This window comes from Lampetra planeri, chromosome 71, assembly GCF_965212315.1.
Source record: "Lampetra planeri chromosome 71, kcLamPlan1.2.h2, whole genome shotgun sequence".
Taxonomy (NCBI): Eukaryota; Metazoa; Chordata; class Hyperoartia; order Petromyzontiformes; family Petromyzontidae; genus Lampetra; species Lampetra planeri.
In genome coordinates this window covers 1,058,841-1,191,833 of record NC_136176.1, presented here as the reverse complement: position 1 = coordinate 1,191,833, position 132,993 = coordinate 1,058,841, and the positions used below count along the sequence as shown (strand labels likewise).

The following is a 132,993-nucleotide window of genomic DNA, read 5'->3' as shown; positions in this document are numbered from 1 at the left end:
ACTCGAGTCAGACTCGAGTCATGAATTTGATGACTTGCGACTCGACTTGGACTTGCATAACAATGACTTTGTCCCATCTCTGCAGAGACGCACACACAGACATGCACAGACTCACACAGAGACACACAGACTCACAGACTCACAGCACAGAGACCCACACAGACACGCACAGACTCACAGAGACACACACAGATTCACAGACTCATACACAGATACCCATACAGAGACCCACACACAGAGAGACATGTACAGAGAGACACGCACAGAGACAGACTCACAAAGAAAAACCCACCCACACAAAGACCCACAGACTCGCACACAGATCGCCAGAGATACAGAGACACTCACACAGACAGACTCACACACAGAGGAATATCCGAGGGGGTGGGTGGCCAGCACCACTCCCCACCGCCTTTGTCTCCCCAGTGGCGATGTTTGCACACCGTACCGGATACTCATTTGAGGCTGAGTCGACCTAGGGGAGGCCCAGGACCGGTTCAGATAATCGTCACTGGTGTTGGCCATGAGCGGGAATCGAACTCCGGTCGCCGGGTTCGTAGCGCTAACCCCTACACTACCGCTCCCCACACACTCATACACACACAGACACACAACAGAGATACACACACAGACACACACACAGAGTTACTGACTCACACACAGAGAGACAGACTCTCACACACAGTCTCTCTCACACACACACACAGACACACAGAGAGACACACACAGACTCGCACACACACACAATGGAGAGACACAGATGCTCACACATGTAACGGGTTTCGGAGACACTTGTAGAGATTACATGGGCATCATGGCGGCGCGGATACATGCAGCGGCTCCTCTCTCTCCCATCAGATCGGTGTTTTTATGTTTTTTTGTGTTATCCATCTACGTGCATTTGTTCGTCATTATCACGTCGATTAAACGTAGGGCGCACATACACTCGTGAATTTCTGCTCGCCATCGGAAGAACCATACTTATGGATATAAACCCAGCAGACGCGGAAGAGTTACGCGACTGCGGTCTGCTCCAGAGGCCTGCTCTACCACCGACCCCTACTACTGCAACCAGCCTACAGTGGAAGCGCCATAGGCGGTGTATGAGGAAGCAGAAGAGGGGAAAGCGCGGAGGTATCGAGGCTAGGCGAGCGGCTAGCCCTCACCGGCCGGCTATCCCGACCATCACACTGGCCAACGTACGCTCGCTGGAAAACAAACTGGACTATATCCGCCTTCTTCGTACAACTTCCAGGACTGTGAGTGAGTGCTGTGTCCTTGTGTTTGTGGAGACATGGCTTAACGACAGCGTCCCTGACTATGCCATTCAGCTAGCCGGGCTAACATGTTACCGGGCGGACAGAGCGCTCGTCGAGGGGGGGAAGACTCGCGGCGGGGGACTCTGTGTTTACATCACCGATGCCTGGTGCCGCGATGCTGTTGTGGTCTGCCAACACTGCTCATCATCGGTGGAGTTTATGGTAATTAAATGCCGGCCATTCTATCTGCCGAGGGAATTTAGTGCCATATTGTTGGTGGCACTATACATCCCCCCTTGCTCCGAAAACAACAGGAACGAGGCACTGTATGAACTCCATCAACACATCGGTGACCAGCAGACAGCCCACCCAGATGCCTTCCTCATTCTCGCTGGGGATTTCAACCATGCCAACCCCAAGATCGTGTTTCCACAACTCCAGGGACACATCAACTTTCCCACACGAGGAAACAATATCCTGGACAATGTCTATACTACACACAAAGGTGCCTACAAAGCCCGTCCCCTCCCCCACCTTGGGGCCTCTGATCATGCCACTGTTCTGCTAACGTCAGCGTACAGGCCGCTGGTTAAAGTCACCAAACCAGTTATAAAGCGGATATGCGTGTGGCCTGAGGGGTCTTCGGAGGCACTCCAGGACTGCTTCTCCACCACCGACTGGAACATGTTCAGAAAGGCAGCCACCTACAACAACACCGTAGACCTCCAGGAGTACACGGAGACCGTCACTTCCTACATGAGGAAGTGCATGGGGGATGTCACAGTCACCAGAACCATCTCCATTCGGGCCAACCAAAAGCCATGGCTGACAGGGGAAGTCCACAGGCTCCTGAGGGCTCGGAACGCCGCCTTCAAAGCAGGCGAGGAGATGGGCCTGAAGATAGCCAGGGCCAACCTGTCGCGAGGCATCAGATTGGCCAAGAGGCATTAGGCCAAGAGGCATTACTCCAGGAGGATCGCCGACCGCTTCAATGACAGCAGAGACACCAGGAACCTGTGGCGAGGGATGCAGACCATCACGGACTATAAACCCTCTCCGCAGATCTGTGACAGCTCCACCTCTCTGCTGAACCAGCTGAAGGACTTCTTCGCTCGCTTTGAGGCAGACAACAGCACTCCAGCACAGAAGACTCCACCACCTCCCGGTGATCAGGTGCTGACGCTATCCCCAGATAGCGTGAGGAGATCCCTCAGAAGGACGAACCCAAGGAAAGCCCAGGGCCCTGACAACATTCCGGGTCGTGTCCTGAGAGACTGTGCGGAGGAGCTCACAGATGTCTTCACCGACATCTTTAACACCTCGCTGAGACAGGCTGTTGTACCCACGTGCTTCAAAGCTACCACCATCATCCCGGTCCCGAAGAAGTCATCTCCCGCCTGCTTCAATGACTACCGCCCGGTTGCACTCACTCCCATCCTTATGAAGTGCTTCGAGCGGCTAGTTCTACAACATATCAAGTCTATCCTTCCCCCGGGCTTGGACCGTTTCCAGTTTGCATATCGGTCTAACCGCTCAACCGATGACGCCATCTCCGCTACCCTTCACTCAGCTCTCACCCATCTGGAGACTAAAGACTCCTACGTCAGAATGCTGTTCATCGACTTTAGCTCAGCATTCAACACAATCATTCCCCAGCAGCTCATCAACAAACTAGATCACCTGGGGCTCAACACCTCGCTGTGCAACTGGCTATTGGACTTCCTGATAGGGAGACCACAGGCAGTTCGAGTTGGCAGCAACATCTCCAGCACCATCACACTGAACACAGGGGTCCCCCAAGGATGTGTGCTGAGTCCCCTCCTCTTCACTTTGCTGACCCACGACTGCACACCATCATTCAGCTCCAACCTCTTCATTAAGTTTGCGGATGACACAACTGTGGTGGGTGCCATCAATAACGGTGATGAGACAAACTACAGGAGTGAGGTGCGCGGGCTGGCCACGTGGTGCAAGGACAACAATCTACACCTGAATGTTGAGAAGACGAAGGAGATTGTCGTGGACTTCAGGAGAGTGCACACCCAGCATACTCCGCTAACCATCAACGGTGCTGCAGTGGAGAGGGTGAGATGCACCAAGTTCCTGGGTGTGCACATCTCTGAAGACCTGTCGTGGAGTCACAACACTGCATCACTGGCCAAAAAAGCCCAACAGCGCCTGTATTTTCTCCGCAAACTGAGAAGAGCAGGAGCCCCGCCCCCTATCATGCACACCTTCTACAGAGGCACCGTTGAGAGCATCTTGACGAGCTGCATCACCGTGTGGTACGGCACCTGCACCGTGTCCTGCCGCAAGACTCTGCAGCGCATAGTGAGAGCAGCTGAGAGGATCATTGGTGTCTCTCTCCCCCCTCTTCTTGACATTTATAACAACCGCATCACCAGCAAAGCAATAAAGATTGCAGGTGATCCCACTCACCCATCTTACAGCCTGTTCAGCCTGCTGCCATCAGGGAGGAGACTGCGGAGTCTTCCAGCCAGGACAAGCAGGCTCAAAGACAGTTTCTTTCACCAGGCTGTCAGGAAACTCAACTCCCTCCCTGCTATACCACCATTTCCCTCCTCGCGCCACCGACGTCCATTTGTCACCTGAACCCATTTTCAAAACACTCACATTGACTTGTACATTCTGATCTCTGGACTGCACACTGCACTACATCGCACTACCACATTGGTTTAAATATCTTATTTCTTTAAATACTTAATTTAAATAATATTTTACATTTTAAAAATTTTCGACTGTTTATTTTAAGTTTATTACATTTAGATTACTTATTTTGTGTTGATCGCCGATTGTTTATTGTTTATTTATGTCTGTTAATTGTGATTATATATTGTTTTTTAATTGCTTGGTTGCACCGTGGGACTAAGAGAGAGGACTGTAATTTCATCTGTGTTGTATGTTATGCATGTAACACACTTGACAATAAAGTGACTTTAAGACTTTAAGACTTTAGAGGTAACTTCTTTATTACAATACAACACTCCAACAGTCCTGATACTCTGTTACAGCCTAGGTACACAGCCTAGGTACACAGCCTAGATACTCTACTCTGGCTACGCTCTGGAACTCGCCTTCACAAGGTCGTAGAGTCGGGAGTTCCAGAGTCCCACCACTGGCTCTCACATCGTCCCAGGGTCCTCCGATGGCTGGTCTTGGGTCTTGGGTCTTGAGCTAAGACTGGGCCCTGATCGTCCAGGGAGCTCTCCTTTTATGCCTGGTTCAACGAGGGGTGGGGCCGTGTGCGCCACCAGACATCCCACAGAGCACACACAGCCCCCCCCCCCCCCCCCCCCCGTTGGCGGCGCCAAGAGGCTTAAGCGCCTGAGAACCCAACGTCTGGTGCCAAGAGGCTTAAGCGTCTGGACCCGCCTGGGAACCCAACGCCTGGTGCCAAGAGGCTTAAGCGTCTGGCCCACCCAGGGTCCCAGAGCCCCCAGCAGCCCCTCCCTTCTTATGTCACTACATTACCCTCCTCTATGTAGCCTCCAGCCGTCCCGGCTGTCAATAATTAGAAAGTTGAAATTAACGAAAGGGAGCGAGAGAAAAAAAAATACGCGAGCCTCAACAGGAAAAGAAAAGAGAACAAGAACGCAACCATAAATACCATAACCAACCTGTACAACTTTACACTATATACAAGCATCAATCAACACAAAGGTGAAGCAATGACACGTGAACAAATGACCCGCGGCACACCTAGCCCTCCTCGGGATCCGCATAAAAGAAACGGGGAATTAACAAATATACAGATTCCGACGCGTTGGATGCACAACCAACACCGGTAATCGAACCGAAATCACACAATCACCGCATGGATGGCAGGGATCCACACCACCCTGCCACCCTCCCATCCGTCAGGTGGTGAGAAGGCGAAGACCAACATGTCTATCACCCCTCTACACCCACTTATCCGGACGTTTGTCTACGTCCCGGGTCGAGAAGTCGTACTTCAGGGTCGACCCATGTACTGGGCAAAGAAGTCGCACTTCAGGGCTGCTCCAGTATCTACATTTTAAAATATATATATAAAATTTACATGACACAAACAAAATAAATCTGCCTGCTCCTGCCCAGAAATGGTGGCCGCACGCGCGAACCGCATCTCCAAAAGGCATCCCGTGCTTGCGTCCCAGCAGCCCTCAATGAGGACCACCACCGACATTACATGTCAACCGTTAGCACCCCCCGCCTTTCCAACGTGGCGTCTCCATCCTAAAACCGCGCACGTCGGCCATATCGGGGGCTTCAACCCAGTCTCTCTCCAAGACTCGCATCGCAGCATATAGCTGTACCGACCGAGCTGAGACGACCCAGTCTCTCTCCAAGACTCGCATCGCAGCATATAGCTGTACTGACCGAGCTGAGACCCAATCTCTCTCCAAGACTCGCATCGCAGCATATAGCTGTACCGACTGAGCTGAGACCCAATCTCTCTCCAAGACTTGCATCGCAGCATATAGCTGTACCGACCGAGCTGAGACGACCCAATCTCTCTCCAAGACTCGCATCGCAGCATATAGCTGTACCGACCGAGCTGAGACGACCCAATCTCTCTCCAAGACTCGCATCGCAGCATATAGCTGTACCGACCGAGCTGAGACGACCCATCGTTCACTCCCTGCACAACATGCACCCTAACAACTGAGGGATACAGTCCCAACGTAACGGGACAACTACACCTGAACACCACGAATCTCCAGCCCACTGTTTCAACGTGCCTCGGAGTGTTTCAATCTCCGGGCCGTCAGGGCGAGCCTACTGCTCCAGACGCACGACGGAGGGTCTCAACCTCCGGGCCGTCAGGTCAAGCCGTCAGCGATTCCATGACGGGACCACACTCTCCGAGCCATGTGAGCGCACAGCCCACTAGGCTAGATGTGCCACGGAGTGTTTCAATCTCCGGGCTGTCAGGTCAAGCCGTCAGCCATAGCATGACGGGACCACACTCTCAGAGCCATGTGAGCACACAGCCCACTAGGCTAGACATGCCACGGAGTGTCTCTATCTCCGGGCTGTCAGGTCAAGCCGTCAGCCATAGCATGACGGGACCACAACTCTCGTGTTAGACACGCAACACCCGCTGGCCCATTGTGGTCAGGATCTGCACCCCAAGATATTTGAGAGCCAGCCTGACAATTCCAAATCCTTGGCAGCATGTCATCATCTCAAGATAAATGCCCCATACAGTCTATACATCGTTAACAATGACAGCACAAGCTATACATTAACAATCACGAACAAAGCTCAATACAAACCATACATTGTTAACAATCACAAGCAAAGTTTCGCACACACATTGACAACACTCACGAGCGAAGCTCCACACAGTTTACCCAACAACAGTCACGACTCCCCGACGACAACGAAGAAAATGTCAACAAAAAAATCATTAATCCGGAGCGCGTAAATGTACGAAGTGTCAGGGGCCTGGTCTCCCGACCTCCAACCTTTGGCCAGAGCAGCAGAGGCGGCGACTAGCGTGTCGGTCGATGTGCCGGCCCCGGCACTGGTTACAGTAAGAATGGCGCCCTCACTGTCCGGTCGCAGCGCTGATGACGCGGTATGCTAGGTTGCAGACAGCTGTCACCCGGCGGTGAGGGACGCAGCGCTGATGACGCGGCGTCGTTTGGTTGGCCCACGCTGGGCCCGGAAGTGATGTCGCTCCCAGCGGTCATTGCTCCCCCGGCAGAAGTGACGACACACCCGGATGTATTTGCGGCGGGAACGGCTGCCATCTTTGTGTTGGAGCCGGCGGAATGGCGCGGCCGCTGCGCCGCCTCTCTCTCTCCTGTCTCCGCCTGTGAGCGACGCATGTCGTCCAGGATGGAGACGGTGGCGTGGAGCAGCTCGGTGAGGCGAAGCAGCGTTTCCTCCATTGCTGCTCCCGACGCTGGAGGAGGATCGGCAGGTGTGGTGGACGACTGCTCAGCCGGCGGTGCGGCGTCGTTGTCGGCCCGAGTTGGCTGCCCCGTCGCCGCTTGCTCTTCAACATCGCCGTCAGGACTGAAGGTACGTGGCTTACTTCTTGTCTCCATTGCCACTTCTGATGCCAAATGTAACAGGTTCCGGAGACACTTGTAGAGGTAACTTCTTTATTACAATACAACACTCCAACAGTCCTGATACTCTGTTACAGCCTAGGTACACAGCCTAGGTACACAGCCTAGATACTCTACTCTGGCTACGCTCTGCAACTCGCCCTCACAAGGTCGTAGAGTCGGGAGTTCCAGAGTCCCACCACTGGCTCTCACATCGTCCCAGGGTCCTCCGATGGCTGGTCTTGGGTCTTGGGTCTTGAGCTAAGACTGGGCCCTGATCGTCCAGGGAGCTCTCCTTTTATGCCTGGTCCAACGAGGGGTGGGGCCGTGTGCGCCATCAGACATCCCACAGAGCACACACAGCCCCCCCCCCCCCCGTTGGCGGCGCCAAGAGGTTTAAGCGCCTGAGAACCCAACGCCTGGTGCCAAGAGGCTTAAGCATCTGGACCCGCCTGGGAACCCAACGCCTGGTGCCAAGAGGCTTAAGCGTCTGGCCCACCCAGGGTCCCAGAGCCCCAAGCCTCCCTTTTTATGTCACTACACACACACAGACTCTCTCACACACACAGACACACACACAGAGAGACACACAGAGAGAGACACACAGACTCGCACAACGGAGAGAAACAGACTCTCAAACACAGACTCTCTCACAGACACAGAGACACACACAGAGACACACACACAGACTCTCACACACACACAGACTCTCACACACACAGACTCTCACACACAGACACTCTCACACACACACTCTCACACACACAGACTCTCACACACACACACTCTCACACACACAGACTTTCACACACACATCCACCATATCCACTCACCCATCTCACCCACCCACCACATCCATCCACCACATCCACCCACCTCACCCACTACACCCACCCACCACATCCACCACATCCACCCACCACATCCATCCATCTCACCCACCACATCCACCCATCTCACCCACCACATCCACCCATCTCACCCACCACATCCACCCATCTCACCCACCACACGCACCCACCACATCCACCACATCCACCCACCGACCAAATCCACCCGCCCACCACATTCACCCGCTCACATGTCCTCCGGGTAGGCCTCGGCAAGGTAAGGTAATTTACCCTTTTTACCGGGTAAAAGGGTAAAGGTGTCGACATGCCAAGGGGTAAGGTAATCGGTAGGGTAAAGGTATTGCGAAGTTTTACCCGGCAAACACCTTGTTTACCTACTACCTTGTTTACCGCTCGCTAAAAGCTCCATGGCGCAGTCCGTGGCCTCCATTTAAACATTGGAATCATCGAGAGTATTCTATAGATGAATAAAGCGCTCTACCTAGCATTCACCGTCATAAGCCTTGTTCATGTGTAGTAGTACCCCAGTAATTACCCTGTAATCGGGTTATTTGTATGGGGTGAGGGTAAAAGGTAGGGTAAAGGTTGGCTCGTTGTTTTTACCTTTCACTACTCCGTGTCAGCACGTCCCCTCTCTCTCTCTGGGACGGGATCCTGCTCTGTAGGGCTTCCCCGCCACGTTTCCTTTGGCCCCATCGAGAGGTACGTGCACACTTATTTACCAGTTGTGGTTGTCGTCGGCTTATACGCCGTAGAGACGTTATTTACGTCTCTGTAGTAACATCGGGGATGTCACTGTATGGTGCTGATTCACACACACTGATTCACACACACTCACACGCAGCTCAAACACAGCTCATTCTCTCACACACACAACTCACACACACAGCTCACTCTCACACACAGCTCATTTTCACACACAGCTCACTCACACACACAGTTCACTCTCACACACAGCTCACTCTCACACACAGCTCACTCTCACATACAGCTCACTCATACACATAGCTCACTCACACTGACTCACTCACACTGACTCACACACACTGACTCACACACACAGCTCACTCACACTGACTCACACACACACGCATCTCACACACAGCTCATTCTCTCATACACACAGCTCACTCTCACACACAGCTCACTCTCACACACAGCAGCTCACTCACACTTACTCACACTGACTCACACACACAGCTCACTTTCACACACAGCTCACTCACACACAGCTCACTCACACACACAGCTCATTCACACACAACTCACTCACACACAGCTCACTCATACACACAGCTCACTCACACACAGCTCACTCATACACACAGCTCACACACAGTTTACTCTCACACACAGCTCACTCACACACAGCTCACGCTCACACACAGCTCACTCACACACACAGCTCACTCACTCACACTGACTCACTCACACACACAGCTCACTCACACTGACTCACTCACTCACTCACACACAGCTCACTCACACTGACTAACATACACTGACTCACACACACTCACATGCAGCTCACACACAGCTCATTCTCTCACACACACAGCTCACTCACACACACACAGCTCACTCACACACACACAGCTCAATCACACTGACTCACACACACAGCTCACTCACACTGACTCACTCACACACAGCTCACTCACACTGACTCACGCACACTCACACGCAGCTCACACACAGCTCACTCACACTAATTCACACACACTCACACGCAGCTCACACACAGCTCATTCTCTCACACACACAACTCACACTCACACACAGCTCACTCACACTGACTCACTCACACACACAGCTCACTCACACTGACTCACTCACACTGACTCACTCACACGGACTCACACACACAAAGCTTACACACAGCTCATTCTCTCACACACACAGTTCACCCTCACACACAGCTCACTCACACAGCTCACTCACACTGACTCACTCACACTGACTCACTCACACACAGCTCACTCACACTGACTCACTCACACTGACTCACTCACACTGACTCACTCACACACAGCTCACTCACACACACAGCTCACTCACATACAGCTCACTCTCACACACAGCTCACTCACACACACAGCTCACTCTCACATACAGCTCACTCATACACACAGCTCACTCACACTGACTCACTCATACTGACTCACACTCACACACAACTCAATCTCACACACAGCTCACTCACAAAGCTCACTCACACTGACTCACTCACACAACGGAGAGACACAGACTCTCAGACACACAGACTCTCACACATACAAAGAGACACACACACAGAGAGACACACACAGAGAGACACAAAGAGAGACACAAACTCGCACAATGGAGAGAAACAGACTCTCACACACAGACTCTCTCACACACACAGAGACACACACAGAGACACATACACGCAGACTCTCACACACTCGCACAACGGAGAGACAGACGCTCACACAGTCTCACACACACAGAGACACACAGACAGACACACACTCACACAGACTCACACAACGGAGAGACACAGACTCTCACACACACAGTCTCTCAAACACAGAGAGACACACACACAGACTCACACACACACACAGACTCACACACACACACACGGACTCACACACACACACACGGACTCACACACACAAAGCTCACACACAGCTCATTCTCTCACACACACAGCTCACTCTCACACACAGCTCACTCACACACACAGCTCACTCACACTGATTCACACACACTGATTCACACACACTCACACGCAGCTCACACACAGCTCACACACAGCTCATTCGCTCACACACACAACTTACTCACACACACACAGCTCACTCACATGCAGCTCACTCTCACACATAGCTCACTCACACACACAGCTCACTCTCACACACAGCTCACTCACACACAGCTCGCTCACACACATACACAGCTCACTCACACTGACTCACTCACACACAGCTCACTCACACTGACTCACACACACTCACACGCAGCTCACACACAGCTCATTCTCTCACACACACGGCTCACTCTCACACAGCTCACTCACACACACAGCTCACTCACACTGATTCACAGACACTGATTCACACACACTCACACGCAGCTCACACACAGCTCACACACGGCTCATTCTCTCACACACACAACTCACTCTCACACACAGCTCATTTTCACACACAGCTCACTCACACACACAGCTCACTCACACACACGGTTCACTCTCACACACAGCTCACTCACATACAGCTCACTCATACACACAGCTCACTCACACTGACTCACTCATACTGACTCACACTCACACACAGCTCACTCACACTGACTCACTCACACACACAGCTCACTCACACTGACTCACTCACACACACAGCTCACTCACACTGACTCACTCACACACAGCTCACGCACACACAGCTCACTCACACGCAGCCCACTCTCACACACTGCTCACTCACACACAAAGCTGACTCTCACACACAGCTCACTCTCACACACAGCTCACTTTCACACACGGCTCACTCACACACACAGCTCACTCACACACACAGCTCACTCACACTGACTCACTCACACACACAGCTCACTCACACTGACTCACTCATACTGACTCACACTCACACACAGCTCACTCACACTGACTCACTCACACACACAGCTCACTCACACTGACTCACTCACACTGACTCACTCACACGGACTCACACACACAAAGCTCACACACAGCTCATTCTCTCACACACACAGCTCACTCTCACACACAGCTCACTCACACACACAGCTCACTCACACTGATTCACACACACTGATTCACACACACTCACACGCAGCTCACACACAGCTCACACACAGCTCATTCTCTCACACACACAACTCACTCACACACACACAGCTCACTCACATACAGCTCACTCTCACACACAGCTCACTCACACACACAGCTCACTCTCACATACAGCTCACTCATACACACAGCTCACTCACACTGACTCACTCATACTGACTCACACACAACTCAATCTCACACACAGCTCACTCACACAGCTAACTCACACTGACTCACTCACACTGACTCACTCACACACAGCTCACTCACACTGACTCACTCACACTGACTCACTCACACACAGCTCACTCACACACACAGCTCACTCTCACACACAGCTCACTCACACACACAGCTCACTCACACACAGCTCGCTCACACACATACACAGCTCACTCACACTGACTCACTCACACACAGCTCACTCACACTGACTCACACACACTCACACGCAGCTCACACACAGCTCATTCTCTCACACACACAGCTCACTCTCACACACAGCTCACTCACACACACAGCTCACTCACACTGATTCACACACACTGATTCACACACACTCACACGCAGCTCACACACAGCTCACATACAGCTCATTCGCTCACACACACAACTCACTCACACACACAGCTCATTTTCACACACAGCTCACTCACACACACAGCTCACTCACACACACAGTTCACTCTCACACACAGCTCACTCACATACAGCTCACTCATACACACAGCTCACTCACACTGACTCACTCATACTGACACACACTCACACACAGCTCACTCACACTGACTCACTCACACACACAGCTCACTCACACTGACTCACTCACACACAGCTCACTCACACTGACTCACGCACACTCACACGCAGCTCACACACAGCTCATTCTCTCACACACACAGCTCACTCTCACACACAGCTCACTCTCACACACAGCTCACTCACACTGATTCACACACACTGATTCACACACACTCACACGCAGCTCACACACAGCTCACACACAGCTCATTCTCTCACACACACAACTCACTCACACACAGCTCACTCACATACAGCTCACTCTCACACACAGCTCACTCACACACACAGCTCACTCTCACATACAGCTCACTCATACACACAGCTCACTCACACTGACTCACTCATACTGACTCACACTCACACACAACTCAATCTCACACACAGCTCACTCACACAGCTCACTCACACTGACTCACTCACACTGACTCACTCACACACAGCTCACTCACACTGACTCACTCACACTGACTCACTCACACACAGCTCACTCACACACACAGCTCACTGTCACACACAGCTCACTCACACACACAGCTCACTCACACACAGCTCGCTCACACACATACACAGCTCACTCACACTGACTCACTCACAGCTCACTCACACTGACTCACACACACTCACACGCAGCTCACACACAGCTCATTCTCTCACACACACAGCTCACTCTCACACACAGCTCACTCACACACACAGCTCACTCACACTGATTCACACACACTGATTCACACACACTCACACGCAGCTCACACACAGTTCACACACAGCTCATTCTCTCACACACACAACTCACTCACACACACAGCTCACTCTCACACACAGCTCATTTTCACACACAGCTCACTCACACACTTAGCTCACTCACACACACAGTTCACTCTCACACACAGCTCACTTTCACACACAGCTCACTCACATACAGCTCACTCATACACACAGCTCACTCACACTGACTCACTCACACTGACTCATGCACACCCACAGCTCACTCACACACACAGCTCACTCACACACAGCTCACGCTCACACACAGCTCACTCACACTGACTCACTCACACTGACTCACTCACACACACAGCTCACTCACACTGACTCACTCACACTGACTCACGCACACACACACAGCTCACTCACACACACAGCTCCTACGGATTGGCCGGGCTGATTAGCATAATGTATTTAAGTTACAGAGCCGCTCATTGTGGGAGTGAGTGTCTTGTGCCCTGCAAGCGACGTCATGTCACCTCCTACTGCCGCGTGACGTAGCGAGATAACAGGAAGCTGCCGTTTCGCCCGTGCATTGATATCCGAGGTGAGAAATTCTCATCGCGGTTGTGGTGCTTGTGTTGATTGTGGTGGTTGTTTTGATGGTGATGGTTGTTGTTTACCGAGGTAGAGCCTCGCTCTCTCTCTTGTAGGGATGTCAATTGAGTAGCAGCGAGCATGGAAGCGATGTTCAAGTTAGAACTTTACAACGCTAGGCCTTGCCTCCTGCCCTTGCCTGATCGCTTGTGCTTCAATTCTCTCGCTTAAGTTTAATTTGTCTTGACCTGGCTCACTACTTTGTAACTTTGTTTTGTTTTAAATATTCACACAGTTTTTATTTTACCAGGCCAAGCCCGCTTTAGCTGCTCTACCGCTCTTCTTTTCAGAAGCGACCAGCCCACAACAACAACAAGGTGAGGCTTGTCATCAGCGTGGTGGTGTTCACTCTCTGCATGTGGAGTGGGGACAACAGGAGGATCCGGAGGGAAATCCACGCGACGACGGAGAGAGACACGCACGACTTCCTGTATGCCAGGAGAGGTAGTTAACATCTCACGACGGGGAGAGAGAGAGACACGCAGCCTCGGCGATGTTGATTGATCCTCAATTAATTTCTTGGTAGAGTAAGGAAGCATTAATACTGAGCAGGTGAAGGTGGCCAGGTGTGGGTCTGGACACACCACCACCTGTGAACCATGCCCAGTGTGACAGTGGTGGAGCCAGTGGGGGTAGGGTGGCACGTGCCCCCCCCAACGATCCCTAATTTCGATTGGATCATTGGGGTTTATTAGTAACTAGCTTAACTCTCCGGCTTCGCCCGGGACTTGGATTCTTGTCTTGGATTAATTTCATATTCCCTTATATTTCACGGAAAAACCCTGAAAAAATTGATGCTTGCAAGAAAGAAAAAAGCCGAAACAAATCAATTCACCAAAATCGGATATTTTCACTCAATTCAACCTTAACCCACTTTTACGTAAGGTCGGTTTTGGCCACTCAGGAAGGGAATGACGTGGTGATCCGAAAATAGTCGCATTTACTTAGAAATTCCAGACAGCATAAGCTGTGACGCCAGAGCTCGGCGTTGTAGAGTTTTTGCTGCTTCAAACAAACATGTAATTTCTGCTTTATATTTAAGATAGCAGTTGTACCCATTCTTCGCACGGATATGTATTGAACTCCGAGAAGCCAATGGCTTCATCGGCCAGGAGCGAAACGCCACCTAAAATCTCCCGGCACGCTGTTAACAGCTCTAAGCATTGCAGAGCGTACTCTTAGTTTTTTCGGTAAAGTCACGTAGGTAAAAAATGAAATTAAAATTAATACAAATAAAATAATAAAAATCACGACATTTCGGAGGCAACACAAGTCTCCGTCTTCAGGTGAGACCGTCACAGCCAGATTTGCTGTATCAAGTGACTCACTTGATACAGTCACAGCCAGATTTGCTGTATCAAGTGAGTCACTTGATACAGCAAATCTGACTTTACCGAAAGAACCAAGAAGAAGTATAGATGTGTGACTGTATATATGCATTCCTCTGTACATCAATACTGACGTGTAGATGGTGTTGATATTTTTTTTCTGTCTGCAGCTGTCACTTCCTCTGCAGAATTATTCTAATGGAGCAAAGGCACTCGGCGCGGCTCGGTGCAAAAAGGCAACAATGCGACCAGCGTGCATACAGCACGGATCGTACTGGTACTTTGTCACGGCACCAGAGAACTCACACGGGAGAGAAACCCTTCAAGGGCAGTGTGTATGGGAAGGCATTTTCACATCCATCTGCTCTTAAAAAACACCAGAGAACACACACAGGAGAGAAACCCTTCAAGTGCAGTGTGTGTGGGAAGGCATTTGCATTTTCATCTCCTCTTGTAATACACCAGAGAACACACACGGGAGAGAAACCCTTCAAGTGCAGTGTGTGTGGAAAGGCGTTTGCACAGTCATCTACTATTGTAATGCACCAGAGAACACACACGGGAGAGAAATCCTTCAAGTGCAGTGTGTGTGGGAAGGCATTTGCACATTCAATTTCTCTTGGAGCACACCACAGAACACACACAGGAGAGAAACCCTTCAAATGCAGTGTGTGTGGGAAGGCGTTTGCACATTCATCTACTCTTGTAATACACCAGAGAACACACACAGGAGAGAAACCCTTCAGGTGCAGTGTGTGTGGGATAGCGTTTACAATTTCATCTACTCTTGTAACACACCAGAGAACACATACTGGAGAGAAACCCTTCAGGTGCAGTGTGTGTGGGAAGGCATTTGCACAGTCATCTGTTCTTAAAACACACCAGAGAACACACACAGGAGATAAACCCTTCCAGTGCAGTGTGTGTGGGAAGGCGTTTGCACGTTCATCTGCTCTTGTAATACACCAGAGAACTCACACGGGACATAAACCCTTCAAGTGCAGTGTGTGTGGGAAGGCGTTTACAGTTTCATCTGCTCTTGTACAACACCAGAGAACACACACAGGAGAGAAACCCTTCAGGTGCAGTGTGTGTGGGAAAGCGTTTGCACAGTCATCTGCTCATGTAGAACACCAGAGAACACACACGGGAGAGAAACCCTTCAATTGCAGTGTATGTGGAAAGGCATTTACAGTTTCATTTGCTCTTGTACAACACCAGAGAACACACACAGGAGAGAAACCCTTCAGGTGCAGTGTGTGCGGGAAGACGTTTTCACAGTCATCAAATCTTCAAAGACACCAGAGAACACACAAGCATCAGAAGATTCACAAGGAGTGGAGTCTGAAATCAGCTTGTGAAAGTCAAAGTGCTGCAATGAGCCCATCCCTCATGAAACAAGAACCGGAAGAAAATCCCAGCTTGGACACTTTTAAAGGTATCGAGGTGAAATATGAAGAGGTGAAGGTGAAATATGAAGAAGTGATGGTGAAAAGCGAAGAAGTGAAGGTAAAATGTGAAGATGAAGAGTCAACTCAAAAATCGGACCTTCACATCGATGGAGGCAACGTGAAGCAGGAGGATAATTCTCACTGCGAGGCAGAGCAAGGCAACTCCCAGCAGTTGGTGGAAGTGGAGGTGTGGGTGGACTTCCTCCGAGACAATACAAAGTCAAATGGAGACCCGGTAGATGTGTAAGTCTGAGACGATGTCGCTCCAATAGACGCACCATTGTCACAGGCCTTTAATTACAAGAATGTGAAGTTGAACTCAATTTCTAGGTGCAACCTGCAGGGTAAGAGCGGCCAGTCTTTGTGGACCTGTGGGTTGCGTAGATCTCTAACCAGGAGAGATAGCCAATAAGCTCCCAAGCTTTTGCTATGTTATCATTGCATTTTTATTGTGCTTGCTTAATCACCTCGGAAATTCAGAGTTTTTTTATCGTATCTCGTCTCAAACACTCGAAGAGCATCCCCAAGTAGCAGCTGCCCCTGTGTGGCACAAGGAGGTGGCCCTGCACCGGTGGCCCTGCACCGGGTGGCCCTGCACCAATGGCCCTGCACCGGTGGCCCTGCACCGGTGGCCCTGCACCGGTGGCCCTGCACCGGTGGCCCTGCACTGGCCTGCATGTGGACAAGAGCCTGTCAGTAGCGGGCAATGGTTGATGTGGCATCTTGGTTGTGGAGTTTGTAGGTAATGTTTAGAATTTCATCAATTTTGACCCAAACGCCAGCATGCAATGGCCTACTCGTTTTGAATGACACAATAGTATGTTGTACATATACTGTTAAGCAGACGGTGTGTATTTTTAAAAATAGCTTCTTGTTAATTCGATGTAACCTGATGCAGCATATTTCAGTGCAGTAATTAAATTTTGTTAAAATGACTCAATAATTTAGAATGAATACTTATCTGATTTTGTCTATAAGGGTCAAACATTGAATAAGTGATGTTAGATTTGAAGTTTTCGTGACTGCAGGTATCCATACTCTTTGGTTCTTTCGGTAAAGTCACGTAGGTATAAAATAAAAATAAATTAAATCGCAACATCTTGGGCTCAACACAAGCGTCCGTCATTAGGTGGGACAACCACAGCAAGAAGCAACTGCTGAAGTGGGCAAAAGAGGTGCTATTGTCTTCCTAAGATCCATAAAGAAGGCTCTTTATTTCGGCCCACACACAAAGCTCACTTTCACACAAAGCTCACTTTCACACAAAGCTCACTTTCACACAGCTCACTCAGCTCACTCTTACACACAGCTGACTTTCACACAGCTCACTCATACACACAGCTCACTCACACTGACTCACTCATACTGACTTACTCTCACAAACAGCTCACACTGACTCACACACAGCTCACTCACACTGACTCACACCGACTCACACAACTCATACACACACAAAGCTCACAGCTCACTCGTACCGGCCGGGTACGGGTACCCGTACGCTACCCGTACCCTACCCGAAATGAGTGACAAACGGTGACTCACCAGTGACTCACGGCCTACCCGTACCCGGCCGCACCATGGTCGCAAACGGCTACCCGTACCCGGCCGGGTACGGGTAGCCGCGTATCGGGTAGGGTACGGGTATCGGGTACCCGGTTGCGACCTCTGGCCCCAGGTGGGTGATCACGTGTCCGGGAAGAGCTCTTGAGAAGGTTCGAGAGGGCACGAGAATGCTCGAGAAGGCGGGCGGGGCCGAGGGGCGGAGCGGCCCCGACCGTGGAGGGATATAAGGCGGGTGCCTGAGAGGGACCGGGGCGGGAAGCTCTTCATCTCAAGTTGGAAGATCTTCGTCCTACCAGGGACCATGTGGTCGGAGACCCGAGTGTGGGTCCGACCCTTCGTAGCTGTAACTCCTCCGTATAGTGCAGGTAGCTGGGTGGTCACCACCCTAGGTTGTATCTGGCACAGGGACAGTTACCCCTTTGTGTTACGGTGTTACAATAAATGTGTTGCCTCTAAAAGGAACAACGTCTGAGACTCAGTTGGACTCACTACATCTCTACAGATGCACCAGCTGTGCTCCCCACTGTGCCAGGCTAGGTGCAGGAGGAGGTCACGGGACAGACCTAGGTTGCCATGGATGATTGGCAGATGCAGGAACTGTGCCCCCTACTTTGCCAACTCACTGCGTTTTATCCGCCCGGCACTCTGCCCGTTGTTGTGAGCGTCGTTCCTCTGCGCTCCGTTGTTGTTGGAGGGCGACTGCCTCCAACTTGCCCAGTAGCGTCCTTCACGAGCCTCATTCCTCCATAGAAGCCGATCTTGACACCGCTGGTACCAGTCTTCGGCAAATCCACTCATCTCCACATCCTCCCATACCGCATCGGTCCATCTCTTCTTCAGCCCGTGCCACTCACCAACTCACCCATCAGTCCATTTATTCTCTAGCCCATGTAAGGCCCGTTTAGCCCCCTCTATCCGGCCACTAGGGGGTAGATAGAAGTCTGTGTGTGCGGGGGGAGGGGTGTCTCTGTGTGTGAGTATCTGTGTGTGGGTCTTTGGCTGTGTGGTGAGCAGTCGTGTAGCGATTTAAAGCTTTCGTGACTGCAGGGATTCATCTTCTTCGTTCTTTCGGTAAAGTCACGTAGAAGGGAAATAAAAAAAAAACATAATAAAAATAGGACATGAAAAAGATATTTTATTTTATTATTTTTATTATGTTTAATTTTATTTTTATTATTTCCCTTCTACGTGACTTTACCGAAAGAACCAAGAAGAAGTAGTGTAGCGGTCCTGAGGTCACTTCCCGCTCATGGCCAACATAAGTGACGATTATCTGAACTGGTCCTGGGCCTCCCCTAGGTCGACTCAGCCTCAAATGAGCACTTGGTGTGGTATGTAAACATGGCTACTAGGGAGACAAAGGCGGCCGGGCATGGTGCTGACCACCCATCCCCTCGTGTCCCGTTCTGGCCTTCTCAGGTGCTACTCGCTAACAGCACTTGCCCCAACAGTATGTGAAGGCAATATGGGGGATGGATCTTTTGTATGTGTAGGTGTCTGTGTGTGGGTGTCTGTGTGTGTGATTGAGTGATGTGAGGAGGATGTGGAGCTGAGTGGACTTGCCGATGACTGGTACCAGCGGTGGGTGTCAAGATTGGCCTCAATGGAGGAGGCTCGTGAAGCACGCTTCTGGGTAGTTGGAGGCAGTCGCTCTCCAACAACGGAGGGCGGAGGATCGACGCTCACAACAACGAGCGGAGCGCCGGGTGGCTAAAGCACAGCAAGTTGGCACAGTAGGGGGCACAGGTGGTGCATCAGCCACTCATCTCAGTCGACCCGTGGCACCACAAATGACAGCAGTTCAACCAAAGAGGCTGATATCATCATCATCCATTATCATCCATCATCACGTGGACATCCACAGCAGCAGCCAAATACACTATAAACGCGCAGAGACGCGCATTATCAATGATGACGGGAAACACGACTCGGAGACACCGTGCGATTCAAGAATTCATTTTCATTTATTGTGAGCTGTATGTGCGTGCGTGCGAGTGTCTGTGCGCGCCTGTGTCTGCGTGTGTGTGTGACGCTACTGGGCAGTTGGAGGCAGTCGCCCTCCAACAACAACGGAGGGCAGAGGAGCGACGCTCACAACAACGAGCGGAGCGCCAGGTGGCTAAAGCACAGCAAGTTGGCACAGTAGGGGGGTACAGCTGGTGGCGCATCTACCGGTCATCTCAGTCAGTCAACCCATGGCACCTGCTGGGTCTGTCCCGAGACCTACACCTAGCCTGGCACAGTAGGGGGGGGGTTCAGCTGGGGGTGCATCTACCGGTCATCTCAGTCAGCCCATGGCACCTGCTGGGTCTATCCCGAGACCTGCACCTAGCCTGGCACAGTAGGGGGGTACAGTTGGTTGTGCATCTACCGGTCATCTCAGTCAGCCCATGGCACCTGCTGGGTCTGTCCCGAGACCTCCTCCTGTCAGCGAGAGCCTTCGATATTTCCCGTGGCAGCCTCAAAGTGCACCTAGCCTGGCACAGGCGCCGTGGTGACGTCACCGTCACTTAGTGGCGAATGGCGGGGATTGCTATTGGTGTGTGTGTTACCTGTGTGTGTGTGTGGGGAGCCGGAGTGTCGTAGCACTGCACTATGAACCCGAGTTCCATTCCCGCTCACGGCCAACAACAGCGGTCGTGGACGATTGTCTGAACAACCGGTCCTGTGCCTCCTCCCCTAGGTCTACTGGGCCTCAAATGAGTACCTAGTGTTGTGGTGTGAAGTAAACATTGCCACGGGGAAGACAAAGGCGGCCGGGCGTGGTGCCAGCCGCCCACCGACTCATGTGCCATAGGGCCGGTCTTCATAGGCGCTGCTGGCTAACAGCACTTGCCCTAAGAGTCTGTTGCAGGCTACGCGGGGGATCTTTGTCTTTGCAGTCGCATTTGGTTCTATTCCCGGTCTGTTCCGTCAAGTTTGGCCATGTTGCGTAATCGCCATTTGCATGACGCGCCTAATTAGCATCTCATTTGCATGCACTGTGACGTCAGGGTTCCTCGAAATCATCCCCTGCAGCAGCTGCTTTGTCCACACCACCGCGAGCGGTTGCCCAGCAATTGACAAGTTGTGGTTGTGGTGGTTGTGGTGATGATGGTTGTGGTGATGGTGGTTGTGGTGGTTTTGGTGATGATGGTTGTGGTTGTGGTGGTTGTGGTGATGGTGGTTGTGGTGATGGTCATGGTTGTGGTGACAGTGGTTGTGGTGGTTGTGGTGATAGTGGTTGTGGTGGTTGTGGTGATGGTGGTTGTGTTGTGGTGATGGTGGCAATGGTGGTTGTGGAGGTGATGGTTCCACCCTCCCTCTATAGGCTCCCCCCTACAGGCTCCCCCCTACAGGCTCCCCCCTACAGGCTCCACCCTCTACAGGCTCCCCCCTACAGGCTCCACCCTCTATAGGCTCCCCCCTACAGGCTCCACCCTCTATAGGCTCCCCCCTACAGGCTCCACCCTCTATAGGCTCCCCCCTATAGGCTCCCCCTATAGGCTCCACCCCCTACAGGCTCCCCCCTATAGGCTCCACCCTCTATAGGCTCCACTCTACAGGCTCCACTCTCCCCACTCCTACTGTGGACAGAGCCGAGCGGTGGCCCTGGTGGAGTCGCCGCAACTCCCCGGGTGGGGCTCTCCCCTCGGCGATGCCACTCGTGACTGCACTCGTGAAGTGGTGGTAGCTGTAGTAGTAGTTGTAGTAGTAGCTGTAGTAGTAGTAGCTGTAGTAGTAGTTGTAGTAGTAGCTGTAGTAGTAGTAGCTGTAGTAGTAGTAGTGCTGTAGTAGTAGTAGTAGTGCTGTGGTAGTAGCTGTAGTAGTAGTAGTGCTGTAGTAGTAGTAGTGCTGTAGTAGTAGCTGTAGTGCTGTAGTAGTAGCTGTAGTGCTGTAGTAGTTGTAGTAGTAGCTGTAGTAGTAGTAGTAGGTGTAGTAGTAGCTGTAGTAGTAGTTGTAGTGCTGTAGTAGTAGCTGTAGTGCTGTAGTAGCTGTAGTAGTAGTTGTAGTAGTAGCTGTGGTAGTAGCTGTAGTAGTAGTAGCTGTCGTAGTAGCTGTAGTAGTAGTTGTAGTAGTAGCTGTAGTAGTAGTAGCTGTAGTAGTAGTGCTGTGGTAGTAGCTGTAGTAGCTTCTGTGGTAGTAGCTGTAGTAGTAGTTGTAGTAATAGCTGTGGTAGTAGTAGCTGTGGTAGTAGCTGTAGTAGTAGTAGATGTAGTAGTAGTAGCTGTAGTAGTAGCTGTAGTAGTAGCAGCTGTAGTAGTAGCTGTAGTAGTAGTAGTGCTGTAGTAGTAGTAGTGCTGTGGTAGTAGCTGTAGTAGCTGTAGTAGCTATAGTAGTATTAGTGCTGTGGTAGTAGCAGTAGTAGCAGCTGTAGTAGTAGTAGCTGTAGTAGTAGTAGTAGCTGTAGTAGTAGTAGTTGTAGTAGTAGCTGTAGTGCTGTAGTAGTAGCTGTAGTAGCTGTAGTGCTGTGGTAATAGTAGCTGTAGTAGCTGTAGTAGTAGTAGCTGTAGTAGTAGTAGTAGCTGTAGTAACTGTAGTAGTAGCTGTAGTAACTGTAGTAGTAGTAGCTGTAGTAGTAGCTATAGTAGTAGTAGTAGCTGTAGTAACTGTAGTAGTAGCTGTAGTAGCTGTAGTAGTAGTAGCTGTAGTAGTATCTGTCGTGATGTAGTAGTAGCTGTAGTAGTAGCTGTAGTAGTAGCTTTAGTAGTAGCTGTAGTAGTAGTAGTATCTGTCGTGATGTAGTAGTAGCTGTAGTAGTAGCTGTAGTAGTAGCTGTAGTAGCTGTAGTAGCTATAGTAGTAGTAGTGATGTGGTAGTAGCTGTAGTAGTAGTATCTGTCGTGATGTAGTAGTAGCTGTAGTAGTAGCTTTAGTAGTAGCTGTAGTAGTAGTAATGTAGTAGCTGTAGTAGTAGTTGCTGTGGTAGTAGTAGCTGTAGTAGCTGTGGCAGTAGTAGCTGTAGTAGCTGTAGTAGTAGTAGCTGTAGTAGTATCTGTATTAGCTGTGGTAGTAGCTGTAGTAGCTGTAGTAGTAGCTGCGGTATTGTAGTAGTAGCTGCTGTGGTAGTAGCTATAGTAGTAGCTGTAGTGCTGTGGTAGTAGCTGTAGTAGTAGCTGCTGCGGTAGTAGCTGTAGTAGTAGTAGCTGTAGTGCTGTGGTAGTAGCTGTAGTGCTGTGGTGGTAGCTGTAGTAGCTGCGGGTGGGAGACGAGAGTGGGAGGCGTGGGTGGGAGACGAGAGTGGGGGGCTCAAGTGGGAGACGAGAGTGGGGGGCTCAAGTGGGAGACGAGAGTGGGGGGCTCAAGTGGGAGACGAGAGTGGGGGGCTCAGGTGAGATGGGGGAGGGGTGGGGCTGGTCAGGAGGATCTCCCTCCCTCCCCGTCTCTGCCCAGGGCTCCCAGAGCTCGGAGTAGGGAATTCAGCTGCAAGAGAGACAACAACAACAACAACAACCGCCATTCGTCACTAAGTGGCAGTGACGTCACCACGACGCTTGTGCCAGGCCATGTGCACCTTGAGGCCACGTGAAGTGTCGAATGCCCGCTGGCAGGAGGTCACGGGGCAGACCCAGGTGCCACGGGTCGACTGACTGAGATGACTGAGATGACTGGCTGATGGACCCCCTGTGCCCCCTACTGTGCCAACTTGCTGTGCTTTAGCCACCCGGCGCTCTGCTCGTTGTTGTGAGCATCGCTCCTGGGAGTTGTGGGGGTGGAGTGTCCGATGGTACAAAATACCCAGGCAGGTGCTTAGTTTAGGTGGGGCTGATGGTAAGGCCCCACCTCTTAGTGACACGCTCCAGTTTCAGCAGCAGCGTCTCCAACTCCTCCTCTGAATGGGCAGCAATTACCAAATAATCGGCATACATAACGTGGTTGACCAAAAGGGAGCCATCCCTTGACCGCAGCTGGGCATCGATCAGCCACCCATTATATCTGTACCAAATGGAAATTCCCCCGGTACAGCTATTGGAGGCTTCATGAACTACGTGGTCAAAATATATGTGAAATAATGTGGGAGCCAGAGGACATCCATGTCGCACTCCAAGGTGTGCTGGGAATGGCTCTGACTCCCGGCCACGTAGTTTTATCCGGGCCTGCTCACCATCATGAAGGTCCTTAATGATCGTGAGCAGAGGGTCAGGGACTCCGAAAGCACGAAGAACAACCCAGAGCCCAGGCCTACTGATGGTATCATAGGCCTTGACCAGGCCAATAAAGCAGAGATGTAGGTCTTGTTGGAATTCCCTACACCTCTGCTGTAGCAGACGGACGGAAAATATGGCATCAGTGCAGGACCGCCCTTTCCTGAAACCACATTGGGGCTCCGCAATCCTCTCCTCGGTGTGCCTGGCAAGACGATGTTGAAAAATTCTTGCCAGGACCTTTCACGGCACACTGAAGAGGGAGATTCCCCTGTAGATGTTACATTCTGTGCAGTCCCCCTTTTTAAAGAGTGGGAACACCAGGGCATCCTTTCAATCCTGCGGAACCCATCCAGTGGTCCAGACTGTTATTATGATGTCATATAGGGCAGTCTGCGCACAAACGCCACCCTCTCTCAGCATTTTGCTTTGGAGATCATCTCTGTCCGGTGCTTTTCCTGGTCTCAGACTCCGGATTGCCTTCTGCACTTCCTCAACTGATGGCACTTCAGAAGAAGAGCCACTCCCTGTTGTTTGGCAGTCTCCTGCCCCAAGTAGAGGACTGCCCACCTCTCATGGGGACTGAAGCCAGAACCGGTCCACCGGACCTCCTGAATGTCACAGAGATCTAGGCAGTACCAGTCCAGCTTCCAACAGAGGATGGCAGCTTCTCCTCCGAAGTGAGCGTTCGGATATTCCACGTGGCCTCCCGCAGTGGCTCTTCCGAATGGGGTTTGGGCAGGAGACATTACAGACGCCTGTCCCCCCGGGGTCTCCGGCACAAGCTTAGTTAGGGCAGCGGTGTCAAGATCGGCCTCGATATGTGTCTGTGTGTGTATCTGGGTGTGTGTGTGGGGAGCAGTAATGTAGCGGCTTGCACACCGCGCTGTGAGCCCCAGTGACCAGAGTTCGATTCCCGCTCACGGACACCAACACAAGTGGGAGTGATTATCTGAACAGGTCCTGGGCCTCCCATACGTCGACTCAGCCTCAAATGAGTACCTGGGTGCGAGGGTATGCAGTAAACATCGCCACTGGGGGAGACAAAGGCGGCCGGGCGTTGCTGGCCACCCACCCCCTCTGTGTGTGCCACAGTGCCGGTAACCTTCATGGGTGCTCGCTAACAGCACTTGCCCCTACATCCCTGCTAGAGGCTACCTGGGGGAGCTGTGTCTGTGTGTATAACATTGGTGGTTGCTACTACTCGCTACTTACTACAACACTCGCCCCTACAGCCCTGCTAGAGGCTACCTGGGCGATCTTCGTCCCTCCTTGGTGGGGTGCAGCGGTCAGCGGCGAGCTCCCGCTCACCCCATTGAGTGGTGCTCACCTGGCGAGCGGTGGCGGGTGAAGAGTTCCACTCCGCGGGTGAGGAGTTCCACTCCGCGGGTGAGGAGTCTCCATCGGAGGTGTCTGGCTCCTCCCGGTCCCTCCAGGCTCCTCCGGCTTCCTCCTCCCCGGCGGCCGCCCACTCGGCATCGGCGGAGCTCTTCTTGCCCATGATGTGGCCTGAGGGTTGTTTACGACGCACGCCGGTGTTGGGGCAGGGGGGAGGTCAGTCCCGTGAGCGGAATGGAGATACACGGGACAGACAGGTGGGACAGACAGGTGGGACAGACAGGTCGAACCGACGGGTGGAACAGAGACAAAGAACAGAGATACAAGGAACAGACAGGTGGAACGGATAGAGGGGCCTGAATGGGCTGGAGAAGAGATGGACTGGAGAAGAGATGGACTGAGGGTTGAGTGGGTGAGTGAGTGGGTGGGCGAGTGGATGAGTGTGAGTGAGTGGCACGGGCTCGAGAAGAGATGGAGCTGATGCGGTACGGGAGCATGCGGAGCTGAGTGGACTTGCCAGTGACTGGTACCGGCGGTGTTAAGATCGACCTCTCCGCAAGAGGAGGCTCGTGAAGGACGCTGCTACTGAGCAGTTGGAGGCAGGCACCCTCCAGCATTCAGCATGATGGTGGTAGTGATGATGCATGCCAGGTGCTACAGGCTGTGCGTGTTTTGCAAAAAACAACCCCCTACCTCCACGGTGGTGCCGCACGGTATCGTTATGGAGGCTGTGAGCAATGCCATGTATGAGAAAGCCGATTCCAATCGGCTGTTCCCCTCATGGCACTTGTAGCCACCACAGCGGCCAACGGGGGTTCTGGACGGGTACGAGGGGCTGGTAACCCCTCCACCTTCAACCCAAGTACCACTAAACGAGACCACGTAGGTAAGGGGTCATGATGCTGTGACCTGGGCTGGAGTGATTGGAAGGCATGGGCCAGATCAGCTCAATAACAACAGTACGAGGCTGATAGACTTCTGTGCAGCCAATGGGCTTGTAATTACGAACACGCTGTTCCGGCATTGGCGCATCCACACAACATCATGGATGCATGCCGGGTCCAAGCAAGAACATCTGCTGGACTATATAGTGACGGAGCAGTGGATGCAGGCCCATGTCCTTGACACCAGGACCTATCGTGGAGCTGATCTTCCCACTGACCATCGACTTGTCATCTATAATATGCATATGCCATTCCAGTCGTCCTCCAACATCAGCGGAGGGCGGAGGAGCGACGCTCACAACAACGAGCGGAGCGCCGGGTGGCTAAAGCACAGCAAGTTGGTACAGTAGGGGGCACAGGTGGTGCATCAGCCAGTCATCTCGGTCATCTCGGTCAGTCGACCCGTGGCACCTGGGTCTGCCCCGTGACCTCCTGCCAGCGGGTGTTCGACACTTCACGTGGCCCCAAGGTGCACATGGCCTGGCACAAGCGTCGTGGTGACGTCACCGCCACTTCGTGGCGAATGGCGGTTGTTGTTGTTGTATGTGTGTATGTGTGTGTATGTGAGTGTGTGTATGTGTGTGCATGTGTGCGTCTGTGTATGTGTATGTATGTGTGCGTGTGTGTATGTATGTGTGCGTGTGTGTATGTGTGTGTATGTGAGTGTGTGTATGTGTATGTGTGTATATGTGAGTGTGTGTATGTGTGTGTATGTGTGTGTGTATGTGTGTATGTGTGTGTATGTGTGCGTCTGTGTATGTATGTGTGCGTGTGTGTATGTATGTGTGCGTGTGTGTATGTGTGTGTATGTGAGTGTGTGTATGTGTGTATATGTGAGTGTGTGTATGTGTGTGTGTATGTTTGTGTATGTGTGCGTCTGTGTATGTGTGTATGTGTGTGTGTGTATATTTACGTGTGTGTGTGCCTCACCCACTGCCCACTGGTTTCGGGGTTGGATCCTCCCGGCTGCGCAGCCTCTGGTGTCCGTGCGACTCCCGCAGGGCCCCTCCCGAGCTGCCGTGGAAGCCCCCAGCGAGGGCCGAGCCACAGCCACGAGCAGCAGCAGCAGCAGCGGGAGGTGGAGAAGGCGGCTCGCAGCGCGACACCGCGGGTAGGCCATGGGGAGAGCGAGGCGGTGGTGGTGGTGGTGGTAGAGATAGAGGAGGTGGTGGTGGAGATGGAGGTGGTGGTGGAGATGGAGGAGGTGGTGGTGGAGATGGAGGTGGAGATGGTGGTGGAGATGGAGGAGGTGGTGGAGATGGAGGAGGTGGTGGTGGAGATGGAGGTGGAGATGGTGGTGGAGATGGAGGAGGTGGTGGAGATGGAGGAGGTGGTGTAGATGGAGGAGGTGGTGTAGATAGAGGAGGTGGTGGTGGAGATGGAGGAGGTGGTGGAGATGGAGGAGGTGGTGGAGATGGAGGAGGTGGTGGAGATGGAGATGGAGGAGGAGGTGGTGGCGGCCCGGGACTCGAACTTGGGCGGGTGGAGATATGGAGGCACCACCACGAGTCTGGCTCTGAGCACTGCCTCCACTGCTGCTGCTCCTCGCTAAGCGCCTTTTATAGCGCGCCTGGGCACCCACCAGCCCCCACCCTCACCCCCTACCAGCCCCAAACCCCCTACCATCCCCGCCCGCCATCCCCCCGACCCCCCCTACCAGCCCCACCTCCCACGTGATATCCGAGCCTCCCCCCCGTGGCTTGAGTCATAGAGGGGGGCGAGCGGAGAGAGGCGGTGGCCTGGGTTCGACTCCCGGCCCGGGTGCCACTCCCCCCTCTGCCACTGCTGTGTGGGTGGCGAGTGGGTTCTGTCCCTGTTCTGTAGAGTGAATGTGAGTGAGTGTGGGTAAGTGTGAGAGTGTGAGTGTAAGTGAATGTGAGTGAGTGTGAAAGTGACAACAACCACCTACCTCGTCGGTGGTGCTGGACGGCAACTCTGTGGTGAGCGGTGCCATGGGTGGAGGGCCAATTTCAATTGGCCATGGCCCCTTATGGAGTTTGTAGCCACCACAGCGGCCAAAGAGGGATCTGGACGAGTGCGAGGGGCTGGTAACCCCTGCACCTTCAACCTAAGTACCACTAAACCACGAACAAAATATCCAGCGAAGCTTTTTTCCGGAGGCCCCAGGGGGACAGGCGTCAATGACGTCTCCTGGCCAAACCCCATTTGGTGGAGTCAGGAGACTGAACCTGCACTCTCGGGGTTCCTCTAGAAACAGCAAAAAGCCACTGCGGTTGGCCACACGGAATGTTCGAACGCTCACTGTGGAGGAGTGGCTGCCATTCATCTGTCGGGAGCTGGTCCAGTAGCGTCTGGATCTCTGCGGTTTTCAGGAGGTCCGGTGGTCCGGTTCTGGCTCCAGTCACCATGAGCGGTGGACAGTCCTCTATTCGGGGCAGGCGACTGTCAAACAGCAGCGAGTGGCTCTTCTTCTGAAAAAATAATGAAGGGGGCGTGGGAGCGTGGCGGTGAGGTGTGGGAAGCTGTGAATCCCAGGCTACTGTGGGCTCGTCTCCCGATTAACAGGCATGAAATGGTGATGGTGGCTGCTTACGCCCCCACTGAAGATGAACATCAGTGGAGTGATACAGGCAAGGCGGATGAGTCAGATGCTTTCGATAACCTCCTGTCTCAGGTGCTAGCTAAAGTTGCCCCTCGGGATAGAGTCATCTTGCTGGGTGAATTTAATGTCCGAATGGGTCATGACGCTGGCACTTGGGCTGGCGTGATTGGAAGGCATGGGTCACATCAGCTCAGTAACAACGATAGCAAGCTGCTAGACTTTTGTGCAGTCAATGGACTTGTAATCGCCAACACGCTGTTCTGGCGTGTTGGTGATTAAACGGGCGTGGCACGGGCTAGAGAAGAGATGGAGTGATGTAGTACAGGAGGACGTGGAGCTGAGTGGACTTGCCGATGACTTGTACCATCGGTGTCAAGATCGGTCTCTGTACAGGAGGAGTCTCATGAAGGACGCTACTAGTGCATCTGCCATTTATCTCAGTCATTCAATCCATGGCACCTGGGTTTGTCCCGTGACCTTCTGCCAGCGAGCCTTCAACACTTCACGTGGAACTCGCGGTGCACCTAGCCTGGCACAAGTGCCGTGGGGATGTCACCGTCAAATTCGTGGGGAACGGCAGATGTTGTTGTTGTTGAGAGTGTGAATTAGAGTGTTAGAGAGTGTGAGTGAGTGAAAGTCTTCTTCTTTCGTATGGCTGATGTAGATGTAGAGCCAACGACTACAATATCACATTCAGGTAGTCAATCTCAGACAAACCACGTCAGGAGCAAGCGGAGTAGTAGTGAATCATCATCATCGTTGCTGTGATGTCTCCTTATTTGTGGATAGGGAGCATTGCGTCGTGAGCCATACATTATTGATACATGCATAGCACATCCGACTAGCATGGTTGACTACATTTGGTGCGAAATAAGTTTAACGCACGTTACATCACGTACGTTACACGTCGTACGGTATCTGTACTGGATGACCCACAGTGGCACCACGACTACTAGGGTGAATTTTTGATTTAAAGCTTTCGTGATTGCAGGGATTCATCTTCTTGGTTCTTTCGGTAAAGTCACGTAGAAGGGAAATAATAAAATAATACAAATAAAACATAATAAAATAATTCTCACGACGTTTCGGCCACAACGCAAGCAGCCGTCCTCAGGTGAAGAACAGGTCTGTCGGGAAGACAGCGTCTGAATGATTCATTCAGACGCTGATTCATTCAGACGCTGTCTTCCCGACAGACCTGTTCTTCACCTGAGGACGGCTGCTTGCATTGTGGCCGAAACGTCGTGAGAATTGTATTTTATTATGTTTAATTTGTATTATTTTATTATTTCCCTTCTACGTGACTTTACCGAAAGAACCAAGAAGAGGAGGAGGGTGGCTGGCAGCTTGCAAGAAATCCAGGGGGGGGGGGGCGGGAGGGGGTTATATTTTTGAGGCGTCTTTCTCGTCGTCAGGCTGTATTGGGGGGTTCTTTGAGCCGGGAGATGTCGAGCCGTGCGGAGTTCGAGGAAACATCCCAGGAAGGTCGCCCTCCTCTTGGGCCACGATAGGTCTCCCGCCTCTACATTTAGATGGCGAGGATGCGGTGACGGGCCCCACGCTGCGGTAAGTGTTGCCCTGAACAGGACCGCTTTGGTGTTCGATCGCCGCCAGGTTGACGGCATCAGTTTGTGACGAGCGGGTTAATGGTGGAGACCGCGGGAAGGTTGTCGTCTTCTCCACCCACATCGGTGGCCGTTGAAGTCACATACGTATAGGGCTGGGATTGGTGCACTTGGGGGCGCTGGCTTTGGCCATTTTGAATGAGGGGGACTTTGTAAACACGTTGGTGATGTGCACTCTCACTCTCTTACACTCTCTCACACTCTCTCTCTCTGTCACACTCTCTCATACTCTCACTCTGACACTGCCTCGCTCTCTCTCGCACTCTCACTCTTTCTCTCTTACATGCTCTCTAACACTCTCACTCGCTCGCTCGAACTCTCACTCAAATGTACAAGTCGCCCATAGCCCAACGCTGCAGTGACCTCCAGTGGACGTTGCCATCGGCCGTGCAGCCCAGCCGAATCTCTCCGAGGGGTACCAGACCTCTGCGCTATCTGTGGTGCCAGGGAGGATCTGCCCCACCAGCAGAGGTCGCAACCGGGTACCCGATACCCGTACCCTACCCGATACCCGGCTACCCATACCCGGCCGGGTACGGGTACCCGTTTACGACCCTGGTGCAGCCGGGTACGGGTACGGGTAGACCGTGAGTCACTGGTGAGTAACTGTTTGTCACTCATTTCCCAACGTCTTGTCTCTTCTCACAATTCAAGTTCCTAGAATCAACCCACCCGCGCCTGCAACATGGCTTCATCCCAGAGGTCACAATCAGGTACCCGATACCCGTACCCGTACCCGGCTGGGTACGGGTAGGGTACGGGTACGGCCGGGTACGGGTACGGGTACCCGTTTGCGACCCTGGTGCGGCCGGGTACGGGTACGGGGGGTAAGGAATCAAACCCCGTTTGCGACCTCTGCCCACCAGTGCTGGCGCTGCCAGTGGCTCAAACCCAACGTTCCACATTTTGGAGACCGATTTTCATGAGGCTGGAGCTGCCCCTCTACAACAGCAGCTTTGTATATGGGGGGTGCCCCTGACCTGGCTAACAAGTGCCACGATCTCACCAACTTCGTCTGTGCCCAAGCGAAGATTGCAGTGGACAAGACGAGGAAAAAGATGCTGCAAGGTGAAACTGATGGCTGCTCTGTGGTGCCAGTGTTCAGAGGCCTGCTCAAGGCACGGCTCTGGCTGGAGCACGACACGTACCGCTCAGCCGGTGACGCTTTGCACGTCTTCTTCGAACGCCGGGGGGGGGGAGGGGGGCGGACAAAGCCCTCTGCACCTTCTAAGGGACCGTCCATAAATTACGTCACGCGATTTTGGACGATTTTTGACCCCCCCCCCCCCCGTCGTTGTCACACGGCGTCACAAATGTCTGACCCCCCCCACCTAGGTGCGTGACGTCATTTACGGACGGCCCCTAACGCGGTCGCTTGTCGGGCGTGGCGTGCGCGACGACGACCACCACCACGTGATGTTTATGGTGCACATGTCACGTGACACGCGTCATGTGCGGCGTCACGCGTCACGTGACACGCGCCACGTGACACGTGACGTGCGAACGCGCAAGCTGCACCTTGCCACGTTTTGTATCGAAATCGGCTCCAGTGCTGTTGCTGCTCGCGGCAATAAAGAAGTGGTTTACAAGTCAAAGTCTCACACTCTCACTCACTAACACTCTTACACTCACTCACTACCACTCTCACTCACACTCCCACTCTGACTCACACTCCCTCTCACTAACACTCTCACTAACACTCTCACTCCCTCACTCTCACTCCATCTCACACACGCTCTCACTCTCACTCACTAACACTCTCACTCTGACTCACACGCTCACTCACTAACATGCTCACTCTCACTCCATCTCACGAACACTCTCTCACTCTCTAGCATTCTCACTCTGACTCACACTCTCACTCACTAACACTCTCACTCACTAACACTCTCACTCACTAACACTGTCACACTCATTCACTCACACTCTCACTCACTAACACTCTCACTCACTAACACTCTCACTCACTAACACTGTCACACTCATTCACTCACACTCTCACTCACTAACACTCTCACACTCTCACTCCCTCACTCTCACTCCATCTCACACACTCTCTCACTCTCACTCACTAACACTCTCACACTCACTCACTAACACACTCACTCACTAACACTCTCACTCACTAACACTGTCACTCTGACTCACACTCTGTCACTCTGACTCACACTCTCACACTCACTAACACTCTCATTCACTAACACTCTCACACTCACTCACTAACACTCTCACTAACACTCTCACTCACCAACACTCTCACACTCACTCTCTAACATTCTCACTCTGACTCATACTCTCACTCTCTCACTCTGACTCACACTCCTTCACACACTCACTCTGTCTATCTTCCTCTCACTCACTTTCATGCTATCTCTAACACTCGCTCTCTAACTCTCTCTCACACTCTAACTCCCTCACTCTCTAACACTCACTCTCTAACACTCTCGAATACTCTCTTCGCACTCTAACTCACATTATCACTCACCCTCACTCCGACTCACACACACTTTCACTCACTCTCACACACCCTCACTCTCTCACATTCGCACTCTCACACTCTCACTATGACTCACACTCTCAGTGACTCTCTCTCACTCTCGCTCACTTTCATACTCTCTCTAACTCTCTCTTACACTCCCTTGAGTCAGAATGTGTCAGAGTGTGAGAGTGAGGGAAAGTGCTGTCAGCCGTACGCATGAGATTGTGTGCGGGCAGAGGTAACTCCACACTCCCTATCTCAATCCCTCTCTATCTCTCTCCCCAATCATCATAATCGGCGCGGAGAGAGAGCGAGAGAGGGAGATGGTTTATCTCTCTCTCCGCTTATCTCCCACCCACCGCTTTCAGAATCGGTTATCGGTTCGGAGAGTCAGGAAACAACGGTGAACCGGTAACCGATTCCAAGTTACCCACTCTTCACCCCACCCATCCTCCGCTCAGACTTCTGCACTGTTGAGTTGGTAGGTGAGTGGGTCAGTAAGTGGGTAGGTGGGTGAGTGAGTGGATGGGGGGAGTGAGTGGGTGGGTGAGTGAGTGGAAACGTGAGTGGGTGGGTGAGTGAGTGAACGGGTGTGTTGGTGAGTGGGTGAGTGAGTGAGTGGTTGAGTGAGTGAGTTAGTGGGTGAGTGAGTAAGTGGGTAAGTGTGTGAGTGAGTGAGTGGGTGAGTGGGTGGGTGGGTAGGTGGGTGAGTATGTGGTTGAATGAGTGGTTGGGTGAGGGATTGAGTGAGTGCATGAATGAATGGGTGGGTGAATGGGTGGGTGAGTGGGTGGGTGAGTGGGTAGGTGGGTGAGTGAGTTGGTGGGGGAGTGAGTGAATGGGTGGGTAAGTGGGTGAGTGAGTGAGTGGGTTGGGAAGTGAGTGGGTAAGTGAGTGGGTAGGTGAGTGAGTGAGTGGGTAAGTGGGTGAGTGGGTAAATGGGTGGGTGAGTGAGTATGTGAGTGTGTGTGTGGGTGAGTGAGTGTGTGGGTGAGTGAGTTAGTGGTTGGGTGAGTGGTTAAGTAAATGAGTGGGTGGGTGGGTGATTTGGTGGGTGAGTGAGTGGTTGAGTGAGTGAGTTGATGGGTGGGTGAGTGGGTGGGTGAATGAGTGGGTGAATGGTTGGGTGGGGGAGTGAGTTGGTGGTGAGTGGGTGAGTGAGTGTATGGGTGAATGTTTGGGTAGGGGAGTGATTTGCTGGGTGGGTGGATGAGTGAGTGAATGGTTGAGAAAGTGGGTGAGTGAGTGGGTAAGTGAGTGGTTGCGTGATTAAGTGAGTGAATGAGTGAGTGGGTGAGTGAGTGAGTGGGTGATTGGGTGGGTGAGTGAGTGAGTGAGTGAATGATTAAGAGTCTGAGTAGGTGGTTGAGTGTAAAGGTGAGTGGGTGTGAGAGTGAGTGGGTGAGTTAATGAGTGGGTGATTTAGTGAATGGGTTAGTGAGTGAGTGGGTGGGTGAGTGCGTGAGTTATACAGTCAGTGAGTGAGTGGATGAGTGGTTGGGTGAGTAAGTGAGTGATTTGGTTAGTGAGTCACTCAGTGAGTAGTGAGTGAGTGGGTGAGTGAGTGAATAAGTGAGTGGTTGGGTGAGTGGGTGAGTAAGTGAGTGAGTTGGTGAGTGGGTAGGTGAGTGGGTGGGGGAGTGAGCTGGTGGGTGAGTGGGTGGGTGGATGAGTGGGTGAGTGAGTGGGTGGGTGAATGGTTGGGTGGGGGAGTTAGTTGGTGGGTGGGTGAGTGAGTGAATGGTTGGGTGGGTGAGTGGGTTGGTGAGTGAGTGGGTGGGTGAATGGTTGGGTGGGGGAGTTAGTTGGTGGGTGAGTGAGTGAATGGTTGGGTGGGTGAGTGGGTTGGTGAGTGAGTGGGTGGTTGGGTGGGTGAGTGGGTGAGTGAGTGAATGATTAAGTGGCTGAGCGGGTGGGTGAGTGTAATAGTGAGTGAGTGTGAAAGTGAGTGGGGTAGTGGATGAGTGGGTGAATGAGTGGGTGAGTTAGTGAGTGGTTAGTGAGTGGGTGGGCGAGTCGGTGCGCGGGTGAGTGAGTTGGTTGGTGGGTTAGTGGGTGACTGGTTGGGTGAGTTAGTGAGTGGTTGATTGAGTGAGTGGGTGGGTAAGTGAGTACGTTGGTGAGTTAGTGAGTTGGTGAATAGGAAAGTTGTTGGGTAAGTGGGTGAGTGAGTGGGTGAGTACAGTGAGTGGGTGAGTGAATGGGTAAGGGAGTGAGTAGGTTGGTGTGTTAGTGAGGGTGAGTAAGTGGGTGGGTGAGTGAGTGGGTGAGTGGGTGAATGAGTTAATGGATGAGTGAGTGGGTGGGTGAATGAGTCAGTGAGTGAGTGGGTGAGTGAGTTGGTGGGTGTGTGGTTGGTTGGGTGAGGGTCTGAGTGAGTGGGTGAGTGAGTGGCTGGGAATAGTGAGTGGGTGGTTGGGTGAGTTGGTGGATGGGTGAGTGAGTGGATGGGTGGGTGAGTGAGTGGGTGGGTTAGTGATTGGATGGTGAGTGGGTGAATGGAGGGTGGGTGAGTGAATGGGTGTGTGTATGTTGATAATCTGGTGATTGCTGATCACTCAGAGGAGGAGTTGGAGGAGCTGCTGCTGAACTTGGAGTGTGCCACTAAGAGGTGGGTTCTTACCATCATCCCCACAAAAACTAAGCACCTGCCTGGTTATTTTGTACCACCAAACACTCCATCCCCTCAGCTCGCCATTAGTGATGGAGCAGTTGTGGAGAGAGAGGAGAGTTTCACATACCTGGACGGTGAACTTATGACCAGCTCCGGTTTGACAGCAGAGGTCTCACTCCCAATCAGTCGAGCGGCAATATATTTTCATCGGATGCGCAATGCTGTGTGGAAGCTACCTGGTCTGTCGCGCAAGCACGAAGCTTCGGGTCTTCGCAGCCACTGTCATTCCCTCCCTTCTCTATGCTTGTGAAACGTGGACCCCTCTTATGGAGCATCTGTGCCTGTTAGAAATATTCAGGCTGCCCTGCCTATGATCCATCCTGGATTGTGTGAGGAGCTCACAAATCCTTGAAAGATCTGGACACATAGCCATTAGTGAACACCTCCGGCAGGCAAGGCTGCGCTGGTTGGGTCATGTAGCCCGCATACCCAGCCACCGCATGCCCAAGCAGCTTCTGTTTGGCCATATCGAGGGGGCTAAACAAGCAGGACACGGGCTAGAGAGGAGATGGACTGATGCGGTACACGAGGATGATGAGCTGAGTGGACTTGCTGACGACCGGTACCAGCGGTGTCAAGATCACCCTCTGTGGAGGAGGCTCGTGAAGGACGCTGCTGCTCTTGGGCAGTTGGAGGCAGTCGCCCTCCAGCAACAACGCAGGGCGGAGGAGCGACGCTCACAACAACGAGCGGTAACACAGCAAGTTGGCACAATGGGAGGGGGGGGGGTGGTAGAGCTGGTGCATTGGCCAATCATCTCAGCCAGCCGATCCATGGCACCTGGGACTGTTCCGTGGAAGATGTTTGGGACAACTTTCTCCATGAATAGAAAATGAACGAGAGCCCAGTTTGGGACTGTGGTGGTGGTGCGACAGTAAGGGGGGTACAGCTGGCAGTGAATCTGCCGGTCATCTCAGTCAGTCAACCCATGGCACCTGCTGGGTCTGTCCCGATACCTCCTCCCGTCAGCGAGCCTTCGACACTTCATGTGACTGCCTCAAAGTGCACCTAGCCGGGCACAGGCGCCGTGGTCATGCCACCGTCACTTAGTGGAGAATGGCGGGGATTGGTATTGGTAGTTATTGGTGGGTGAGTGGGTGAGTGGTGGGTGGGTGAGTGAGTGGGTGGGTGAGTGGGTGAGTGTGTGGGTGAGTGTGTGGGTGGGTGCGTGGGTGGGTGAGTTAGTGGATGAGTAAGTGGGTGAGTGAGTGGGTAGGTGGGTGAGTGAATGGGTGAGTGAGTGAGTGAGTGGGTGGGTGGGTGAGTGAGTGAGTGAGTGCGTGAGTGGGTGAGTCAGTGGGTGAGTGAGTGAGTGGGTGAGTGGGTGGGTGAGTGAGTGGGTGAGTGAGCGTGTGAGTGAGTGGGTGGGTGGGTGCGTGAATGGGTGAGTGAGTGAGTGAGTGGGTGGGTGAGTGGGTGGGTGGGTGAGTGAGTGGGTGGGTGGGTGAATGAGTGGGTGGGTGGGTGAGTGGCTGGGTGAGTGGTTGCGTGAGCGAGTGGATGAGTAAGTAGCTGGGTGACTGAGTGGATGAGTGGGTGAGGGGTTGACTGGGTGAGTAACTGGGTGAGTGAGTGGCTGGGTGAGTGGGTGGCTGGGTGAGTGAGTGGCTGGGTGAGTGAGTGGGTGAGTTGCTGGGTGATTGAGTGGCTGGGTGAATGAGGGACTGGGTGAATGAGTGGGTGATTGAGTGAGTTGGTGGGTGGGTGAGTGAGTGAGTGAGTGGGTGAGTGATTGGGTGAGTGGGTGGGTGGGTGAGTGGGTGAGTCAGTGAGTGGGTGAGTGAGTGAGTGGGTGAGTGGGTAAGTGGGTGGGTGAGTGAGTGAGTGGTTGAGTGGGTGACTGTGTGGGTGTGTGGGTGGGTGCGTGGGTGAGTGAGTGAGTGGGTGAGTGAGTGCGTGAGTGGGTGAGTGAGTGAGTGGGTGAGTGGGTGGGTGAGTGAGTGGGTGAGTGAGCGTGTGAGTGAGTGGGTGGGTGAGTGAATGGGTGGGTGAGTGAGTGAGTGGGTGGGTGGGTGAATGAGTGGGTGGGTGGGTGAGTGGCTGGGTGAGTGGTTGCGTGAGCGAGTGGATGAGTAAGTGGCTGGGTGACTGAGTGGATGAGTGGGTGAGGGGTTGACTGGGTGAGTAACTGGGTGAGTGAGTGGCTGGGTGAGTGGGTGGTTGGGTGAGTGAGTGGCTGGGTGAGTGAGTGGGTGAGTTGCTGGGTGATTGAGTGGCTGGGTGAATGAGGGACTGGGTGAATGAGTGGGTGGTTGAGTGAGTTGGTGGGTGGGTGAGTGAGTGAGTGGGTGAGTGATTGGGTGAGTGGGTGGGTGGGTGAGTGGGTGAGTCAGTGAGTGGGTGAGTGAGTGAGTGGGTGACTGGGTGAGTGAGTGGGTGGTGAGTGAGTGTGTGAGTGAGTGGGTGAGTGAGTGGGTCAGTGGGTGGGTGGGTGAGTTGGTGAGTGAGTGGGTGAGTGGGTGGCTGAGTGGGAGAGTGCAGCAGAGTTGCTGCAGGATTTTTTTATCGTTTGTCACAAACCGTTTTTCTTTTTTTAATAATCTGTCATACGGTAAGCGATTATCCATCAGTTACGCATTGCAGCTTCTACAACCCGCGGTTACAACAACAAACATCGTCATGTTGATGATGATGACTATGGTCCTGAGGGCAGGCAGTGGAGTGTGTTGGTGGGTGTGTTGGTGAGTGTGTATGGGGGCGTGTGTGTGAGTGTGTGGCTGGGTGTGTGTGAGTGTGCGTGTGAGGGTGTGTGCGTGAGTGTGTGTGCGTGAGTGTGTGTGCGTGAGTGTGTGGGGGTGTGTGTGAGTGTGCGTGTGAGGGATGTGTGCGTGAGTGTGTGTGCGTGAGTGTGTGTGCGTGAGTGTGTGGGGGTGTGTGTGTGAGTGTGTGTGTGTGAGTGTGTGAGTGTGCGTGTGAGTGTGTGGCTGGGTGTGTGGGGGTGTGTGTGTGAGTGTGTGTGGGGGGGGTGTGTGAGTGTGTGTGTGAGTGTCTGAGTGAGTGAGTGTGTGGGGGTGTGTGTGCGTGAGTGTGTGAGTGCGTGAGTGTGTGTGAGTGTGTGGGGGTGTGTGTGAGTGTGTGTGTGAGTGTGTGTGTGAGTGAGAGTGCGTGAGTGTGTGGGTAGCGCTGCGTTATGAACCCGGTGAGCCGAGTTAGATTCCCGCTCACGGCCACCACCAGTGACGATTTCTTAACCTATCCTGGGCCTCCCCTAGGTCGACTCAGCCTCAAATGAGTACCTGGTGCAGTGGGTAAACACCGCCACTGGGGAGACAAAGGCGGTGGGGCGTGGTGCTGGCCACCCACCCCCTCGTGTACCGTTCCGGCCTTCATAGGTGCTCACTCGCAGCACTTGCCCCAACAGTCTGTTAAGTGTATATGGGGGATCTTTGCTTTTTTTCGTGGCGGTGGTTGTGGTGGTTGTGTTGGTGGTTGTGGTGGCTGTTGTGTTGGTAGTTGTGTTGGTAGTTGTGGTGGTGGTTGCAGTGGCAGTTGTGGTGGTAGTTGTGGTGGCGGTGGTTACGTTGATTGCTGTGGTGGTTGAGGTGGTTGTGGTTGTGGTGGTTGCGGTGTTTGCGGTGGTGGTTCTGGTGGTTGCGGTTGTGGTGGTGTTTAAGGTTGTAGTGAGTGGGTGAGTGGATGAGTGAGTGGGTTAGTAGTTGAGTCTGCAGCTAGGTGAGTGGCTGGGTGAGTGGATGAGTGAGTAGCTTGGTGGGTGATTGACTGGGTGTTTCGATGGGTTAGTGGCTGAGTGAGTGAGTGACTGGGTGAGTGGGTGGTTGGCTGAGTGAGTGAAGGAGTCAGTGAGTGGTTGGATGGGTGGCTGGGTGAGTGGCTGGGTGGTGAGTATCTGGGTGAGTGGTTGTGTGAGTGGTTGGCTGGGTGGCTGGGTGAGTGGGTAGCTGGGTGAGTGTGTGGCTGGCTGGCAGGCTGAGTGGCTGGGTGAGTGGCAGGGTGAGTGAGTGGCTGGGTGAGTGGCTGCGTGAGCGAGTGGATGAGTAAGTGGCTGGGTGACTGAGTGGATGAGTGGGTGAGGGGTTGATTGGGTGAGTAACTGGGTGCATCAGTGGCTGGGTGAGTGAGTGGCTGGGTGAGTGAGTGGGTGAGTTGCTGGGTGAGTGAGTGGCTGGGTGATTGAGGGACTGGGTGAATGAGTGGGTGGTTGAGTGAGTGGCTGGGTGAGTGGCTGGCTGGTTGAATGGCTAGTTGAGTGAGTGGCTGACTGAGTGAGTGGCTCGGTGAGTGAGTGGGTGAGTGAGTGGGTAAGTGGTTGGGTCAGTGAGTAGCTGGGTGAGTGAGTGGTTGGGTGAGTGGCTGGATGGGTGGCTGGGTGAGTAGCTGAGTGAGTGGGTGGGTGAGTGGCTGGGTGAGTGGCTGGGTGAGTGGCTGTGTGAGTGGCTGGGTGAGTGGCTGGGTGAGTGAGCGGTTGGGTGAGTGGCTGGGTGAGTGAGTGGTTGGGTGAGTGGCTGGGTGAGTGGCTGGGTGAGTGAGTGGTTGGGTGAGTGGCTGGGTGAGTGAGTGGATGGGTGAGTGAGTGGTTGGGTGAGTGGCTGCGTGAGTAGCTGAGTGTGCAGCTGGCTGAGTGGCTGGGTGAGTGCGTATCTGGGTGATGGCCGGGTCAGTGGCTGGGTGAGTGGATGAGTGAGTAGCTTGGTGGGTGATTGACTCGGTGAGCCGATGGGTGAGTGGCTGAGTGAGTGAGTGGCTGGGTAAGTGGGTGAGTGAATGGCTGGCTGTGTGAGTGGGTGAGTGAGTGGCTGGGTGAGTGAGGGGGTCAGTGAGTGGTTGGCTGGGTGGCTGGGTGAGTGGCTGGGTGGTGAGTATCTGGGTGAGTGGCTGGGTGAGTGAGTGGCTGGGTGAGTGGCTGGGTGAGTTGGTGGGTGAGTGGGTGGGTGAGTGGCTGGGTGAGTGGCTGGGTGAGTGAGTGGGTGAGTGGCTGGGTGAATCGCTGGGTGATTGGCTGGGTGAGTGGCTGGGTGAGTGGCTGGGTGAGTGAGTGGCTGGGTGAGTGAGTGGCTGGGTGAGTGAGTAGCTGGGTGAGTGGCTGGGTGGGTGGCTGGGTGAGTGAGTGGCTGGGTGAGTGGCTGGGTGAGTGGCTGGGTGAGTGAGTGGCTGGGTAAGTGGCTGGGTGGGTGGCTGGGTGAGTGAGTGGCTGGGTTAGTGGCTGGGTGAGTGAGCGGCTGGGTGCGTGAGTGGCTGGGTGAGTGGCTGGGTGAGTGAGCGGCTGGGTGAGTGAGTGGCTGGGTGAGTGAGCGGCTGGGTGAGTGGCTGGGTGAGTGGCTGGGTGAGTGAGTGGGTGAGTGGCTGGGTGAGTGGCTGGGTGAGTGGCTGGGTGAGTGAGTGGGTGAGTGGCTGGGTGAGTGGCTGTGTGAGTGAGTGGCTGTGTGAGTGAGTGGCTGGGTTAGTGGCTGGGTGAGAGGTGCCTCTCTCTCTTGCCCTAATTGCCATCTCCCACTATCGCGCTCATTAATTATCAGGACGGAAACTCGCGGCATACATCAGTCGCACTTACAAAGTCACTCTCTCCGCTCCATCTCCCTCTCCATCTCCCCCTCCCCCGTTCTCTCTGAGAGAGGGCGTGGGGGAGGGGGAGAGATGGGTGAGAGAGAGAGATAAGAGAGAGATATGGCGAGCTCGTAACAGCCGGATCATCATCACCACCCATCACCGTAACCTCATCATTCTTCCATCCCATAACCTCTCAATGCCTTACAAAGGCATTGGGGTGTGGTTGAGTGTTGGGGGAGCGGTGGCGCAGCGGTTAGCGCGTCGCGCTACCAACCCGCCTACGGCCTGAGTTCAATTCCCGCTCGTGGCCACCAACACCACCGGCGATGACCAGAAACGGTCCCGGGGCCTCCCCTGGGTCCACTCAGCCTCAAATTGAGTACTCGGGAGACAAAGGCGGCCGGGCCTGTCGTTGGCCACCCACCCCCTCGTGTGCCGAGCCGGCCTTCGTAGGTGCTGCTCGCTAACAGCACTTGCCCCACCAGTCTGTTGAGGCTATACGGGGGGTCTTTGTCTTTGATGCTGGTAGTGTTGATGGTGGTGGTGCTGTTGATGATGGTGGTGGTGCTGCTGCTGATGATGGTGGTGGTGCTGATGGTGGTGCTGATAATGATGGTGGTGCTAGTGCTGATGATGGTGGTGGTGCTGATGATGATGGTGGTGCTGATGATGGTGGTGCTGATAATGGTGGTGCTGATAATAGTGGTGATGCTGATGATGACGGTGGTGCTGAAAATGATGGTGGTGGTGATAATGGTGATGGTCGGTGAGTGTGTGTGTGGGTGTAGGGACGTTGTTGTTGTTGTTGTTCGCGAGTGGCACCTGTGAAGGCCATTGGGAGCACAGACACATCCCGGCTGCCCGGTCAGTTCCCACCGCACCGCGTCTGTCGCGCTCAACTCGGGAGCCCACGCCAGGGTGCCTGTTCAGTGGCCTCCTGTTCCTGGAGGCTCCTCGACACAGCTGCCGGGTCCTGGTTGTAGGGAGCGCGCGCCTGGTCTCCTCCTGAATCCTGCCGACGTGGCCCCGAGCACCCCTCCGGGACTCTGCTCACCCCCCCCACCCTACGCGGCGGGGTCCTCTGCGGCGCACGCGGCACTCTCACTTGACGCGAAGGGATCAGTCTCGGGGGGCTCCCCAAGGGGGGGCTTGTCGTCTGCAGTCACTGCCCCCCCCCCCCATGAAACACGGGCGGGCCTCCTAGGGCCGGTGCCTCGGGGCCCACGACGGGGACGCGCCGCGTGGGTTCGCCCGGCCCGCCGCTCGATGTTCGGGCTGCGCTCCATGCGGTTTAGCGCCAGCCGCTGAGCCATGTGTGCCCACGGCTCCTTGAACGTGAGGAGGAACCGCAAGGCACGCGACAACCCTCCTGTCGGGTCACTCGGTAGTTCAGCTCCCACCCCCCCTTCCCTCCACCACTCAGCGTTCGGCCGGCGGACGCGATCATCCGATCCGCGTCCACCTGTGTAGTGGGTTCGAACAGTGGCGGCTCCTGCAAAATCTCTCAGGGGGGGCAAATGTCTGGATGATTTATAAGGATAAGGTCCACCCATGCAAAGGATAAATTAACAGCTTAAGCATGTAAAGGCAACTTCACTTCTTTAATATTAATGAAAAATAAAGTGACTCTTACAATACATCTTGTTTGTTTCTATACTCACTATTAATACAATCCACTCAAGTTTCTTTTATTAAAGATTCCACTAGGTGGCGACAAATAACATTGTTGGATGAAACGTGCTTACGTATGATGACGTAAGCACGTTAGTGCGAGCCCTCCCGGAAGCCATAGAGAATGCATTGGAGCGCCTGCCGTTCGAAAAAAACATCTTTGAATGTAAGTCTATGGGGCCACTCTGGGCGATTCTCAGCTGGAGTGAAATCGCCCAAAAAGAGGCGGTACTCCACAGAACGTGACATGACGCTGATTGGACTATATCCAGAGGCACAGTGACGGCTAGCGTGACTCTGTGGTTGAATGACATTGGTGGTGCGTCGCCCAATCGCCCTAATGAAGAAACCGCCCCTGGGTTCGAATTAGGTGCACACACACACACAGCTTGGAGGCAACACTATTTATTAAACGGTAAGCAATATAACACTGTACATGAGGTGGTGACCACCTTCCTCAACTCACTAACACTCTGGGACACGACACAGAGTGGACCAGGCAGCCCGTTGGCTGCCTGGTCCAGGACGACGACCCGGGACTTGAGGACCAATGATGTTGTCTTCACTTCGGAGTTCAACAGCCCCGCTCTGCATCCACACCCCGCTTATATCTGCTCTGGCGTGGCCGGCTCTGCCCAGGCCATGCCTCCCTTCCCAGGCCACGCCTCCCTTCCCCCACCTCTGGGAAGGTCCGGGTCCCTCCACCACGTGACCCCCCAGACACCCCCTTGGGGCCCCCAGCCCTCGTACGGGCCGACACAGTAGTGACCTTCCTATGTCACTACACCTGCATCTGCGACAGAACCGCTGCAGGCATCGGTGTCCAGGATAGCAATCTGCGGAGAAGTCAGGGAAAGCCAGCGTGGGGGTATGGTTGAGGTGGTCTTCGAGGGTGGTGAAGGAGGCTTGGCAAGCCTCCGTCCAGTGGGAGGGATTCTTGTGAGAGGTGAGTTGCGTTCGTGGGCTCACTAAATCACCGCACAAATGGGCGGTAATCGGTGGCTGGTCCCGAGAACGAGCGGATCTCCACTACGGAGTACGCCCCTGCCTCGCTGACGCGATGTCCAAAATCACCCTCCGTCACGTTGCGCCGATGGAGCCACTCGGTAGGTGGGGAGCTTCGTGCGTCGAGCAGGAGGACGACCTCAGCACGGGGGGGGGGGAGGGGGTCGGGCCGACCACGTCAAACCAGGCCGGAGGTGTCCTGTGGGTGGCTGGGGTCGTCCACCCAGAGGGCGAACGCGGAGTCGCTGGCATGGCGCGTGTCTGGGGGGGGGGGGGGGTGCACCTCCACCGACGTAGCCTTGCCGGGGTTGCGCGAAGTGTTAGAAACACGCATCAACAACGGGCCCCCCCGTCGGCGTCCACCAACGTAGCCGACCCCACCACCCCGTGGCGTGTTGCTGGCTCCGGGTGGGGGAAGGGGGTCAGCATTACCTCACCAGATGGTTGGTGAGAGGGGCCTGTGGCGGCCGCTGTCACTGGCAACAGTGTCTCGGTAAGCAGGCCGATGGTGACGGTCAACGCGAGATTGACGGCCGCGGGCCCCAAGCGGAGCTGGCGGCCTGGCTTCCATTTCAGGAACAGGATCCTCTCTCCGCCGCTCTCGACGGTGGCAGAACGCCGGCAAGAGCCGCACCTGCTCGGAGTGAAGTTATCGGCGGGAATTACAAGCGCCACCGCACCCCGGCGCGCATTGATGCATTGGGCGATGACGTCCACGGGGACTGCCACGCAGCGCTAACAACAGCACCACGACTCCCCTCACGCGCCTCGAGACGCATGCACTCCTCAACGCCATGGACACCAGAATCGCGGCAATCTTTCAACCGTTTTTTTTATTTAACGGTACGCTCAAACCAACGGGGTTACTAAGGATTCGCTGGGGCGGCCCGAGAGCGTGCGGGCAAAGAAGAGAGCCCTTGCCACCATGGTACAGTTGCTCGGTCGGACGGACTCACCCATTCGTGTCTCTCGCACGCTAACAGTCAGCGAAGAAGAGCTGTACTCCTCGGCTGACCGGGCGTAGACCTCCTCCCTCCGTCTCGCGGTTCTTCTACCCTTACATCAAAGGCTTGGACCCGTGATCTCTGTGCAGCCAATCGTGCGCTTACCTGTGTCCCACCCCTCCGAAGCTCCCAAGTTATTGTTTTGATTCATAGTTACTTCACTTCCATTGTGCCCCCCCACTCACCCAGCGCTATCTGTGAGCATGTGTAATAAAGGTCGTTGAAGCGACTTCTGGGATCCGGTCTTTATTTGTCTTTCGTTCACAACACTCCCATCTTACTCCTTCACGCTGCTGACAGACAGCGTGAGAGGGATAGAAAGAGACACGCGCAGCCACGTGGCAGCTTGGACCCCCGCTCTCGCGTGGCCTCTCCCCTTCGGTCGTTCCAGTTCTGACCACGTGTTGTTCGTCTCCACCCCTATTTAATACCTGGGTCACGTGGTACGTTTCCACCAATCCTGGTTAGCCTCTATGGAATCTTCCAGACTCCACCATAGGCTCCCGGGACCACGCCCCTGACTCGTCTCCCCATTGGCTGTGGCTAAAGCCAGCAGAACCAATCCTCTACTTACAGCTGTCACCTTTCCATTATGTCAGGGCCACGCCCCTAGGCTTCCCCCCATTGGCTATGGACCAAGACCCGCAGAGCCAATCATCGTGATGAGTTGTAACCCGTCAATTACCCGGATATATCCTCACATTACACATGTATCGCTCACCGCGGGCGGACCGGGCAATTCTTTGACAACACAATATGGGGTCGGATTCCACGGGGTGCCCACGCGTCAATTATTGCCCCATTGAGCTCAAGCCAATATCTCGACGCCCATTGTCTACATTGCCACGGATTAAAACCTGACCCACCGAGTGACCTCAACAGGACCCATTGTGTGGGTGGTGCAATCAATCATGGGGGCGGGCGGGCCAGAGGTTGGGATCGGGGATGTAATGGACGTTTGGAGGGTGACGTCATGTGTATTGTGGGTGTGCATTAAATCATGAGGGGAGTGGTGGGGGTTTGGGAGGGGTGATGGCCGCCTGCGGGGTGATGTCGCTGAGTCAGGCGCCAGCTGACCGGCATCACCACAAGATTTCCGCGGTAAATGGTCACACTTTTGAATTGTCCGCGATTTTGAATTACCCGCGGCCGGCCTCCCCTGTCAAGAGCACGGATGATCGAGGTTCGACTTGTCCTCTAAAACGCGTCGTGACGTTGATTCTAAGTGTGAATTGGGAAGAACGGAGGACCCGGAGAAAAAATCAACGGGGAGGGAAAGAGTCGCAGACTCCAAATATACAGCAGCAGACATCGTCAGGATCTGGGCTCGAACCCCCGCACCTCCTACCTACCAGGCAAAGTAGTTAACACCTCTTGGTACCAAACATACAGCAGCAGGCATCGTCAGGATCTGTGATCGAACCCCTGCACCTCCTACGTACCAGGCAAAGTAGTTAACATCTCTTGGTACCAAATATACAGCAGCAGGCATCGCCAGGATCTGTGATCGAACCCCCGCACCTCCTACGTACCAGGCAAAGTAGTTAACACCTCTTGGTACCAAACATACAGCAGCAGGCATCGTCAGGATCTGTGATCGAACCCCTGCACCTCCTACGCACCAGGCAAAGTAGTTAACATCTCTTGGTACCAAATATACAGCAGCAGGCATCGTCAGGATCTGGGATCGAATCCATGACCTTGCATAGGGAGAGGCAGATAACATCTCCTGGCCACCACGGTGCCCAGGAAGGGGCGGGGCATACAGAGGAAGGGGGCGGGGCATACAGAGGAAGGGGGCGGGGCCTGCAGAGGATGAACTTTGGCGACCACCCACGCGAGCGAACCGGCGCAGAACCCTCCTCACCCTCCCGACCCTCCTCACCCTCTTCACCCTCCCGACCCTCCTCACCCTCTTCACCCTCCTCACCCTCCCGACCCTCCTCACCCTCCCGACCCTCCTCACCCTCCTCACCCTCCCGACCCTCCTCACCCTCCCGACCCTCCTCACCCTCTTCACCCTCCTCACCCTCTTCACCCTCCCGACCCTCCTCACCCTCTTCACCCTCCCGACCCTCCTCACCCTCCTCACCCTCCCGACCCTCCTCACCCTCCTCACCCTCCCGACCCTCCTCACCCTCCTCACCCTCCTCACCCTCCCGACCCTCCTCACCCTCCCGACCCTCCTCACCCTCCTCTTGCACCGAAGTCCACGAAGCTCCGAACACGAGGGGGTTTATAATTATTTATTCATTGAGACCGGCACAGGGAACGCAATTTACACGCAATGACGACGACCGCACAACGACGACGACCGGGCGACAAAGACGACGACGATGACCGTGAGATGATGATGACCGTGAGATGATGATGACCGTGAGATGATGATGACCGTGCGACGATGACGACGACCGTGAGATGATGGCGACGACGGTGAGATGATGATGACCGTGCGACGACAATGACGACGATGACCGTGCGATGACGACGACAACAACGACGATGACGATGAACTGTACAGGGATATTTATTCGCACCGAGCACCTAAAGTAAAAAATACCAGTGGCTGCGGGGTCCCCCACAAGGACTCCCTCCCCCAGTGGGGTTCACTGCTGTTGCCTCCTCCTTCTACAGTTAGAGTGAGTCAGTGTGGGTGTGAGTCAGTGTGGGTGTGAGTGAGTGTGAGTCAGTGTGAGAGTGAGTCAGTGTGGGTGTGAGTCAGTGTGGGTGTGAGTCAGTGTGGGTGTGAGTCAGTGTGGGTGTGAGTCAGTGTGAGAGTGAGTCAGTGTGGGTGTGAGTCAGTGTGGGTGTGAGTCAGTGTGGGTGTGAGTCAGTGTGGGTGTGAGTCAGTGTGAGAGTGAGTGAGTGTGGGTGTGAGTCAGTGTGGGTGTGAGTCAGTGTGGGTGTGAGTCAGTGTGTGTCAGTGTCCGAGTGACTGAGTCAGTGTGAGAGTGCTGAGCCTATGGTCACTCTGTGGGTGTGAGTGAGTGCTGAGTGGGTGGTCACTCTGTGGGTGTGAGTGAATGCTGAGTGGGTGGTCACTCTGTGGGTGTGAGTGAGTGCTGAGTGAGTGGTCACCCTGTGAGTGTGAGTGAGTGCTGAGTGTGTGGTCACTCTGTGGGTGTGAGTGCTGAGTGAGTAGTCACTCTGTGGGTGTGAGTGAGTGCTGAGTGGGTGGTCACTCTGTGGGTGTGAGTGAGTGCTGAGTGTGGTCACTCTGTCGGTGTGAGTGAGTGCTGAGTGGGTGGGTCACTCTGTGGGTGTGAGTGAGTGCTGAGTGGGTGGTCACTCTGTGGGTGTGAGTGAGTGCTGAGTGGGTGGTCACTCTGTGGGTGTGAGTGCTGAGTGGGTGGTCACTCTGTGGGTGTGAGTGAGTGCTGAGTGTGTGGTCACTCTGTGGGTGTGAGTGAGTACCGAGTGTGGTCACTCTGTGGGTGTGAGTGAGTGCTGAGTGGGTGGCCACTCTGTGGGTGTGAGTGAGTGCTGAGTGGGTGGTCACTCTGTGGGTGTGAGTGAGTGGGTGGTCACTCTGTGGGTGTGAGTGAGTGGGTGGTCACTCTGTGGGTGTGAGTGAGTGCTGAGTGAGTGGTCATCCTGTGAGTGTGAGTGAGTGCTGAGTGTGTGGTCACTCTGTGGGTGTGAGTGCTGAGTGAGTAGTCACTCTGTGGGTGTGAGTGAGTGCTGAGTGGGTGGTCACTCTGTGGGTGTGAGTGAGTGCTGAGTGTGGTCACTCTGTCGGTGTGAGTGAGTGCTGAGTGGGTGGGTCACTCTGTGGGTGTGAGTGAGTGCTGAGTGGGTGGTCACTCTGTGGGTGTGAGTGAGTGCTGAGTGAGTGGTCACTCTGTGGGCGTGAGTGAGTGCTGAGTGAGTGGTCACTGTGGGTGTGAGTGAGTGCTGAGTGGGTGGTCACTCTGTGGGTGTGAGTGAGTGCTGAGTGAGTGGTCACTCTGTGGGCGTGAGTGAGTGCTGAGTGAGTGGTCACTCTGTGGGTGTAAGTGAGTGCTGAGTGGGTGGTCACTCTGTGGGTGTGAGTGAGTGGGTGGTCACTCTGTGGGTGTGAGTGAGTGCCGAGTGTGGTCACTCTGTGGGTGTGAGTGAGTACCGAATGTGGTCACTCTGTGGGTGTGAGTGAGTGCTGAGTGGGTGGCCACTCTGTGGGTGTGAGTGAGTGCTGAGTGGGTGGTCACTCTGTGGGTGTGAGTGAGTGGGTGGTCACTCTGTGGGTGTGAGTGAGTACTGGGTGGGTGGCCGCTCTTACATTGGGGGGGGAGGGGGCCGCGCCATGAATCCGAAATTTGTACAAATTTTAACAACGAAAGATTATCTGCAGATTAAGCACTCAGTTGGGATGACACAAAGACAGCTGTCACTGGGGATGCCCCTAGGCTATAGACCCACACAGCAGCAGCAATCATCGCGCGCTGCTCCGATAACTCGGGAAGGACCCTTCTGGAAACGAGCCTTGAGTTTGTGGTGAGAGGTGAGTGAGCAGCGTGTGGGATGGTGAGCAGAGAGTGGGTCGGAGGGGAGTGGGTGGGTGAGTGGGTGAGTGGGTGAGTGGGTGGGTGAGTGGGTTGGCGAGTGGACGAGTGGGTGGGTGAGTGGAAGGGTAGATGAGTGAGAGGGCAGGTGAGCGGGTAGGTGAGTTGTTTGGTGGGTGGGTGAGTGGATTGGTGAGTGGGTTGGTGAGCAGAGAGTGGGTGGGGGGGAGTGAGTTGTTGGGTGGGTTAGTGAGAGGTTGGGTGAGTGGGTTGGTGAGTGGACGAGTGGGTGGGTGAGTGGTGAGGTGTGGCCGCGCCTCACACAGTGAGGAGCCAAAGGAAGATGACGATGGCGACGATGATGAAGAAGACTTCGTGGAGGTTGTGTGGGGAGAGGAGCAGAGGGGCCGCTCCACCTGCAGAGACACGGAGAAGCAGAGACAGAGACACAGAGACATAAACACAGTGACACAGAGACACGTACACAGAGACACAGAGTCAGAGACACACAGAGACACAGAGACATGTACACAGAGACACAGAGACATGTACACAGAGACACAGAGACACGTACACAGAGACACAGAGACATGTACACAGAGACACGTACACAGAGACACAGAGACATGTAGTACACAGAGACACGTACACAGAGACACACAGAGACACAGAGAGACACGCAGAGACACAGAGACACGCAGAGACATAGAGTCACAGAGATACACAGACACACAGACACACAGACACAGAGACACGTACACAGAGACACACACAGAGACACAGAGAGACACAGAGAGACACAGAGACATGAACACAGAGACACAGAGACATGAACACAGAGACACGTACACAAAGACACAGTGACACAGAGACACGTACACAGAGACACGCACACAGAGACACGCACACAGAGACACAGAGTCACAGAGACACAGAGACACGTACACAGAGACACAGAGACACGTACACAGAGACATAGAGACACAGAGACATGAACACAGAGACACGTACACAGAGACACAGAGACACGTACACACAGAGACACGGAGACAGAGAGTCACATGAATCCGTGAGCTCCCCACGCTGTGACCCAAATTCGATTCCAGCTCATGGCCAACACCACTGATGATCAGCTCAACCGGTCCTTGGCCTCCCCTAGGTCGACTCAGCCTCAAACGAGTACCTGGTGCAGTGGGTAAACACCGCCACTGGGGAGACAAAGCGGCCGGGCGAGGTGCTAGCCACCCACCCCCTTTGTGTGTGCCACAGTTTCGGCCTTCATAGGTGCTGCTACTCGCTACTAACAGCACTTGCCCCTACAGCCTGTTAAGGTGTGTGAGGGTGTGATGGTGAGTGTGTGGGTGAGTGAGTGTGAATGAGGGTGAGTGTGAGTGAGTGAGGGTGAGTGTGGTTGAGTGAGTGCTAGTGTGGGTCAGTGAGTGAGTGTGAGTGTTGGTGAGTGAGTGTGGGTGAGTGTGAGGGTGAGTGTAAGTTAGGCCTCGGCAAGGTAAGGTAATTTACCCTTTTTAACGGGTAAAAGGGTAAAGATGTCGACATGCCAAGGGGTAAGGTAAAGGGTAGGGTAAAGGTAGCTCGGAAGAATTACCCGGTAGGGTAAAGGTAGCGCAAAGTATTACCCGGTAAATACGGTACCTTGTTTACCGCTAAAAGCTCCGTCGCGCAGTCCGTGGCCTACATTTAATAAGTAATATTTAAAAAAACTTTATAAAAAACACGCTTTTATTAAATGTACGAGTAATGACAGAACTCCACGACTCCAGGAAGTGGCCCCGAAGCTTGCCATAACGTAAGGGACCGTGGTGATTTACAGCCAACGTCGGTTGACTGTGGACAATTAGACCCAAGCCGAAACAAAACATAAAAAAAAGATTGTTTAAAAATATTTAGATTTTTTATGATAGAATATAGTATTGTCATCAGTATGACCTAAGTATACCAAGTTTGCAGTCGATACCACATTAGGAAGTGGGTTAAAATTTACTTTCAAGATTTGAGGATACAACAATAGCGACGACAGAGTGAGTTAAAACAAAGCATGTAAAATTGGAATAATCGAGAGTATTCTATATGATTAAAGCTTGATACAGCAAATCTGGCTGTGACGGTCCCACCTGATGACGGAGACTTGTGTTGCCTCCGAAACGTCGTGATTTATTTTTATTTCATTTTTTTTACCTACGTGACTTTACCGAAAAAACTAAGAGTATGATTAAAGTGCTCTACCTTGTAGCATTTACCGTTATAAACCTTGTTCATGTGTAGTAGTTCCCTAGTAATTACCCTGTAATCGGGTAATTTGTATGAGGTAAGGGTAAAAGGTAGGGTAAAAGGTAGGCTCGTTGTTATTACCTTTAACCTTTTACCTTACCTGCTAAAGGGTAAAAGGTAGGGTAGAGTGATTGTATTGTGGCAAGGTAAAAGGTAGGGTAAAGGTAGGCTCGTTTTTACCCTTAAACTTTTACCTTACCTTGCCGAGGCCTAGTGTAAGTGAGGGTGAGTGTGAGTGACTGTGTGAGTGAGGGTGAGTGACTGTGAGTGTGAGTGACTGAGTGTGAGTGACTGTGAGTGAGTGACTGAGTGAGTGACTTGAGTGAGTGACTGTGTGTGAATGACTGAGTGACTGTGAGTGACTGTGTCAGTGAAGGCTGCTACTCGCTAACAACACTTGCCTCCAGCAGTCTGTTGCAGGCTAACAGGGGGGGGCGGGGGGGGGGGCTTTACCTTTTGTACCGGAGCGGTTACAAACAGGTTTAAACCGGTTCAACGTTTACAATGATCGAGAGCGGTCACTCGAGAGATGCTTCGTGAACTCTGTGGTCAGGAGGATCTTGCCCAGGTTCTGCTCTCAGTAAGGCAGCGGGAGACAGAGGCGGGCAGGGAGGGAGGCGATGCTTCTACTGCTGCTGCTGCTCTGAGGTCTCGGGTTGCAGGGGATGCTGAGAGACCCATAGAGACCCACAGAGATCCATAGAGACCCACAGAGATCCACAGAGATCCATAGAGACCCACAGAGACCCACAGAGATCCATAGAGATCCATAGAGACCCACAGAGACCCATAGAGACCCACAGAGACCCATATAGACCCATACAGACCCACAGAGACCCATAGAGACCTACAGAGATCCACAGAGACCCACAGAGAACCATAGAGACCCATAGAGACCGACAGAGATCCACAGAGATCCACAGAGACCCACAGAGACCCACAGAGACCCACAGAGACCCACAGAGATCCAGAGACCCACAGAGATCCAGAGAGACCCATAGAGACCCATAGAGACCCACAGAGATCCATAGAGATCCATAGAGACCCACAGAGACCCACAGAGATCCACAGAGACCCACAGAGATCCAGAGACCCACAGAGATCCAGAGAGACCCATAGAGACCCATAGAGACCCACAGAGATCCATAGAGACCCACAGAGACCCACAGAGACCTATACAGACCCATACGGACCCACAAAGACTCAGAGACCCATAGAGACCCACAGACACATACAGATCCAGAGACCCATACAGACCCACAGAGACCCATACAGACCCATAGACACTCACAGACACATACAGACCCAGAGACCCACAGAGACCCATACAGATCCACAGAGACCCACAGAAACCCACAGAGACCCCTACAGAGCCACAGACACATACAGATCCAAAGAAACCCATACAGACCCACCGAGACCCATAGAGACCCACACAGACCCACAGAGACCCATAGAGACCCACACAGACCCACACAGACCCACACAGACCCACACAGACCCACAGAGACCAACAGAGACCCATACAGACCCACAGAGACCCACACAAAAACACAAAGACATATACTCATAATAAAGGTTTTTGGGTTAGATCGCGTTATTTCTAAATATGTCGCAACCCTTGACCACCCAACACGGCCAATCAGTAAAAATTGTGTCACGTTGACAAAAGAGTTCACTACTTTAGCCCACCGGTGTGTTGAAGAGTGGATCCACAACATTTACAATTTGAGAACGACGTTTCGCTCGAAATTACATCCAGCATCTTCGGGCGATTTGCCAGAATAGACTCTACTCATGAAGACTGACAGAGACCCATACTCATAAAGACTCACATAGTTAACGTCTCGCCACGTGGCGCCCTAGGGGAGAGGATATACACGACACGCTCTCTCACTCACTCACCACACAATCCGTCACTCGCTCGCCCTGCAAGGCAAATCCAGTCATCTACCCACTCACACCAAAGACGAAGACCCCCCCCCCCCCCCATGCAGCCTCAACAGACTGTTTGGTGCAAGTGCTGTTAGCGAGCACTGATGAAGACCGGCACGGCACGCCAGGGGGTGGGTGGCCAGCACCACGCCCGGCCGCCTTTGTCTCCCCAGTGGCGATGTTTACTACCCACCGCTCCAGGTAACTCATTTGAGGCTGAGTCGACCTAGGGGAAGGCCTAGGACCAGTTCGGATAATCGTCGTCACTGGTGTTGGTGGCCGTTAGCAGGAATCCAACTCGGGTCACCGGGTTCGTAGCACAGCGTGGCGTTAACCACGACACTACCGCCCCCCACACACCTTCACACCCCCAACAACAACCGCCATTCACCACTAGGTGGCGGTGAAGTAACCAGGGTGCGTATGCCAGGCCAGGTGGACTTCGTGGCCATGTGAAGTGTGGAAGGCTCGCTGCTGGCAAGAGGTCAAGGAACAGACCCAGGTGCATGGGTGGGTGTGTGAATGGGTGGGTTGGAGATAGCCAGAAACCCTGGCAGACAGAGGTGGTGTTCCGACTGGTTGAAAGTCAGCAGCAGGTCCACTCCCACCCTCCACAGCATCCCACGTCCGAGAACGAAGCGGCTTAACCGCAGCCTTCGCTCGGAGGTTCGGAGAGCCGTGTGCCGCTGCAAGAACGAGTGATGGTCGCGAGTTGCTGAGGAGATGGCATCTGCCTCAGCAGTGATCATAAATCAATCTTTAACTTCATCAAAAAGGTAACTTGCAGAACCTCACCTATCACCATCATTAAGGGAAAGGATGACTTGATCTGACCCCCCAGGAACTGATCTGCAGGTTTGCTGAACATTTCTGTGAGAAACTGTGGGCAGGAGAATCCCTCAGCCCAGATGACATCATGGGGCAATGTGGGGATGATCCTGCTGAGATCGCCATGCCTCAAATATCAGCAGAAGTAGCCACCCCTTCCGAGCGGTTGGCTGAGGCGCCATCTGTTGAGGAAGTACGGAAGGTGACACAAAGTCTGAGACCAGGAAAAGTGCCGGGCAGAGATGATCTCCCAAGAGGACTACTGAGACAGGGTGGTGTTTGTGTGCACTGCCCTATAACGACATTATTATAACAGTCTGGACCGCTGGATGAGTTCCACAGGATTGAAAGGATGCCCTGGTGGTCCCCCGATTTAAGAAGGGGGACCTTACAGACTGTAACAACTACAGGGGCATCTCTCGCCTCAGTGTGAGCCCAGAAAAGGTTCTGGCAAGGTTTATTCAACATCACCTTGCTAGGCAACGCGCTGAGGAGAGGCTTGCAGAGCCTGGATGTGGTTTCAGGCAAGGATGGTCCTGCACAGATTCTCTGTCCGTCTGCGACAGGAAAGGTGTAGGGCAGGGGTCGGCAACCTACGGCTCCGGAGCCGCATGCGGCTCTTTACGGGCTGCTTCTTGACGATATGTACGTATGTACATAGATGCATTGCGGCTCTTGAAATACTGAATTTTGTACCGAATTGGAAAGAAATGGCTCTTCTTGTTATTTTGGTTGCCGACCCCTGGTGTAGGGAATTCCAACCGGACCTACATATCTGCTTTATCGACCTGGTCAAGGCCTATGATATCATAAATAGGCCAGGGCTCTGGGTTATTTTTCGTACTTTCGGAGGCCCAAACCATCGGCTCAGAATTATTAAGGGCATTTCATGAAGGTGGGCAGGCCCGGGTGAAGTTGCGTGGCCGGGAGTTGGAGCCATTCCCTGTTCAACTTCGGGGTGCGACAGGGATGTCCTCTGGCTCGCACAGTTTTTAACAAACTTTGACCACGTAGTTCAAGAAGCTTTCCATGGCTGTATTGAAGGAATCTCCATATGGTACAGATACAATGGGAGGATTGATTGATGCCTGGGTGTGATTAAGGGATGGCTCCCTATGTGGTAAACCATGTTACGTACACGGATGATCTAGTGATCATCACTAGATCTATAGATCACTAGATCTATCGATCTAGTGATTGCTGCCGACTCAAAGGAGTTGGAGATGCTCCTGTTCAACCTGGAACATGCCACTATGAGATGGAGCCTTACCATCAGCCCTACAAAAACAAAGCACCTGCCTGGGTATTGTGTCAAACAATGCTCCCCCCCCCTTCAGTCCCCCCCCCCCCCCCGAGTGATGAGGCAGTTGTGGAGAGAGTGGAGAAGTTTCCATACCTGGGCAGTGTGCTTAGGACCAGATCCTATTAAGCAGCAGAGGTCTCACTAAATCAGTCTGGTGGCATTGTTTTTGTCATTGGCTGCATAACGCTACTTGTGTGGAAGCTACCTGGCCTGTCGCTCTGTACAAGGCTCTGCCCTCCCTTCTCTATACTTGAGACGTACATCCCTCTATAAGGAACATCTGTGCCAGTTAGAAACATTCAGGCTGGCTTGCCTACGATCCATCCTGACTTTAACCAGGTTGGATTGTGTGAAGAGCTCACAGCTGCTTGAAAGATCTGAACGCAGTCCCGTCAGTGAGCTACTCCGGCAGGCAAGGCTGCATTGGCTGGGCAATGTCTCTCACATGACCAGCCACAGCATGCCCAAGCAGCTTTTGTTTGTCTGGATAAAGCGGGCTAAACGGGCACAGCATGGGCGAGAGAAGAGATGGACTGATGCTGTGCAGGAGGATGTGGAGCTGAGTGTACTTGCCAATGACTGGTATCAGCGGTGTCAAGATCGGCCTCTGTGGGGGAGGCTCGTGAAGGACGCTGCTGCTACTGGGCAGTTGGAGGCAGTCGCCCTCCAGCAACAACGGAGGCTAGAGGAGTGACGCTCACAACAACCAGCGGAGCGCCGGGTGGCTAAAGAGCAGAAAGTTGGAACAGTGGGGAGGACAGGTGGTGGTGCATCTGCAAGTCATCTCAGTCAGTCGACCCATGGTACCTGATGGATCTGACCCATGACCTCCTGCCAGCAGGGCCTTCAACACTTCAGGTGGCCTCCAAGTGCACCTAGCCTGGCACAGGCGCCATGATGCCACTGCCAATTTGTGGTGAAAGCGGTTGTTGTTGTTGATGGTGGTGGTAGCCATGATAGTGGTGGTGGCTGTGGTGGTGGTGGCCGTAGTGGCTGTGGTGGGGGTGGAGGTGGTAGCGGTAGTGGTGATGGCTGTGGTGGTGGCTGTGGTTGGGGTGGTGGCCGCTGTAGTGGTGGTGGCCGTGGTGGTGGTGGCCGTGGTGGGGGTGGTGGTGGTAGCGGTAGTGGTGATGGCTGTGGTGGTGGCTGTGGTGGTGGCCGTGGTGGTGGTGGCTGTGGTAGTGGTGGCCATGGAGGCCGCTGTGGTGGTGGTGGCTGTGGTAGTGGTGGTGGCTGTGGTGGTGGCTTTGGTGGTGGGGGCCGTGCCTAGGCGATAAAGAGCCAGAACATGATGAGCAGGGCGACGTAGAGGAAGATTCGGGACAGGAACTGCTCTTCGGTGTGCTGCGGGGTTCCCGGGACAGCTACGCACACACAGCACACACACAGCACACGCACAGCACACGCACAGCACACGCACAGCACACGCACAGCACACGCACAGCACACGCATAACACACGCACAGCACACACACACATTTACCCTTACACAGTGTACACACAGCACACACATGCACATTTACCAGTACACAGTGCAAACACAGCACACACACACTTACCCGTAGACAGTACACACACACACTTACCAATGCACAGTGCACGCCCAGCACGCGCACACACAGCACACACACATTTACCCTTACACAGTGCGCACACACACAGCACACACACCCACTAACCCTTACACAGTGCACACACAATACACACACACCCTTACACTACACAATGCACACACAGTAAACGCACATCCTTACACGACACAGTGCACACACACAGTACACACATAGCACACCCACTAACCCTTACACAGTGCACACACAGTACACACACACAGCACACGCACAACACAGACGCTTACCCTTACACAGGGCACACACAGTACACACACACCCTTACACTACACAATGCACACAGTACACATACAGCCCACCCACTAACCCTTACACAGTGCACACACAGTACACACACTTACCTTGACACAGTGCACACACAGTACACATACAGCACACACACCCTTACAGTGTACACACAGTACACACACACCCTTACACTACACAATGCACACACAGTACACACACCCTGCCACTACACAATGTACACACAATACACACACAGCACACCCACTAACCCTTACACAGTGCACACACAGTACACACACACCCTGACACTACAGAATGCACACACACAATGCACACCCACTAACCCTGACACTACACAATGCACACACACAGTACACACACCCTGACACTACACAATGCACACAAAGTACACACACACCCTTACACTACACAATGCACACACACACAGTACACACACACCCTTACACTACACAATGCACACACACACACAGTACACACACACAGTACACACACTGAAAGCCTCTCCTCAGCGTGCCTGGCAAAGGGGCGATGTTGATTCATCCTTGCCAGGACCGTTTCTGGCCTCACACCGAGGAGGGAGATACCCCGGAAGTTGGCACAATCAGTACGGTCATCCTTCCAATCCTGCGGAACCCGTCCAGTGGTCCAGACTGTTATTGTGATGTCATGTAGGGCAGTCTGCACACAAACGCCACCCTTCCCTCAGCATTTCGCTTGGGAGATCATCTCAGAATCTGAATCGCCTTCCGTACTTCCTCAACAGATGGCACTTCAGCCAGCCACTTCACAAGGGGTGACTAATTCCTCCAATATTTGATGCACAGCAGGCCCATCAGGGTCCTCCCCACCTTGCCCCATGATGTCGTCTGGGATGAGGGATTTCCCCTCCCCCAAGGCCTCACATAAATGTTCGGTAAAACCTGCAGACCTAAGGATGGTGATAGGTGCGGTGCTGCAAGTTATTTTTTTTGATCGAGTTAAAGAGTGATTTGTGATCGCGGACTACTGAGGCAGGTTCCATCTCCTCATTAACCCGCGACCACAAACCCATCCTCGCAGCACCGCATGGCTCTCCGAACCTCCGAGCAAAGGCTGCGGTAAGCCTCCTCATTCTCTGACGTGGGATGCTCTAAAACAGGGGTCCTCAAACGTTTTAAACAGGGGGCCAGTTCACTGTCCCTCAGACCGTTGGAGGGCCGGACTATAGTTAAAAAAACTATGAACAAATTCCTATGCACACTGCATATATCTTATTTTGAAGTGAAGAAACAAAACGGGAACAAATACAATATTTAAAATGAAGAACAAGTAAAGTTAAATCAACAAACTTGCCAGTATTTCAATGGGAACTATGGGCCTGCGTTTGGCTAATGAGATGGTCAATGTCCGGTTCCATATTTGTCATTGCTAGTCATAACAAGTGATGCAAGTGTGCATCCGTTAGTCTAGATCTGGTTGGAGATTTCAAATGTTTCATTCTGGAAAAAGTCTGTTCACAGACATAAGTGCTGCCAAAGATGGTTGCCATTTTGAGTGCATGGTTCCTGAGATGAGGATATGTCTCAGAGGGGAAAGATGCATAGAAATTATGAAGGCTGCTTGACTTGAATGCGTCTTTCAGAGAGTCACAATTCTGCAGTTCAGCCAGTTCCATTTGGTAAATTGTATCCACATTTTCAATGTCAATAGAAAATGGGTTACGGAAAAGCTGTATGTCCTGTTCATGGAGATGAAGCTCTTTAAATATAAATTGGAACTCATTTTGCAATTTTTCCAGTGAATCCACACATGTTTTGTTTGGGAATGCAACCAATGGTTTTTCCGCTAACAGATTTTGAGTTGTGGGGAGATGGCAGACGTTTTCCTTCTTCACTTGTTTGATGAGGCCTAATTTTACTTCAAATGCTTTGACATGTGATTGCATATCACAGATGAGCTTCCCCTTTCCTTGAAGTTGCACATTGAAACTGTTGAGTAGCTCTGTTACATCTGTCAGAAAGGCAAGGTGCAATTTCCATTCTGCATCACTGAGCTCTGGTACTTCTTTGTTTTTTGAAAGCAGAAAAGCTGTGATCTATGGAAGTAAGTCATAGAAACGTTTCAAACCTCTCCCTCGATTTAGCCAACGGACTTCTGTGTGGTACAGAACATCTTCATAGTCAACATTTAGCTCAGACAGAAATTCCTGAAATTGTCTGTGGTTTAGTGCATGAGCTCTAATGAAGTTAACACAAGATACCACAATTTTCATAACAGAGTCCCACTTCAGTGATTTACTACACAGCGCTTGTTGGTGGATGAGGCAGTGTATGGCTATTGGATGAGAATGGTTATGTTTGTCCATCTCTTGGTTAATGCGAGCAATTACTCCTTTCTTAGATCCCACCATGCTAGGAGCACCATCAGATGTCACACTGGCTAGTTTAGCCCAGTTCAGCTCCAAACCATTCACAGTTTGGCAAACCTTTTCATAGATATCCTCTCCTGTAGTTGTGCCTTTGATGCTTTGCAGTGCAGCAAGCTCTTCTGTGACTTCGAAATAGTCATTCGTCCCACGAATAAAAATTAGAAGTTGTGCAGAATCACGAACATCATTGCTTTCGTCAAGTGCCAAGGAAAAATAGGAAAGTTTTTTTTGTGGAGTTTTGCAAATGCTGATGCAAATTGTCTCCCATTTCTTCAATCCTCCGTGTAATTGTAGGTCCTGAAAGACTCACTGTACTAAATAAATCGGCCTTCTCTGGACACATCTCTTTGGCAACAGAAAGAAGGCATTCTTTAACAAATTCTCCCTCCACGAATGGTCTGCCAGTGCACGCTATTAGCTTGGCAACTTGAAAACTTGCTCGCAGTGATGAAATATTTAGCTGCTTCTGCTTCACAAAAGTATTTTGCTGAGTTGTTAATGTATTTTTCAGTTTTAATATTTTATCTTTTCTCCCTTCTCCGACCAAACAATCATATTTATCTTTATGTTGAGTTTCATAGTGTCGACGTAAATTGTATTCTTTGAACACAGACACTATATTCTGGCATATCAGACACACAGCTCTTTCCTTGTACTGCATGAAAAAGTAATCATAAGTCCACTGTTCTTTGAATATCCTACACTCCGAGTCAATTTTTCTCTTTCTTGACATCATTGTTTCCTAGGAAGTCAAAATTGCTATTAGTAAAATACAAATATATATATACAGCGCTACAAAAACAATATACCAGCAATAACTTTGCCCACACAGAGATATACAGACTGCACTGCCCATCAATACAGTCTGATTGGGGGAACTCCGCTTTTACCCCAGGGTCACACTGGTGCGGGTGCCATTAAAAAGTTAATTACACCTGCAGTTTTGTTCACAGATCGCAGTGCGATCTGCGAACTCGCATAGGAATCTGATCGCATGGGGGAGAAGACCCATGCGATCCGATTCCACTGCAGGAAAAAAGAAGGCACATGTGCCTTTTTTCTTCCGAATCTAATGCAAGTTCAGCCATACAAGCATATGGCTGAACTCGCACTGCTCAGAGATCGCAACAGTATGAACCGGGGCTTACACAACATGCAACATATAACCTCATACAACTGAATAGCAATCAGAATATAAATGCACTTACTGTCATTTAAATTGGGTTTCCTACTCCTCGGCTGTCTGTCACTGACCAGCACGGAAAAACAGCAAGCAGCCCCTCCAGAGATCAGAAATCACTCTGTTATTACCCCTCTATCATTTACTCAGCGGTGCGTGTGCTGGGGATCTACATCCCCAGCACACAGGAATATCACTGGGAGTGGAGCCGAGGGGCAAGTGAGGGAGCTGAGGGAGGGAGAGCCAGTCAAGCGCAGCCAGGGGAGGGCTGGCAGCCTTAGGCCTGGGGGGCAAGTCCAGTCAATTGGCCCATTGAACCATTCACCAGCGCAGCCAAATCAGTGCTCGCCACCGCAGCCCAATCAGTGCCCACCACCGCAGCCCAATGAGTGCTCACCACCGCAGCCCAATTAGTGCTCACAAGCGCAGCCCAATTAGTGACCATGGGCTGGATAAATGTCCTCGGCGGGCCGCATGTGGCCCGCGGGCCATAGTTTGAGGACCCCTGCTCTAGAAGGTGAGAGTGGGCCTGTCTCTTTCTCCCAGCCAGAACACCTCCATGGTCAGTCAGGGTCTCCGCGGAGGTCTGGACTGCATACCCAATGTAGCGATTACAGCTGCATGAGCCACAGTCCTGAACCTCACCCATTTCCCCTCGGCATCAGCAGGAGGGGGGGGGGGGGGAAATGTCAACCCCAGCTGCAAGCGATCTTGACATTCTCAATTGGGAACTTTCATCAGCAATTGAGACCAGGCCGCTGTGGGTTTGAATGGGGTCTTAGATGGACAACCCACCACCGGAGTGGAAGAATGGCAGGTGCATCTTATAGCTGACAAGCTGATGGATCAGCGGGCAGATCAGCTCCACGGTAGGTCTTGATATCAAGGACATGAGCCCAAATTGACGGTTACATCACTCGATAGTCCAGCAAATGTTCTTGTTTCGATTCGGCATACATCCATGATGTTGTGTGGATGCAATGCCGGAACAGTGTGTTGATGATTACAGGCCCATGGACAGCACAGACATATAGCAGCTTCCTCCCATTGTTATCTGGCCCATGTCTTCCAATCACTGCAGCCCATGGACCCACTCAGGCATTAAAGACACCCAACAGTATGATTCTATCCTGAGCGGGCCACTTTAGCTAGCACCTAGGACAGGAGGTTATAGAAAGCATCTGACTCATCGGCCTTGCCTGCGTCCCTCCACTGATGTTCATCTTCGGTGGAGGGTGTAAGCCACTGCCATTCATCGCCTCCCGTTGATGAGGACGTGAACCCACAGTAGGCTGGGACTCGCATCTTACCTCACTTCACCACCACGCCCCCTTCATTCTTTTGTTCAGAAGAAGAGTCACTACCCGTTGTTTGGCAGTCTCCTGCCCCGAGTAGAAGACTGTTCACCCCTCATGGCGACTGGAGCCAGAGCCAGTCCACCGGACCTCCTGAATGCCGCAGAAATCCAGGCGGAAAAACCGGCCCAGCTCCCGACGAGATTAGTGGCAGCCTCTCCTCCGCCGCAGGGAGCGTTCAAACATTCCCCGCAGCCCCGAGGTGTGGCCGTTGGGGTGTTAAGCCGCCTCGCTCTGGTGATTTGAGTTGAAGCTGGGGGGAGGTCAGCCCACCCAGAGGCTACCAGCTGATTGTATCGGGCTCTCGGGCTCCCCCGTCACCACACCCCCACCCCCACCACCCCCCCAACCCCAACCCCCCATCCCCTAATGGCATTGCTCACAGCCACCACAGCATTCCTGGCTGGAAACTACCAACAACAACAACCGCCATTCGCCACTAAGTGGCGGTGACGTCACCACGACGCTTGTGCCAGGCTAGGTGCACGTTGATGCCACGTGAAATGTCGAACGCCCACTGGCAGGAGGTCATGGGGCAGACCGAGGTTCCACAGGTCGACTGACTGAGATGACTGAGACGACTGGCTGATGCACCACCTGTGCCCCCTACTGTGCCAACTTGCTGTGCTTTAATCACCCGGCGCTCCACTCGTTGTTGTGAGCGTTGCTCCTCCGCCCTCCGTTATTGGAAACTAACACAACCACCATCACCACCACCACAGCGTTGCCATCTGGCAACCACCACCACCACCACCGCATTACCGACCTCCAACCACTACCAAGGAGGTGGGGAGTTGTTGTTGCTGGTCACACATGGAGACAAAGGCAAAGATCCCCCGTATAGCCTTCACAGACTGTAGGGGGCAAGTCCCGTCAGCGCGCTGCACCTATGAAGGCCGGCACTGTGGCACACGAGGGGGTGGGTGGCCAGCACCACGCCCGGCCGCCTTTGTCTCCCCAGTGGAGATGTTTACTACACACCGCAGCACCAGGTACTCATTTGAGGCTGAGTCGACCTCAGGGGGGAGGGCCCTGAAGGCCGGTTATTAAGACAATCGTCACCACCGGTGGTTGCTGGTGGCCCCAAGAGGTGCATAGCGCCATCACGCGTGCATTCGCGCACAAGGACGATGGTTCGAACCCAGTGGGCCGCCCCGATTAACACTGCGGCCGTGCGCGTTGAGCACACACAGCTACTCTGCACAGGGACAGCTGACACTGGGGGAGCCCCTAGGCTACAGACCCCCACAGCAGCAATCATCACTACCCATTCTCGCAGCAGACTAACGCACAGGGACAGCTGACACGGGGGGTGCCCCTAGGCTATAGACCGCACAGCAGTGATTATCGCTACCCCTACTGGCAGCAGACTCACTCACAGGGACAGCTGACACTGGGGGAGCCCCTAGGCTATAGACAGCACAGCAGCAGCAGCCGATAGCATCACGTTCACTGCCGGAGAGACTTCTGTAACTGCGGCCCAAACCGGTATTCAGCAGTTTCCTTCAGTTAAGCAGAAAAAAAAGAGATTGTATGTGTGTGCGTGTATCGGTGTGTGTGTCTGCGTGTATCAGTGTGTGTGTCAGTATACGTGCGTGTGTGTGGGGAGCGGTAGTATAGCGGTTAACGCTACGCTGCGCTACGAACCAGACGAGCTGAGTTCCATTCCCGCTCACGGCCAACACCAGTGTCGATTATCTAAACCGGCATCTTTGCCTGTGGCTGTGTGTGAGTGAGTGAGATACCTGGGGTATCTTTGCCTGTGGCTGTGTGTGAGCGAGTGTGTTACCTGGGTGATCTTTGTCTGTGGCTGTGTGTGAGTGAGTGTGTTACCTGGGGTATCTTTGCCTGTGGCTGTGTGTGAGTGAGTGTGTTACCTGGGGGATCTTTGTCTGTGGCTGTGTGTGAGTGAGTGTGTTACCTGGGGTATCTTTGCCTGTGGCTGTGTGTGAGTGAGTGTGTTACCTGGGGGATCTTTGTCTGTGGCTGTGTGTGAGTGAGTGTGTTACCTGGGGTATCTTTGCCTGTGGCTGTGTGTGAGTGAGTGTGTTACCTGGGGGATCTTTGTCTGTGGCTGTGTGTGAGTGAGTGTGTTACCTGGGTGATCTTTGTCTGTGGCTGTGTGTGAGTGAGTGTGCTACCTGGGGCGTCTTTGCCTGTGGCTGTGTGAGTGTGTTACCTGGGGCATCTTTGCCTGTGGCTGTGTGTGAGTGTGTTACCTGGGGTATCTTTGCCTGTGGCTGTGTGTGTGTGAGTGTTACCTGGGGGTCTTTGCCTGTGGCTGTGTGTGTGTGAGTGTTACCTGGGCAAAACAACCTCCTACCTCCTCGCGGTGCCGGACGGGCAACACTGTCGTGGGCAGTGCTGTGGGGGGAGGGCCAATGCCCATTGGCCTCTCCCCTCATGGCGTCTGTGACCACCACAGTGGCTAAACGGGGGCTCTGGACGGGTGCGAGGGGCTGGTAACCCCTCCACCTTCAATTAACCACCACTAAACTACGAATTAAACATAAACCTGTAATTAATAAGCTTGTGCCGGAGGCCCCGGGGGGGTCAGGCTTTTATGACGTCTCCTGGCCAAACCCCATTTGGCGGAGCCAGGAGATTGAATTTTCACCGTCGGGGCTCCTCCAGAAACAACGAAAAACCATTGCGGATGGCCACGTGGAATGTTCTAACGCTCACTGCGGAGGAGAGGCTGCCACTCCTCTGTCGGGAGCTGGACCGGTACCGCCTGGATCTCTGTGGCATTCAGGAGGTCCGGTGGACCGGTTCTGGCTCCTGCCACCATGAGGGGTGGACAGTCCTCTACTCGGGGCAGGAGACTGCCAAACAACAGGGTGTGGCTCTTCTTCTGAACAAAAGAATGAAGGGGGCGTGGGAGCGTGGCGGTGAGGTGTGGGAAGCTGTAAGCCCCAGGATACTTTGGGCTCGCCTTCCCATCAACCAGAGGCGAGGAGTGGTGGTCGTGGTTACTTATGCCCCCTCTGAAGACGAACATCCGTGGAGGGATGCAGGCAAAGCCGATGAGTCAGACGCTTTCTATGACCTCCTGTCACAGGTGCTGGCTAAAGTGGCCACTCGGGACAGAGTCATCTTGTTGGGTGACTTCAATGCCCGAGTTGGTCAAGATGCTGGCACCTGGTCTGGAGTGATTGGAAGGCATGGGCCAGATCAGCTCAATAATAACGGTAGGAGGCTGCTAGATTTTTGTGCAGCCCATGGGCTTGTAATTACCAACACGCTCTTCCGGCATCGGCGCATCCACACAACATCATGGATACATGCCGGGTCCAAGCAAGAACATCTGCTGGACTACATAGTGACGGACCAGCGGATGCGAGCCCATGTCCTTGACACCAGGACCTACCGTGGAGCTGATCTGACCTCTGACCATCGACTAGTCATCTGTAAGATGCGCCTGCCATTCTTCCACTCCAGTGGTGGGTGTACACCCAGGACCCCATTCCAACCAAAAGTGGCCTGGTCTCAGCTAGCTGATGAAAGTTGCAAGCGAGAATTTCATCATTGCTTGCAGCTGGGGTTGGCATCGTCCCCCACTCCACCTGATGTCGAGGGTAAATGGGCGAGGTTTAAGACTGTGACTCATGCAGCTGCAATGGCTGCTTTGGGTACACGGTCCAGACCTCCCCAGAAACCCTGGCTGACGGAGGAGGTGTTCAGGTTAATTGAGAAAAAGCGACAGGCCCACTCTCATCGCCTACAGCATCCCACGTCAGAGAATGAGGAGGTTTACCGCAGCCTTCGCTCGGAGGTTCGGAGAGCCGTAAGGCGCTGTAAGGATGGGTGGTGGTCGCGGGTTGCTGAGGAGATGGAGTCTGCCTCAGTGGCCCGCGATCACAAATCACTATTTAACTCCATCAAAAAAGTAACCTGCAGCGCCACACCTATTACCATCATTAGAGGAAAAAACGGTGATCCAATCTCCGACCCCCAGGAACAGGTTTGCAGATTTGCTGAGCATTTCTGTGAGGTCCTGGGGGAGGGAAAATCTCTCAGCCAGGAAAACATCATGGCACAAAGTGGGGATAACCCTGCTGAGGCTGCGGTGCCTCAAATATTGGAAGAGGTCACCCCCTGTGAGTGGTTGGCTGAGGTGCCAGCTGTTGAGGAAGTACTGAGGGCGATCCGGAGTCTGAGACCAGGGAAGGCACCGGGCAGAGATGATCTCCCAAGCGAAATGCTGAGGGAGGGTGGCGTTTGTGCACAGACTGCCCTATATGACATCATAACAACAGTCTGGACCACTGGACGGGTTCCGCAGGACTGGAAGGATGCCCTGGTGGTCCCCCTCTTTAAGAAGGGGGACCGTACCGACTGTAACAACTACAGGGGCATCTCACTCCTCAGTGTGCCGGGTAAGGTCCTGGCAAGGATTATTCAACATCGCCTTGCTAGGCACGCTGAGGAGAGGCTTGCGGAGCCCCAATGCGGTTTCAGGAAAGGGCGGTCCTGCACAAATGCCATATTTTCTGTCCGTCTGCTTCAGCAGAGGTGTAGGGAATTCCAAAAAGACCTACATCTCTGCTTTATTGACCTGGTCAAGGCCTATGATACCATCAGTAGGACTGGGCTCTGGGTTGTTCTTCGTGCTTTCGGAGTCCCTGACCCTCTGCTCACGATCATTCAGGACCTTCATGATGGTGAGCGGGCCCGGGTAAAACTACGTGGCCGGGAGTCGGAGCCTTTCCCTGTACACCTTGGGGTGCGACAGGGATGTCCTCTGGCTCCCACATTATTTAACATCTATTTCGACTGCGTAGTTCGTGAAGCCTTCAATAGCTGTACCGGGGGAATTACCATTTGGTACAGATATAATGGGAGGCTGATCGACGCCCGGGTGCGATCAAGGGATGGCTCCCTATTGGTCAACCACGTTATGTATGCTGATGATTTGGTAATAGCTGCTCATTCAGAAGAGGAGTTGGAGACGCTGCTGCTGAGACTGGAGCGTGCCACTAAGAGGTGGGGCCTTACCATCAGCCCCACAAAAACTAAGCACCTGCCTGGGTATTTTGTACCATCGGGCACTCCACCCCCACAACTCCCAATCGGTGATGGGGCAGTTGTGGAGAGAGTGGAGAGTTTCCCATACCTGGGCAGTGTGCTTATGACCGGCTCCAGTTTATCAGCAGAGGTCTCACTCCGAATCAGTCGAGCGGCAATATATTTTCATCGGTTGCGTAACGCTGTGTGGAAGCTACCTGGTCTGTCGCTCCGCACGAAGCTTCAGGTCTTCTCGGCCACGGTCATTCCCTCCCTTCTCTACGCTTGCGAAACGTGGACCCCCCTAGTGGAGCATCTTCGCCGGTTGGAAACATTTAGGCTGGCCTGCCTACGATCCATCCTGGGTTTAACCAGGCTTGATTGTGTGAGGAGCTCACAAGTCCTTGAAAGATCTGGGCAAAGTCCCATCAGTGAGCTCCTCCGGCAGGCAAGGCTGCGTTGGCTGGGTCATGTAGCCCGCATGCCCAGCCACCGCATGCCTAAACAGCTTTTGTTCGGCCGGATCAAGGGGGCTAAACGGGCGCGGCACGGGCTAGAGAAGAGATGGAGTGATGTGGTACAGGAGGACGTGGAGCTGAGTGGACTTGCCGATGACTGGTACCAGCGGTGTCAAGATCGGCCTCAGTGGAGGAGGCTCGTGAAGGACGCTACTGGGCAGTTGGAGGCAGTCGCCCTCCAACAACAACGGAGGGCGGAGGAGCGACGCTCACAACAACGAGCGGAGCGCCGGGTGGCTAAAGCACAGCAAGTTGGCACAGTAGGGGGCACAGGTGGTGCATCAGCCAGTCATCTCGGTCATCTCGGTCAGTCGACCCGTGGCACCTGGGTCTGCCCCGTGACCTCCTGCCAGCGGGCGTTCGACACTTCACGTGGCCTCAGGGTGCACATGGCCTGGCACAAGCGTCGTGGTGACGTCACCGCCACTTAGTGGCGAATGGCGGTTGTTGTTGTTGTTGTTACCTGGGGCATCTTTGCCTGTGGCTGTGTGTGAGTGAGTGTGTTACCTGGGGTATCTTTGCCTGTGGCTGTATGAGTGTGCTACCTGGGGGATCTTTGCCTGTGGCTGTGTGTGTGAGTGAGTGTGTTACCTGGGGGCGGCCGTCCGTCGTTGATGTTGAAGGCCGTGGCGATGAAGCCGAAGGGGAAAGCGCCGATGCCAAATGACATCTGAAGCCCTCCGTCCCCAAAGCCGAACCCTTGGAACCCCTGGGAAGGAGCCGGCGGGGGGGGGGGGGGGAGAGATTTTAAACTACTTATTAATTTCGCCAGGTGAAAGGCCCCGCTAAGATGCTACGTAGCTCGTGTTCAGTCGCTGAAATCATCATCATCGCGTGGACATTTATAGCAGCCAGCAAACACTCCAAACGCACCATTCTACATACCCACAGAGACCCACGTTCATACAGAGACCCATACTCAAACTCAACTAGTTTCATGTTGCCGGATGTAAGGCCCCTCTGAACTGCTGGGTGGCTCTTTGTACTATGCACTTTCTTTTAACTCACTCTGCCTGTTGTCGTTGTTGTATCCTCAAACCTTGTAACTCAATTTTAACCCACTTCCCAATGTGGTATTGACTGCAAACTTGGTATACTTATGTCATACTGATGACAATACTATATTCTATCATAAAAAATAAAGAATATATTTTTAAACAATCTTTTAACACGCTTTCTTTTAGCTCACTCTGCCTGTTGTCGTTGTTGTTGTCATATCCTGAAATCTTGTAACTTAATTTGAACCCGCTTCCCAATGTGGTATCGACTGCAAACTTGGTATACTTATGTCATACTGATGACAAAACTATATTCTATCATAAAAAATATAAAATACATATTTTTAAACAATCTTTTTTATATGTTATGTTTTGGCTTGGGTCTAATTGTCCACGGTCAACTGACGTTGGCTGTAATTGGCCACGGTCCCTTACGTTATGGCAAACTTCGGGGCCACTTCCTGGAGTCGTGGAGTTCTGCCATTACTACAGTACATTCCATAAAAGCGTGTTTAAAAAAAATATTTTTTTGACTTATTCAGAAGCTACCCGCCCATCACAAATGATAGCAGCAGTTTAACCAAGTGGCTATCATCATCATCACCATCACGTGGAGATTCATGGCAGCAGCCAAATAGTCTAAAACACACGATTCTACATACTCACAGAGACCTGTAGAGAGTGTGGATGAGTGAGGGTGAGTGAGGGTGAGTGAGGGTGAGTGTGGGTGAGTGAGGGTGAGTGATGGTAAGGGTGGGTGAGTGAGGGCGAGTGAGTGTGTGATGGTGAGTGATGGTAATGGTGGGTGAGTGAGGGTGGGTGAGTGATGGTGAGTGATGGTAAGGGTGGGTGAGTGAGGGCGAGTGAGTGTGTGATGGTGAGTGATGGTAAGGGTGGGTGAGTGAGGGTGAGTGAGGGTGAGGGTGGGTGAGTGAGAGGGTGAGTGATGGTGAGGGTGGGTGAGTGAGGGCGAGTGATGGTGATGGTGTGTGATGGTGAGTGTGAGGGTGTCTCACCCCTCGTGCTTCTGGTTCTGGGCGCTGTCCCTGGGGTCTGGGCGGAGTTTTCTCTCTGCAGAGCAAACGACACCGCTCACCACTCACTCACCACTCACACACCGCTCACCACTCACTCACCGCTCACACACCGCTCACACACCGCTCACACACCGCTCACACACCGCTCACTCACCACTCACTCACCTCTCACTCACCTCTCACTCACCACTCACTCACCACTCACTCACCACTCGACTCACCCACTCGACTCACCCACTCAGTGGTGGTGGTTATAGTGGTAATGGTATGTGGTGGTGGAGGTGGTTATAATGGTAATAGTTGTGGTGGTTGTGGTTATAGTGGTGATGGTTATAGCGGCCATAGTGGTGGGGGTGGTGGTGGTTATGGTGGTGGTTATAGTGGTGGTTGTGGTGGCTATAGTGGTGGTGGTTGTGGTGGTGGTTACAGTGGCGGTGGTTGTGGCGGTGATTCTAGTGGTGGTGGTTGTGATAGTATGGGGAGCGGTAGCAGAGTGGTTAGCATGCTGCGCTATGAACCCGGCGACCCGAGTTCCACTCCCGCTCACGGCCAACGACAGCGTTGTGCAGCAGAACCACGCGGATACGAGGAAGCTGCAAGGGCTGTTGCCGTTCATTAACGCTGTTGCACACAACACCCTCAACTCACCCCAGAGGGCGGTGCTCTCTATCGGGTCCTTTACCCCGGACACTGAACATTGTCTGGTCCTGACTGGATGTCTCACTCGGGAAGCCTCTCCCTCGGCCCATCCTTACTGCATATCTAGATTTGAAGCTTCCGTGACTGCAGGGATCCATACTCTTTGGTTCTTTCGGTCACGTAGGTAGAAAATAAAATAAATCACGACGTTTGCGGGCGCAACGCAAGCGTCCGTCATCAGGTGGGAAGGCGCGGTCTGCTGCCGAGGCAGACTGTTTTAAAATGTTTGAAATGGGTGTAGCTCAAGGGTCATACAGAAGCAGAGTTCGCAAACGGGTTTTGATTCCTTACCCGTACCCAGCCGCACCAGGGTCGCAAATGGGTACCCGTTCCCTACCTGTACCCTACCCGAAATGAGTGACAAATGGTTACTCACCAGTGACTCACGGCCTACCCGTACCCGTACCCGGCCGCACCAGGGTCGCAAACGGCTACCCGTACCCATACCCGGCCGGGTACGGGTAGCCGGGTATCGGGTAGGGTACGGGTATTGGGTACCCAGTTGCGACCTCTGTACAGAAGTGGCCGGGGCTAGTGATGGATTAGCATGAATGCTAATCAGCATGAATGCTAATCAGCATGAACGCTAATCCCTCACATTAACATAGCCACTCCCGTGCCCTCGTCGAGGAGGCCGCTCTCCTCCTATCTTACAGTTACATGCTCATTCCTTACTGAATTTTTTTTTTGAGACCCCCCCCCACCTCCTACACATTCCACAAGTAGTGACTAATCCCATATCTGCATTTTCCATAAATTTGCTAAATTCCTCTGCTGACATGCAAATTCCTTTGTCAAGGTGCCCTCCTCCTCTAACCCAGCTTAAATATATGCTGCCAAGCCTGGTGGTGTTCATTCAGACGCTGTATTGCCAACAGACCTGTTCTTCACCTGAGGACGGCTGCTTGCGTTGCGGCCGAAACGTCGTGAGAATTGTATTTTATAACGTTTTATTTTTATTATTTTATTATTTCCCTTCTACGTGACTTTACCGAAAGAACCAAGAAGATGATTCCTTACTGAATGTTCGGGACGCTACTCTCAGCTATTCCCTTGGCTCTCGCACTTGTCTGCCCGGAGCGGGGGCTCATCCAACGCCGCCTGGCGACGAGGGGGCAGACCCCTTGCAGCCGATCCTTGTCGTTTATTGTGAAAATTCGGTCACAGTTCCTATGATCACCGTTACATTGCTTTAATGGCTTTATTTTGGTGATTTCGAAAACGCTTTTTTGGTTTGGCCATGTTTGTTTGTTGTAGTACGGCGTTAGACTGATGGCCTTAATCTAAGTTGTCTTGCGGTTGTTGTTGTTTGACTTGCATCCCACTGGGATTTTTGCACACAGCGTTGGTGTACGGTGCTTTTTCTGCAATATTTTGCCGTCTTTTCTTGGATTTTCTGTTTGCACATAGTCACATAGTCACTTTAAGATGTTTTCTTCTTCATGGTTTGTTTTTTGTTTGTTGCGGTTGCACCCGACTCAAGAGCCGAATGGCTCACAGGGCTATACCAAATCAATGAAACTGAAAACTTAAACTGAAACACCACCGGTGACACGACGTGATCCCTAACTGGCAACTCGCTCGCACCCCCCTCTGTTCGCCCGCTCAAGGTTCCTCACACAACTCCTCTACACCAGCAATGATTATTTGAACTGGTCCTGGGACTCTTTTAGGTCGATTAAGCCTCAAATGAGTACATGGATGCTGTTTGTAAACATCGCCACTGGGGAGACAAAGGCGGCTGGGGGCGGTGCTGGCCACCCACCCCCTCGTGTGCAGTGCCGGCCTTTATAGGTGTTGGCTAACAGCACTTGCCCCAATAGTCTGTTACAGATTATATGGAGGTCTGTTTTGGTGGTTATAGTGGTGGTGGTTATAGTGGTGGTGGTTATAGAGGTAGTGGCTATAGTGGTGGTGGTTATAGTGGTGGTTGTGGTTTTAGTGGTGGTGGTGGTTATAATGGTGGTGGTTATAGTAGTGGTGGTTATAGTAGTGGTGGTTATAGTGGTGGTGGTTATAGTTGTGGTGGTTATAGAGGTAGTGGTTATAGTGGTGGTGGTTATAGTGGTGGTGGTTATAGTGGTGGTGGTTATAGTGGTGGTGGTTATAGTGGTGGTTGTAATTTTAGTGGTGGTTGTGGTTTTAGTGGTGGTGGTTATAGTGGTTGTGGTTATAGTCGTGGTGGTTATAATGGTGGTGGTTATAGTGGTGGTGGTTATAGTGGTGGTGGTTATAGTCGTGGTGGTTATAGTGGTGGTGGTTATAGTGGTTGTGGTTTTAGTGGTGGTGGTTATAGTGGTGGTGGTTATAGTGGTGGTGGTTATAGTGGTGGTGGTTATAGTGGTGGTGGTTTTAGTGGTGGTGGTTATAGTGGTGGTGGTTATAGTGGTGGTGGTTATAGTGGTGGTTGTGGTTTTAGTGGTGGTGGTTATAGTGGTTGTGGTTTTAGTGGTGGTGGTTATAGTGGTGGTGGTTATAGTGGTGGTGGTTATAGTGGTGGTGGTTTTAGTGGTGGTGGTTTTAGTGGTGGTGGTTATAGAGGTAGTGGCTATAGTGGTGGTGGTTATAGTGGTGGTTGTGGTTTTAGTGGTGGTGGTGGTTATAATGGTGGTGGTTATAGTAGTGGTGGTTATAGTAGTGGTGGTTATAGTGGTGGTGGTTATAGTTGTGGTGGTTATAGAGGTAGTGGTTATAGTGGTGGTGGTTATAGTGGTGGTGGTTATAGTGGTGGTGGTTATAGTGGTGGTGGTTATAGTGGTGGTTGTGGTTTTAGTGGTGGTGGTTATAGTGGTTGTGGTTATAGTCGTGGTGGTTATAATGGTGGTGGTTATAGTGGTGGTGGTTATAGTGGTGGTGGTTATAGTCGTGGTGGTTATAGTGGTTGTGGTTTTAGTGGTGGTGGTTATAGTGGTTGTGGTTTTAGTGGTGGTGGTTATAGTGGTGGTGGTTATAGTGGTGGTGGTTATAGTGGTGGTGGTTATAGTGGTGGTGGTTTTAGTGGTGGTGGTTATAGTGGTGGTGTTTATAGTGGTGGTGGTTATAGTGGTGGTTGTGGTTTTAGTGGTGGTGGTTATAGTGGTTGTGGTTTTAGTGGTGGTGGTTATAGTGGTAGTGGTTATAGTGGTGGTGGTTATAGTGGTGGTGGTTATAGTGGTGGTGGTTTTAGTGGTGGTGGTTATAGTGGTGGTGGTTATAGAGGTAGTGGCTATAGTGGTGGTGGTTATAGTGGTGGTTGTGGTTTTAGTGGTGGTGGTGGTTATAATGGTGGTGGTTATAGTAGTGGTGGTTATAGTAGTGGTGGTTATAGTGGTGGTGGTTATAGTTGTGGTGGTTATAGAGGTAGTGGTTATAGTGGTGGTGGTTATAGTGGTGGTGGTTATAGTGGTGGTGGTTATAGTGGTGGTGGTTATAGTGGTGGTTGTGGTTTTAGTGGTGGTGGTTATAGTGGTTGTGGTTATAGTCGTGGTGGTTATAATGGTGGTGGTTATAGTGGTGGTGGTTATAGTGGTGGTGGTTATAGTCGTGGTGGTTATAGTGGTTGTGGTTTTAGTGGTGGTGGTTATAGTGGTTGTGGTTTTAGTGGTGGTGGTTATAGTGGTGGTGGTTATAGTGGTGGTGGTTATAGTGGTGGTGGTTTTAGTGGTGGTGGTTATAGTGGTGGTGGTTATAGTGGTGGTGGTTATAGTGGTGGTTGTGGTTTTAGTGGTGGTGGTTATAGTGGTAGTGGTTATAGTGGTGGTGGTTATAGTGGTGGTGGTTTTAGTGGTGGTGGTTATAGTGGTGGTGGTTATAGTGGTGGTGGTTATAGTGGTGGTGGTTATAGTGGTGGTTGTGGTTTTAGTGGTGGTGGTGGTTATAGTGGTTGTGGTTTTAGTGGTGGTGGTGGTGACTGTGAACCTGGGGTCCTGCTGGTTGGCGCTCCCTCGTCCGTAGAGAGGGATCACTTTGTCTCGACTGATGCCAGCCTTGCACACCGGGCACATCTGCCTGCTAGGGCGCGTCTCCAGCCACTACTCACACAGAGACACACACAGACTCACATATAAACTCACACACAGACTTACACACACACAGACTTACACACACACTCATATATAAACTCGCACACAGACTTACACACACACTCACATATAAACTCACACACACTCTCACAGAGACACACACACACTCACATATAAACTTACACACAGACTTACACACACACTCACATATAAACTCACACACAGACTTACACACACACTCACATATAAACTCACACAGACTTACACACACACACAGACTCACATTTAAACTTACATATAGACTCACACACAGACTCACATATAGACTCGCATATAGTCACACAACAACAACCGCCATTTGCCACTAAGTGGCGGTGACGTCACCACGATGCTTGTGCCAGGCCATGTGCACCTTGAGGCCACATGAAGTGTCGAACGCCCACTGGCAGGTCACGGGGCAGACCCAGGTGCCACGGGTCGACTGACTGAGATGACCGAGATAACTGGCTGATGCACCACTTGTGCCCCCTACTGTGCCAACTTGCTGTGCTTTAGCCACCCGGCGCTCCTCTCGTTGTTGTGAGCGTCGCTCCTCCGCCCTCCGTTGTTGTTGGAGGGCGACTGCCTCCAACTGCCCAGTAGCGTCCTTCACGAGCCTCCCCCACAGAGGCCGATCTTGACACCGCTGGTACCAGTCATCGGCAAGTCCACTCAGCTCCACGTCCTCCTGTACCACATCACTCCATCTGTTCTCTAGCCCGTGCCGCACCCGTTTAGCCCCCTCGATCCGGCTGAACAAAAGCTGTTTAGGCATGCAGTGGCTGGGCATGCGGGCTACATGACCCAGCCAACGCAGTCTTGCGTGCCAGAGGAGCTCACCGATGGGACTTTGCCCACTCAATCACCCACTCACCCACACACCCACTCATCTACTCACTCACTCTCACTCTCCTGCCCTCACCTGATGGAGGCAGGGCCAGCTGTGATGGATCCCCAGGCAGCATCCGAAGGGGGGGGGGGGGGAAGATAGTACAAGTCATGGTCTATCCACTGATGAATGGAGATCAACATAGTGATGTTTCTACACTAAGTTTGACTCAACACTGCCCACAGATTCAACACTGCCCATCAACTAAACACTGCCCATAGAAGGGAAATAATACAATAATAAAAAATAAAACATAATACAACTTAATTTGATTACGTTTTATTTTGATTATTTTATAAATGTTATTTTATGTTTGTTTTCCCTTTTACATGACTTTACCGAAAGAACCAAGAATATGAATCCCTGCAGTCACAAAAACTTTAAATCGAAACTGCCAATAGACTCAACACTGCACCAAAGACTCAACACTGCCCATAGACTCAACACTGCACATAGACTCGAAGTGTATAGCGCAGTGTATCGTGTAGAGGCCGACCGAAATTAGTTTTTTTTCGTTTCAGCGCCGAAAGTTGGCAAATGGCCACTTTCGGCATACTTTCGGGTTCGGCCGAAAGTCAATTTTAAACTTTCGGTCTGGTTTCGGTTTTGGCCGAAACTGATATTGACTTTTGGTCGTCAACCAAAGATCTATTTTTAGAATATAACGCTACTGCTAAGTCTATCAGCCGGTCAGTCGGCGCTAGGCAATCCTATGCGATAGGCTGCATACACACACACGTCAGCAGGGGGGGGGGGGCAGCGACTGCGGAGCGATTCGCGCGCTGCGCTACGAACCCGGCGGCCCGAGTTCGATTCCCGCTCACGGCCGGTGACGATTATTTGAACCGGCCCTGGGCCTCCTCTAGGGCGATTCAGCCTCAAACGAGTAAGTGGTGTGGTGTCAACATCGCCACTGGGGAGACAAAGGCGGCCGGCCGTGGTGAATCCAAGTCCCGGGCGAAGTCGGGTAGTAAAGCGAGTATTTCATAAATCTTGTGTACAGGTAACTTCGGTTATACACCTTTCTGTTTCGGTCTTGGTCGAAAGTGAAGTTAAACTTTCGGTTTCGGCTTCGGTTTCGGCCGAAAGTCGATTTTTTACTTTCGGTCTGGTTTCGGCCGAAACCAGAAATTCAGTTTCGGTCGGCCTCTAGTATGGTGTATAGTAGTATAAAGTGTAGTGTATAGTAGTGTGTAGTGTATAGTGTAGTGTATAGTGTAGTGTATAGTGTAGTGTATAGTGTAGTGTATAGTAGTGTAGTGTATAGTAGTATAACGTGTAGTGTACCGTGTGTAGTATAATGTATAGTAGTGTATCACTCTGGGGGATTATTGAGGGGGGTTATTCTGCTAGGGATTACTCTGAGGTGATTACTCTGAGTGGATGGGCGAGGGGGATTACTACGTGTGGGATTACTCTGAGAGATTACTATGTGGGGGATTACTCTGTGGGAGATTACTGTGGATGTCACTCCCCGTTACTCAGAGAGGGATTACTTTGGGTGGATTATTCTAGATGTCACTCTCCGTTAGTTATTGTATAGGGGATTACTCTGAGGGGGATTACTCTGTGGGAGATTACTCAGTGGGAGATTCCTCTGTGGGAGATTACTCTGTGGGAGATTACTCTGTGAGGGATTACTCTGATAAGGGGTTACTCTGATAAGGGGTTACTCTGCAGGGGATTACTGTGGCTGTCACTCCCCGTGACTCGGCGAGGGAATACTCTGAGGGGATTAGTCTGTTAATAAATTACTCTGAACGTCACTCAACGTTACTCTGCGAGGGATTACTATTTGAGTGGATTACTCCGCTAGGGAATTACTTTGGATGTCATTCCGTTACTCTGGTGAGGGATTGCTCTGTGAGGGGATTACTCTGATAATGGATTACTCTGCATGGGGTTACTCTGGATGTCACTCCCCGTTACTCTGCGAGGGGATTACTCTGTACCAGAACAGGTGTCCGCAGAGGCTGATCACCGCATCCCTGGCCACGTCCAGGCAAATGTTGCACTCAAACGTGGGGTCCGCTCCTCCTCCTCCCTCGGCTCCCTCTTCACCTCCTCCACCCCCTCCACCTCGTCTCGCCGCCTCCACCTCCTCATCCGTTGCTGCTGCTGCTCCTGCTGCTGTTGCAGCAGCCGCTTCCGCTGGGCCCGACATCGCCTCTCCTCCTCGTCTCCCTCCTCGTCTCACACCTCCTCACCTCACCTCCTCCTCCTTTCCTCACCACCTCCTCCTCTTCTCCCACCTCCTACGCCTTCCTCCACCTCCTCCACCTCGTCTCCCCCACCTCCTCTAGAGATCCTCCTTGAGCTGCCGTGCTGAGTTGCGAAGCTCAAGAAGCCGCCATCTTACGTAGGGGGTGGGGGGGGGGTTCACCGCGCGCCCACCCGGCTTCGTGATGTTAAAGGGACTCTGACGCCACCCCCTCCCACCCCGAGCGCGCGCCCCCACAGCCGCTCGCTGATTGGAAGCGGAGTCACCCCTCCCCCCACTCCCACCACACCCCACCACGATGAAGTCACTCACCCCGTGCCAAGATGGCTCCCCCGAAAGCGAACGTCGGCGGTTAGTGACGTAACACGAGGGTTTAATACGCGTGGTCCAATAGGGAAGCGGGGGACAGAGGGGAGGGGCTGTGACGTAATGAGGGGACGGGTTGTGGGGGACTGAGGGGAGGGGCTGTGGGAGAATGAGGGGAGGGGCTGTGGGGGACTGAGGGGAGGGGCTGTGGGGGACTGAGGGGAGGGGCTGTGGGGGACTGAGGGGAGGGGCTGTGGGGGACTGAGGGGAGGGGTTGTGGGGGACTAAGGGGAGGGGTTGTGGGGGACTGAGGGGAGGGGCTGTGGGGGACTGAGGGGAGGGGTTGTGGGGGACTGAGGGGAGGGGTTGTGGGGGACTGAGGGGAGGGGTTGTGGGGGACTGAGGGGAGGGGCTGTGGGGGACTGAGGGGAGGGGTTGTGGGGGACTGAGGGGAGGGGCTGTGGAGGACTGAGGGGAGGGGCTGTGGGGGACTGAGGTGAGGGGCTGTGGGGGACTGAGGGGAGGGGCTGTGGGGGATTGAGTGGAGTGGCAGTGGGGATAGAGGGAGAACTGAGGGGAGGGGCGACTGAGGGGAGGGGCAGTGGGGGAAAGAGGGGCGGGGCTCTGGTGGAATGAGGGGAGGGGCTGTGTAGGAGTGGACGGGCGGGGCTGTGGGGGGCTGAGGGGAGGGGCTGTGGGGGAGTGGAGGGGCGGGGCTCTGGGGGATCGAGAGGCTCTCTGGTTTTCTCCTCCCATCGCCGTGGAGCTGCGATCGGCCAAACCAACGTCCCTAATCGACGCTGAGTCAACGTCGCCGTGCAAATCGCCTCCTCGACTCGAACCTCGCAGCGGGAGCGGCAGCAGCGGCAGCAATGTCGCAGTCGCCATTCACCGCTTAGGGGGAGGTCACGTGACAGACCCAGGTGCCATGGGTTGACTGCTGCTGTGCCAGGCTAGGTGCATGAGGTCACGTGACAGACGCACGTGACATGGGTTTACTGCTGCTGTGCCAGGTAAGGTGCAGTAGGTCACGTGACAGACCCAGGTGCCATGGGTTGACTGCTGCTGTGCCAGGCTAGGTGCAGGAGGAGGTCACGTGACAGACCCAGGTGCCATGGGTTGACTGCAGTGGCGGCTCCTGCAAAATCTCTCAGGGGGGGCAAATGTCTGAATGATTGATAAGGATAAGGTCCACCCATGCAATGGATAAATTAACAGCTTAAGCATGTAAAGGCAACTTCACTTCTTTAATATTAATGAAAAATAAAGTGACTCTTACAATACATCTTGTTTGTTTCTATACTCACTATTATTACAATCCACTCAGTTTCTTTTATTAAAGATTCCACTAGGTGGCGACAAATAATATTGTTGACTGAAACGTCCTTACGTATGATGACGTAAGCACGTTAGTGCGAGCCCTCCCGGAAGCCATAGAGAATGCATTGGAGCGCCTGCCGTTCGAAAAAAACATCTTTGAATGTAAGTCTATGGGAACACTCTGGGCGATTCTCAGCCAGAGTGAAATCGCCCAAAAAGAGGCGGTACTCCACAGAACGTGACATGACGCTGATTGGACTATATCCAGAGGCACAATAACGGCTCGCGTAACTCTGTGGTTGAATAACATTGGTGGTGCGTCGCCCAATCGCCCTAATGAAGAAACCGCCCCTGGTTGACTGCTGATGTGCCAGGCTAGGTGTAGGAGGAGATCACGGGATAGACTCAGGTATAATGGTTAACTGCTGCTGTGCCAGGCTAGGTGCAGGAGGAGATCAAGGGACAGATCCAGGTGCCATGGGTTGACGTCTGTGCCAGGATATGTGCAGGAGGATGTCACGTGACAGACCCAGCAGGTGGCATGGGTTGACTGCTGTTGTGCCAGGCTAGGTGCATGAGGAGATCATGGGACAGATACAGGTGCAATGGGTTGACTTCTGTGCCAGGATAGGTGCAGGAGGAGGTCACGGGATAGTTCCCAGGTTGACTGCTGACTGAGATAACTGCTCATTCACCGCCTGTGAAGAGAATACGGCATGACCCTCCTGCAATCCGGCCATCGAGGTCGCCTCGGTGGCGAGGTGTTAAATCCCTCGCCTGGTATACAGGAAGTCGTGGGTTCAATCCAGACCCTGACGCCTGCAGCTGTATTATTTGGAGTCTGCGGTGTCTCTCGCCTCCCCTGGGTGACGTGGATCTTTATACGGGTCCTCTGGTTCACGTGGCAAATCGACGTCTCTACGCGTTTAGAGTATTTGGAGTATGCCGCTATAAATTTCCACGTGATGAAGACGATATCAGCCACTCCGTTGTGCTATCATTTGCGATGGCCAAGTAGCCTTTGAAACAGAGATACAGAGCTCAGTGGGGTCTTACACCTGGTAAAATAAAAAAAAGTTTCGTTTTAGTATGGGTCTTTGTCGGTCTGTCTGGGTCTCTGTGGGTCTGTTTGGGTCTCTGTGGGTCTCTATGAGTCTATATGAGTCCTTATGGGTCTCTGTGGGTCTGTATGGGTCTATGTGCATCTGTATGGGCACTCCATGGGTCTCTGTGGGTCTGTATGGTTTTCCATGGGTCTCTTTAAGTCTGTATTGTTCTCTATGAGTATTGATCTCTGTGGGTCTGTATGGGTCTCTGTGGGTCTGTATGGGTATATGTGGGTCTCTATGAGTCTCTGTGAATCTTTATGGGTCTCTGTGGATCTCTCTGGGTATGCAGAATGCAGCCTTGCCTTCTGGAGGAGCTCACTGATGGGACTCTGTCCTGATCTTTCAAGGATTTGTGAGCTCCTCACACAATATAGCCTAGTTATAAGCAGGATAGATCTTAGGCAGGCCAGCCTGAATGTTTCGAACCGGTGCAGATGTTCCATTAGAGGGGTCCATTTTTCCAAGCTAGAGAAGGGAGGGGATGACTATGGCCAAGAAGACCTGAAGCTTCGTGTGAAGCGACAGACCAGGTAGCTTCCACATAGCAGCGTTAGGTAGCCGATGAAAAGATAATGCCGGCCGACTGATTCAGTGAGCAGAGAGTCAGGGACTCCGAAAGCACGAAGAATCCAGAGTGCAGGTCTATTGATTGTATCATAGGTCTTGACCAGGTAAATATAGCAGAGATGTAGGTCCTGTTGTCATTCCTTACACCTCTTCTGTAGCAGACAGACAGAAAACATGGCATCAGTGCAGGACCGCCCTTGTCTGAAACCACATTGGGGCTCCGCAAGCCTCCCTCACCCACGCATTCACTTACACACACTCAACTCGATCCATCACACACTCACACTGTAGAACAGGTGGAGAGCATACAAACTCCGTCTGGAGGCCAGCATTGTGAATCGAACCTAGGGGCTACCGTGTCTAGAGTGGCTGATGGGGAAATGTTTATTCTCTGAGTTTTGGACACAGCGAGAATCTAGGCGTAGGCCTGGGTGCACAAACAATCTTAAGATTTATCTCAAGCACTGCTGCTGTAGGATTACGATCGAGTTACGATGGTCCACATGACAAGAGAAAACATTGTCAGATATATAGACGTCGTGGGTAAGAGATCGTAACTCTTGCTCATAAGAGTAACTCGCGCTTAGGATTGAGTCATCAGCTTCAAATGAGTATCAACTGCCAGGATGCCAACATGGCCGCCATAGCATCCCTCAGGGAACATGGCCACCATGGCGTCACCTGTGCAACATGGCCACCATGGCGTCACCTGTGCAACATGGCCACCATGGCGTCACCTGTGCAACATGGCCACCATGGCGTCACCTGTGCAACATGGCCACTATGGCGTCACCTGTGCAACATGGCCACCATGGCGTCACCTGTGCAACATGGCCACCATGGCGTCACCTGTGCAACATGGCCACCATGGCGTCACCTGTGCAACATGGCCACCATGGCGTCACCTGTGCAACATGGCCACCATGGCGTCACCTGTGCAACATGGCCACCATTGCGTCACCTGTGCAATATGGCCACCATGGCATCTTCACTCCATGCACCTAATCCGGTCAGTGGCTCAGATACGTATGTAATGTGAGGATATATCCGGGTTGCTGATGGATCACACCTCGTTACGATGATTGGCTCTGTCGGTCCTGGCCCATAGCCAATGGGGGGAAGTCTACGGGCGTGGCCCTGACGTAATGGGAAGGTGAAATCTGTAAGTAGAGGATTGGTTCTGCTGGCTTTAGCCACAGCTAATGGGGGGACGAGTCAGGGGCATGGTCCCGGGAGTGTACGATGGAGTCTAGAAGATTCCATAGAGGTTAACCAGGATTGGTGGAAAGGTACCACGTGACCCAGGTATTAAAAAGGGGTGGAGACAAACAACACGTGGTCAGATCTTGAACGAACGGAGGGTGAGGCCACGCGGGAGCGGGGTCCAGGCTGCCACGTGGCTGCGCATGTGTCTCTCTCTCTCCCTCTCACGCTGTCTGTCAGCAGCATGAAGGAGTGTTGTAAAAGAAAGATAAATAAAGACCGGATTCCAGAAGTCGCTTCCACGACCTTTATTACACGTATATTTCACGATACTAATGCAATTCATATATTCGTTATGAATGTTATGACAATGATTACACGCCATTACAATCAAAGTCAATAATTATGCAATTCTCTTAATCATCAGTCGACTTAATATAACCTGGACAGTCACCGTGAGCGTCAAGTCTTCTGCGAACTTTTACGAGGTTTATTTCCGTTCACTCCGTCAATGGAATCGCAATGTCTCATCCAACATTCGGAGGACCCCCCCCTCCCCCGAGTTAAACATGGCCATGGCCACACGTCCAGTTCTGTCGAGCCGGTGGTCTGGACAAAGCTGAGAGCTTTTGCATGAATCCCCCCGTGCATTCCTAAATACACCACAAGGGGGTGCATGGGGAGACAAAGGCGGCCCGGGTGGGGCGTGGTGGTTGCTGGCCACCCACCACCTCGTGTGCCACAGTGCCGGCCTTCATAGGCACTGCAACGACTGACTCACAACACCTGTCCCGGCAGTCTGTTAAAGGTGATATGGGGATCTTTGTATTGCCATTTGCGGATGTATGCATGTGCAGCTTCAATTGAGTATTGAGTGTGATGTGTAAAAACATTTCCACTCGGGAGAAAAAGACGGCGGGGCTTAGTGCTGGCCAACCACCCCCTTGTGTGCCGTGCCGGCCTTCATAGGTGCTCGATAACACCACTTGCCCCAACAGTATGTTCAGACTATACGGGGGAATCTTTGTCTGTTTTTTGAGTGTGTGTATGAGTGTTCGTGAGTCTGGATGTGGTTCTGTATGGCTCTGTATGTCTGTGTGTGTGAGTGTGTGTGTCTGTATGTATGTGGTTCTGTGTCCGTGTGTAGATCACCACGTGTATGTGCGTGCGTGCGTGCGCTCATTTTAGCCCCAGCTTCTTCTCCATTTGCTCCCTGAGCTTGAACTTCTGGATCTGAAGGGTAGGAACAAGAATCACCCGAAATCAAAACCCACAGAGCGGAGAGGGGGGGGGGGGAATAAACCCGGCATGCATTCCGCACACGCGATGACGACGCCGCATTCACCATCGATCGTTGGGCCCAAAACCTTTCAAGCGCTGATTTACAGCAGTGGAGAGAGGTCTCTCCCTCTGGGATTCCACGTGGTCTGCATTTTCGTGGCCTCCCACGTGGCCTCGCACGAGGGCGATTGTGACGTCATGCACGCACGTGTCGAGAAGGGGTATGGGGGGGAACTCACCTTGCCAGTCACCGTGAGGGGGTAGGAGTCCACGATCTCAACGTATTTTGGGATCTTGAAGTGAGCGATCTGAGTGGTTATTACCGACACGGACACAAACACACAAATATACACACAGACGCACACAGACATACACACAAAGACACGCATACAAACACAGAGACACACAGACACACACATTGAACACAGACACACACAACAACAACAACAACCGCCATTCGCCACTAAGTGGCGGTGACGTCACCACGACGCTTGTGCCAGGCCATGTGCACCCTGAGGCCACGTGAAGTGTCGAACGCCCGCTGGCAGGAGGTCACGGGGCAGACCCAGGTGCCACGGGTCGACTGACCGAGATGACTGGCTGATGCACCACCTGTGCCCCCTACTGTGCCAACTTGCTGTGCTTTAGCCACCCGGCGCTCCGCTCGTTGTTGTGAGCGTCGCTCCTCCGCCCTCCGTTGTTGTTGGAGGGCGACTGCCTCCAACTGCCCAGTAGCGTCCTTCACGAGCCTCCTCCACTGAGGCCGATCTTGACACCGCTGGTACCAGTCATCGGCAAGTCCACTCAGCTCCACGTCCTCCTGTACCACATCACTCCATCTCTTCTCTAGCCCGTGCCGTGCCCGTTTAGCCCCCTCGATCCGGCCGAACAAAAGCTGTTTAGGCATGCGGTGGCTGGGCATGCGGGCTACATGACCCAGCCAACGCAGATACACAGACACACACACGCATAAAGACACAGACGCACAGAAACAGAGAAAGACACACATACAGACAATTACAGAAACATCGAGACACAAACACACACACACAAAACACACGTAGACGCACACAGAGACATGCACACACATACACACGCACACAAAGACACAGACGCACAGAAACAGACAAAGACACACATACAAATACAGAAACATAGAGACACAAACACACACACACAGACTTCGAGACAAACACAGAGACACACACACGCAGACACACAAAGACATACATACAAACAGACAAACACCGAAACACGCCGACAAAATGCACACAAAGACAGAGGCACACAGATACACGCACCAGTGTTAAAGCAGTCCCACGTGTTTTGAGTTGCAGTCCGACTCAACGGACACGTGAAGTTCGAGTGGGCGGGGTTAGTGCGCGAGTTGGCGAGTGGGAGGGGCTAGATGAGAGTGGGTGGGGTTGTGCGAGAGTAGACAGTGTTAGTGGGAGAGTGGGAGGGGCTATGTGAGAGTGGGCGGGGTTAGTGGGTGGCAGTGGCTGTGGTGGAGGGGATACAGTACTGGAGGGCCATGGGGGAAGGAAGGGCTGTGGGGGAAGGACCGTGGAGGAGCGGAGGGACCGTGGGGGAGGGGTCGTCGTGGGGGAGGGGTCGTGGGGGAGGGGTCGTGGGGGAGGGGAAGGAGCATGGGGTGGGGGCCATGGGTGGGGGGGCTGTGGGGTCTCCACCTTGGTGTTGCAGAAGGAGTGGAGGTCGCGAGCGGAGAGGGCCGCCACTCCGGGCTGGAGGCGGAGGCAGGCGCAAGCCTCCTCCCCCATGCGCTCATCGTGCACGCCCACCACCTACACAACCACCAACACAGCCACCACCACAAGCATTACCCCTACCACCTACACAAACACAACCACCTAAACAACCACCTACACAACCACCACCACAGCCACCACCACAACCATTACCACTGCCACCTACACAAATACAACCACCTAAACAACCACCTACACAATCACCACAACCACCACCACAACGACCACCAAAATAACCACAACCACCACAACAACCACCACAACAACACCACAACCACCTACACCGCCACTAAAACCACCACCACCTACAAACAACAACCGCCATTTGCCACTAAGTGGCGGTGACATCACCATGGCCCTTGTGCCAGGTTATGTGCACGTAAAGGCCACGTGAAGTGTCGAATGCCTGCTGGCAGGAGGTCACGGGACAGACCCAGGTGACTGAGATGACCACCTGCACCTCCTACTGTGCCAACTTGCTGTGTTTAGGCCACCCCGGTGCTCCGCTCGTTGTTGTGAGCGTCGCTCCTCCGCCCTCCGTTGTTGTTGGAGGGCGACTGCCTCCAACTGCCCAGTAGCGTCCTTCACGAGTCTCCTCCACAGAGGCCGATCTTGACACTGCTGGTACCAGTCATCAGAAAGTCAACTCAGCTCCATATCTTCTTGTACCACATCACTCTATCTCTTCTATAGCCTTTGCCGCTCCCTCTATCCAGCTGAACGAAAGCTGTTTAGGTATGCGGTGGCTGGGCATACAGGCTACATGACCCAGCCAATGCAGCCTTGCCTGCCAGAGGAGTTCACTGATGGGACTTTGTCCAGATCTTTCAAGGATTTGTGAGCTCCTTACACATCCAGCCTGGTTAAACCCAGGATAAGTAGTAGGCAGGCCAGCCTAAATGTTTCTCACCGGAGAAGATGCTCCACCAAAGGGGTCCACGTTTCACAAGCATAGAGAAGGGAGGGCATGAGGTGTGGAGCGACAGACCAGGTAGCTTGTACACAACGTTTCACATCTGATGAAAAAATAATGCCACTCAACTGATTCGGAGCATATCATGAGCACACTGCCCAAGTATCGAAAACTCTACACTCTCTACACAACTGCCCCATGACCAATTGGGAGTTGTGGGGGTGGAGTGTTTGAGGGCGCAAAATACCATGGCAGGTGCTTAGTTGTGGTGGGGCTGATGGTAATGCCACACCTCTTAGTAGCACGCTCCAGGTTCAGCAGCAGCGCCTCCATCTCCTCCTCTATGTGAGCAGCAATCACCAGATAATCAGCATACATAACATGGTTGACCAATAGGGAGCCATCCCTTGACCACACCCGGGCATCGATCAGCCTCCCATTGTATCTGTACCAGCTGGAAATTACTCCGGTACAGCCTTCACGAACTACGTGGTCGAAATAGATGTTGTGGTAGCCAGAGGACATGCCTGAAGCACCGCAAGGTGAACAGGGAATGGCTTTGTCTCCTGGCCACGTAGTTTTACCCGGGCCTGCTCACCATTATGAAGATCTTTAATTATTGTGAGCAGATAGTCAGGGACTCCAAAAGCACGAAGAGCAACCCAGAGCCCAGGGTTACTGATGGTATCATAGGCCTTAAACGAATCAATAAAGCAGAGGTGTAGGTCCTGTTGGAATTGCCTAAACCTCTGCTGTAGCAGACGGACACAAAATATGGTATCTGTGCAGGACCGCCCTTCCTGAAACCACATTGTGGCTCCGCAAGCCTCTCCTCAGCATGTCTGGCAAGGCGATGTTGAATAATCCTTGCCAGGACCTTTCCCGCCAAACCGAGGAGTGAGATGCCCCTGTAGTTGTTACAGTGTGTGTGGTCCCCCTTCTTAAAGAGGGGGAACACCAGGGCATCCTTCTCATCATGCATAACCCGTCCAATGGTTCAGACTGTTATGTCATGTAGAGCAGTTTGCGCACAAACGACACCCTACCTCAGCATTTTGTTTGGGAGATCATCTCTGCCCGGTGCTTTTCCTGGTCTCAGACTACTCTGAAGCACCTTCTTAATTCCTCAACAGATGGCACTGCAGCCAGCCACTCACAGGGGTTGACACCTTCTTCCAAAATTTGAGGCACGGTAGCCACAGCAGGGTCATCCCCACTTTTCCCCATGATGTTTGCCATACTGAGGGATTTTCACGCCCCCAAGACCTCACAGAAATGCTCCGAAAATCTGCAAACCTGTTCATGGAGGTCGGATACTGGATAACCTTTCTTTCCTTTAATAATTGTGATAGATGTAGTGATGCAAGTTACATATTTGATGGAGTTAAAGAGTAATTTATGATCGCCGGCTACTGAGTCAGACTCCACCTCCTCAGCATCCCGCGACCACCACACATCCTTGCAGTGCCACACGGCTCTCTGAACATCCGAGCAAACGCTGCGGTAAGCCACCACAAGAACAACCACCTAAACAACCACCACAACAACGACCTACACAACCATAGACAACAAACACTATCACCACTACCACATACAGTAACCACTACCACCAACACCACAACAACCTACAGTGGGTGTGATGGTGGGTGGGTGTGAGGGTGGGTGGGTGGGTTAGTGGGTGAGTGAGTGCGTGAGTAGGTGAGTGAGTAGGTGGGTGAGTAGGTAAGTAAGTGAGTGGAGTAGGTGAGTGAGTAGGTGATTGAGTGGGTGAGTAAGAGGGTTGGCGAGTGAGTGGGTGGGTGGGTGAGAGAGTGGGTGAGTGAGAGGGTGGGTGAGTGAGAGGGTTGGTGAGTGAGTGGGTGGGTGAGTGAGTGGGTGAGTGACAGGGTGGGTGAGTGAGAGGGTTGGTGAGTGAGTGGGTGGGTAGGTGAGTGAGTGGGTGAGTGGGTGGGTGAGTGAGTGGGTGAGTGAGTGGGTGGTTGAGTAAGAGGGTAAGTGAGTGAGTGAGTGGGTGAGTGGATGAGTGAGTAGGTGATTGAGTGATTGAGTAGGTGAGTGAGAGGGTTGGCGAGTGAGTGGGTAAGTGAGTGAGTGGGTGAGTGAGTGAGAGGGTGGGTGAGTGATTGAGTGAGTGGGTGGGTGAGTAAGTGGGTGGGTGAGCGAGAGGGTGCGTGAGTGAGTGGGTAAGTGAGTGAGTGAGCGGGTGGGTAAGTGAGTGGGTGAGTGAGCGAGTGGGTGAGTGCGTGAGTGGGTGAGTGAGTGAGTGGGTGAGCGGGCGGGTGAGCGGGTGGGTGAGCAGGCGGGTGAGCGGCACCTGTGCTTCCAGGACCGCGGGGTGAGTGTGCAGCAGCGCCTCCACCTCGGCAGGGTAGATGTTTTCCCCTCCGCGGATGATGAGGTCCTTGAGTCGTCCCACGATGCGGCAGTATCCCAGCTCGTCCATCACGGCCACATCGCTGTCATCCATCAACACCATCATCACCACCACGACCATCATCATCACCACGACCATCAACACTAACATCATCGTCAACACCATCAACAACATCAACACCATCATCACCACCACAACCATCATCATCATCCTCACCACGATCATCAACACTAACATCATCGTCAACACCATCAACAACATCAACACCATCATCACCACGACCACCACCATCATCTTCACCATCATAATCACCGCGACCGCCACCATCATCATAATCACCATCAACACCATCATCAACATCGTCACCATCATCATCACTACCACGACCACCACCATCAACACCAACAACACCATCATCACCAATAACACCATCAACACCACTACCAGCACCACCATCAGAACCAATAAACCCAACAGCAACATCACCAACAACAACAACAAAGACAAAGATCCCCCCTATAGCCTTAACAGACTGTAGGGGCAAGTGCTTTAAGCGAGCACCGATGAGGGCCGGCAGGGTACACGAGGGTGTGGGTGACCAGCACCACGCCCGACCGCCTTTGTCTCTCCAGTAGCGATGTTTGCTACACACCGCAACCAGCTACTCACCATCTGAGTGTGATACCATCCACCCCACCCACGCATCATGCAGTGAGTGTGGTACACGGCGGGCGCGGTACATGGTGGGTGTGTGATCCGGTGAGTGTGGGACCCAGTAGGAGTGGTACCCAGTGAGTATGTGCTAACTACCCACCCACCTCACCCATCTCACCCCACCCACCCCACCCCGCCACTCACCCGGTGTGGTACCACCCGTCGGGCGTGATACACTCCTGCGTCTTGCCGCTGTCCCCCCAGTACCCGCGCATCACGCAATGTCCCCGCACGCATAGCTCCCCCTGCTCGCCCACGCGCAGCGGCGGGCTGCTTGAGCCGGGCCCCACCACCTTGGCCTGCACGGGAGCCACGCCGCGGGGAGAGAGGAGAGGGAGGAGGAAGATCCTGCTGCTGCCTCTGCGTGGTGGTTAGGGTAGATGTTGACTACCCTCGCCCTGGTTATGCAGGAGGTCGTGGGTCTCATCGCGGACCCTGACGATGCCTTCTGCTGCTGCTGTCTATTTGGTCCCAAGAAATGTGAACTATCTCGTCTGGTGCGCAGGAGGACGTGGGTTCGATCGCGGACCCTGATGGATGCCTGCTGCTTGCTGCTGCTGAATATTTGGTACGGTATGCAGTAGTTCGTCGGTTCGACCCCGGACCCTGACGATGCCTGGTGCTGTATATTTGGAGTCTGCGTCTCTCTCTCTCTCCTCTTGGTGAGATGTTAACTAGCTCGCCTGGTGCGCAGGAGGTTGTGGGTTCGATCCCGACCCTGACGATGCCTGCTGCTGCATATTTACAATCTGTGTCTCTCTTATCATCACGGTGGCTAGGAGATGTTAACTCCCTCGCCTGCAACGCAGGGGTCGTGGGTTCAATCCTACAGCCTGGCGGATCCCTACGACTGCTGCTGTATATTTGGTACCGTATGTATGAGGGCGTGGGTTCGATCCAGGACCCTGACGGATGCCCTTGTGCACAGGAGGTTGTTGGTTAGATCCCGGGCCCTGATGACGCATGCTGCTGTATATTTTGTACCAAGAGATGTTGACTCCCTGGTATGCAGGAGTTCATTGTTCAATCTCGACCCCGGTGAAGCCGGTCATTTCCCTCCGCGTTTAGAATCGACGTCTCCACGCGTTTAGAATATTTGGCCATCGCTATAAATTTCCACACGATGATGATAAGCCAATTCGTTGTGCTCTCTACTACATAGCTCAGTTGTGAGCGTCGCTCCTCTGCCCTCCATCGTTGCTGGAGGGCGACTGCCTCCAACTTCCCAGTAGCAGCGTCCTCCACGAACCTCCTCCTCCTCGACAAAGGGCGATCTTGATACCGCTGGTACCGGTCATCGGCAAGTCCACTCAGCTCCACGTTCCCCCGTACCGCATCAGCCCCATCTGTCCTCTAGCCCGTGCCACTCACCCACCCATCAGTCCATCTCTGCTCCAGCCCGTACCACTCACTGGCCCATCAGTCCATCTCTGCTCCAGCCCATGCCACTCACTGACCCATAAGTCCATCTATCCTCTAGCCCGTGCCACTCACTGGCCCATCAGTCCATCTCTGCTCCAGCCCGTGCCACTCACTCACCCATCAGTCCATCTCTGCTCCAGCCCGTGCCACTCACTGACCCATCAGTCCATCTCTGCTTCAGCCCGTGCCACTCACTGACCCATCAGTCCATCTCTGCTCCAGCCCGTGCCACTCACTGACCCATCAGTCCATCTCTGCTCTAGCCCGTGCCACTCACTCACCCATCAGCCCATCTCTGCTCCAGCCCGTGCCACTCACTCACCCATCAGTCCATCTCTGCTCCAGCCCGTGCCACTCACTCACCCATCAGTCCATCTCTGCTCCAGCCCATGCCACTCACTCACCCATCAGTCCATCTCTGCTCCAGCCCGTGCCACTCACTCACCCATCAGTCCATCTCTGCTCCAGCCCGTGCCACTCACTGACCCATCAGTCCATATCTGCTCCAGCCCATGCCACTCACTGACCCATCAGTCCATCTCTGCTCCAGCCCGTGCCACTCACTCACCCATCAGTCAATCTCTGCTCCAGCCCGTGCCACTCACCCATCAGTCCATCTCTGCTCCAGCCCGTGCCACTCACTGACCCATCAGTCCATCTCTGCTCCAGCCCGTGCCACTCACTGACCCATCAGTCCATCTCTGCTCCAGCCCGTGCCACTCACTGACCCATCAGTCCATCTCTGCTCCAGCCCGTGCCACTCACTGACCCATCAGTCCATCTCTGCTCCAGCCCGTGCCACTCACTGACCCATCAGTCCATCTCTGCTCCAGCCCGTGCCACTCACTGACCCATCAGTCCATCTCTGCTCCAGCCCGTGCCACTCACTCACCCATCAGTCCATCTCTGCTCCAGCCCGTGCCACTCACTCACCCATCAGTCAATCTCTGCTCCAGCCCGTGCCACTCACCCATCATTCCATCTCTGCTCCAGCCCGTGCCACTCACCCATCAGTCCATCTCTGCTTCAGCCCGTGCCACTCACTGACCCATCAGTCCATCTCTGCTCCAGCCCGTGCCACTCACTGACCCATCAGTCCATCTCTGCTCCAGCCCGTGCCACTCACTGACCCATCAGTCCATCTCTGCTCCAGCCCGTGCCACTCACTGACCCATCAGTCCATCTCTGCTATAGCCCGTACCACTCACTGACCCATCAGTCCATTTCTGCTATAGCCCGTGCCACTCACTGCCCCATCAGTCCATCTCTGCTATAGCCCGTACCACTCACTGACCCATCAGTCCATCTCTGCTCCAGCCCGTGCCACTCACTGACCCATCAGTCCATCTCTGCTCCAGCCCGTGCCATTTCCTGACCCATCAGTCCATCTCTGCTCTAGCCCATGCCGTGCCCATTAAGACGGGCCGTTACCATCAATCCAACCAAAACGAAGCACCAGTCTAGCGGGTGGAGAGTTTGACGTAAAATAGCCAAACTCCCCATTGAGTTATGGGTCCCTTGGGGAGACAGTGGAGGAGTTCCCATAGCTGGGTGAGTGTGCTTATGACCGGCTAGCACCTAACCTGGCACAAGTGCCATGGGGGTGTTACCGCTACAGCTGCGGTTGTTATTGTTGATGGTGATGATGGGGGTGATGATGGTCATGTTGATCAGGGTGATAGTGATGATGGTAATGTTGATCATGGTGATGTTGGTGATGGGGATAATGGTGAGGGCGGCGATGTTGCTAATGGTGGTGATGCTTATGATGGAGGTGGTGATGATGGTGGTGGTGATGGTGTTGGTGGTGATGCTCGTGATGTTGATGGTGACGATAGTGATTTTGATCGTGGTGTTCATGATGATGCTGATGGAGGTGGTGCTGATGGTGGTGATAGCGTTGGTGACAGTGGTGTTGATGGGGGGTGTTGATGAGTGGTGGTGATGTTGGTGTTGATGGGTGGTGTTGATGGTGGTGATGGTGGTGGTGATGGTAATGACAGTCATGGTGGTGGTGATGGAGTTGGTGATGGTGGTTTTGATGGGTGTTGTTGATGTTGGTGTTGATGGTGATTGTAGTGGTGATGGGTGATGTTAACGGGGGTATTGATGGCATTGGTGATGGTGGTGTTGATGGGTGGGGTTGATGGTGGTGTCGATGGGTGGTGTTGATCGTGGCGTTGATGGTGATGTTGATGGTGTCGTTGATGGTGGTGTTGATGGTGATGGTGATGATGGCGGTCATGGGGGTGGTGATGGTGGTGGTGATGTTGGTGTTCATGGGTGGTGTTGGTGGTGTTGTGGTGGTGGTGATGGCGATCATGGTGGTGGTGATGGTGGTGTTGATGGGTTGTGTTGATGGCGGTGATGGCGATCATGGTGGTGGTGATTGTGGTGGTGATGTTGGTGTTGATGGTGGTGTTGATGGGTGGTTATGATGGGTCGTGTTGATGGGTGGTGTTGAGGGGTGGTGTTGAAGGTGGTGTTGATGGGTGGTGTTGATGGTGATGACGGCATCACCTCCAAATGCTGCAGCACTCTGCCCACGGCGTCCATCTTGGTGTTGATGTCATCGCGAGGGAACCCGCAGAAAGTCACCGGGCTGTTCTCCGTCGTCCCATATGCGTTCTGCAACATCACCGGCACCGCCATCGTCAACAGCAACAACAACTACCGCCATTCTCCACTAATTGATGGCGACGTCGAAGGCCCAATGACAGGAGGAGGTCATGTGTAGGGACAGTGCGGAGAGAGACAGGGCGTGTGTGGGGAGACAGTGCGGGTGCAGGGACAGTGCATCATCAAGTGGTCTCGAGGGATAATTACAGGAGGGAACCATCGGTGAAGATCGGGTTCGGCCCAGACAATTCCAGAAAGGGGGCGTGGCCTGGGGCGGGGCGTGGCCACGCCAGGGTGGGGGGGGGGGGGTATAAGGCGGCGGGCGAGGGAGCTCGGGGCTGCCGTGGGATCGGGGTCGACTGTCTCACGCCTTCGCTGTCGTCGGGCCGTCACTGTCGTTGCGTCGTCGCTACTTGTGTGTTATCCTAGCCCAAGTATCTGTATTTTATATTAGCCCAAGTATCTATATTTTATACTAGCCCAAGTATCTGTAAGACACGAGATCGAGTTATTTGCACGATACACCTTAATACATAAATAACGAAGACTACAGAAGTTGTCCGAGAGTCATTACACATGTGTTGACTACTGCTGTGCCAGGCTAGGTGCAGCAGGTCAAGTGACAGACCCAGGTGCCATGGATCGAATGCTGTGCCAGGCTAGGTGCAGGAGGAGGTCAAGGGACAGACCAATGTCCCATGGGTTGACTGCTATTGTGCCGCAAATGCGTTCCGCAACATCACCAACACCATTAACAACAGACGACAACAATAACAACTACCGCCATTCATCACTCAGTGATGGTGACGTCACCATGGCACAGGTGCCAGGCCAGGTGCACTTTGATGTCACGTGAAGTGTCAAACTCGCACTGACAGGAGGTCACGGGATGGACTCAGCCGGTGCCATGGACTGAGATAATTTGCAGATGCACCACCTGTTTTCCCTAATCTGTCAACTTGCTGTGTTTTATCCGCCGGAAACTCCGCTCGTTGTTGTGAGCGTCGCTCGTATGCCTTCCGCTGTTGTTGCCTCCAAGTGTCCAGTAGCGTCCTTCACGAGCCTCCTCCACAGAGGCTGATATTGATACCGTTGGTATCAGTCATCGGCAAGCTCACTCAGCTCCACATCCTCTAGTATCACATCACTCTATCTCTTCTCTAGCCCGTGCCACGTCCATTTAGCCCCCTCTATCTGGCCAAACACAAGCTGTTAAGGCATGCGGGCTACATGCCCTAGCCACCACAGCCTTGCCTGCTGGAGGAACTCACCAATGGAACTGTGCCCAGATCTTTCAAGGATTTGTGAGCTCCTCACACAATCCAGCATGGTTAAACTCTCCGATTAGCACCATTGACTACATTCGGTGCAAAAACAGTTAAACTTACATACACATCTCCCCATTAATCCGCAACCAGCACTCAGCCGTGCAGCACTGCACATCTCTCCGAACATCCGAGCGACATGGGATGCTGCAGACGGTGGGATTGGGCCTGTCGCTATTTCTCAGCCAGCCATAACACCTCCTCTATCAGCCAGGATCTCTGGGGAGGTTTGGACCATGTACGCAAAGCAGTCATTGCAGCTGCATGAGCCACAGTCCTAAACCTCGCCCATTTCCTCTCAGCATCAGGAGGAGAGGGGGACGATGCCAACTCCAGCTGTAAGCGATGAGTAAATTCTCGCTTGCAAATTTCATCAGCTCGTTGATACCAGGCTACGGTGGGTTTGAATGGGGTCCTAGATGGACACCCACCACCGGAGTGGAAGAATGGCAAACAAATCTTACAGATGGCAAGCCGATGGGTTAGTGGCCAGATTAGCTCCACGGTAGGTCCTGGTGTCAAGGACATGGACCCACACTTTCTAGCCCAGCAGATGTTCTTGCTTGGACCCGGCGTGCATCCATGATGTTGTGTGGATCTGCCGATGCTGGAAGAATGTGTTGGTAATTACAAGCCCATGGGATACACAGAATTAAAGCAGCCTGCTATTGTTATCATTGAGCTGATCTGTCCCATGGCTTCCAATGACTCCAGCGCAGGTATCAGCATCATGACCTACTCAGGCATTAAAGTCACCCAACAGGATGACTCTATCCCGAGGGGCCACTTTAGATAGCACCTGTGACAGGAGGTCATAGAAGGCATCTGACTCATTGGCCTTGCCTGCATCCATTCACTACGGTCAGGCATAAGCCTAGACATCCACCACCATTCTGCTCCACCATCATCAACAATATAAGTACAATCAACACCAGCATCACCATCATCACCACCACCAACAACATCACCACCATCAAAAGCAATACATACACCACCATCATAATCTCTAAGGATAGTCATTGGTGAGTAGATGGTCTCAACCCTGTCATCAGCGTCTCACATAAAGAGCCATAGACTCACCACACATAGACCCATAGACTCACCACACAGAGAGCCGTAGACTCACATAGAGATCCATAGACTCATCACACACAGAGACCCATAGGCGCACCATACAAAGAGACCTGTAGCCTCACACACACGCATACTTGAAGCAGTAGGGATCCTCCTCTGTGCCACTTGGGGTGGTGCGACTGGTCACTCACCACGAAGTCGGGCAGCTTCATGGAGTCCACGACTCGCCGGAACAGCTCAGGGGGACACGGGGAGCCAGCCACAATCCCTGCTGACACACACAGGCACAGCTAAAGCTCCCCTAGCTTGTCTCACACAGGGCTGTCGGGGCAAGTGCTGTTAGCGAGCAGCAGCAGTAGCAGCAGCGCCTATACACATACCCAAAAGCATTGGTACACACACAGGTACACAGACACACAGGTATAACACACAAAGATCCCCCTATAACTTAACAGGCTGTTGGGGCAAGTGCTGTTAGGGAGCACCTATGAAGGCCGGCACAGCACACGAGGTGGTGGGTGGCCAGCACCACGCCCTGTCGCCTTTGTCTCCCCAGTGGCGGTGTTTACACATCAAGCCATATGCTCATATGAGGCTGAAGCGACACAGGAGTAGGACAACCCATGGCACCTGGGTCTGTCTCGTAACCCTCTCATGCACCTAGCCTGGCACAGCAGTAATACAACCCATGGCACCCAGGTCTGCCCTCGTGACCTCCGCACCTAGCCTGGCACTGACCTGTCTGCAGGGAGGAGAGGTCGAAGGAGTGGAAGTCGGGATCGTTCAGCATGTCCACGAACATGGTGGGCGTTCCATATAACACCGTGCAACTGCGCACACACAGGCACAGGAAAATTACCCCCAGGTAGCCTTTCGCAGCTTTCTGGGGGACAAGTGCTGCCCGTCGTGTAGACAACTCCCATTTGTCGTCATGTTAAAAAGGGACGGAGCCGTTTCCCTCCCGCCGGTGAGGGGAGGAGCTATGGAGTGTGAGTTGAAGTCAGACGCGCTTTGTGGTTGCTCCCATCTTTCATTATTATCTAAAACGTCTAATTTCATACATGTCAACCCCTTATCAGTGCCCTACCTTATTACAGACCAATTCAGACCTTATTAACCACCCAGTGTGCCCTTATAAATCTTAACGTACATCCTACAAAGTCCCATCACAAGGGAGAAACAAACAAATAGACAAACATTTATTTGCCCGTATTGAAACGGCTGTACGCTGTATGGACCTGAAAACTAAATTTCCCTGTTCAAGAATATGGGTAAACCTTATGGGTTGACAAGTATGCTATTAAAAAAGTTATTGTTACTGTACCATCCTGATTGAGGCCATCCTACGCTACACAAATTAGTAAGATGGCGAAGTAGGAAATAGACCACGCTTCAGAAGTAGTGGGATGAACGTAAAGGCTGAAGAAAATAAAGCAAGAAAAGCCACACCGCACCTTGTGCTCAGCTGCTGCTACTGCTGCCAACACACCGACCTCATGCTTCAGCCGCCATTTTGTACTGCAAACACGCAGCCAGTAAGAGCGCCGACTTCGTTCTTCACTGAGGCTACGGCACGCCGACCTCGTGCTTCAGCCGCCATTTTGTGCCTCACACAAGCAGCCAGTAAGATCACCATTTGGTGTTTGAATATCTTAACACCGGGAAGATGACGTGCTACAGCAACACCTGGGTCCACCAGCAACAGAGGCCTGTTGCAACATCTAAGAGGCGCCGATGCTATAATTGCAAACCAACTTGGGCAAATCTTTTGCCGACTGCCCCATTGCCACGTAGACCTCGCATTTGTGGCATCTGTAAGCGGGAGGGACATGGTTCTTCAACCTGCCCCGAAACGGTCACACCAGAGTGGACATTCCGAAGCTACATATGCAAGTCAACACCACGAGTCAACCCACACCAAATGTAGTGAAATTTACCAAACCAGCTTTGGTCGATGGTATCAGTTTGGAAGTGACGATTGACCCAGGAAGTGGGGGTGTGTATGAAGCGGGCAACTGCCGCCCTATGCTGTCGGGCCGAGGATTGAAGATACAGACACAATGGTATTTGGCTTCTGCAACGCAGAGTCGGTTGCAACCACCATACAAGGAAAGGCTGACTTGGAAATCAAAATTGATGACGTTCAGGGGAACAAAGAGAACCGTCCTTGTCATGCCAGACATCGCACAACCGGTGGATTTGTTGGTTGGACGTACATGGCCTGTGCAGGCCCAAAATGCCTATGTCAGCGTGGACGACCAACTTAAGATCGGCTACCGAAACGAGTCACCTTTCAACCGGTTCGAAATTGGCAACAATCCGAAGAGCCTCGCTCTTACCTGCCACTCTGCCGAGCCACACGATGAACTGGATCATCACACGCGCTCAAGTCACAGAAGAATCTACGATAGTCATCAACGAGGATTGGGAAATGCGGCAAAATTGTTTTTAACTCTCAGCTGGGGGTGGGGGGGGGGGGTCAAACGCAGAGCTCCCCTGTCATAAATTCAACTTGTCATGAGGTCAAGATCTGCAAGGAACGTGCAGAGATTATCCAGACTATTTGCAATATTGTGACACATAAAGAGGACAACCCATGAACATCACCATCACCACCAGCATGACCATCAATCACCATCAACACCGCCATCACTAACACCATCACCACCACTATGACCATCATCACCATCACCACCACCATCAACACCACCATCAACACCACCATCACCAATGCCATCACCACCACCATGACCACCACCATCAACACCACCATCAACACCACCATCAACACCACCATCACCAATACCATTACCACCACCATGGTGGTCATGAGTGTGTGTGGTGAGTGCATGGTGGTGAGTGTACGTGGAGGTGAGTGTGTGGTGTCCTCACCGGTGAGTTTGGATAGCGGTAAGCGTGGCCCTGGCGCTGTAGGCCGCAGACGGCAGCACCAGAGTCCCTGAGTGGGCCACGCAGCCCAGGAGGCCGGCGACGAGGCCGAAGCAATGGTAGAGTGGCACGGGCAGCGCCACGCGCACGTCCTGCACACAGCACGGTACACACACAGCACGGTACACACACACACACACACAATACGTTAACACAAAGGGGTCACTGCCCCTTTACCCGATACAGCCTAGGGTGGTGACCACCCAGCTAACTACACTACACATAGCAGTTACGGCAACGAAGGGTCGGACCCTCACTCGGGTCCCCGACCACGTGTTGGTGCCTTGTAGGACGTAGAGCTTCCGGCTTGTAGATGTGGAGCTTCCAGCTTGTAAAGCGAAGCGACCCCGGTCCCTCTCAGGGACCCACCGTATATCCTTCAGGGTCAGGGCCGCTCCGCCCTCGGCCCCGCCCGCCTTCTCGAGTGTTCCAGCTCCCTCTCGATCCCTCTCGAGAGCTCTCCCCGGACATGTGATCACCCCCTAGCTCCTCCCCCACCTGGGGGCCTTCTCTGTGGACACTCCAGGTCACGTATTTACGGGGGTCAACCAGAGTGCAATGGCCCGGGGCAACCCTGCCCCTGGGCCGACACTCTCCCACTCCCCCTTGTGGAAGCCCGCACTACACACTATGCTTGGTGCCCGCGCTATCCCAGCGCTCACCAAGCCCCACTAGGGCTGGTACTACACCTGCCTACGGGGTGTACGCGATGACGGTGCATCGCACGCTGTGCTATGCTAAAGCCGGCATCACACAGCAACCCACACGGTGCTGTCCACGATGTAGGGACATCGCACGCCACGGCCCTCCCGGGCCAGCACCATACAGTGACATCCCCGATGTCACTACACATACAGCACACCACACATCGTGTGCCTGACATCTTATGGTCACGTAGGGCAGTCTGCACATAGACGCCACCCTCCCTCAGCATTTTGCTTGGGGGATCATCTCTGCCCGGCGCTTTTCCTGGCCTCAGACTCCGGATCGGCCCTCGCACTTCCTCAACAGATGGCACCTCAGCCAGCCACTCTGAAGGGGTGAGGAAAAAACATTTGAGGCACCGCAGCCCCAGCAGGATTGTTCCCACCTTGCCCCATGATGTTGTCTGGGCTGAGGGAATTCCTCTCCCCCAAGATGTCACAAAAATGCTCTTCAAACCTGCAGACCACCACCACTATAACCACCACAACCACTCTAAACACCAGAACCACCACAACTACCACCACTATAATCATAACCACCACTATAAACACCACGTCCACCATCATTATAACCACCACCACTAGAACCACCACCATAAACACCACCACCGCCACTACAAGCACCACGCCGGACTCACCCTCCAATGGTACCCCATGCGCTCCCCCAGGAGGTGGGCGTTGTTGAGGATGTTATGGTGCGTGAGCGTCGCTCCCTTTGGCTGCCCCGTGGTTCCCTGGGGGGGCGGGGGGACGATATGGGGAGTGGGAGGGGAGAGGCATGAACCCGCACTTGGCCCAACGATAGCCTGCGTGGGCTACGTGGGGCACCTTTGTTTTTGTCAGCGTTGCTGCTGCTGCGCTCATACTAAACTGGTGGTGGTGATGGTGGTGGGGTTGATGGTGATAGTGGTGGTGGGGTTGATGGTGGTGATGGTGGTGGGGTTGATGGTGGTGATGGTGGTGGGGTTGATGGTGGTGATGGTGGTGGTGGGGTTTATGGCGGTGATGGTGGTGGTGGGGTTTATGGTGGTAGTGTGGTGGTGACGGTGGTAGTGTGGTGCTGATGATAATTATGGTGGTGATGGTGTTGATGATGGTGGTGTTCATAATGGTGGTAGTGGTGATGACGGTGGTGGTGGTGGTGGTGGTGATGGTCATACACGGGGAGCGGTAGTGAAGCGGTTCATGTGATGTGCTATGAACCTTCTGACCCGAGTTCGATTTCTGCTCACGGCCAATGCCGGTGAGGAAAATCTAAATTGGTCCTGGGCCTCCCCTAGGTCGACTAGGCCTCAAATAAGTACCTGGTTGCAGTGTGTAGTAACTTAAACTCGAAACTACCAGGTAAGGGCCCACTGAGCTACGCAGCTCTTTTTCAGAAGTGACCTGGCCACAAATAATAGCTCAAGGAATTGGCCTACCACATGCTTCAAATCGCTTTAAACTATTGTCATTGCAGTGCGTATTTAATGTGGCGCTGCACTCTGATGTTGTAGGAGAAAACATTTATAAAAAAGTATATTTAATTAAGTATAACGTGTTGTCTATATTTAAAGTTGCGCATTTTGATGTGACGTCACATTTCTCAAACCCCCCCCATCGTCACACATCGTCACAAATTTCTGACCGCCCCTGCCCCCCCTAGGGGCGTGACGTCGTTCATGGACGGTCCCGAAGGCCTCCAGTTTGGAGATTTGGATGGAGGGCAGTATGGTATTAGATGCTGAGCTGTAATTGATGAACAGCATTCTCACATAGTTACCCTGCTTCACCTCCAGGTGGCACAGTGCCTTCTGCAATGTAATAGCAATAGCGTCAGGAAGGGAGGTTGTTGATTGCCTCGCAGCTTATTGTCCCTTTGTAGTTTGTGATGGACTGTGATCCGCGCCACAGGCTCCGAGAGTTGGAGTCACGGTACAGGGCCTCCAACTTGTCCCTGAATTGTCTCTTGCCCGCTTTGATGGCTTTTCGGACCGCGTATTTGGTCCTCCTGCTTTCAGTGGGGTCTCTGGATTTGCATGCTCTGTGTTGGTCCTTCAGTGCTGCTTTGACTGCCGCGTTTTTAACTTAGGGGTTATTATTTGGGTAAGAACGGACAGTCTTGGTTGGCACAGCAACGTCCATGCAGAACATAATATGACCTAGCACTGTCGATGCAAATTCCCCCACTCTGTTGTAGGCTGCATCCCTAAATATATCCCAGTCTGTATCCTCCAGGCCATCCGTGAGTCTGTCCCTGCTTCTCTGACCAGCATTGGACTATTCTTGTAGTGGGAGCCTGTCTCTTTTAAGAAAGGGCAGTACTTTGGCACCAGCAAGATGACATGGTGGTCGGACTTCCCGAGCAGTGGGCGGGGGAACGCCTTGTAGGCGTCTTTCAGCATTGAATAAGTGATCCAAGATGGCGTCTCTTATGGAGTTAAATTTCACATTTGGTAAAACTTTGGGAGTGCACTCCTAAGGCTCGCTTCGTTAAAGTCCCCAATTACAATCACAGCAGCGTCCGGATGTTTGGTTCCAGTGCAGAGATTGTTTTATGGAATAGGTCCATAGCCGGCGTGGAGTTGGCGCTCGGAGGGACGTACACAGCGACTGAAACAATCGCGTGAAATTATCTCGGGAGGTAATGAGGGCGGCATGATAGGATCACAAGCTCTACATCTGGTGAACATGTTACACCAAGATGAGTTGACGATCACACACAATCCGCCACCTTGTGTTTCCCCACTGTCCAAAATCCGATCGTGGTGAAAAGGAGAGAAGCCTGTTAGCCCGATGGCTGCGTCCGGGATATTTCCATTCAGCCAGCTTTCCGTGAAACACAGAACATTGCAAGTATCGTGTTTCCCGTTAGAATTCGATCCCGGCCCGCACATCATCCAACTTGTTAACAGGGGACTGTGCGTTGCACAAGAATATGCTCGGCATTGCAGTACGATGAGGATGTTTTCTATTCCTCATCTGAACGGCGACTCTTCTTCCTCGTCTGTCTCATGTTGTTGTCTGGTAAACAAAGGGTCGTCTCAGGGCAGGCTGCATTGGGTAAGCAAGCTCTTCTTCCCGATGTCCAATAATGTTTGTCTATCATAGATAATGATCGGAGGTTTGATACACATCTTCTTAGGTTTTTTCGGTAAAGTCACGTAGGTAAAACATCAAAATGATGTTTTACCTACGTGACTTTACCGAAAAAACCTAAGAAGATGATTCCTTGCAGTCACGAAAGCTTCAAATCTAGAGTTTGATACACATTCTGGTGAAAAAGTTAATAAAATAAATAAACTACAATAAATTACATTAAACGCTAAAATCTAACTGCGGTGAGAGAGCAAGCTGGGAGGCGTGCTGCTGCGTTGAGTGCTACCGCTGGGACTGCAGCCCTGCTAGAGGCTACCTGGTGGATCTGTGTCTGTGTGTATATAGCATATGTGCTGCTACTCGCTACCACTAACAGCACTTGCCCCCACAGTCCTGCTGAGGCTACCCGGGGGATCGTCGTCTTTGTACCGAGGTGTACTGGATGTTGATGGGATCGTCGCACGATAGGGCCGAGTGGATCGCGTGGCGCTCCGCCTCCAGGCCCGGGGTGGCGCGGCCTTCCACCTCGCGCACGGACAGAGCCCCGGGACTCGGCTCCCCCTCCCCCAGCGAGATGACGACCCGGAGATCCGGGAGCCTGCCGGGGTGGGTGGGTGGTTGGGTGGGTGAGTGAGTGGGTGGTTGGGTGGGTTAGTGGTTGGGTGGGTGAGTGAGTGAGTGGGTGGGTGAGTGAGTGAGTGGGTGAGTGAGTGGGTGGTTGGGTGGGTTAGTGGTTGGGTGGGTGAGTGGGTGAGTGGTTGGGTGGGTGAGTGGGTGAGTGGTTGGGTGGGTGAGAGGTTGGGTGGGGGAGTGAGTAGGTGGGTGGGGGAGTGAGTGGGTGGGTGGGGGAGTGGGTGGGCGAGTGAGTCAGTGGGTGGTTGACTGTGCGGGAGAGGGGGTGGGTGAGTAATTTTGTGCGTGAGTGGGTGAGTCAGTTGATGAGTGAGTGGGTGAGTCAGTGGGTTAGACAATGGGTGAGTGAGTGCGTGGGTGATTTAGTGGGTGGGTGAGTAAGTGGGTGGGTGAGTCACTTGGTGAGTGAGTGGGTGAGTCAGTGGGTGAGTCAATTGGTGAGTGAGTGCGTGGGTGAGTGAGTGAATGGGTGGGTGAGTGAGTGGATGGGTGGGTGAGTGAGTCAGTGTGTGTTTGCCTGTGTGGGTGAGTGGGTGGGTGACCGGGCAGAGTGGAGGTCTCCAGGGCAGCTGGAGGGCAGCTCAGGGCAGAGCTGAGTCAAGAGGTCTAGGTAGTTGCGACCCTTAAACTCCACCGCAGAGACGATCCCCTTGCAGCCAACCTGCACATCACCACCACAATCACCACCACAATCACCACCATCACCACCACCACCACCACAATCACTACGACCATCATCATCGCCATCACCACGACCATCATCATCGCCATCACCATCACTACCATCACCACCATCACCACAACTATCATCATCACCACTACCACCACCACCATCATCCCCACCACCACTACCACCATCACCACCACCACTACCACCATCACCACCACTATCATCACCATCACCAACCTCACCACCATTACCACCCTCACCAACTCCACCACCATCACCATCACCTTATCAACATCACCACCACCACCCCCACCACCACCACCACCTTCATTAACACTACCACCAACATCCGCACCAAAACTACCACCATCACCACCACTATCATCACCACCATCATCACCAACCGCGCCACCACCGGCACCATCACCTTCTTGAGGGCGAACTCCAGCTCCTGGGGTTGGTACGCCGGGTTGATGTTCACCTGCGGCACGGACGCCAGCACCACGGTGGTTAGAGTGGTGGTGGTTGTTGTCGTGGCTATAGTGGTGGTGGTGGCTATAGTGGTGGTTGTGACTGGAGTAGTGGTTGTGGCTGATGTGGAGGTGGTTTTAGCTGTAGTGGTGGTGGTTGTTGTTGTCTTGGCTGTAGTAGTGGTGGTTGTCGTAGCTATAGTAGTTGTAGCTGTAGTAGTGGTTGTGCATATAGTGGTGGTGGTGGTGGTTGTGGCTATAGTGGTAGTGGCTATAGTGGTGGTTGTAGTGGTGGTGGTTGTAGTGGTGGTGGTGCTTGTGGCTATAGTGGTTGTGGTGGTAGTGGCTGTAATGGTAGTGGTTGTGGCTGAGTGGTGGTGGTAGCTGTAGTGGTGGTGGTTGTAGTGGTGGTGGTAGTGGCTATAGTGGTGGTGGTGGTTGTGACTGGAGTAGTGGTTGTGGCTGATGTGGAGGTGGTTTTAGCTGTAGTGGTGGTGGTTGTTGTTGTCTTGGCTGTAGTAGTGGTGGTTGTCGTGGCTATAGTAGTTGTAGCTGTAGTAGTGGTTGTGCATATAGTGGTGGTGGTTGTGGCTATAGTGGTAGTGGCTATAGTGGTGGTTGTAGTGGTGGTTGTGGCTATAGTGGTTGTGGTGGTAGTGGCTGTAATGGTAGTGGCTGAGTGGTGGTGGTAGCTGTAGTGGTGGTTGTAGTGGTGGTGGTTGTGGCTATAGTGGTGGTGGTTTTGGCTATAGTGGTGGTGGTTGTGGCTATAGTGGTAGTGGTGGTTGTGACTAGAGTAGTGGTTGTGGCTGATATGGAGGTGGTTTTAGTGGTGGTGGTTGTGGCTATAGTGGTTGTGGCTATAGTGGTGGTGATTGTAGTGGTGGTGGTTGTAGTGGTGGTTGTGGCGATAGTGGTTGTGGCTATAGTGGTGGTGGTTGTAGTGGCTATAGTGGTGGTGGTTGTGGCTATAGTGGTTGTGGCTATAGTGGTGGTGGTTGTGGCTATAGTAGTTGTGGCTATAGTGGTGGTAGTTGTGGCTATAGTGGTTGTGGTGGTTGTGGCTATAGTGGTGGTGGTTGTGGCTATAGTGGTTGTGGCTATAGTGGTGGTAGTTGTGGCTATAGTGGTTGTGGTAGTTGTGGCTATAGTGGTGGTGATTGTAGTGGTGGTGGTTGTAGTGGTGGTGGTTGTAGTGGTGGTGGTGGTTGTGGCTATAGTGGTTGTGGCTATAGTGGTGGTGGTTGTAGTGGCTATAGTGGTGGTGGTTGTGGCTATAGTGGTTGTGGTTATAGTGGTGGTGGTTGTGGCTATAGTGGTTGTGGCTATAGTGGTTGTGGCTATAGTGGTGGTGGTTGTGGCTATAGTGGTTGTGGCTATAGTGGTGGTGGTTGTGGCTGCTGTACCAGCACGATGCCCGCGCGCGCTGCGGCCAGCGCAGTGAGCGCCCACTCGACCGAGTTGGGGCCCCAAATCCCCAGGCGGTCGCCACGCGTCACGCCCAGAGCCAGCAGGCCCGCGGCCATGCGGTCCGCCTACAACCACAACCATCACCGCCAGAACAACCATCACAACCACCACCACCTCCACAATACCAATACCTGACATTTGCCACGAAGTGACTGTGACGTCACCACGGCGCCTGTGCCAGGCCAGGTGCACTTGTAGGCCACGTGAAGAGTCGAAGGGTCGTTGACAGGAGGTCAAGGGACAGACCAAGGTTCAATGGGTTGGCTGACTGAGATGACTGGTGGATGCATCAGCTGTATCCCCTACTGTGGCAACTTGCTGGATTTTTGCCACCCGGTCCTCCGCTCGTTGTTGTGAACGTCACTACTCTGCACACCTCCGCGTTCGCTTTTATGGTGGTGTACGTGGGCGTGTGCGGGATAACCCTGGGCGGTGGTGAGCCAGCCAGGACATCGCTAGTCCCACCCCAATTACCCCCTCCCACTATTCCCCACTACCCACTCAACGCCCCTCTTCCCCTTCACCCCCTCCCCCTTTCAACCCCTCCCCCTTCACCCCCTCCCTCGTCTCCCCTACCCCCTCAACGCCACATCCCCTTCTCCCTTTTCCTCCTCTCCCCTCCTTTACCCCCCCATCCTCTCCCCCATGGCCCCAAACCCCCTCCCACCCTTCCCCCACTACCCCCCTTCAACGCCCAGCCCCCCCCTTCGCCAGCCCCCACCACCGCACCCGCTCGAGCAGGTGGCTGTAGGTGAACTCAGCGCGCCGCTCGGCGCAGACGAGGAGCGCGCGCTGGGGCTGGGCACGCGCCGTGAGCTCGAGGTGCGCGCCCAACGTGGTGCCCAGCAGGGGGGAGCGCGAGGCGCCGTGCACGTAGCTCCAGGTGAGGCGAGCGGGGGTCGCCCCTGCAACACCCCCCACTCCTGCGTCCTCCGCCCCCTCCTCGTTCTCGGGTCCCTGCGCCGGCCTGGGTGGCCCCACATACGCGTACAGACACACACACAGTGACACACAGGCACACACGCAGTGACACACGAATACCAATATCAATACCTGCCATTCACGACCACGTGACGGTGACGTCACTAGTGTGCCTGTGCCAGGCCAGGTGCATTTTAAGGCCACGTTAAGTGTCGAAGGCTCGGTGACAGGAGGTCTCAGGACCCACCCAGGTACCATGGGTTGGCTTACTGAGATGACCGGTAGATGCACCACCAGCTGTACCCCCTCCTGTGCCAACTTGCTGGGTTTTAGCCGCCCAGCGCTCCGCTTGTTGTTGTGAGCGTCGCTTCTTTGCTGTCCGTTGTTGTTGGAGGCCTCCAACCGAACCAAGTAGCGTCTTTCACAGCCTTCTCGATAGAGGCCTATCTTGATACCGCTGATACCAGTCGTCGGCAAGTCCACTCAGCTCCTTATCCTCCCGTACCGCATCAGTCTGTCTCTTCTCCAGCCCATGTCGTGCCCATTTAGCCCGCTCTATGCAGTCAAACTGAAGCTGATTGAATGAAGTGTTCGTAACTGTATGGATCCATACTCTTTGGTTCTTTCGGTAAAGTCACGTAGGTATAAACTAAACCAAAGAGTATAGAAGCTGATTGGGCATGCGGTGACTGGGCATGCGGGCGACATGACCCAGCCGACGCAGCCTTGCATGCCGGAGGAGCTCACTGAGGGGGAATGTGTCCAGATATTTCAACGATTTGTAAGCTCCTCACACAATCCAGACCAGGTAGCTTCCACACAGAATTGGGTAGCCGATGAAAATATGATGCCGCCGGACTGATTCGGAGCGAGACCTCAAACCGGAGCCGGTCATGATCACACGGTCCAGGTATGGAAAACTCTCCACTCTCTCCACAACTGCACCATCACCAATGGGGAGCTGAGGGGGGTAGGTATCCAGCACCACACCCGGCCGCCTTTATCTCCCCAGTGACGAGGTTTTTACGCACTACACGAGGTACTCATTTAAAGCTGAGTCGAGCTAGGGGAGGCCCAGGACTGGTTCAGATAATCGTCACTGATGTTGGTCGGAAGCGGGAATCAAACTCGGGTTGCCGGCTCGTAGAGCAACGTGCTAAACGCTACAGTACCACTCATTCACCACCACTAAACTTTGTTCAAAAACACAAGGCAAAGACATATCTGGACAGACTGTAGGGGCAAGTGCTGTTAGCGAGGACCATGAAGGCTGGCACGGCACACGAGGAGGTGAGTGGCCAACACCAGGCCCGGCCGCCTTTGTCTCCACAGTGGCGATGTTTACACACCTCCCCAGGCACTCATTTGAGGCTGAGTCGACACACAGACACACACATAGTGACACACACACAGACAAAGACAAATATCCTCCGTATAGCCTTAACAGACTGCTGGGGCAAGTGCTGTTAGCGAGCAGCATCTATGAACGCTGGAACGGCACACAAGGGGGTGGGTGGCCAGCACCAGACCCGGCCGCCTTTGTCTCCCTAGTGGCGATGGTTACTACACTGCACTAGGTACACATTTGAGGCCGAGTCGACCTGGGGAAGGCCCAGGACCGCTTCAGATAATCGTCACTGGTGTTGGTGGCCGTGAGCGGGAATCAAACTCGGGGGTGCCGCATTCGTAGCGCAGCGTAGCGCTAACCACTACACCACCGCTCCCCCCACACACACAGACACACACAGACACGCAGAGATTTCAAAGGTCATGGAGCGTGCCTGTAGACCAGGGGTGGGAAACCTTTTTTCTGCCAAGGGCCATTTGGATATTTATAACATCATTCGCGGGCCATACAAAATTATCAACTTAAAAATGTGCCTGTTTATATTTGGTCAAACATTTAATTAACTCACCATTAATGCGATGGGCTGGAACTGCTTATCTTTGGTGAGGCGTGTGATGTTAGCTGGTATTGATGATGTTGCTACTCGCAACTGCTTTTCCAGGTTTGCTCCTAGATTTATTGAATTTCGAGTCCCGCCTGCGGTTGCCTTGGCAGGGCCACACCCAATGATTTCGCGGGCCTCATACGGCCCGCGGGCCAGACGTTCCCAGAGGTCGCAATCGGGTCCCCGATACCCGTACCCTACCCGATACCCGGCTACCCGTACCCGGCGTACGGGTACCCGTTTGCGGGTACGGGTACCCGTTTGCGACCCTGGTGCGGCCGGGTACAGGTACGGGTAGGCCGTGAGTCACTGGTGAGTAACCGTTTGTCACTCATTTCCCAACGTCTTGTCTCTTCTCACAATTCAAGTTCCTAGAATCAACCCACCTGTGCCTGCAACATGGCTTCATCCCAGAGGTCGCAATCGGGTACCCGATACCCGTACCCTACTCGATACCCGGCTACCCGTACCCGGCCGGGTATCGGGTATGGGTACGGGTACGGGTACCCGTGCCCTACCCGGCCGGGTACGGGTACGGGTAAGGAATCAAAACCCGTTTGGGACCTCTGCCCCTGCCTGAGTGTAGAAACTGCACACGGACCCATTATCGAGTCTCGCCAATCGTCTCTACGCTCCCGCGCGTCAATGAGTCGGCTCGTGATCCCCGTGCTCTGTGGCGCATCGTGACGGGGTCCTGTTGAACACTCCGACCTCCCAGAATCAGAAACAGAAGCTGTATTCATACAGTACAACCCCCTCCTCTGAAGGACGTTAATTGGTTCCATCAGACGGGTCGCTTAGTTATTCGGTCTTTAAGCGAGTATCGGGAAATACACGTCATAGAGGCTTTATATGTTCCAATAGCATCAAAAGTTACACCTTTATCATCCAAAAAATGTACTTTATAATATGTAAACAATGGATATTAATACATAATGATACTAACGACATTATAATCACATAATATTAAAAGAAACACGGTTAATTCATGCATTCATTAATACTTACTGTACCTACAACAGCCCGTCGTTAACAGGGGAACAGTCGATAAGCGAACACATTGAGCTCTATGGAGGCACTACACTACGATACACTACTATACACTATCCTACTATACACTACACTATACCCTACTATACACTATCCTACTATACACTACACTACTATACACTACGCATCTATACACTATACACTACTATACACTGCGCTACTATACACTACACTATACACTACACATCGGGCTCTATGGAGGCCCGTCGTTAAGCAATTAGTCGTTAACACGGGTGGCCGTTAAGAGGGGTTCTACTGTACTTGAGGAATCCGATGAGCTATAAAACTTTTATTCACGTCCAGTCGGGGCACGGGGTAAGAACATTACAACAACAACAACAGACGATACAAAAACATGAGAGTGATGCAAAGTTCAAGAAAGGTAAACAAATCACCCAAACCTGTACAAATACAACGCTAAACCACCCCCATCATATCAGACAAAGCCCATGGGGGTATAAAGTTATTTTTCAGAAGCGACCTGGCCACAAATGATAACTCAATAAAGTGGCCCCATCATTTGGACATGTAGAGCGGCGAAATCATGAAGCTTTCGTGACTGCAGGAATCCATACTCTTTGGTTCTTTCGGTAAAGTCACGTATAGGTAGAAAATAATAATTGATCGTGACGTTTCGATCGCAACAAGCGACCATCTTCAGGTGACTTTACCGAAAGAACCAAAGAGTATGGATTCCTGCAGTCACGAAAGCTTCAAACCAAAAATCTAAATGCATTTTTTCTAAATGTGGAGGCAAAATCCGGAGGACGCGCAGACAAAATCCACGCGACCACGGGGAGATAGGGAGAGAGACATAAAAACCCCAAATATACAGCAGGCTTCAGAGTCGGGATCGAACCCCTGACCTCCTGCACACCAGGCAAGGAAGATTACCGTAACTTAAAACACATTCCTGCGGAGGGAGCTGGTAGGAACGTTGGATTGCTCGGTCAATGGCCAGGGTCAACGGCGGCGTGGTGTATTCCACAAATATGGCCGACTGTGACGGCGGGCACAAGCCGGCGTGAGTAGGTTAAACGTTGAGTTTTATAAGGGCACCATGGGGTTACCAGCCCCTCCCCACCCAGCCCCACCCCTCCCACCCCCACCCAGCCCCACCCTCCCCACCCAGCCCCTCCCCACCCTCCCCTCCCCCTCTGACTGTGGAGACCGCTGGGATGCGCGTCCACGCATTAATCGTCATCCGCGTGGACGACTGCGACAACAGCCTCATCGGCTGTGCCATCGCTGTCCACCTGCGGCCACTCCAGTCGGTGTTAAATGCTGCAGCTCGTCCGATAGTTAGGACACAGTAATATGGTCCGATCACGAGTTTCATACGTGATAATTACAACCGACATCTTCAGGCGGACAGCCAGATTTGTGGTGATCTAACCCCCCCACCCCCACCAAAAAAAAGACCTGTATTATGGATACACAAAGATAGCTCTTTGAGTCAGAGCAAACAGACAGCCTCGTCCAGCCAGATACGCAGATACAAAGGTCTCCTCCCATATAACTCCTCGGTTATGCGCAAGTCAAAGGCAAAGCACCCCCCGTACAACCTATAACAGACTGTTGCGGCAAGTGCTGTTAGTGAGCAGCACCTACGAAGGTCGACACGGCACACGCGGGGGTGGTGTGGGCAGCACCACGCCTGCCCAGCCGCCTTTGTCTCCCCAAGCGATGACATTTGCATATCGCACCAGGTACTCATGTGAGGCTGAGTCGACCTAGGAGAGGTCCAGGACCGGTACAGAAAATCTTCACTGCCACTGGTGTTGGTTGGTGGAGGCCGTGAGCGGGGATGGAACTCGGATCGCTCGCTGGGTTCATGACGCAGCGCAGTTGCAAACACTGCACTACCACTCCCCATACCCTGCGCAACTCTTTCACACACAGACTAAGAATATGTCTTATCCTGGAGGAATCCGATGAGCTATCGAGCTCTTTGTCACACAGATGTCGAGTAGGGGCACGGGGAACAGAACGCTCCAACAACACGGCAGCGGTGCAAACCACAAGACAGGTAAACAAGGATGGGGAGAATCTAGATTTGAAGTTTTCGTGACTCTCTAGCAGCGCTCCACTCCCCCTACCCCACACCCCCCCTCTCTATATCTCCTCCCTTGCTTCTCCCCCCTCTCTTACCTATATAGCCTCTTGTCACAGCAGCCCTTTTGCCCACTTCAGCAATTGTTTCTTGCTGTGGTTGTCCCACCTGATGACGGACGCTTGTGTTGCGCCCGAAACGTCGTGATTTAATTTATTTTATTTTATACCTACGTGACTTTTACCGAAAGAACCAAAGAGTAAGGATGGGGATGGTTTAGTGTTGTACAAATACAACCCCATCCTACCAGGGAAAGCCCACTGTGGTATTTCGCTTATTTTTCAGAAGCGACCTGGCTATCACAGATGAGCCCAACAAAAGTGGCGATACGCACAAACACGATCGGAGTGCAAAGTGTAGGAAAGATGAGCGATTCACTAAAAACATATATACAAATACAACATATTTTTTTTTATCTTACCATGTAAAGTTCACTGAGCTGTTTCGCTTCTTTTTCAGAAGCGACCTGGACTATCACAGATGATAGCCCAACATAGTGGCTTATCGTAATCACGTGGGAAATTTACAGCAGACAAATACTTTAAATAATCACCGAGGGATACGGCCACAGTCAATCTCCGTACTCTGGAATCCCTATCTTCACATTGTCAAAGTATCACCGTCCCTCAATAACTTCAAGCATAGACTCCGGGTCAGTCAGATGAGCCAAACTACCCAGTCGCCTCCTCCATGTAGCCTAACGTCCACAAAGACGAAATCCCCCGTTTAGCCTTAACACACTGTTGGGGAAAACGCTGTTAGTGAGCGCTTTTTAAGGCCGGCACAGCACACGAAGAGGTGGGTAGCCACCACCACGCCCGGCCGCCTTTGTCTCCCCAGTAACGATGTTTACACACCGCACCAGGTACTCATTTTAGGCTGAGTCGACCTAGGGGAGGCCCAGGACCTGTTCAAATAATCGTCACTGGTGTTGGCCGTGAGCGGGAATCGACTGGGACGCCAGGTTCGGAGCGCAGCGTAGCGCTAACCGCTACACCGCCGCTCCACACTTACTAACTCCCACACACACTGATGAGTCCATGGGTCTCTGAACGTGTTTTTTTTTAATACTTAGTTTAGCATGTTTAATTTTAATTCGTATGCTTTGCTTAATTGATTGAACAATATGTTTGTGTGGATACACATTGTTGTTTTTTTTGTGTGGTTTTCATATGAAGCCCTCTTGGGGTTCCAACCTCACTTGCACATCCTGGTACCTTGTGTTTATGTCCACCGTTTGCCTTTCACTTGTTTTTTGTTGTGCGAGTAAGAAAATAAAAATAATTAAGAACTCACGCGGCCTTTACCGACTGAGTTCAAACTGGTTAACGGCGTCAACTTTGCGGTCGATAGACAAAAACCCACCGCCCACACCGAACCCGTAACCGTTTTTTTGGGAGGAATCTGTTACCGGTTTCCCAAAGTAGCTGGAAAGTAATGAAATTCGTTTGTTTGTCTGACGCGTTATCATCACCGGTGGACAATCCTTTAAAAAAGAAAAGAATCAGCGACACGCGTCTGATGGATCACATTGAACGTAGCTGCCCCCAAAAGTGTTTGGAACCACCGAAGAAATTCCGTCTCTTGGCATCTTGATTCTGGGTCTCTGTGTGGTGAGTTTATGGGTTACTGTTTGATGAGTCTATGGGTCTCTGTACAAGTCTGTGAGTCTTTGTATGTTGAGTCTATTGGTTTCTGCGTGAGTCTGTAGGTCTGTGTGTGAATCTGTGGGTCTTTGTGCGAGTCGGTGAGTCTCTGTGTGATAAGTCTATGGGTGTCTGTGTGAATCTGTTGGTCTGTGTGCGAGTCTATGGGTTTGTGGGATTAGGTGGAGAAATCTGGTGGAGACCCATACGGGATAGGGGTGGGGAAGGATATATACACTCCCTTCTCCACACTCTCACACTCACCCAGTCACCCACTCACTCAAACAATCACCCACACACTCACTCACCTTCAACAACCGCCATTCGCCACGAAGTGGCGGTGACATCACCACGACGCTTGTGCCAGACAACTGGCAGGAGGTCACGGGGCAGGTCCAGGTGCTACCTCCTCGTGGTGCCGGACGAGCAACGTTGTCGTGGACAGTGCCGTGGGGGGAGGGCCAACTCCGATTGGCCTTTCCCCTCAGGGCGTTTGTAGCCAGCACAGCGGCTAAATGGGGGCTCTGGACGGGTGCGAGGGGCTGGCAACCCCTCCACCTTCAATTAATTACCACTAAACCACGTCTAAAATATCGAATTAAATTCACCTACACACACTCATCCACCCACTCACCCACCAATTCACCCGCCCATCTACTCACCCAGACAATCACACATAAACAACAACAACAACCGCCATTCGTCACTAAGTGGTGGTGACGTCACCACGACGCTTGTGCCAGGCCATGTGCACCTTGAGGCCACGTGAAGTGTCGAACGCCCGCTGGCAGAAGGTCACGGGGCAGACCCAGATGCCACTGTTCGACTGACTGAGACAACTGGCTGATGCACCACCTGTGCCCCCTACTCTGCCAACTTGCTGTGCTTTATCCATCAGGCGCTTCGCTCGTTGTTGTGAGCATCGCTCCTCCGCCTTCCATTGTTGTTGGAGGGCGACTACCCAGTAGTGTCCTTCACGAGCCTCCTCCACAGTGGCCGATCTTGACACCGCTGGTACCAGTCATCGGCAAGTCCACTCAGCTCCACATCCTCCTGTACCACATCACTCCATCTCTTCTCTAGCCCGTGCCATGCCCGTTTAGCCCCCTCGATCCAGCCGAACAAAAGCTGTTTAGGCATGCGGTGACTGGGCATGTGGGACGCAGCCAACACAGCCTTGCCTGCCAGAGGAGCTGACCGATGGGACTTTGCCCATATCTTTCAAGGATTTGTGAGCTCCTCACACAATCCAGCCTGGTTAAACCCAGTATGGATCGTAGGCAGGCCAGCCTAAATGTTTCTAACCGGCGACGATGTTCCATTAGGGGGGTCCACGTTTGGCAAGCATAGAGAAGGGAGGGAATGAACGTGGCCGAGAAGACCTGAAGCTTCGTACAGAGCGACAGACCAGGTAGCTTCCATACAGCGTTACGCAACCGATGAAAAGATATCGCCGCTCGACTGATTCGGAGTGAGACCTCTGCTGTTAAACCGGAGCCGGTCATGAGCACACTGCCCAGGTATGGGAAACTCTCCACTCTCTCCACAACTGCCCCATCACCGATTGGGAGTTGTGGGGGTGGAGTTGTAGATCGTACAAAATACTCAGGCAGGTGTTCAGTTTTGGTGGGGCCGATGGTAAGGCCCCACCTCTTAGTGGCACGCTCGAGTTTCAGCAGCAGCGTCTCCAACTCTTCCTCTGATAGATCAGCAATTACCAGATCATCGGCATACATAACGTGGTTGAGCAATAGGGAGCCATCCCTTGACCGCAGCCTCCCATTTTATCTGCATCAAATGGAAATTCCTCCGGTACAGCTACTGAAGGCTTCACGAACTACGTGGTCAAAATAGATGTTAAATAATGTGGGAGCCAGAGGACATCCCTGTCGCACGCCAAGGTGTACAGGGAATGGCTCTGACTCCCGCTACGTAGTTTTACCCGGGCCCGCTCACCATCATGAAGGTCCTTAATGAGCGTGAGCAGAGGGTCAGGGACTCCGAAAGCACGAAGAACAACCCAGAGCACAGGTCTACTGATGGTATCATCGGCCGTGACCAGGTCAATAAAGCAGAGATGTCGTTCTTGTTGTAATTCCCTACACCTACACACACCCACTTACTCACCCACTCACTCACTCACCCACACAATCACTCAAACACTCAAACACTCACACACTCACCCACCCACGCACTCATTCACCTAACTACACAATCACTCACTCACACACACATTCACCCACCCACTCACTCACCAACCCACTCACACACTTATTTACTCACATAATCACTCACTCACCTACTGATTACTAACCTCACTCACCCCCCCACCCAACACTCACTCACCCACACACTCACCCACACCTTGAAACACTCACCCAAATTCCCACACACTCACTCCCTCACCCACATCTCACTCACTCACTCATCCACCCACCCACCCACCACTCACTCTCTCACCCACCCACCCACCCACTCACACACTCACTCTCTCACCCACCCACACACTAACTAACTCATCTACACTCACTCACTGTCTCACACACCCACATAATCAATATATGAATCACGCACTCACCTGCACATTCATTCACTTACCCACCCACACACTCACTCACTTATTCAAACACCCGCACAATCACTCACTCACCCACCCACCAACTCACTCCCTCATCCTCCCGCACACTCACCCACACGCACACTCTCTCATCCACACACACATTAACAGAGAGCTTGCGAGTGAGAGTGACCGAGTGAGAGTTCGGTGAAGTTTGAAACATATCGACAAGTTTTCCTGGGGCCACCGAGGTCACCTCCCCCAATTCTCTGCCCTCCCCCTCCCCTCGTGTTAATGACCACAGTGAGTCAATGAGTGACCTGAGCTGATAACCACACAAGGGTCACTCTGGGGTCACCCCGTTTACTGCTCCACCACTCCATGCTCTACGGGTCTCTGACCCGGTGCCAGGTTTCGCGTGGCCGCAGCCCAGCTGTGTGGCCAGATGGGGGTGGTGGAGGATGGTTGGTGGATCGCACAGGGATGGGCTGTGGAACTCCCTTCTACCCGTGTGGGGACTAATCTCCATCTGTTCCATCTCACACCCTTCTACCCGTGTGGGGACTAGTCCCCATGTGTTCCATCTCACTCCCTTCTACCCGTGTGTGGACTAATCTCCATCTGTTCCATCTCACTCCCTTCTACACCGTGTGTGGAGTAATCTCCATCTGTCCCATCTCACTCCCTTCTACCCGTGGGTGGACTAATCTCCATCTGTTCCATCTCACTCCCTTCTACCCGTGTGTGGACTAATCTCCATCTGTTCCATCTCACACCCTTCTACCCGTGTGGGGACTAGTCCCCATGTGTTCCATCTCACTCCCTTCTACACCGTGTGTGGAGTAATCTCCATCTGTCCCATCTCACTCCCTTCTACCCGTGGGTGGACTAATCTCCATCTGTTCCATTTCACTCCCTTCTATCCGTGCGTGGACTAATCTCCATCTGTTCCATCTCACTCCCTTCTATCCGTGTGTGGACTCATCTCCATCTGTTCCATCTCACTTTCTTCTGCCCGTTGGTGGACTAATCTCCATCTGTTCCATCTCACTCCCTTCTACCCCGTATGTGGACTAATCTCCATCTGTTCCATCTGCCTCCCTTCTACAAGTGGGTGGACTAATTTCCATCTGTCCCATCTCACTCCCTTCTACACGTGTGTGGACTAATCTCCATCTGTTCTATCTCACTCCCTTCTAGCCGTGGTGGACCAATCCCCATCCGTTCCACACTCATCATAACCGGGCAGGACCCTCCATAACAACAGCGCCACGGGACTCTCCCCACGAGGGTGGTGGTGGTAAAAGCGGGGTGTGGTAAAACAATGACAATCATAACAACAAATGGCATAATTCAAAAATCGATGGTTCAAGGCCGCGTGAACTGAAGTTACGGGCCGTGTCCAACTCCCCTCTCAACCCCCCTCCCCTCTCAACCCCCCTCCCCTCTCAATCCCCCTCCCACCCCTCCCCTCCCAATCTCCATCCCACCCCTCCCCTCTCAACCCCCCTCCCCTTTCAATCCCCTCCCACCCCCTCCCACTCCCTCCCCTCTCAATCCCCCTCCCACCCCTCCCCTCTCACCTCGCCTGACTCCCACGGGCTCGCTTTGCAGGAGTCAGACTCCGAGGCAAAGGTCCCCGTTGCGTAACGCACAGAGGGGGGTGGTTGGGGTGGGGCCAGTGGCGGCTCCTGCAAAATCTCTCAGGGGGGGCAAATGTCTGGATGATTGATAAGGATAAGGTCCACCCATGCAAAGGATAAATTAACAGCTTAAGCATGTAAAGGCAACTTCACTTCTTTAATATTAATTAAAAATAAAGTGACTCTTACAATACATCTTGTTTGTTTCTATACTCACTATTAATACAATCCACTCATGTTTCTTTTATTAAAGATTCCACTAGGTGGCGACAAATAATTTTGTTGGATGAAACGTGCTTACGTATGATGACGTAAGCACGTTAGTGCGAGCCCTCCCGGAAGCCATAGAGAATGCATTGCAGCGCCCCCCGTTCGAAAAAAAACATCTTTGAATGTAAGTCTATGGGACCACTCGGGGCGATTCTCAGCCGGAGGGAAATCGCCCAAAAAGAGGCGGTACTCCACAGAACGTAGCATGACGCTGATTGGACTATATCCAGAGGCACAGTGACGGCTAGCGTGACTCTGTGGTTGAATGACATTGGTGGTGCGTCGCCCAATCGCCCTAATGAAGAAACCGCCCCTGGGTGGGGCTACCCCCCTCCCTGAGCCCCACCCTACCTTGCTCAGTGACCCACCCCCCCACTCCGCCATGTGGGGATAGGGCGCGGGGTGAAGGATGTGCCCGATTGTTTGACCATACTTCCCCACTCCCCTGAATGAGGACCGGGCCGACACGTGCCACCTGATGCACGATGTGGCGCCGTTCACAAGCCATCGCCACCGCCACCGCCGCCGCCATCGCCGCCGTCTTCACTCCTTTAACGGAGGCGATGGGACGAGATCGGCTCTGCTCCCGAAACGGACAATGCAGTGGGTAGCAACAATCTTACGCTGACGCCTTTAACCCACTGCTGGCGATCCGTACGAAGCATCGTGGGACCTCCCTTGCCAGCATCAAAATATGAGAATTGGTCACGCACCGTTTTGTTGCCAGACAGGTTAAAGCCAATTCTTACTATGAATGAGATGGTCGGTGATCTACGTATTGTAGGTACATTTCGAAATTTTGCTAGGTTATTTAATTCAGTGTGTCTCTCTCCCTGTCCCCTCATTTTTCCAAGCTTCTGCAGCGTGCCACTCATTGACATGCTAATTTCTCTAACCCCTCCCTCTCTCTCCGCCCCCGCCCCCTCTCTCTATTTAAGGCCTCGACACAGAGGCGTGGTTTCTCTGTGTGCCGATGTACGTCTCTTTCTCTATGTATCTCTGTGATATCTGTCTCTACTTATATGTCTGTCTATATGTCTCTGGTTCTGTGTTTAACTCTCTCTCAAATTTTGCATTCTCAGGAAGAACTTAATCAACCAGGTAGGGTGTTGACTGTTATGTTATCCGACTCTCTGTTGTATTACATTACATTTCTAAGTATACTAGATTTGTGTTTCTATTTCATTTATACCTGATGATGATCGCTTGTGTTGCAATCGAAACGTCGTATGCTAGTATTTAATTTATTATTTTCTCTTGATACGTGACTTTACCGAAAGAACCAAAGAGTAGTCTCTCGTAAAAAAGTGTATTGCTGGTCGGGTATCTGTGTCCCACGGACGAAAAGATGGCTTGAGGGAAGGATATTTAACAGATGTCTCAATAAAACACACACCCCCCTGCCCACAACAAACGACAAAGCTGAGTTGGCCTTTTGTGAACAAAGAGCCTGATGACTCAGCTGTGACTCCAGTTTCGTGATGAAGACCCCCCCCCCCTTTCCAGGTTAATTATGGCAGAGGCCGAGCGGACGGTCTGGGACGGCTGCTTCGCTTGAAGAACTTTATTATTCCAATAAATCGAACACACACGGACACGCACACGCAGCTGTGTCCACACACAAGCGAACGAAAAAAAGTATGATTCCTGCCCCTTTGAAGGCAGGCGTGACAAGCAGAGACATTTTCCAGATACAAGAGAGACACAGCCATACATAGAGCATCTCATCTCATCACCGGAGCCGGAGGAGATCTCATCATCATCACCTCCAACGGAGGAACGCTCTCATCATCCAGGATGGCGATGCTCGCTGAGTAGCGACGTGCTAAGCCAAACAGGGGTCTGCACCACCGAAGAATTGTCGCTACAACGAGCCGCCGAGGTGCGAGTGAAACTGACGGAGATTTCAGTTCTCATTCTCGGGCAATAGCGAAGACACCCAACGTCAACCCAACGTCAACCCAGCAACGAACGAGAGCATCGTTCATCGCCAGAGCACCCGGAGCCGGCGAGCGCGCACAGCCGCGTCGTCCAGTGCCTCGAGCACAAAGGTGCCAGCCACCAGTGCACGAGCGAACGAACACCGCCGCGCCGCCAGCGCTACAGAGTACGGGCACCAGCCTGCCAGCGCCAAGCGCCGCCACCGGGGCCACCGGGTGCCACCGGGCGCCACCTAGTGACCGAGCCTCTCCAAGGACAGCATCGGGCCGACGCCACTCATCTAGCAGCGGAGAGAGAAAGCCGGCGGCTCACTGCAGACACGCCACGTGTGAGAGGAAACTCCAAGCCGTTCGTATCCCCTCCCCCACACTCACAAACTCACGACGGCGTCTGTTCAAATACAAGAATTTACCAAGGAGACAATCCCACACACCCACACAATGGAATCAACCCTAGCCAATCATAAGAAGGCTAATTATAAAAGTATGAATCATCAGCTGGCCATGAAGGCATCGCGGCTCATCGCGTGATTAGAATACGTCGGTTATAAGTGCATTAGTCGTTTTCTTTTATTTTGTTTTTTTAATCGCATATACGACCAATAGATTCGTCGATGCAAACTAAACCCTTGAAATCCTCATCACGAATCCAAACGTTTACAGAGAGGGAATATCGTGTCAAACCTGTTCCTTTGTCATAGAATCTCGCTTAAGAATTAATTCAAGCTGAGCCAGAGATACGATCTCCCATAAAGAACACACGCACGCCCTCACACACCATTGTTCCAAAACATTTCGTTAAAATGTAATCTTGCCGACGAATCTATTGACATATGCTTTCGCCTTTGGGGTATTATAAGTGCTTTTATTGCCCTTCCTATGAATATCGTTGCCTGTTTTAAGATATCTAGCTATCGTCGCCTATGCTCGTTACGCGGTGGAATTAATTATATGTGCGGTTGCAAAAGCACAAAAAGCATTGATGGTTAAGTGTGCTGCTCACTGAGAGAAATATCCCCGATGGTACCGTGGATAATTCCAAGCATGAGAGTTCGCATATTCGAGTGTCATATTTTTGTTTAGAATTAAAATTGCTTAACACAGAAGTGTTTGAGTGTTTCTTTCCAAGTCCATGCATAACTATCTTATTTATAAGAACTATATCCTGCGTTGAGATATGAATTTGGAGACCTAACATAACATAGCACACTAAGATATAACCAATACATTTTTAAGCAAGGATAATTGTTTTATCCCGATTAATACGACTCTGGGCAGCGAAGCTAAGCCTAATTATCATAACTCCCCACATGAACATAATCGCAAGGAATTCGCATAAATTAATACGATTATCATCATTTATGCTTATAATTACACAAGTTAGCATAATTTCCAAAACTTGCGCATTTTTCCAATCTTCATTTTTTTTAAATCAAAATTTCACAACCCGACATATACAACAACAGAGACCCATAGACTCACAAGGAGCTCTGTTGACTCACCACACAGAGACCCATGGACTCACATAGAGACCCATAACCTCACTCACAGAGACCCACAGACTCACACGGGGATCTGTAGAATCACCACACAGAAACCCACAGACTCACATAGAGATCCATAACCTCACTCACAGAGACCCACAGACTCAGCCTGACAGCGTCCAGCGCCGCTAAGCGCCGCTGGGCACCACCGGGGCCACCGGGCGCCACCGGGCGCCACCTAGCGACCGAGCCTCTCCAAGGAGAGCATCGGGCCGACGCCACTCATCTAGCAGCGGAGAGAGAAAGCCGGCGGCTCACTGCAGACACGCCACGTGTGAGAGGAAACTCCAAGCCGTTCGTATCCCCTCCCCCACACTCACAAACTCACGACGGCGTCTGTTTAAACACAATAATTTACCAAGGAGACAATCCCACACACCCACACAATGGAATCAACCCTAGCCAATCATAAGAAGGCTAATTATAAAAGTATGAATCATCAGCTGGCCATGAAGGCATCGCGGCTCATCGCGTGATTAGAATACGTCGGTTATAAGTGCATTAGTCGTTTTCTTTTATTTTGTTTTTTTAATCGCATATACGACCAATAGATTCGTCGATGCAAACTAAACCCTTGAAATCCTCATCACGAATCCAAACGTTTACAGAGAGGGAATATCGTGTCAAACCTGTTCCTTTGTCATAGAATCTCGCTTAAGAATTAATTCAAGCTGAGCCAGAGATACGATCTCCCATAAAGAACATACGCACGCCCTCACACACCATTGTTCCAAAACATTTCGTTAAAATGTAATCTTGCCGACGAATCTATTGACATATGCTTTCGCCTTTGGGGTATTATAAGTGCTTTTATTGCCCTTCCTATGAATATCGTTGCCTGTTTTAAGATATCTAGCTATCGTCGCCTATGCTCGTTACGCGGTGGAATTAATGATATGTGCGGTTGCAAAAGCACAAAAAGCATTGATGGTTAAGTGTGCTGCTCACTGAGAGAAATATCCCCGATGGTACCGTGGATAATTCCAAGCATGAGAGTTCGCATATTCGAGTGTCATATTTTTGTTTGGAATTAAAATTGCTTAACACAGAAGTGTTTGAGTGTTTCTTTCCAAGTCCATGCATAACTATCTTATTTCATAAGAACTGTATCCTGCGTTGAGATATGAATTTGGAGACCTAACATAACATAAAACACTGAGATATAACCAATAAATTTTTAAGCAATGATAATTGTTTTATCCCGATTAATACGACTCTAGGCAGCGAAGCTAAGCCTAATTATCATAACTGCCCGCATTAACATAATCGCTATGATTATCATAATTTACGCATATAATTTCCAAAACTTGCCGCTTTTTTCCAATCTTAATTGAATTTTTATTATTTTTATAAAAAAATTCATAACCCGACATATACAACAACAGAGACCCACAGACTCACACAGAGACCCAACAACTCATCAGACAGAGACCCATGGACTCACATAGAGACCCATAACCTCACTCACAGAAACCCACAGACTCACACAGACACCCAACGACTCATCAGACAGAGACCCATGGACTCACATAGAGACCCATAACCTCACTCACAGAGACCCACAGACTCACCCAGACACCCAACGACTCATCAGACAGAGACCCATGGACTCACATAGAGACCCATAACCTCACACACAGAGACCCATAGACTAACACAGACGGCTACCGGTTACTGACATTCGCAACCGGTTATCCATCTTTGTAAATAGTGTACTCAGTGAGTCTGAGTGCAGCGTGGGCTCAGTGAGTCTGTGTGCAGCGTGGACTCAGCGAGTCTGAGTGCAGCGTAGACTCAGTGAGTCTGGGTGCAGCGTGGACTCACTGAGTCTGAGTGCAGCGTGGACTCAGTGAGTCTGTGTGCAGCGTAGACTCAGTGAGTCTGTGTGCAGCGTAGACTCACTGAGTCTGAGTGCAGCGTGGACTCACTGAGTCTGAGTGCAGCGTGGACTCACTGAGTCTGTGTGCAGCGTAGACTCAGTGAGTCTGTGTGCAGCGTAGACTCAGTGAGTCTGAGTGCAGCGTGGACTCAGTGAGTCTGCGTGCAGCGTGGACTCAGTGAGTCTGTGTGCAGCGTAGACTCAGTGAGTCTGAGTGCAGCGTAGACTCAGTGAGTCTGAATGCAGCGTGGACTCAGTGAGTCTGAGTGCAGCGTGGACTCAGTGAGTCTGTGTGCAGCGTGGACTGAGTGAGTCTGTGTGCAGCGTGGACTCAGTGAGTCTGTGTGCAGCGTGGACTCAGTGAGTCTGAGTGCAGCATGGACTCACTGAGTCTGAGTGCAGCGTGGACTCACTGAGTATGTGTGCAGCGTGGACTCAGTGAGTCTGAGTGCAGCGTGGACTCACCCAGTTGAGCAGAGACCCCTGCTTGCATGGAGTGCACGGAGAAGGGTCGACCGGGCAGCAGCACGGGGAAGCCCTCGGCAGGGCAGCCTCAGCAGGGGCGGCCTCAGCAGGGGCAGCATTGTGGGGCAGCAATCCGGGCTCACGGCTCTGGCAAGATCTCCGAGTCTCGAATTCGAGTCTGTCCCGGCTTGAGTCTCTAAGTCTGTCTCCCGTCCAATCTACGTTCCTTCAGGGGCCGTGCGATCTCAGTGCACGCGAATAGGCAGAGAGAGAGTGAATTAGGCAGGGAGAGTGAGATAAAGTGAGAGGCAGAGAGAATGTGACGGTGGGGGTGAGGGTGGGGTGGCCGTGTGAGTCGGGGCAGTTTCAACTGCGGTGGCGTGGGGCCAAAGCTAGGGGTGAGCCTGAGTCTCTCTCTGAGTCTCTCTCTGTGTCCGAGCCTTTCTCTGAGTCTGAAATTAGAGACTCAGAGAGATTCATAGAGACTCGAAGTCTCTAATCTCAATCTATGTCTGAGTGTTGAGTCGCTCCTGTGTCTCTGATTCAGTGTCTGAGTCTCTGTTTGGGCGATATTTTTGTTTAATTGCATAATTAGTAAATCAATAAACACGATATGAATGATTTACATTTTACCGTGTAAGGTCCAATGTAGCAGCTCTTTTTCAGAAGCGACCTGGCTATCACAAATGATAGCCCAACTTAAGCGGCTTATCACGTGGAAATGTATAGCAGCAGCCGCATACTCTAAACGCACGTTGATTCTAAATGTGGAGAAAAATCCACACGACCACGGGGAGAAAGAGACACGCAAACTCAAAATATACAGCAGCAGGTGTCAGGGTCGCGATCAAAACCATGACCTCCTGCACACCAGGAGAGGCAGTTAACATCTCCTAGCCACCGTGATGGTGATCAGAGAGACACGCAAACTCCAAATATACAGCAGGCGTCAGGGTCGAGATCAAACCACGACCTCCTGTAGACCAGGAGAGGCAGTTAACATCTCCTAGCCACTGCGGCGCCCCTAATAATGGCACAAAAAATGGTTTGGTGTCGCATGCATAGACGCAACGTAATGGGGTGTTCATCTGGCGAGTGATACAACTTCAAATGTCCCCGCGACTGGTCAAGAGTGAAAACAACATTAATGTTTCTAACCGGCGCAGATGTTCCATTAGAGGGGGTTTACGTTTCGCAAGCATAGAGAAGGGAGGGCAGAGCTACATGCGAGGTCGCTTCCACGCAGCAGCATTACACGGCCGGTGAAAAGATGATGACGCACGGCTGATTCGGAGTGAGACCTCCACCGTCAAACCGGAGCCGGTCATGAGCACACCGCCCCCTGGTATGGGAAACTTCTCCACCCTCTCCACAGCTTATCCGTCACCAATTGGGAGTTGAGGGTGGCGGAGGGTTCGACGGCACACAGAATGCCCAGGCCGGTGCTCCGTTTCTTCGTAGCGTCGTCACTTCGGCAAGGGGGCCGTCCATAAATGACCTCACGCGATTTTGGACGATTTTTGACCCCCCCCCCACCCTAGTCACACGGCGTCACAAAAATCAGACCCCCTCAAATATGACGTCACAATGCTCTGCCCCCCCTCCCCCCTCAAAAATAAAACATGCTTCAAATCGCTTTAAACTATTGTCATTGTAGTGCGTATTTAATGTAGCGCTGCACTCTGATGTTGTAGGAGAAAACATTTATTATAACGTCTATTTAATTAAGTAGAACGTGCTGTCTATATTCATTTAAAGTTGCGCATTGTGATGTGACGTCACATTTCTCAAACACCCCCCCCAGGTGCGTGACGTCATTTATGGACGGCCCCAAAGGAAAAATTGTCCGGCGCGAAGGTCTGTGAACTGAGGTTTTAAAATAAAAAAACCTGATGTCGATGAGACTCCGCGAGACTCACGCAAAATTCTGCGCCTAGCGAGGTTGATAATAGAGGTTCGGTTTTTTGTGTGTGTTCATGTTGAGTTAGATCGCGTAAACATCATAATCGGTATATTTATTTATACCTTGCGTGGGGAATCCGATTAGCTTCGAAGCTCTTTTGTCGCGTTGATCCGTGGGCTCGTGACCCCCCCCCCCCCCCATGGTCCGTGTCGCGTCGTGAAGTGGTCCTGCTGCACAACAACCATCCATAATCTGAATCTTCTTCTTGGTTCTTTCGGTAAAGTCACGTAAAATGGAAAATAATACAATAATAAAAATAAAACATAAGAAAATAATAATAGTATTATGTTTTATTTTTATTATTTTATTATTTATATAAGAAGATGAATCCCTGCAGTCACGAAAGCTTTAAATAGAAATCTGAATCTTGTATTTAAACTGTAGCAGGAGGAACCCGATGAGCTATAAAGCTCCTTTGTCGGGGTAAGAACGTTACAACAACAAACAATGCAAACGCACGATAGTAGAACAATGTACAAGAATGGTGAACAAATCACCCAAACCCATACAAATTCGAGTAAAAATCCGCATCCTAGCAGGCAAAGCCCACTGAGGCAGTTGTGGAAAGAATGGATAGAATCTAGATCTGAAGTTTTCGTGACTGCAGGGATCCATACTCTTTGGTTCTTTCGGTAAAGTCACGTAGGTAGAAAATAAAATAAATTAAATCACGACGTTTCGATTGCAACACAATCAATATAGTGCAGTCGGCACTCTTCAGTCTTGACGTAAGCATCAACTGCAAACTGTTGATAAAGCCTAAACTATGGATAGGGCTCAATTCTCCCCTGATTGCCAAGCAGTAGTTGTAGAACTGTTGCACTGTGAACCTGGTGCGCCTTACTGTTTGGCATTCTGCAACGTGCTGCATGCCACAGTGCCAGACAGGATCACCATTGGGAAACAACAATGCGTAACACATGGGGTCGATGTGACACGACATGTAAGAGATGCGCTGTGGTGGTTTGCCCCTGGGATATATCACAATGTCTCTATATGCAGGAGGAGCACCATCCTCTCCTACAAAGACTGCTGCTACTTCGTTGTGGGCAGGCTGATGGTATCATCTGCAATCAGGACCACGCTTGAAATGCATCCTGACGTACTGTGGCTGTCTTCCTGTAGTTACACGAATAACTCCCTCTTTCTGTACAGCATGCATGTTCCTGTAGGCGGCAGCATAAGTAGTGTTGTATATTATTGCTCTGTGGACGGTTTCCATCACATCAGGTCTGCACGCACTGTTCTCAGGTACATCGATGCGCCCGGTAAGAGCTTGGTACCCCTCGATAATGTACAACTTACTGGCCATGGCGTCTGTTCTCCCCCTCAGGAGGTTACAGAGTTCCAGTGCTATGGTATGTTTGACCATGTATGCAGAAACAATAGGTGCCACGGCCAGGGTATGTGTATGTCTTAGCTCCAAAGGAAGCAGATGAACAAGCACTGTTGTAGTTGTGAATGTTGGTTGTAAAGTGTTTTTGCCTCGGTGGAATCGTCATTGAAATGTGCTTGAAGACAAAGAGGATACTGGGATAGGGCAGGTAAGGAAATTCTCCATTATGACTACAGTTCAAGCCTTCACCAGGAAATCGCAGTTGCACAACATTATTGACAAGTTTAAGTCATTTGGCCAAGGTGGTATGCAGGCTCATGGCTATTACCTTGACTTTGAACTCTATGTATGGCATTAGCTTTTCAGATGGAATGGGCTGATTTTGTTCAGCACTCATTGGTCGGCGTTTCTGTAGCTTCTCTCTGCTTTCTGCTCTCGTGTCCTCTTGCTATTCTTGGCTTATTTGCGCGACGGTGCTGATGCCCCTTTCTGTTCTCTGCTCTCGTCGCACCAAGTTGTTCCTCCATCCTGCCTTTTCGGTGCACCTGCTACTTTTGTCTGTCTTTATTTCTTCTCACTTCTCGTTCCTCCTTAAGGCGTCCGCGTTTGCCGCCACCACACACACGCTCTCGAGTCGCTGCTACGATAGCCTCACGTTCGTTTGTCCTGCTACGCTGCTCACACTAATGTCCTGTCCTGGCCTGGCTGACTGCGCTTTGTCGGAGCTGGGTGGTTGCTCGCCATGCTCATGACCTCTATAATGGGAAATCGAGGTCGTCTAATAAAACATAAATAAAAACATCTTAACTCTCACCAAAGCAGAGGTGAATACCTGAATGATGGAGACACTTGTCACAGTCTATGCATGGTGATACGTGGCGTTGCCTTAACCAACCGGCCAACCAGCGTGTGTGATGGTAGACATCTTAAGAACACGTAACAATATTTTTCCAATATTATTAAAGCACCGTCCCGGCAGTCCCCCAACTTACGATTGGCCGACTTACTAGCACCCGTGTTTACAAACCAGCTTCCGTGAAGTTTTTTTTTATTTTTTACCATTCGACTTTGGAACGGGAACTCGCACTTACGAACTGAAGCATATAACTATAGTATTTTGCGACTGAACCTAGACATGTAATGAGACGGCATCCCTGCTAAGAGTATTTGTCAGCGTGCGTGTGGGGCCTGCAATGGGAAGTCAAAGGAGGGTGTGATTCTGGCCACCCACCCCCTCATGTGTCCTGCCGGCCTTCATAGGTGCACACAATAGGCTAAAGGTAAGTGAAAACAAATATTTGCATGTTCATGTACTTTATTTGCACACCATCCTAACCCCAACAAACGCCAGTTGGAGTATGGGTTCAGTCATTCGACTCTGTATGTGTGTATGTCTTCGATATCTTGGTCACGAATTCAGCTAGAGTCGCAAAATTTAGAAACTGATCCAGGGGTGGGAAATGTATATTTTTTGGGTCTTTCGGTAAAGTCACGTAGATAGGTTCAAAGAAAAAAGCAAAAAACACTAAAACACACGAAACACCAATAACAAAAAACTTAGTAGTATGTTTGTTTATTTTCTTTGAACCTATCTACAGGACTTTACCGAAAGACCCAAAGAATAGGAATTCCTGCAGTCACGAAAGCTTTAAGTCAAGGGTGGGAAATGGTTTATTAATTTTTCTGAAATCTCAATTATGTATGCACAGTGGCACAACAGTACATGCGTACATTTGTCTAGAGATGCCCCCTAGTGGCATGACTGCAAATGGAACACATGTCAGATGCTACTTCAGTGACTAATTCGAATCCTAATTGACATCATGAATATGATGACGTGGTGGTGTGTGGTATAAATTTTAGTTTTTAAGCAGATATCGTGTATGCCACGAACCAAATTTCTCTTAACTTACCATGTCATGCTTCCCTGCGCACAGATTTTGTAGATGCCAGTCGTTAACTTTGGCAAAGTTGAATTAGTTGTGCAAAATCTTGCAAGCATCTCACCTGCAAATGTTGCCCACCATCCCAACCTACCAAAAAAACGCCGGTTGGAGTATGGGCTCAGTGGTGCTACTGTAAGTGTGTGTATGTGTTGGGAGCGGTAGTGTAGCGGTTAGCGCACTGCACTACGAACCTGGCGACCCGAGTTCGATTCCCGCTCGCGGCCAACACCAGCGACGATTATCTGAACCGGCCCTGGGCCTCCCCTAGGTCGACTCAGCCTCAAATGAGTACCTGGACCAGTGCATAAAAACATTGCCACTAGAGAGACAAAGGCGGCCGGGCGTGGTGCTGGCAACACCCCTCCTCCCTCGTGTGCCGTTCATAGGTGCTCGCTAACAGCTCTTACCCCAACAGTCTGTTCAGGCTATACGGGGGGATCTTTGTATGCATGTGTTTTCAAAGTCTCGATCACTAATTAAGTCAGGTTACCAAATTTTGATACAATGTTCCAGGGAACAGGGGTGGAATTTTTTTTTGCGTCATGTTCAAAAAAGGCAAAAAATACACATTTGTTCTCTGGCCATTCGGATGTTGTGCATGGAACGTGGCTTGTGACTTTACTACACAGTACACAGTAGGTAATGCACTATTATCTATATATGAATGTGAAATATTTTTCATTATGAGTTTAAAATATTTACATTTTTGTAGAACCTTACGTAAGACATTGTGTAATATTGACTGTATGTGCGTTTAAACACCAGTATGGGCAGTCCACGATTTACGAAGGAGGTCTGTTCCGAAGACATACACACATACAACAATCGCCATTCGCTACTTAGTGGCGGTGACGTCACCACGATGCTTGTGCCAGGCTATTGTGCACCTTGAGGCCACGTGAAGTGTCGAACGCTCGCTGGCAGCAGGTCACGGGGCAGACCCAGGTGCCACGGGTCGACTGACTGAGATGACCGAGATGACTGGCTGAAGAACCACCTGTGCCCCCTACTGTGCCAACTTGCTGTGCTTTAGCCACCCGGCGCTCCGCTCGTTGTTGTGAGTGTCGCTCCTCCGCCCTCCATTGTTGTTGGAGGGCGACTGCCTCCAACTGCCCAGTAGCGTCCTTCACGAGCAGATGCGTAGTTAGGGGGGGGCAGGGAGGTACATATGTCCCCGGGCGCCAAGGTAAAGGGGCGCTAAAATGAGGCTTACAACGTTACATTATAACTTATTGCGGCGGGCGCGGCAGCCTGAAACTAGTGCACAAATCTACACCTCAACCTAAAAGTTTACATATCCCGCCACACACAGCCTACATGTCATGTAATTACATTTTGGTACGCGGAAAATTTGAAAGCGGATGAGGATAAAAATGTTGGAAACTTTCTCGCACTGATCAAACTCGTTGCTCAGTATGACCCATTGTTAGCAAAACACGTACAGCACGAAGGAGAAAATCCGGGATCAGTTTCTTATTTGTCACCGGAAATCCAGAATGAATTTATCCACATACTTGCGTCGACTGTAAAGAACCAATTGTTGAGTGATATCAGGAAAAACAAGTACTACGGTATCTTACTTGACTCAACTCCTAATCTAGGACATCGGGAACAGCTTTCTCAGGTCATAAGATTTGTGGATGTGGATTTTCAAACTAAAAAAGTAACTATCAAAGAATCATTTTTAGGTTATATCAAGACACATGCAAAAGATGCAGCAAGCCTAGAAAGAGTCATCGTCGAGAGATTGAAATCTGACAACATACCTCTAGCCGACTGTCGGGCACAATGTTATGACAATGCTGCTGTGATGACTGGGCATATATCCGGCCTTGAACAACGAATATGTGACAAAAATCACAGAGCATTGTTTGTCAACTGTGACAACCACAGCTTAAACTTAGCAGGAGTATACTCAGCTAAACAGGATCCACTTGTCGTCACATTTTTTGGAACAGTTGAAAGTATATATTTGTTTCTCTCTCGTTCAACAATTCGTTGGGAAGAGTTAAAAAAAGCTGTGCCCATCACAGTAAAGCGGGAGGCTGAAACACGCTGGAGTGCACGATCAGAAGCTGTTAAAGCTATCTATGAAGGACTGGATGAACTAGTAGGGCTGCTAGACAAATTATCGGAGGACGTAACTATGACGCCTGAAACCAGAAGTGATGCAGAACAGTTACAGGTGTAACTCACTACACAGCTATGCGTATTACATTTTAACTTCATAGTTTTATTACATTTCTGGAATGTCATTGTTGGAAAAATTTATCGTGTTCAAAAGCGTTTACAGGATCCTACTATGAATTTCAAGGAAGCAACAACTGATCTTGAATCTTTGGAGCATGAATTTGTCAAGCTTCGTGATGATTTGAGCCAAGTTGCTGTAGAAAACGCCAAAACAAGATGCACAGCCTGGGGGATCGATGTGGACAGAAGAATTAGGCGATGTCGGAAGATGCCAGGAGAACTGGCAAGAGATGCAGGACTTTCAGCAGAAGAAGAAATTGCGCGCGTTATGATGAGCGTATTTGATCGACTTCAACAGGAGATGTCAACACGGTTTTTACGACTAAAAGACCTGAACACAAAATTTGGATTTCTGCTGAACGTCAAAACTCTTCTATCCGACACAGATGGCGATGCAATTCGTCGAAATTGCACAGATTTTGGAAATTTCTATGACACCGACATCAATGGCCACGAACTTTTCACAGAAATTGGAGATTCTAAAATGCTGCTCAGTAACCGGAATGAAGTTCTACCAGAAACTCCTTTGGATCTTCTTGGTTTTATTGTGTTTTATGGAGACGACGTATTTCCGAATTTGCGAATTTCACTGCAAATTGTATTAGCAGTTTCAATTGCAAGTTGTGAGCGGTCGTTCAGCAAATTGGAACTTATTTTGTCGTATTTGCGTGCTTCAATGGGACAAGATCGTCTCAGCGATCTTGCTCTTCTTAGCGTTGAAAGAGAAACATTGGAAAAAACTGATTTTGATTACGTGATTGACCAGTTTGCGACAGTGAAATCAAGAAAATTTAATCTTTTGTAGACTATGTCAACCAGTCTACGACAGTGACTGAGTGAGCCATGTAATATAATTTCTATAAATTTGCTTCTTTAAATACAATGTTGCATTACAATTTAAATTGTTATTTCTTATTCGATGTAATAGGAAAATGTGAATAAACGGGGGGGGGGGCACCAATTTTATAGTTCGTCCCCGGGCGCAAAATATCCTAGCTACGCCTCTGTTCACGAGCCTCCTCCACAGAGGCCGATCTTGACACTGCTGG

At 52.3% G+C, this 132,993-nt stretch overlaps 4 protein-coding genes and 1 long non-coding RNA gene across 15 annotated transcripts; 1 reads left to right on the top strand and 4 right to left on the bottom strand.

Annotated features, from left to right (window-relative positions):
* The first annotated feature begins 7,090 nt into the window (after positions 1-7,090).
* On the top strand, positions 7,091-18,035 carry LOC144737536 (uncharacterized). 6 transcript variants are annotated; one of them, XM_078620267.1, is made up of 3 exons: positions 7,091-7,292; positions 14,449-14,602; positions 15,657-18,035. In XM_078620267.1, the coding sequence occupies exon 3, from the start codon at positions 15,685-15,687 to the stop codon at positions 17,182-17,184; it is 1,500 nt and encodes a 499-aa protein (XP_078476393.1). In that variant the 5' UTR covers positions 7,091-7,292; positions 14,449-14,602; positions 15,657-15,684; the 3' UTR covers positions 17,185-18,035. The 6 variants fall into 6 exon arrangements, with proteins under 6 accessions (XP_078476393.1, XP_078476392.1, XP_078476389.1 ...); XM_078620266.1 differs by lacking the exon at positions 7,091-7,292 and adding an exon at positions 11,626-14,108 and having other exon boundaries at positions 14,449-14,475; XM_078620263.1 differs by lacking the exon at positions 7,091-7,292 and adding an exon at positions 11,626-14,108 and having other exon boundaries at positions 14,409-14,602.
* A 5,140-nt stretch (positions 18,036-23,175) lies between these two features.
* LOC144737522 (uncharacterized) lies at positions 23,176-28,421 on the bottom strand. The gene is made up of 3 exons (XM_078620252.1): positions 27,837-28,421; positions 25,955-26,133; positions 23,176-23,902 (listed from the first exon to the last, which is right to left on the bottom strand). Exons 1-3 carry the CDS (start codon positions 28,024-28,026, stop codon positions 23,837-23,839), a joined length of 435 nt encoding a protein of 144 aa, XP_078476378.1. The 5' UTR covers positions 28,027-28,421; the 3' UTR covers positions 23,176-23,836.
* A 19,243-nt stretch (positions 28,422-47,664) lies between these two features.
* On the bottom strand, positions 47,665-78,742 carry RNF185 (ring finger protein 185). Of its 2 annotated transcripts, XM_078620340.1 has the most exons (7): positions 78,231-78,742; positions 76,312-76,330; positions 75,247-75,359; positions 70,630-70,684; positions 69,207-69,324; positions 57,535-57,632; positions 47,665-50,329 (listed from the first exon to the last, which is right to left on the bottom strand). In XM_078620340.1, the coding sequence occupies exons 1-6, from the start codon at positions 78,440-78,442 to the stop codon at positions 57,535-57,537; spliced, it is 615 nt and encodes a 204-aa protein (XP_078476466.1). In that variant the 5' UTR covers positions 78,443-78,742; the 3' UTR covers positions 47,665-50,329. The 2 variants fall into 2 exon arrangements, with proteins under 2 accessions (XP_078476466.1, XP_078476467.1); XM_078620341.1 differs by lacking the exon at positions 57,535-57,632.
* Positions 65,022-69,200, bottom strand: LOC144737581 (uncharacterized). Its single transcript, XR_013589038.1, has 2 exons — positions 69,079-69,200; positions 65,022-65,231 (listed from the first exon to the last, which is right to left on the bottom strand). It is a non-coding gene; the product is annotated as an uncharacterized LOC144737581 (long non-coding RNA).
* Positions 78,743-83,288: 4,546 nt separating the features above from the next.
* ACSF2 (acyl-CoA synthetase family member 2) lies at positions 83,289-125,444 on the bottom strand. Of its 5 annotated transcripts, none has more exons than XM_078620235.1 (16): positions 124,450-125,433; positions 107,199-107,436; positions 106,406-106,534; positions 104,957-105,010; positions 104,402-104,520; positions 103,656-103,824; positions 100,787-100,882; positions 99,388-99,536; positions 97,234-97,325; positions 96,687-96,766; positions 93,998-94,105; positions 90,200-90,354; positions 89,282-89,423; positions 85,977-86,090; positions 84,525-84,593; positions 83,289-84,237 (listed from the first exon to the last, which is right to left on the bottom strand). In XM_078620235.1, exons 1-16 carry the CDS (start codon positions 124,566-124,568, stop codon positions 84,184-84,186), a joined length of 1,887 nt encoding a protein of 628 aa, XP_078476361.1. In that variant the 5' UTR covers positions 124,569-125,433; the 3' UTR covers positions 83,289-84,183. The 5 variants fall into 5 exon arrangements, with proteins under 5 accessions (XP_078476361.1, XP_078476362.1, XP_078476365.1 ...); XM_078620236.1 differs by having other exon boundaries at positions 96,687-96,763; positions 124,450-125,430; XM_078620239.1 differs by lacking the exons at positions 107,199-107,436; positions 124,450-125,433 and adding an exon at positions 106,776-106,869.
* Between the last annotated feature and the right edge of the window lie 7,549 nt (positions 125,445-132,993).

Bases quoted from the DNA above. Each gene is read 5' to 3' on its own strand.
- LOC144737536 (XM_078620267.1), top strand. From the start codon at position 15,685: ATGGAGCAAAGGCACTCGGCGCGGCTCGGTGCAAAAAGGCAACAATGC.
- LOC144737522 (XM_078620252.1), bottom strand. From the start codon at position 28,026: ATGGCCTACCCGCGGTGTCGCGCTGCGAGCCGCCTTCTCCACCTCCCG. The intron at 26,134-27,836 runs GTGAGGCACACA...AACAACCCTCAG, and splicing joins CCGAAACCAGTGGGCAGTGG to GCCACATCATGGGCAAGAAG. The intron at 23,903-25,954 runs GTGAGCACCACT...TCTCTCTTGCAG, and splicing joins CACCCGCCACCGCTCGCCAG to CTGAATTCCCTACTCCGAGC.
- RNF185 (XM_078620340.1), bottom strand. From the start codon at position 78,442: ATGTCGGGCCCAGCGGAAGCGGCTGCTGCAACAGCAGCAGGAGCAGCA. The intron at 69,325-70,629 runs GTGAGACACCCT...GCTCCTTCCCAG, and splicing joins CAGAACCAGAAGCACGAGGG to GGGTTCCAAGGGTTCGGCTT. The intron at 57,633-69,206 runs GTAACACACTCA...GTGTGTGCGTAG, and splicing joins CGACGGACGGCCGCCCCCAG to CTGTCCCGGGAACCCCGCAG.
- ACSF2 (XM_078620235.1), bottom strand. From the start codon at position 124,568: ATGCTGCCCCTGCTGAGGCCGCCCCTGCTGAGGCTGCCCTGCCGAGGG. The intron at 94,106-96,686 runs GTGAGTGACCAG...GTGATGTTGCAG, and splicing joins TGAAGCTGCCCGACTTCGTG to AACGCATATGGGACGACGGA. The intron at 89,424-90,199 runs GTGAGTGGCGGG...GATGGATGACAG, and splicing joins GACGGGTGGTACCACACCGG to CGATGTGGCCGTGATGGACG.